The 135,885-nt window shown below is 43.2% G+C and overlaps 3 protein-coding genes and 1 long non-coding RNA gene across 6 annotated transcripts; all 4 read right to left on the reverse strand.

Moving 5' to 3' along the window:
• Positions 1-12,313: 12,313 nt before the first annotated feature.
• LOC115204584 (dnaJ homolog subfamily C member 3-like) lies at positions 12,314-37,240 on the reverse strand. The gene is made up of 12 exons (XM_029770241.1): positions 36,766-37,240; positions 36,245-36,352; positions 24,618-24,775; positions 23,691-23,765; positions 22,397-22,540; positions 20,457-20,638; positions 19,177-19,296; positions 17,650-17,755; positions 14,852-14,972; positions 14,247-14,379; positions 13,818-13,966; positions 12,314-13,626 (listed from the first exon to the last, which is right to left on the reverse strand). Exons 1-12 carry the CDS (start codon positions 36,848-36,850, stop codon positions 13,595-13,597), a joined length of 1,413 nt encoding a protein of 470 aa, XP_029626101.1. The 5' UTR covers positions 36,851-37,240; the 3' UTR covers positions 12,314-13,594.
• A 10,041-nt stretch (positions 37,241-47,281) lies between these two features.
• Positions 47,282-48,907, reverse strand: LOC115204585 (uncharacterized). Its single transcript, XR_003880400.1, has 2 exons — positions 47,934-48,907; positions 47,282-47,372 (listed from the first exon to the last, which is right to left on the reverse strand). It is a non-coding gene; the product is annotated as an uncharacterized LOC115204585 (long non-coding RNA).
• Positions 48,908-51,211: 2,304 nt separating this feature from the next.
• LOC115204586 (serine/threonine-protein kinase TAO1-like) lies at positions 51,212-98,893 on the reverse strand. 3 transcript variants are annotated; one of them, XM_029770245.1, is made up of 22 exons: positions 98,580-98,893; positions 98,360-98,440; positions 87,688-87,968; positions 86,799-86,870; positions 86,051-86,152; positions 85,832-85,877; positions 85,594-85,690; positions 84,490-84,603; positions 82,533-82,624; positions 82,291-82,384; positions 79,207-79,288; positions 76,800-76,967; positions 76,246-76,446; positions 73,242-73,376; positions 70,983-71,219; positions 67,080-67,208; positions 62,735-62,818; positions 53,862-53,981; positions 52,984-53,223; positions 52,670-52,882; positions 51,821-52,003; positions 51,212-51,708 (listed from the first exon to the last, which is right to left on the reverse strand). In XM_029770245.1, exons 3-22 carry the CDS (start codon positions 87,817-87,819, stop codon positions 51,223-51,225), a joined length of 3,027 nt encoding a protein of 1,008 aa, XP_029626105.1. In that variant the 5' UTR covers positions 87,820-87,968; positions 98,360-98,440; positions 98,580-98,893; the 3' UTR covers positions 51,212-51,222. The 3 variants fall into 3 exon arrangements, with proteins under 3 accessions (XP_029626105.1, XP_029626104.1, XP_029626103.1); XM_029770244.1 differs by adding an exon at positions 97,577-97,641 and having other exon boundaries at positions 98,360-98,893; XM_029770243.1 differs by having other exon boundaries at positions 98,360-98,893.
• A 15,547-nt stretch (positions 98,894-114,440) lies between these two features.
• Positions 114,441-122,172, reverse strand: LOC115204587 (zinc finger protein 665). The gene is made up of 2 exons (XM_029770246.1): positions 121,449-122,172; positions 114,441-118,231 (listed from the first exon to the last, which is right to left on the reverse strand). The coding sequence occupies exons 1-2, from the start codon at positions 121,663-121,665 to the stop codon at positions 115,638-115,640; spliced, it is 2,811 nt and encodes a 936-aa protein (XP_029626106.1). The 5' UTR covers positions 121,666-122,172; the 3' UTR covers positions 114,441-115,637.
• Positions 122,173-135,885: the final 13,713 nt, after the last annotated feature.

Consider the following 135,885-nt stretch of genomic DNA (forward strand, 5'->3'; position numbering starts at 1 on the left):
TGTCGATATAGGACTCGTTTTACCGTGGATATATATACATTTGTACCTGTTTCCTCCAGCATCTTCACAAGGTCCTTTGCTGTTGTTCTGGGATTGATTTGCACTTTTCGCACCAAAGTACGTTCATCTCTAGGAGACAGAACGTGTCTCCTTCCTGAGCGGTATGACGGCTGCGTGGTCCTGTGGTGTTTATACTTGCGTACTATTGTTTGTACAGATGAACATGGTACCTTCAGGCGTTTGGAAATTGCTCCCAAGGATGAACCAGACTTGTGGAGGTCTACAATTTCTTTCAAAGGTCTTGGCTGATTTCTTTTGATATTACCATGATGTCAAGCAAAGAGGCACTGAGTTTGAAGGTAGGCCTTGAAATACATCCACAGGTACACCTCCAATTGACTCAGATGATGTCAATTAGCCTATCAGAAGCTTCTAAAGCCATGACATCATTTTCTGGAATTTTTCAAGCTGTTTAAAGGCACAGTCAACTTAGTGTATGTAAACTTCTGACCCACTGCAATTATGATACAGTGAATTATAAGTGAAATAATCTGTCTGTAAACATTTTTTTTTTAAATGACTTGTGTCATGCACAAAGTAGATGTCCTAACCGACTTGCCAAAATTATAGTTTGTTAACAAGAAATTTGTGGAGTGGTTGAAAAACGAGTTTTAATGATTCCAACCTAAGTGCATGTAAACCTCCGACTTCAACTGTAAATAGAGTACCCTTCGTTATCCTAATCTTCATCATTGTAATGACTTGCTTGAATAATATAAGACTAAATTAGATGCAGACGGCTTTCACTTCTATTCAACGAGAATGAATCATTATGGGTCGGACTAAATAACTGCTATAGACTATCGCCATTGCGTGTTCTCTTCTTTCAAACTCCCCGCCAGCTCTTTTGGCTGCTGTATTTAACACAAGAGCAGGATTGCTTCCCTCTTCCTATTAGTATAAGAAATGCAAGAAGAATAAAAAAGTCCAATAAGCTATTCTAGTGTAGCTTTTCCTGGGACTCCACAAGAGCTAAGGAGAGAAGCCAGCGGAGAGCAGGTGCCTAATGCAGAAGAGTGAAGACAGAGGCTAAGTTTGAAGCTTATACATATTTACCCATCATTCATTAACTAAATATCAGGCTAATACGGCATTGAATGTATTTCCTAAAAGAGGTAAATTAGGACATCTATATACTGTATATATATATCTACAGTAACAGTCAAAAGATGAAACACACCTACTCATTCCAGGGTTTTTCTTTATTTTGACTATTTTATACATTGTAGAATAATAGTGACGACATCAAAACTATGAAATAACACATATGGAATCATGTAGTAAACAAAAAAGTCTTTAAAAAATCTAAATATATTTTAGATTTGAGATTCTTCAACAAAGTCACCCTTTGCCTTGATGACAGCTTTGTACACTCTTGGCATTCTCTCCACCAGCTTCATGAGGTAGTCACCTGGAATGCATTTCAATTAACAGGTGTGCCTTGTTAAATGTTAATTTGGAGAATTTCTTTCCTTTTTAATGTGTTTGAGCCAATCAGTTGTGTTGTGACAAGGTAGGGGTGGTATCCAGCCTTATTTGGTAAAAGACCAAATCCATATTATGGCAAGAACAGCTCAAATAAGCAAAGAGAATCAACAGTCCATCATTACTTAAAAACATGAAGGTCAGTCGATGCGGAACATTTCAAGAACTTTGAACGTTTCTTCAAGTGCAGTCGCAAAAACCATCAAGCGCTATGATGAAACTGGCTCTCGTGAGGACCGCCACCGGAAAGGAAGACCCAAAGTTACCTCTGCTGCAGAGGATAAGTTCATTAGAATTAACAGCCTCAGAAATTGCAGCCCAAATAAATGCTTCACAGAGTTCAATTAACAGACACATCTCAACATCAACTCTTCAGAGGAAACTACGTGAATCAGGTCTTCATGCCCAATTGCTGCAAAGCAACCACTACTAAAGGACACCAATAAGAAGAAGAGACTTGCTTGGGCCAAGAAACACAAGCAATGGACATTAGACCGGTGGAAATCTGTCCTTTGGTCTGATGAGTCCAAATTTGAGATTTTTGGTTCCAACCGCCATGTCTTTGTGAGACGCAGAGTAGGTGAACGGATGATCTCCACATGTGTGGTTCCCACCGTGAAACATGGAGTAGGAGGTGTGATGGTGCTTTGCTGGTGACACTGTCAGTTATTTATTTAGAATTCATGGCACACTTAACCAGCATGGCTACCACAGCATTCTGCGGCGATACGCCATCTCATCTGGTTTGTGCTTAGTGGGACTATCATTTGCTTTTCAACAGGACAATGACCCAACACACCTCCAGGCTGTGTAAGGGCTATTTGACCAAGAAGGAGGGTTATAGAGTGCTGCATCAGATGACCTGGCCTCCACAATCACCTGACCTCAACCCAATTGTGATGGTTTGGGATGAGTTGGACCGCAGATTGATGGGAAAGCAGCCAACAAGTGCTCAGCATATGTGGGAACTCCTTCAAGACTGTTAGAGAAGCATTCCAGGTGAAGATGGTTGAGAGAATGCCAAGAGTGCGCAAAGCTGTCATCAAGGCAAAGGGTGGCTACTTTGAAGAATCTAAAATCTAAAATATATTTTGATTTGTTTAACACTTTTTTGGTTACTACATGATTCCATATGTGTTATTTCATAGTTTTGATGTCTTCACTATTATTCTACAATGTCGAAAATAGTATACATTTTTAAAAAAACTTGATGGGGTGGCAGGTAGCCTAGTAGTTAGAGCGTTGGACTAGTAACCGAAAGGTTGCAATATTGAATCCGTCATTGAAAATAAGAATCTGTTCTTAACTGACTTGCCTAGTTAAATAAAGGTAAAATAAATATAAAAAAATGACTAGGTGTGTCCAAACTTTTGACTGGTACTAAATATAGTATATCTATGAACAGGATGATCTATTTTGGATGCAATTTGAATGGAATTGATGGAGAGAGAGAAAGACAGAGTGCTCACATGCGCACTGATTTAAAGCAACAAAATTCCAGTGAGAGGCACTTTTAAAAACTCTGCAGCTGCAATTAAAAGATAAATCATCTTTACATAAAAAAATACGGTGACCCCTGAAAGCCAGATGGAGATGTGTAAATTAGATGTGCTTTCAAATATATTATTCCCTTTTACTGTAGCATAGGCGATGCTGCAGCAAATTTACTTGTGACAAGAAAAAGAAGTTACCAGCTGGTCCATGCATTGTCTGCGTTCGGTATGAAATGCGCTATCTGTCCCCAACCTTAGCGTTGATGATTGATCATGCAGATAGCAGAGCAGGCCGTGAAGAAGACAGATTTAGACATTGCATATCATTTAACAGTTCCATTTCACATCTTACTTTTCATATAAATATTTTATTATAATTGACTGTTTTTTCGCAGTTATTTATCCTGGGAAACGGGAGTGAGTTTGGGGGGGAAAACTGTAAATTTCGATAACCTGGTTCCTGCTATTAAAACCCTTTCCTGCAGTCCAATGACCAAATCACCCTCTAGTGGTCTCATGGGTGGAATGTTATTAATATTTTTAATAATTAATAAACATAAAAATACAAAAATATGCCAAAAATCCGGTGTTTCTATGTCAAATGGTTTTGTTATATTTCAGTTTTCTGTGATGTATATAAAGTGTAATATTGGGATGCAAACTCAAAATTGTAAACTCTATATCTGACATGCTACAGGTGTCTTCTTCTTTTTAAGCCCATAACCACGTGTGTGAGGTGTATACTTTTGTTTCAAAATAGATTTGTTTAAGACTTCCAAGAAACACTGATTTAGCCCATTGGAGTAAAAGGTTAAACCCTACTGGCTATTGTGTAGGTATTAAGCCAGAAGGGGACACCAAATCCCCTAGTATCTCTTTTCTCCTCCCCCCTATTACCGTAGCATAGGCTATGCTTCAGCAAATGTAGGCCTACCTGTCACAATAAAAAAAGTTACCATGACGAGATGATATATCTACATGCATTGTGAACTGCGCTCCATACTGAGATGGGCTGTATGTCCCCGCCCTGAGCGTTGATGATTCATCATGCAGAGGACGTAGAGAATCCAGATTTAGACATTGCATTAAATTTCAGTTCCATTTCACGCCATGCTGTTCATATAAATAATTTATTATAATTTACCGGTTTCTCGCAAGTTATTTATCGGGAAAGGGGAGGTATTTTGGGCGGTAAATCCTGGTAAATCTCAGTAACTGGGTTACCGCCATTCAACCCTAGACCTGACCTCAGAGCTATAGTAAAGTCCCCATATTTGTGGACCCTATTTGATTTGTTTTATTGAATTCAGTTTGGTATGAGAATGGTAGCCCCTATCTGAAAAAGCAGGGTGTCTGCGGAAAAGCTGAGTATCTTGGCTATTGATCGGTGCCTTCAAATCTTACTACCATATATGGGCATAAGAATATATAAGGGAAAGCCGAGCAGATGACCTCATTTCAAGACGGCTGCAACCTACATCCGGGTTATCGTTGTGAAGCATAAACAAAATAAACACGGAATACCTTGATACACACCGAAAGCCGGGACTCCACAAATCATGAGGATATTTTATTTGTCTGCCATTATTGATCACCTGACTATTTTTTTTTACACAACATTTTCACCAAACAGCAAACATTTTACAAGGTAAGATTCAGTTTGGTCTGTTTTTGATCTATAGCTACATGGGGGGTATGAAATTAATTCTGAGGTTGGTAGGAACAAATCTAGCCGATGTTATCTGATGATGTATGACTTAATGGCAACATCAAATGTCCACCGAATCACTAGGTTGACAAAACACTTGGATATCCTCTGTATGTCCCCTGCCACCATCAGAATGTTTAAGAGAGGTTGGTGCTGTAGAAATTTAGTTTTTATAGTGAAAAATAACTTTTAGCCACATCCAGTGTGCAAAAGTAGTGCAATTACCACATTCAGACACATTGGAGAGGTTGAAATGACACTGGAATGTACCCTGGACACCCCATAACACCACCACAAAGTGTGAGTGAGGTTGATATGGTAGAAATTGTGTTTTTATGCAGAGCAAATAGCATTTAGTGATTTAAAATATGCAATAGCACTGGATTATATCATTTACAGACATGCCACTTTGGAGAGGTTTAGGGACACTTGAAACGTCCCATGACCACACCTGACACCACTTACTAAAACATCTGCCCATTTCTAGTAGTTAGGTCTATCAATCGCATGTATATAGAGTACCATTCAAAAGTTTGGACACCCCTACTCATTCAAGGGATTTTCTTTATTTTTTACTATTTTCTACATTGTAGAATAATAGTGAAGACATCAAAACTATGAAATGACATATATGGAATCATGTAGTAACCAAAAAAGTTTTAAACAAATCAAAATATATTTTACATTTTAGATTCTTTAAAGTAGCCACCCTTTGCTTTGACAGCTTTGCACACTCTTGGCATTCTCTCAACCAGCTTCACCTGGAATGCTTTTCCAACAGTCTTTAAGGAGTTCACACATGTGCTGAGCACTTGTTGGCTGCTTTTCCTTCAATCTGCGGTCCAACTCATCCCAAACCATCTCAATTGGGTTGAGGTTGGGTGATTGTGGAGGCCAGGTCATCTGATGCAGCACTCCACCACTCTCCTTCTTGGTAATATATCCCCTACACTGCCTGGAGGTGTGTTGTGTTGGGTCATTGTCCTGTTGAAAAACAAATGATAGTCCCACTAAGCGCAAACCAGATGAGATGGCATATCGCTGCAGAATGCTATGGTAGCCATGCTGGTTAAGTGTGCCTTAAATTCTAAATAAATGACTGACAGTGTCACCAGCAAAGCACCATCACACCTCCTACTCCATGCTTCACAGTGGGAACCACACATGTGGAGATCATCCATTCACCTACTCTGCGTCTCACAAAGACATGGCGGTTGGAACCAAAAATCTCACATTTGGACTCATTAGACCAAAGGACAGCTTTCCACCGGTCTAATGCCATTTGCTCGTGTTTCTTGGCCCAAGCAAGTCTTTTCTTCTTATTGGGGTCCTTTAGTAGTGGTTTCTTTGCAGCAATTCGACCATGAAGGCCTGATTAATGTTCAGATGTCTGTTACTTGAACTCTGTAAAGAATGTATTTGGGCTGCAATTTCTGAGGCTGGTAATTCTAATGAACTTATCCTCTGCAGCAGAGGCAACTCTGGGTCTTCCTTTCCTGTGGTGGTCCTCATGAGAGCCAGTTTCATCATAGCGCTTGATGGTTTTTGTGACTGCATTTGAAGACACTTTTGAAGTTCTTGAATTTTTTTCTGGATTGACTGACCTTCATGTCTTAAAGTAATGATGGACTGTTGTTCCTCTTTGCTTATTTGAGCTGTTCTTGCCATAATATGGACTTGGTCTTTTACCAAATAGGGCTATATTCTGTATACCAACCCTACCTTGTCACAACACAACTTATTGACTCAAACGCATTAAGAAGGAAAGAAATTCCACAAATTAACTTTTAAGAAGGCACAACTGGGAATTGAAATGCATTCCAGGTGACTACCTCACGGAGCTGGTTGAGAGAATGCCAAGAGTGTGCAAAACTGTCATCAAGGCTACTTTGAAGAATCTCAAACATAAAATATATTTTGATTGGTTTAACACTTTTTTTTAGTTACTATATGATTCCATATGTGTTATTTCATAGTTCTGATGTCTTCACTATTAGTCTATTAAGTCAGAAAAATAGGCTAAGTTATAAGGGGGAAAGGAACCAAATTATTAGGTTGAGGCACATGGGCTACTAACAGCTTACTACACAACATACACTTATGTATACTGTAGCTAAGAAAGTAATACTATCTCCCTGGCATATTACATAATTTATGTAGCAGCATACAATACATTTTTGGACTCACCTTGTTGTGCTGTGATCTCTTGAACAGGAAGGTGGCGCGGCGGTCCTTCTTGTGGGAAGATTTTGTCATCAAATTCTGTCATTCTCTGGATATATGGAGCTTTCAAGATAACTGGGGGGAACAAAGTTGAATCATGACATCCGTGATCTTCATGTCGGAGCTCAAGATAGAGGTCAAAGTTTCTGACTTGGAATTCCGAGTTTTTTCCCAGCCGGTGCTGGGAGTTTTTTCCAGAGTTCCCAGTTGTCTTGAAGTAAGAGTAAGCATGCATCTCTCCTCCAATAGGTTGTTAGCTGGCTAAATAAAATAAGTCGAAATAAGTGTCCAACAGGCTTTGTAGTCAGGCTTTTCCTGGGACTCCAAATGATTTTAAAAGGAATAAATGTGGCAGTGGAGAGGCCAGGGCCCAGATTCACAAAACCTTCTTACGAAGACATTTCTTCTTAACTGCCATTTTTTCCTAAACTTTAGACTTAAGAAGAAAGTTAAGTAAAGCTGCTATTCCTCTAAAAGGTTCTTGGAAATGTTCTTGTGCTATTTATTATGTTTCTCCTTAAGCAAAAAGTTAAGAGAACTTAATTTTTCCATAATCAAATTTCATTGGAAATGTTCTTTATTCTAAGATGGTTAAACCCTTGTCTTAAACTCAGGGCAGTGACAGGAAAAAGATAATGAAAGCAATTGAACCTGTTTAATTCACACAAACTTCATCTGAAAGTTTCAGTATTGATTATTTTAAACCCAAGAACAGTAATCTCACTAAGAAATATGCAAACATGATTACCATTGCTTGCTAGCTAGCTAAATTAAGTTTTTGCTTAACTGTTTTGTGAATCTGGGCACAGGTGTTCATATTGCTTTGTAAACTGTATATATGTAAACTAGACACTATACAATTTGTTTTACTAGTTAGCAGTTTTGAGCTAATTGATAAATCAAATGTCAGCCCTTGTATCCAGAACTCTGTCTGTGAATATTAGTGGTTACATTTTTTAAGCTTGCTTAAAAGCAGTGCAGGACTGTTATTGTATGGTTGAATCACAGATATATAGTACATTTCAAATACAATGATACATACTATACTTCTGGTTGAATAAGGCTTGTACTCCTTGCACCCTAGCCTTGTCAAACCCCTTGATCTTTGACTGTGAAGCTGCAGGTTTGCCTAGATGTAACAATAAAAAGGCCCAGTACTGTATGAGTGTGTTTAAAGGTTATTATTGATCTTAATTTGAGTCAGTTTGCTACAGCAGGAAAATAATCCTGCAGTAACAGGAAATGTGGATTATAATAAATTGTGTTTTTGTCGGGGGTGATATATTTTTAAGGGAAAATCAAGTCAAATTTAAGAAGCCTTATCAAACCTCAAATACACTACAAGGTAAAAATGTCCTGCATTGCAGAAAAGTTGTCCTGCAACAGGGTGATCAAAGTAAGATCCTACATCTGTATGCTTGAGGTTAAGTGTTACCAAAGTAAATAAAAAAAATGTGTGCAAGAAAAGTGTACAGAACTTGGTGATCAGATCCTGGCCCTCAATAAATTCCTTTCTCCTCCCAGATTAGCCTGTGCTGAGTGGTTTGGGGTCCTCTGGGTTGTGGACAATAAATGCTGTGTCACCCCCCCATACCTTCCAACTCGGTAAACTAATAAAAATTATGTAGAAATAGGCAAGTAAAATAAATGAAATTAGATGTAAAAAAAAGACAATACCTACAAATGCTTATAGGAAAAGAGTTGGTGCAAAGACAAATCCTTCCGTAAGAAAAATGCCTGTTCTCTCTATCTTAAATCTGTACCTCAAATCTAACATTACTTTTTTCAAGTAAAAGTTTCAAAATGTCATGATTTACTATTGTGACCCTATATATTTCCACCATTGATTTCTGCCGTCTTAAATAATCTTTGACTTTTAAATAACATAAGAATCAACATTTATTATCACAACAAGAGAGGATAGGATCCAGGATTTGCATGTTATTTTTTTTAATGAATTTTAAGTCATAACCCTCTGATAGCTATCCAAGGGGAAGGGAGTCCAATAGCCCAACGGCAATGGATGAATGAACACTTCATTGTTACCTAGCGGCATTTGTTTGGGAATAATGGCACACATGCAACATCACAGAACATTCAACACTTCACTTAAATACAACATAGATATCACAGGACATACTATTTGTCTGTCTATCCCTGTGAAGTAAGAGGTAAACTGTAGAGGCGACCCTATCCTGGTCATTCCCTGGTCAAATAATGCTTTCAAAACCTCTGATCAGGAAAAATGTACATTCTTCTTTGTCCTAAAAACAGAATGACACTTGTTAAGACATATCTAATCCAGTGTTTATATATATATAGGGCACAATACAAGATTGCAGAAAGACTTCGCACCAACAGCACCGGACTGGTCCATTCCAGGTGCTCCTGACGACCCAGACAGAGGTGAAGGTTGCAGAGGTCTACGTGGGTTCACGCCAGCTACTGCAGGATGGTGCTCCACAACCCAGACAAAGATGTACCAGCTGATGGATCGTCATAGGCGACCCCAGTGGCCATGGGAGGACCAAGACCAGACTACGCATCATGTTTATTGCTTTCGTGGTCAGACTTCTCATTGCAGCTGTTGTATGGGCCCTGGGAGAAGTGGCCACAATGCAACTGAAGTATACAACACCAGCATAGTCCCATGGTGGACTTAAATAACACCCGCTCCAGCTCGAGCCAACGTCAGGCTCAGGACGGGTGTCCAGCAAACAATAGCCGCCCCATTTCTAGAAGAAGCAGTAGGTCGATGCTGAACTGTGGTAGTATGGACAGTGTCAATGTGATGATTGTCCTCTTTGTACAGACAGAGTGTACTCCTGTGTAACTGTTTAAATGATTTGTAACTGTTTAAATTATTCCCTTAAATGTTTTGCACCATGAAGGGAAAAAAAACTCAGTGGCTCAACGGAAGCCATTGACAAAGATAATGTACTGGTGTAAGAGAGCCTACAATGCTTTATATTTTGCTTGGTTTAAGTTTTGCTTAGATTATGACAATTGGCTTACATTATGAATTATTACTTACATGCTTACTTGTCATTTTGTATTAGGTTGAAGTTAGTCTCAAAGGGGAGGAATATGATGGGGAAAATTACAAACTCTTATGCACATGCGCTGTATAAGCCTTAAACCTGTACATTTCCACTGTCCATTTCTGTCATGTCAGAAGAAGCCAGTATTTTTCCTCTCTTGTTTGAGAGTAACTTTGTCTTTGGCCATGTGACTAAGGGCTGCCTGATTGTGACCGGTTTCTGGTCCATCCTGTTCTTTTCATGTCTTTCAAGGGCACAGCTGTGTGGAGATATGAAGAGAACAGACGCTAGCTTGAGCAGTAGTAACAATTCTAACAGCAGAAAGGAGTAACAAAACTGCCGTTATCACTTGTTTGTATGCTATGTTCCCATCATGATCTCACACATCTGCTAAACTGCCACGTAGACAAAGGTTATAAAAGCTGAGACCCAACTCTTGTACGTTGGGCCCTTAACTCTGCAATGTTGAGTGGATTGTTCACTGCTCCAGATTTTTAATAAAAAGTTGTTGTTTGAAGAATCTACAGTCTCTTCCTTTCTGGTTAGAATTTCCACTACAAAGTATAGGATTCTGGGTTTGAATGGGTGTGTAGGTTTTTGTGCAAACCCTTATCTAGCGCACCTTACTAACTGCATCACGTTAGTTACTACTGGGTTTGGAGCTAAAACTTACAGTATAGTAGCTCTCCAGGAACAGAGTTGGTCAGCCCTGAAATAGTGATTTGGGATTTGTAAAAAATGTATTAAAGTAGAGACCATTAAATCATCAAATAATCTGAACCAATTATGCTAATCAGTTATGTTAACTATCCAAGCGTTGTAATACACCCATAAATTTAGAAGCAATGAAGTCCACCTGGAACGCACTCGTGTCGACCTGCAACACGCCCACGGGCTAGCAATGTCGGTCAAGCTAGCCAGCCAGCTATGCCACGAGTTGGCAGAGCAAACTACATTTGAAATGTTTTTATTAATTTAGGAGCTGCAAACGCCATGCTCACTTATTATTTATTAATTACCATTTTGCTTCCTATGGCAGGCAAGTGAGTTCTGGTTGTCGGCCATGCTGGAAATGTGATCTTGCGTTATTGTGCCATTGTCAATACAGTACATCTACACCACGATATGAAACGTTGATTTGAACCTTCTGACCAACTAGTGGGTCAGGCGGTGCCCCACAGTCGGATTCGTATTGCGTGATTTCTGATGACAGTTCTCGATTATATCGACAGATTGCTATTGTATGGGGTGCTCTCATCGCGCTGGTGAATGGTACCTGACAGTGTCGGTTAGAGATGATGTGCAGGAACTTCCTGCAGGAAGTTGTAATCTTGCTGAGGTCTTCTCTGTTGCTAATTAGCATTAAAAACATTCCAAGCCACCGTGCTTCTACATCTGCATGGCTTGCTCTCCGGCTTAGGTTTGGTTTCTGTGTAAGCACTTTATGACAACTGCTGATGTAAAAAGGGTTTTATAAATACATTTGATTGGATTGTCAATATCAACTATAAGTTGAATTTGAATTCTAAGGATACAGTATAGCTGTAACTGAAAGCTTTGAACGTCACTGACTGCTAAACTACGTGATATTTTTAATGTGACGATAACCTTGTTAAATGAACTGCCTGAAATGGGTTATTTTATGGTTTTAGTTTCTATGGACAGTTTTTACATTGCCAAACAGAATCAACTGAAATGCTCGACTGTATTAAAAAACAAACCCTGTTCTCCTTATGTGAATGGTGTAGTTTCTTTATACTGTCATCATGATCTTATTTGGTCCATACGTCAAGTAGATTTTTAGGTGCAAAACTTAAATGGCACACTATTTCTAGCTCTTGTGTTTGAGTTGTCTTTATTGTTGTGCAAATATGAGAACAATCTTCCAGTAATCTGTGGTGGGGTTGTAGTTTCGTGACAGGTAGCCTAGCGGTTAAGAGTGTTGGACCAGTAACCAAAAGGTTGCTGTTTGAATCCCCAAGCCGACAAGGTGAAAAATCTGTCGGTTGTGCCCTTGAGCAAGTCACTTAAACCTAATTGCTCCTGTAAATTTCTAATAATAATAATAATAATAATAATAATAATAATAAGGGTGTCTGCTAAATGCATTTTCCAGGAAGGCTGTCCCATAACACCTTGCAGCTCACCAAATATTCTAAACAATTCTGAATATTCCGGCACAGTGGACACGTCATAGTACCATTTAAAACCTAGCAGTAAAACCCAGTAATGGTTCCAATCGTTTTTTTTTAAACTACTTCATATAAGGTCTGTGTTTGGTGTAGGCTTACCCTGGCATGACGTTTTGATAACCATCAAATTTTTATTTGATTTCACTCCAACCAGGTCATCAGAAGGGTTCAGCCAATGAAGTTGAAAGTCCCACCCAGTTGACTACATTAAAATGGTCTAAGTCCTCAAATGGCACTGCCAATGCTAAAACTGCCTTATGGCAACTAGAGGCATCTATCATTCTCTATGGTGATTGGGTACACAACCAGGAAGGATTAAGTCACTAAATATTTCATAACACCTGTTGTGTCAATTAAGTCGAGTCAAGGATATATTCAGTGGAGAACGTTGAAAGCTTTGCTGATAGAAATATAACAAACAGAACAGACACTTATATTGTTCATGTGGTGAAGAGAACAAACATCTCTTATAAAACATTCTGAAAGCTCTGGATGTTGTGCATTTCTGAATCTGCTTTTATGTGACTTGAGCTTGGCTTAGCGTTATTAAATAAATGGAGAAACAGTCCAGCACTCAGGCTATTCTAGCAGAGCAAAAACCAAAACAAGCTATGCTGCTACTAAAACAAGCCCTTTGAGGAAGAATGAGGTGGAAAAAAATGGCACAACCAAAAAGCAAAAGTAAAAGCAGCAGACTGACATCCTAAAGAAAAACAACATGGGTAGTTTGAGGAATGTAATGACAGCATCAACAGCCTGGGCCTAGATGGGAGGACTGAAAGGCACACCTATACAGGACTTTGTGTCTTTGACCACTCGAGTGAAAAATTGCAGTTGGTCCAGAACAAAGCAGCACGTATTGCACTTAGATGTACACGGAGGGCGAATGTCAGTGGTATGCATGTCAGTCTCTCCAGGCTCAAAGTTGAGGGGAGATTGACTGTATTGCCACTATTGGTCTTTGTGTTGAGGTGTTGATGGGTTAAAAAGGTACCAAACTGTCAGTTCAAGCAGTTGGTACACAGGTCGGACACTCATCAGTACAACAGAAGACATGCAGCCAGAGGCCTCTTCAAAGTCCCCAGGTACAGAAGAGAGGCTGGGAAACACAGTATTAAATAGAGCCATGACTACATGGAACTCTCTGCCACCCTAGGTAACTCAAACTAGAAATAAAACCAGAAAAAAACGATAAAAGAACACCTTACGGGATGACGGTTACTGTGAAGAGACAGACTTTTTTAATATATATATTTTGCATTGTATTATGTAGTACTAGTGGTGGAACTTGAAGCGGTAGTTGCCACCGGACTCAAACGGGTTAAAGTGGAAGGGCCATCCCTGGCCACCCTGACCCCCTCCTCCACCCTGCAGGCTCTCTGGGTCCAGGGATCAAACTTCTGAGTCAAACTTCTTACGCTTTTCTACAGTGGATGGAGAGACATGCGAATAAACAACAAGTTAATCTTGTTTCCGGCTATGCTTTCAACACATTTTGATTGCTGAAAACTGTTTGACAGGATGTCCTCATACTCCAAATAGGTCACAGCTTCCTAAATACAATCATACTAGGTAGGCTTGATCAACATTATCAGGTGCATATACAGTACAGTACCTGGGTTGGTGAGCACCTGTTTTGCAGAGGTGATGTCGATGAACCTTTTCCCTGCCTTCCTCTTCTCCCAATCCTTTCTGTACTTGTCAGGATGCCACTTTTTGGCCTGCTGCCTGTACGCATGGATAATTTCCTCTTTGTTGGCACTCCTGGAGAAAAATAACATAAGGTAAAAGCTTGTTTGAATACAAGGAGTAAATGCATTCCGATTTCCCTGAAGTGATCACAGAGGTTGGTGAAAAGAGAATAGAAATCAATTTCAAAAGAATGAACTTTTCCCTTGTCCAATCACTTGTAGATCACATATAGACAGATCACATATAGACAGATCACATATAGACAGATCACATATAGACAGATCACATATAGACAGGAATTATGTTTTGAAGAAGTATTTGAACACGATTCCCTTCTCTAGGTCAGGCATACCTTTTGACACCTAAGATCTTGTAATAGTCTTTCTTCGGGGTGAACTCGAGCAGTTCCTGGGCTCGCTTTAAACCATCCCTGATCTCATTGTTCTCCATGTCAAACTCCATCGCTTCCTGGTAGTCTTCCACCGCTAAGGAGGGGTAAAGAAAAAAAGGCAGAGAGTTTGGCTGTGCAGTAATTAGGTCTTACATTTTAGTCATTTAGCAGATGCTTTTATCCAGAGTGACTTACAGTTCAATTCATCTATGTGGTTGTCTCACCATTCATCAGGAGAGACAACCACATACTGTATCACAGTCACAGTAAGTACATGTTTCCGCAATAAAGTAGCTATCAGCAAAGACCGAGCTAGTCAGGGTGGAAAAAAAGTCAAGTGCAAGTGTCAGTTCAGGCTCCTGGCTATAAACACTGGGTTACATGGCAAGTGTGGGAGTCCCTGAGCTACAAGCCCACAAGTGAACAAAGCCAGAGTACTTGAGGGAGTTAAAAACATTCCATGTCATCATTCCCTATGCTACAGTAATAGCATGGTGATAGTACCGTCTCCATAGTTCTGGTGGGTTATCATTCTCTTTGCTACAGTAATAGCATGGTGATAGTACCTTCTTCGTAGTCCTGGTTGAGGATGAAGGCCTCAGCTCTGTCTCGAAGGATGTTGATGTTGCGTGGATCTCTCTGGTGGGCTTCAGAGCAGATGTCTATTGCCTTAGCAGCCATCTTTTTCTGGTGGAGAATAATGGAGCAACGTACGTATATAAAGCATTATAACTGGGTGGTTCGAGGCTTGAATGCTGATTGGCTGACAGCCGTGGTATATCAGACCGTATACCACAGGTATGACAAAACATTTATTTTTACTGCTCTAATTACGTTGGTAATCAGTTTATAATAGCAATAAGGCACCTCGGGGGTTTGTGATATTTGGCCAATATACCACGGCTAAGGACTCCGCGTTGTGTCGTGCGAAGAACAGCCCTTAGCCGTGGTATATTGGCCATACTTGTCACGTCCTGACCAGTATAGAGTATATTTGGTTATTGTAGTTTGGTCAGGATGTGGCAGAGGGTAGTTGATGTATGTATTATGGGGTTTGTCACTGGTCTATGTCTGTGTTTCTATGTCTAGTTGATTGGGGTTGGACTCTCAATTGAAGGCAGGTGTGTTGAGTTGCCTTTGATTGGGAGTCCTATATAGTAGGGTGTGTTTGTCTTTGTTTTTCGTGGGTAGTTGTATTTGCACTGCTGTTTGTTTAGCCTGCAAATCTGTTAGCTGTCGTTCTGTTTCTTGTTTTTTCCTGTTACTCACTGTAAATAATAATATTAAATTATGAGTATTCAGGTACCCGCTGCGCCTTGGTCTCATCTCTTCGACAGCTATGACAGAACTACCCACCATACCAGGACCAAGCAGCGGAGGATATCTGGCGAGGACCGGGGAACACGGCTGGTAAGGGAACCTGAGAGGCAGCCCCAATATTTTTTTTTGGGGGGGGGGCACAAGGGCAGTTTGGCGGGGCGAGGATGGAGCCCCAGGCCAGCTCCCCGCACTAGCCCTGAAGTGCGTCAGCCCAGTCTGACTCGGCCTGTTCCCGCTCCCCGCACCAGCCCTAAGGTGCATGTGCCCAGACTGGCACATCCTGTACCAGCCCCACGCATCAGGCATCTAGTGCGTCAGCCCAGCCTCGCCAGTCAGGAGCCGCCAGAGCCGCCCGCCAGTCAGGAGCCGCCAGAGCCGCCCGCCAGTCAGGAGCCGTCAGAGCCGCCCGCCAGACACGAGCCGCCAGAGCCGTCCGTCTGCCCGGATCTGCCACAGCGGCCCGCAGTGCCGGAGCTGCCAGAGCGGCCCGCCGTGCCGGAGCTGCCAGAGTGGCCCGTCTTGCCAGAGTGGCCCGTCTGCCCGGAGCTGCCAGAGTGGCCCGTCTGCCCGGAGCTGCCAGAGTGGCCCGTCTGCCCGGAGCTGCCAGAGTGGCCCGCCTGCCCGGAGCTGCCAGAGTGGCCCGCCTGCCCGGAGCTGCCAGAGTGGCCCGCCTGCCCGGAGCTGCCAGAGTGGCCCGCCTGCCCGGAGCTGCCAGAGTGGCCCGCCTGCCCGGAGCTGCCAGAGTGGCCCGCCTGCCCGGAGCTGCCAGAGTGGCCCGCCTGCCCGGAGCTGCCAGAGTGGCCCGCCTGCCCGGAGCTGCCAGAGTGGCCCGCCGTGCCGGATCTGCCAGAGTGGCCCGCCGTGCCGGATCTGCCAGAGTGGCCCGCCAGCCGGGCGCAGCCATCGCCCGCCAGCCGGGCACAGCAAGGGTCGTCAGCCAGCCGGGCACAGCAAGGGTCGTCAGCCAGCCGGGCGCAGTCATCGCCGCCTGCCAGCCGGGCGCAGCCAGGGTCGTCGGCCAGCCGGGTGCAGCCAGGGTCGTCTGCCAGTCGGGCGCAGCAAGGGTCGCCCGCCAGCCGGGCGCAGCCAGAGACACCCGCCGGGCGCAGAGACGTCTCTGGCAAGAATCGCCCGCCAGTCGGGCGAGGTCAGGGGCGCCACTTAAGTGGACTACGTCAGGGATGGAGCGGAGTCCACGTCCCGCACCTGAGCCGCCTCCCATATAGGTGGGTTGGGGAGGGGGGGGGGGGGTGTAGCACTGTGCCGTCGTTGACGGCAGCCACCCTCCCTTCCCTCCCCTTTTGTTTAGGGGATTTTTCTGGTTGTTTTGGGGGTTTTCTGTGTTTTGTGTAGGTGCATTCCGGGGTCTGCACCTTTGGGGGGGGGGGGGGGGGGGGGGGGTACTGTCACGTCCTGACCAGTATAGAGTATATTTGGTTATTGTAGTTTGGTCAGGACGTGGCAGAGGGTAGTTGATGTATGTATTATGGGGTTTGTCACTGGTCTATGTCTGTGTTTCTATGTCTAGTTGATTGGGGTTGGACTCAATTGATGGCAGGTGTGTCGAGTTGCCTTTGATTGGGAGTCCTATATAGTAGGGTGTGTTTGTCTTTGTGTTTCGTGGGTAGTTGTTTGAGAGCACTGCTTTTTGTTGAGCCTGCGTTCACTGTTTCATGTCGCTAGTTTGTTTATTGTTTTCTTCCGTGGTGTTCGCATTATTTTATAAATAAATATGTTGAGCACGAAACCCGCTGCGCATTGGTCCCTTTCTCTCTACGACGACAAGCGTGACAATACTATATACCACACCCCCTCGGGTCTTATTGCTTAATTATTAGGGGTTCCCTGTCCATTTGTAATTACTTAATCATTAAGTAATATACTTTTTAAAAAGTTGTGAAATCAGTAGCTGTGAAAGTAGTTCTGAGAATTTGATCACACTACCAATTAATTTCTGACTTTAGAACAGGCCAAGTTATTTCTATCAAATGACTACGGCCATGGCAATGGCACAATCCATCTGTTTCTATGTGATGGGACCCACCTTGACCAGGCAGAAGCAGATCCTCTCTTTTGCCTTATTGGTGTAGTAGGGGACATTAGGTTCTGTCTTCATCACTGACTCATAGTTGTATATGGCCATTTGATACCTGAGAACAAAATATTCAATAATACATTTTCATTTTAGGGCAACAAGAGTTAAACAATAGTCATAACTAAAGTGGATACAAATAGAATAGGTTTAGTGATAAAACTGTCAAAGAAACCTGAGAAGAAACCTAAAATATAAAACTGTCAAACGAACAAAAAAGGACAGAAATATAAAACTCACATAGGGACTGACACATAAGTCCACATTTAGAGTGGCCCTATTGCCTGGGGCAAGTGAACTGAGCAAGCATGGAATTTGAGCCTGCTCTGACGTTGCCCCATTGGGTAGGTGTAAAAATAAAAAAATAAAAATGTAAAACTAGTGAAAACAACCAAACTGCAACGAATTCCAGTAGCCTTAAAGGGATACTTCGGGATTTTGGCAATAAGGCCCTTTATCTACTTACCAAGAGTCAGATTAACTCATAGGCACCATTTTTATGTCTGTGTCCAGTATGAAGGAAGTTGGGACATATTTTTGCGAGCCAATGCTAACTAGCATTAGCACAATTACTGGAAGTCTATGGGTATCTAGCATCGGCTCGTGAAACTACCTCTAACTTCCTTCATACTGGAAACAGAGACATAAACATTGTTAAACTGATCTTTCTGGTTCTTCCCCATTCTTTAAGTGAAAGACAAACAATGTATGGCATTTATGGCAGTCGGGGAAGTTGAGTTTCCTCAGATACAAAGAACTCCAGTTCTGATCTTTCCTATTCCTCCCCTATGTGTAGGTGAAAGGCATACAGTGTGTTGTACATTGAATGTACAAAACATTAAGAACTTTCCATGACAGACTGACCAGGTGAATACAGGTGAAAGCTATGATTTTTTTGCCTTTACCTCCATTATCTCACATCATTTGCTCACATTGTATATAGTCTTATTTTTTTCTACTGCATCATTGATTGTATGTTGTTTTACTCCATGTGTAACTCTGTGTTTTTGTATGTTGTCGAACTGCTTTGCTTTATCTTGGCCAGGTCGCAATTGTAAATGAGAACTTGTTCTCAACTTGCCTACCTGGTTAAATAAAGGTGAAATAAATAAATAAAAATAAAAAAATGATCCCTTATTGATGTCACTTGTTAAATCCACTTCTATCAGTGTAGATGAAGGGGAGGAGACAGGTTAAAGAAAGATTTCTAAGCCTTGAGACAATTGAGACATGGATTGTGTATGTGTGCCATTCAGAGGGTGAATGGGCAAGACAAAAGACCAGTACACCGGTTAGAGTTTGTCAAGAACTGCAAAGCTGCTGGGTTTTTCACGCTCAACAGTTTCCCATGTGTATCAAGAATGGTCCACCACCCAAAGGACATCCAAACAACTTCACAACATTTTCGGGCAAGTGATCATTTTCTTCAGGCAACCAAAAGACTCCCGAAATGTTCATACTAGATGCAGTAGTACGGACCTCTCCTCTTTGATATGCTCCTCGGCAGAGTACAGCAGCTCGATGAGCTTCTTCACCTGTTTGAAGTGGGATAAACACTTCTTGTCATCCTGGTTCAGCTTCAGACACTCCCGGACGTGACTGCAGAAGGAGAGGAAAGAGAGAGAGAGATTTACACAATGTACACTACCGTTCAAAAGTTTGGGGTCACTTAGAAATGTCCTTGTTTTTTAAAGAAAAGCACATTTTTTGTCCATTAAAATAACATAACATTTATCAGAAATACATGGTAGACATTGTTTATGTTGTAAATGACTATTGTAGCTGGAAACGGCATATTTTGTTATGGAATATGGCCTGATTATTATTATTTAACCCTGCTGGTCATCTATGAACGTTTGAACATCTTGGCCATGTACTGTTATAATCTCCACCCGGCACAGCCAGAAGAGGACTGGTGACCCCCTCAGAGCCTGGATCCTCTCTAGGTTTCTTCCTAGGTTTTGGCCTTTCTAGGGAGTTTTTCCTAGCCACCGTGCTTCTACACCTGCATTGCTTGCTGTTGGGGTTTTAGGCTAGGTTAGGCTAGGTTTCTGTATAGCACTTTGTGACATCGGCTGATGTAAAAAAGGGCTTTATAAATACATTTGATTGATTGATTGATTGATTAAGGGTGTAAATGTAATATGTAAATGTAATATTTCAGTTTTTTTTTTAAATACATTTGCAAACATTTCTAAAAACCTGTTTTTCCTTTGTCATTATGGGGTATTGTGTGTAGATTGATTTAAATGTTTTAAATTGAACCTTTATCTAACTAGGCAAGTCAGTTAAGAACAAATTATTATTTACAATTACGGCCTACCGGGTAACAGTGAGTTAACTGCCTTGTTCAGGGGCAGAATGACAGATTTTTATTTTGTCAGCTAGGGGATTCGTTCCAGCAACCTTTCGGTTACTGGCCCAACGCTCTAACCACTAGGCCAACTGCTGCCCCAAATTGATAAGGGGGAAAAAACAATTTAATACATTTTAGAATAAGGCTGTAACATAACAAAATGTGGAAAAAGTCTAGGGGTCTGAATACTTTCCGAATGCACTGTTTTCGAAAGACAGGGTGCATTCTTTACCAACTGTCAAACTTCAAGTGTCACAAAATCAATGACAGATAGAAAAACACAAATCAATGTGGCTCTGAAGCCGAAAACCTCTTAATTTATATGTATTTGCTTGATAAATGTGGGTGGTTGTTTGTTTAATCACTCTTCCCTATTACTAATAGAAATTCCTAGTGAGCGTACCCTATTGACTCCTTGTTCTCCCCCAGGCTATAGTGCAGGGTACTGAGCTTGAGGAAGGCAGCTCGGTTGTCATTCCTCAGCCAGGCGGTGGGAGTCAGGTCCTGGATGGCCTTCCTGGTGTTTCCCAGGTGGATGTAACATTCAGCCCGGAGCTCCAGAGACTCAGGGTCCCAGGGGGACAGCTTTTGGAAAAAGGAAGGTAGGGTCAGTGGTGTGAATTTTACCTTTTTACAATTTGATACAAAGACTGTTGAAGTTTAATATCTTCTTACATCTAGACGTTCCGCTAGCGGAACACTGCTCCAATATCCAATGATAAGGCGTGGCGCGAAATACAAACTCCTCGAAAATCCGAAAACTTCCATTTTTCAAACATATGACTATTTTACACCATTTTAAAGACAAGACTCTCCTTTATCTAACCACACTGTCCGATTTCAAAAAAGCTTTACAACGAAAGCAAAACATTAGATTATGTCAGCAGAGTACCCAGCCAGAAATAATCAGACACCCATTTTTCAAGCTAGCATATAATGTCACAAAAACCAAAACCACAGCTAAATGCAGCACTAACCTTTGATGATCTTCATCAGATGACACTCCTAGGACATTATGTTATACAATACATGCATGTTTTGTTCAATCAAGTTCATATTTATATCAAAACCAGCTTTTTACATTAGCATGTGACGTTCAGAACTAGCATTCCCACCGAACACTTCCGGTGAATTTACTAAATTACTCACGATAAACGTTCACAAAAAACATAACAATTATTTTAAGAATTATAGATACAGAACTCCTTTATGCAATCGCGGTGTCCGATTTTAAAAAAGCTTTTCGGTGAAAGCACATTTTGCAATATTCTGAGTACATCACAGGCTAGCTATTTTGACACCCACCAAGTTTGGTACTAACCAAACTCAGATTTACTATAAGAAAAATTGGATTACCTTTGCTGTTCTTCGTCAGAATGCACTCCCAGGACTTCTACTTCAACAACAAATGTTGGTTTGGTTCCAAATAATCCATAGTTATATCCAAATAGCGGCGTTTTGTTCGTGCGTTCAAGACACTATCCGAAGGGTAACGAAGGGTGACGCGCCGGCGCATATCGTGACAAAAAAATTCAAAATATTCCATTACCGTACTTCGAAGCATGTGAAACGCTGTTTAAAATCAATTTTTATGCGATTTTTCTCGTAAAATAGCGATAATATTCCGACCGGGAGTCGTTGTTTTCGTTCAAAGACTGAAAATGTAAAATGGACTCTTCATGTGCATGCGCGCACCCGTCTCATTGTTCTCAGATCGACCACTATCCAAATGCGCTACTGTTTTTCAGCCATGGACTGCAAAGTCATCATTCAACGTTCTTGCGCCTTCTGAGAGCCTATGGGAGCCTTAGAAAGTGTCACGTTACAGCAGAGATCCTCTGTTTTCAATAAAGAGGGTATAGAAGGCCAAGAAATGGTCAGAGAGGGCACTTCCTGTTTGGAATCTTCTCAGGTTTTGGCCTGCCATATGAGTTCTGTTATACTCACAGACACCATTCAAACAGTTTTAGAAACTTTAGGGTGTTTTCTATCCAAATCAAACAATTATATGCATATTCTAGTTTCTGGGCAGGAGTAATAAATAGATTAAATCAGGGAACGTTTTTTATCCGGCCGTGAAAATACTGCCCCCTATCCATAACAGGATATAGCACTGTTTGATGATGAAGGTATTGTTTAGGAAAATAGGCATTACTTTCCATCCTCCGACTAGGCCCTGTGGCTAACCTGTACCTCCACCACCAGGCCCAACGACTAGGCACTGTGGCAGAGCTAACCCCTACCTCCATGACCAGGCCCAATGCCTAGGTCCTGGGGCAGCGCTAACCTGTACCTCCACCACCATGCATAACGACTACGCGCTGTGGCGGAGCTAGCCCCTACCACTACAACCCGATCCAACACATTGATGGTGGTCCTGTAGTCTCTTCTGTGGTGGGTCGCGTGGGCCTTTTCCTGCAGCTCCTCCAGCTCGTTGGCCCTCATCAGCTGGTGCCGCGCCTCCTCCTGGTCAGGGGAGCGCTGCAGCTGAGGAGCAGAAAAATAAAAAAGGTAAAGTTTCTGAAGGAAATATAACTTGTAATAAATACATAATAGATCACTCATATCTATAAATACATAATAGATCACTCATGTCTATAAATACATAATAGATCACTCATGTCTATAAATACATAATAGATCACTCATGTCTATAAATACATAATAGATCACTCATGTCTATAAATACATAATAGATCACTCATGTCTATAAATACATAATAGATCACTCATGTCTATAAATACATAATAGATCACTCATGTCTATAAATACATAATAGATCACTCATGTCTATAAATACATAATAGATCACTCATGTCTATAAATACATAATAGATCACTCATGTCTATAAATACATAATAGATCACTCATGTCTATAAATACATAATAGATCACTCATGTCTATAAATACATAATAGATCACTCATGTCTATAAATACATAATAGATCACTCATATCTATAAATACATAATAGATCACTCATGTCTATAAATACATAATAGATCACTCATGTCTATAAATACATAATAGATCACTCATGTCTATAAATACATAATAGATCACTCATGTCTATAAATACATAATAGATCACTCATATCTATAAATACATAATAGATCACTCATATCTATAAATACATAATAGATCACTCATATCTATAAATACATAATAGATCACTCATATCTATAAATACATAATAGATCACTCATATCTATAAATACATAATAGATCACTCATATCTATAAATACATAATAGATCACTCATATCTATAAATACATAATAGATCACTCATATCTATAAATACATAATAGATCACTCATATCTATAAATACATAATAGATCACTCATATCTATAAATACATAATAGCACTCAACTCATATCAAGTTTCATCTAACCCTTCAGATTTACTTTACCCACATCACATAACTGCAACTACAAAAGGATAATGAATGAGAAACAAATGTAACGGCAATATGAGACAGCGAGAGGATGCGATGATGGAATGAGCATTGGAAAAAAAAATACAGCGGTGAGATTCTGATTGACAGAAGGATAAGGTGCATCTAGACATAGAAAAATAATATTATTCTAGTAGTAGCATTCTAGTAGTTATATTTCTATTTATCGAGACTTACCACAGCCTGAAATTTCTCCCGGGCCTTCTGGGTGTTGCCCTGCTTTAGAAGGATATTCCCCATCTGCACTCTGGCCTGAAAATATGGAGAGGGGGAGAAATAGAGAGAGAAAGAGAGGTGGTAGTGGTAGTGGTGGTAGTAGTAGTGGTAGTGGTAGTAGTGGTGGTAGTAGTGGTAGTGGTAGTAGTGGTGGTAGTAGTAATGGTGGTAGTAGTAATGGTGGTAGTAGTAGTGATAGTAGTGGTAGTAGTGGTAGTAGTAGTGGTTTTAGTAGTGGTGGTAGTAGTAGTGGTGGTAGTGGTAGTAGTGGTGGTAGTGGTAGTAGTGGTGGTGGTGGTGGTAGTGGTAGTGGTAGTAGTGGTGGTGGTGGTGGTGGTAGTAGTGGTAGTGGTGGTGGTGGTGGTGGTAGTGGTAGTGGTAGTAGTGGTGGTGGTGGTGGTGGTGGTAGTGGTAGTGGTAGTAGTGGTGGTGGTGGTGGTGGTAGTAGTGGTAGTGGTGGTAGTAGTAGTAGTGGTGGCAGTAGTAGTGGTGGTGGTAGTGGTAGTGGTGGTAGTAGTGGTAGTAGTAGTGGTAGTGGTAGAAGTGGTAGTAGTAGTGGTGGTAGTGGTGGTAGTAGTAGTAGTGGTGGCAGTAGTAGTGGTGGTGGTAGTGGTAGTGGTGGTAGTAGTGGTGGTAGTAGTAGTGGTAGTGGTAGAAGTGGTAGTAGTAGTGGTAGTAGTAGTGGTGGTAGTGGTAGTAGTAGTAAAGTAAGTAAGCGAGTGAGTGAGATAGCAGCCAGACAGAAAGAGAAAGATAGATACAGGTAGAAAGGCAGAGATGGATGGAGAAAGAGCGTTAATAACAATATCACAACGTTGTTGTCCATAACCGTGACTTGTCATGAAACAGAGATTATGTTATTGTTGACAATTGTCCATGTCCACTCACAATGACGTCATCTGGTTTGAGTCGGATAGCTCTGGTCAGGTCCGACAGGGCTGACTTGGACTTCCCCATTGCCAGAAACACAGCTGCCCGCTCATAGTAGGTCAGGTAAAGATGTTGGATCTTAATATGAACCATTTCATTGCAGGAGGAAATTAATCCTGCAGCAGGAGGATTTTAAAGGTCTATTTAATATTTAGAATCACCGCTAGGGAGCTGCTGGAAGTGGTGTTTTACAGGTCCACTGGGCGTCAGTTCAAGTAGCCTATGTAGGCTACATGCGTCTCATGTGAATTCAAATAAAGTGACAATATTTGTAAGGGGTAGATTTATTTTTTATTAGGGAAAATCTTTTTTTTTGTACAATTGGTTTATTATATGTTCAAGGCAAGCAATAGGCAAAATACATGAATACGTGTCTCAGTCCCTGAGTGGTCCAGTGGGTAGTCAAAATACATGAATACATGTCTCAGTCCCTGAGTGGTCCAGTGGGTAGTCAAAATACATGAATACGTGTCTCAGTCCCTGAGTGGTCCAGTGGGTAGTCAAAATACATGAATACGTGTCTCAGTCCCTGAGTGGTCCAGTGGGTAGTCAAAATACATGAATACGTGTCTCAGTCCCTGAGTGGTCCAGTGGGTAGTCAAAATACATGAATACGTGTCTCAGTCCCTGAGTGGTCCAGTGGGTAGTCAAAATACATGAATACGTGTCTCAGTCCCTGAGTGGTCCAGTGGGTAGTCAAAATACATGAATACGTGTCTCAGTCCCTGAGTGGTCCAGTGGGTAGTCAAAATACATGAATACGTGTCTCAGTCCCTGAGTGGTCCAGTGGGTAGTCAAAATACATGAATACGTGTCTCAGTCCCTGAGTGGTCCAGTGGGTAGTCAAAATACATGAATACGTGTCTCAGTCCCTGAGTGGTCCAGTTGGGTAGTCAAAACACATGAATACGTGTCTCAGTCCCTGAGTGGTCCAGTTGGGTAGTCAAAATACATGAATACGTGTCTCAGTCCCTGAGTGGTCCAGTGGGTAGTCAATGACAACGGCACATATGTCAGGGTAGACATGGGTTTGAATCGGGCCCACTGCCCTTTTTGGAGGAACTTGTACTTTTCTAGTTACTCTCAGTGGGCTGTACTTGAACTCTTACGTAATTTATGAAGGAAGTAACTTACCTTTTACTCCGTTACATTTTACCAAATCACTTCAGTTTCATAGATTTATATTATTATACCATTGCTGTCGGATGAAAACCATTATTTATTTTTTTTACATGAATCGATACTATTGTCCCCTTTACGTCTACATGAACGTTTCGCAACGCCTTGACCAATGAAATGCATTCAAAATAGCTTGTCAAAACTTTCTTAGCCAGAGACAGAGGTAAGTTGCACTTTAATTACCTTATGCCTTTGTAGTATTATATTTCTGGAGTAAGATAAGTATTTATAAGATTCTGCTATAGAGTAAGATAAGTATTTATAAGATTCTGCTCTAATTCTGCTCTAGAAATTGTGTTGAGGACAAGTGCAAATCAAATCCTTTGATCCTTCAGGACTGGACTACGACGTAATCTGCTCGAGGGGGTACTCAATTGGCCTCTACATCACAACGTCCCCTGAATGCCCATCTGCTAGCCGTGGCCCACTAGCTGTCTAGAGCACATTGGACTGTTAGCTGTATAGATCCATCTGCCAATTTCTTGGTCCACTATACCTATTTTGCCAATTGGACCTGGACCCCTCTGCTACAAGGAACCCTACTAATCCATCACGACTGGCCTATCGACATCACCGCACACGGAGGCTAAAACAGACTTTCCTCCATCGAGACGTCCCTCTAGACGTCCCTCTGTACATTATGCCTGGAATCTATTCTATCGCGCCCAGAAACCTGCTCCTTTTACTCTCTCTTCTGAACGTAATAGACAACCAGTTCTGATAGCATTTAGCCGTACCCTTATCCTACTCCTCCTCTGTTCCTCTGGTGATGTAGAGGTTCATCCAGGCCCTGCAGTGCCTAGCTCCACTCCTACTCCCTAGGTGCTCTCATTTGTTGACTTCTGTAAAAGCCTTGGTTTCATGCATGTTAACATTAGAAGCCTCCTCCCTAAGTTTGTTTTATTCACTGCTTTAGCACACTCTGCCAACCCGGATGTCCTAGCAGTGTCTGAATCCTGGCTTAGGAAGACCACCAAAAACCCTGAAATTTCCATCCCTAACTATAACATTTTCCGACAAGATAAAACTGCCAAAGGGGGCGGGGTTGCAATCTACTGCAGAGATAGCCTGCAGAGTTCTGTCTTACTATCCAGGTCTGTACCCAAACAATTCGAGCTTCTACTTTTAAAAATCCACCCTCTGCCCCCAGCTGTGCCCTGGACACCATATGTGAATTGATTGCCCCCCTTCTATCTTCAGAGCTCGTGCTGTTAGGTGACCTAAACGGTGACATGCTTAACACCCTGGCCATCCTACAATCTAAGCTTGATGCCCTCAATCTCACGCAAATTATCAATGAACCCACCAGGTACAACCCCAAATCCGTAAACACGGGCACCCTCATAGATATCATCCTAACCAACACCTCTGCTGTTTTCAACCAAGATCTCAGCGATCACTGCCTTATTGCCTGCATCCATAATGGGTCTGCGGTCAAACGACCACCCCTCATCACTGTCAAACACAGTGTCCAAAGAAGGGCCAGATGTATACAGAATGGTGTCGTCTGCGTAGAGGTGGATCAGAGAATCACCAGCAGCAAGAGCGACATCATTGATACCTCTTTTGCCAACAGGCCTGGACCCTTTGTCGACACGGAGCCCCGCCGATCCATCCCGACTAGTCTGCCAAAGTAATTCCATCCATTGTGCCCTCAACCGGCCTTTGCCAGACTTTGGTGAAGATGCTTCTACTAGCCCCGGCCTGCTAACTTTTTTGAACGTCGTGTCTCCCGCTTGCTAGCGTAGTAACGACTACCTAGCAGCTTCCCTGTTTCATCTATTTCTGTTCACTGGACCCTATGATCACTTGGCTACATAGCTGATGCCTGCTGGACTGTTCATTAATCACGGTACTCCATTTTGTTTATCTGTCGGCCCCAGCCTCGAACTCAGGCCCTATGTGTAGTTAACTGACCCTCTCTGCCCATTCATCACCATTTTACCTGTTGTTGTCTTAGTTGATTAGCTGTTGTTGTCTTACCCGTTGTTGTCTTAGCTATCTCTCCTAATCAACACCTGTGATTGCTTTATGCCTCGCTTTATGTCTCTCTCTAATGTCAATATGACTTGTATACTGTTGTTTAGGATAGTTACCATTGTTTTATTTTACTGCGGAGCACCTAGTCCCACTCAACATGCCTCAGATACCTATTTTGTCCCACCCCCCACACATGTGGTGACCTCACCCAGCATAACTAGGGCATCCAGAGATGCAACCTCTCTTATCGTCACTCAATGCCTAGGTTTACCTCCACTGTTCCCGCACCCTACCATATCAGTCTGTACATTATGCCCTGAATCTATCCTACCACGCCCAGAAATCTGCTCCTTTTATTCTCTGTCCCCAACGCACTAGACGACCAGTTTTGTTACCCTTTAGCCGTACCCTCATCCTACTCCTCCTCTGTTCCTCGGGTGATGTAGAGCTTAACCCAGGCCCTGTGTGTCCCCAGGCGCTCTCATTTGTTGACTTCTGTAACCGTAAAAGCCTTGGTTTCATGCATGTTAACATCAGAAGCCTCCTCCCTAAGTTTGATTTACCCACTGCTTTAGCACACTCCGCCAACCCTGATGTCCTTTCCATGTCTGAATCCTGGTTTAGGAAGGCCACCAAAAATTCTGAGATTTCCATCCCCAACTACAACATTTTCCGTCAAGATAGAACTGCCAAAGGGGGAGGAGTTGCAATCTACTGCAGAGATAGCGTACAAAGTTCTGTCATACTTTCCAGGTCTCTCCAGAAATAAGTATCTCACTGTTGCCACCTGTTATAGACCCCCCTCAGATCCCAGCTGTGCCATTGACACCATATGTGAATTGATTGCCCCCATCTATCTTCAGAGTTCGTTATGTTTGGTGACCTAAACTGGGATATGCTCAACACCCCGGCAGTCCTACAATCAAAGCTAGAAGCCCTCAATCTCACACAAATTATCAAGGAACCCACCAGTTACAACCCTAAATCCGTAAACATGGGCACCCTCATAAACCCTGACCAACTTGCCCTCTAAATACACCTCTGCTGTTTTCAGTCAGGATCTCAGCGATCACTGCCTCATTGCTTGCATCCGTTATGGGTCCGCGGTCAAACGACCACCCCTCATCACTGTCAAACGCTCCCTAAAACACTTCAGCGAACAGGCCTTTCTAATCGACCTGGCCCGGCTATCCTGGAAGGATATTTACCTCCTTCCATCAGTAAAGGATGCCTGGTTATTCTTTAAAAGTGCTTTCCTCACCATCTTAAATAAGCATGCCCCATTCAAAAAATGTTGAACTAAGAACAGATATAGCCCTTGGTTCACTCCAGACCTGACTGCCCTCAACCTGCACAAAAACATCCTGTGGCGTACTGCATTAGCATTGAATAGCCCCTGCGATATGCATCTTTTCAGGGAAGTTAGGAACTAATATACACAGGCAGTTTGAAAAAGCTAGTCTTTGCTTTCCTAACAGAAATTTGCATCCTGTAACTCCAAAACGTTTTGGGACACTGTAAAGTCCATGGAGAATAAGAGCACCTCCTCCCAGCTGTCCACTGCACTGAGGCTAGGAAACACTGTCACCACCGATAAATCCATGATAATTGAGAATTTCAATAAGCATTTCTCTACAGCTGGCCATGCTTTCCTCCAGGCTACCCCAAACCCAGGCAACAGCTACTTGCCCAAGCCTCCCCAGCTTCTCCTTCACCCAAATCCAGATAGCAGATGTTCTGAAAGAGCTGAAAAACCTGGACCCGTACAAATCAGCTGGGCTAGACAATCTGGACCCTCTCTCTCTAAAATTATACACCGCCATTGTTGCAACCCCTATTATCAGTCTGTTCAACCTCTCTTTCGTATCGTCCGAGATTCCTAAAGATTGGAAAGCTGCCGTGGTCATCCCCCTCGTCAGACCCAAACTGTTACAGACCTATATCCATCCTGCCCTGACTTTCTAAAGTCTTCGAAAGCAAAGTTAACAAACAGATCACAGACCATTTCGAATCCCACCGTACCTTCTCCACTGTGCAATCCCGTTTCCAAGCTGGTCACAGGTGCACCTCAGCCACGCTCAAGGTACTAAACGATATCATAACTGCCATCGATTTAAGACAGTACTGTGCAGCCATCTTCAACGACCTGGCCAAGGCTTTCGACTCTGTCAATCACTTATTCTTATCGGCAGACTCAACAGCCTTGGTTTCTCAAATGACTGCCTCGCCTGGTTCACCAACTACTTCTCAGATAGAGTTCAGTGTGTCAAATCGGTCGGCCGACTCTTTTCTTTGTATATATCAACAATGTCGCTCTTGCTGTGTGTGATTCCTTGATCCACCTCTACGCAGACGACACCATTCTATATACATCTGGCCCTTCTTTGGACACGGTGTTAACAAACCTTCAAAACGAGCTTCAATTCCATACAGCACTCCTTCCGTGGCCTCCAACTGCTCTTAAACGCTAATAAAACTAAATGCATAAATGCATCTTCAACCGATCGCAGCTCGCACCTGCCTGCCCGACTAGCATCACTACTCTGGACGGTTCTGACTTAGACTATGTGGAAACTACAAATACCTAGGTGTCTGGCTAGACTGTAAACTCTCCTTCCAGACTCATATTAAACATCTCCAATCAAATATTACATCTAGAATCGGCTTCCTATTTAGCAACAAAGCCTCCTTCACTCACGCTGCCAAACATACCCTCGTAAAACTGACTATCCTACCGATCCTCGACTTCGGCGATGTCATTTACAAAATAGCCTCCAACACTATACTCAGCAAACTGGATGCAGTCTATTACAGTGCCATCCGTTTTGTCACCAAAGCCCCATATACCACCCACCACTGCGACCTGTATGCTCTCGTCGGCTGGCCCTCGATACATATTCGTCGCCAGACCCACTGGCTCCAGGTCATCTATAAGTCTTTGCTAGGTAAAGCTCCGCCTTATCTCAGCTCACTGGTCACCATAACAACACCCACCCGTAGCACGCGCACCAGCAGGTATATCTCACTGGTCATCCCCAAAGCCAACACCTCTTTGGCCACCTTTCCTTCCAGTTCTCTGCTGCCAATGACTGGAACAAATTGCAAAAAAAAAAATCGCTGAAGTTGGAGACTTATATCTCCCTCACTAACTTTAAGCATCAGTTATCTGAGCAGCTCACCGATCGCTGCAGCTGTACACAGCTTATCTGTAAATAGCCCATCCAACTACGTACCTCATCCCCATATTGTTTTTATTTACTTTTTTTGCTCTTTTGCACACCAGTATTTCTACTTGCACATCATCATCTGCACATCTATCACTCCAGTGTTAATTTGCTAAATGGTAATTACTTCGGCCTATTTATTGCCTTACCTCCTTACGCCATTTGCCCACAGTGTATATAGATTTTTCTATTGTGTTATTGACTGTACTTTTGTTTATCCCACGTGTAACTCTGTGTTGTTGTTTTTTGTCGCACTGCTTTGCTTTATCTTGGCCAGGTCGCAGTTGTAAATGAGAACTTGTTCTCAACTGGCCTACCTGGTTATATAAAGGTGAAATATATATATATATATATATAGACAAGAATAGAGAACACCCTTTCAAGTGGAAAGGAGTGGTTCAGAAGAGGAGGAGGATGGAGGGTCAATCCGGTTTTGTCTAGAAGCTTTTGTCAAAAATGTACTTTTAGCAGTAGGTTAGGAGAATTAACGTAGCAGGTTAGGAGGAGTAGGTTAAGAAAAGGGTTAGGGTTAGTTGAAATACAACAAAAACATGTTTTTTACATCAATTTAATTCCATTGTGAAATGTCTGATTTGCATACTATTAACATGATTGATAGTCACATTTCGGGATTGATCGTTTGACTGTTGTAACACTTACCTGTTCATTCTGATTTTAAAAATGCAACATCACACTTGGTGCATATATTTTTGGAATGCATTCACCATCACAGGTACTTGATATTATAATGACATTTATTCTCAATAATGCTATTGAAATTGTAAAATTATTCCAATGTCTCGAGTACCATATAACTTTTCATGAAATTGTGCACATTTATAGATATTAAGTCAATTTAATTGAATGACCGTAATTGAAACTGTACAGCCTATGGACTTTGTTGGATGTCAGTCTTCATTGGAGAGTACTTGTGCTGGGGGACATCTGCAAGATGGTTCTGGCAGGCTTTAATAATAAATTAGTCAAATAAATTGCACAAACGGTAGATTATCGGTTTTCACACCTTTAATTATGTGACTATTGATAGGCTAACAGGTAACCTACAAAATGTAGCCTATAGGAATATAATGAAATAACAAGGGGCCTATTGCAACCATCGATGGTGCTAGATCAACACCAGTTGATGTCTTGTTAAACCATCAATATGCACTAAATTCACCCCCACAGCTGATCTCAATTGCAACTACTATTGGTCACCTCTACCACTCCCTAAAATATTATGTCGGTGTTACCTTAGTCAGAGATCTGTATTTAATGGTGAGATGGTCATGTCTCTGCCCTATCAATGGGAGTTGTCCCAAAGGCAGGCGACAAGCTTAGGTCTGCATATTAAGCCCATTGAAACACATTGAGCTTATTTTGGCGAAAGCAAGCCATCTTACTTCACCTCTTCCTCAGTCCTGCTTGCAACCAAAGTCTTTCAAGATATGTTCACCTTCTGGTTGGATATTTTCACCAGAACAATTTAGTATTTTTTAACAGACTAAGGGCGATATATTTATTTCACAAGCATTCTATACAAAAAAATGAAGTATTTCCTTGTTTACCACGACATTTTACCCAACACTTTGTAGGAATGGAAATGATGTTACTGTACTGTTATTTTATTTGTTTACCACTTGCCTGTTTTGCATGTTATTTTGGCGTTAATACGTGTCACATATCAGTTTGCAAACAAAGTAAAAAATAAATAAAAATTCATTGAGTTAATAAAGCCGCATACAAACATGGTCTCTTTTTTGTTTTCTTCAGCAAGGCAGCTCCAAAATGCAGGTGTTTCAGTCTAGCTCAGCACTTTCTGTGGTGGTGGGGCAGCAAGCTGAAAATACGGAGCATAAGGGTTGGTAATGTTCTCTAGTTGCGCCGTGATTGGCTCAGTGTTCTGTCAGTCATGGGGGCACTACGTCACCGCCAATTCTAAGGGTAGAGCTCGGAAGCCCCTTGGGTGCTGCCAATAGAGTTACATTAGAAGTGCCCATCCAAGACATCAAATCACGTTATATCTACACTAGCTTTGGTTGGACTGATCATAATTTCAAAAATCTTAGCTAGGAGTCAGCATCATGAATCAAGTCGACAATCTACTGGCACATCCTTTTTAATCCTTGTCAAATGAAGATAATAATGAAGAGAAATTATAGATAAAACGTATCAGTGCTCATCGGTCATAAACATTACACAAGTTGGAAATCGCAAATTCAACAATGAGTGGTTTGGAAGGAATCAGTGGCTAACTGCAAGCATCGCAAAGCAATCACTAGCCTGTTATTCAGTGTAGTGGCTGTATGGTCCCAAATCTGGGAATAAGGGTCTCTTTTCCAAGCTTAAAATGATAAACATTCAACATTGACCATGCTGTCAATGAAGTATGATTTGTGCCGCGCTCAAAACAACTGTAAACTCGGAACTGGGAAATCTGATTGCAGTGAGTTCAAGACAACTGGGAACTTGGGGAAAAGCGAGCTCTGACTGGGAAAATACATTTTGAACGGTCATCCAACTCGGAATTGTAAATTGGGAACTCTGGCCTCTTTTTAGAGCTACGACCTGAAGATCGTCATCATGATTCCACCTTGTTTTTTTCTGAGTTTCCAGTTGTCTTGAAAGCACTACAAATACAGAGAATGCCAGACTTTGATGACAAGGTTTGATGACAAAATTTGCCCACGAAGTTCCGCCACGCCACCTTCCTGTTCAAGTGAGCACAGCACAACAAGGTGAGTCCAAAAATGTCTTATATGCTGCTGCATAAATGATGTAATATGCCAGGGAGATATGTATACTGTAGCGGAGACAGTAATACTAAGTGTATGTTGTGTACTATTGTAAAGTGGTTGTTCCACTGGATATCATAAGGTGAATGCACCAATTTGTAAGTCGCTCTGGATAAGAGCGTCTGCTAAATGACGTAAAAGTAAAAATGTAAATGTGGTAAGCTGTTAGTAGCCTAATAATTTGGTCTAGTTTCCCCCCTTAATTTTGCCTACTGTTCTGACTTGGTGGTGCACATGTAGCCTATAACCTGTTTTAGAGAAATGTAATCATTGAATATTGTAAGAGCTTTCATTGTCTGCTTATATGCCCCCTTTATTTATCCTACGGTTCTGACTTGGTGTACAGGGAGAATACTGTAAGAACGGCCCGTGTTCTGAATTCTGTCACTGTACATTTCAAAAGTGCTTAACAAATAGTTATATTGACTACGTCCGTACTAGCTCGCTCATTAATGTCTTAATCCAAATTACGGATTGCCTCTTATCCGCTTGTCGTCCCCTTATGCCATAGTTTGTACATCTCAATAGTCAGTAGAAACCCCCTTTGTTTAAGCAATTCAGCCATATCAGCTATGTTTTTTTAAAAGGCAGTAAATGAGGTTGAATAATCTGTTTCACTGCCAGACAAGGTGACGCTGATAGCCAGGTGTAGCAGTGATAAGATGTTGAGACTGCTGTTGGGTCTCTGCTGTTGGGACAGCTTTACAGTAACAGTTTGTGGGCACCGTTTGTCACCGTTATAGTGCAATTGATGTATTGTTAAGTGTTGTGTTGTGGCTTTGCTGGCAATCATCCCACATTTTTTTTGTTTATGATTGCCCCATCAAGATGTACATGCTAAAAACGCCACTGGTGTCTTGTATGGTCATTTCTTTTCAAGAAAAAAGATATATATTTGAAATGTGTAACGACATCAAGTCAATCTGGAGAATGCGTTATCTTTGCCAGAATGGCTTGGGCCGGAATCAAACCCATACCGACAAGGTAGGCCTATATGTGCAAGCTGAAGGCAGTGGTCCTAACTGCTAGACTAGTCCATCCCAGGACACGACTGAACTACATTTTGACAGTTCATTTGCAACCTTAGGATACACTAGACACGTATGTGGTAGCCTAGTGGAGACCAATAACTATCTTGTTTGATTGAGCTGTATAAAACAACAGTTGCTGATATGTACGGCTGCATTTCAGATACATGTGTGACTTACAGTATGTAGCAAAATTTGAAATTGTATTTTTTTACATTGGATAAAAGTAGAGACTCAGAGCTAGAAAATGGTATATCATACACTACAGCTGAGGAACAATGGGAAAGTCATTCTGCTTTGAAAGTTGATAAACTTGTAACCCAACTTTTGAGTAAAGGGCCCTTCTATGTTTTGGTAAACCTACTGGAGAGCTCTTTGTCTACACCCATTCAGCATCAATCACACCCTCTAATGCCTCAGCCCCACCCATCTCTTTAAGGATTCACATGTGAGGCCATGTACTAAACTACCAAAGATGTCAAGACTAAACGCTGGTTTATACTAAGTCTATTATACCCCCCCATCTACTATCTCAGCCAATCATGGCTAGCGAGAAGGTTCCTGTATTTTTCCGTGGCTAAACCAACTAGGCTCCTAATTTAACCATTTTATTTGTATTTACAGATGGCATACAAGTTTCTTATTAACCTAAAAGTGAACATGTTCCAAAAGGAATTTTTGCGAAAAAAACGCAATTTGATTTTAAGAAATTGCGTTTACGTTCAACTGCCTCTCCTGTAAAGTAGTGACGCGTGACATACGCCTAGTTTCCTGAAACTAGTCATATTTTTGTAAATTTGAATTTGCAGTAATTGGACCTAGGCCTATAGCATTTGTGGGAGCGAGAGAAAACATTATTTGAAGATAGCGAACCCTGATCCCAATGACTCGACTGCCCCCGAATAGAGAGAAAGAGAACTGCTCATTTGAATTTCCAGATGCATCAGGAAAATTCTCCGTAAAACAAAAGACTGATCAAATTAAGATCCAACATCTGTAGTTCTTAGTCTCCCTCTGAGGGAAGGCATAGGGTTAAACACAGTAGGTTATCACATAGTTTATTTCTAGCTATTTTCATGTAGCTATATTGATTACATGGCTATCCATCGACTGAAAGTGTGTAGGTTTAAATGTTCAATGTGTTTATCTAAGTGAACAGATGAAAGACACAGAGTGAAGGGAGACAGACATCAGAAAGGGATGCCTGACAAAGTTGATATACAATGATCCATCCTTTGGAAAGACTTATGCAATGCAGTAGCAGCCCAATTTATTTTTAAGAGAGCGTACAGACAGAGGGAGAGAATGACAAACAGGCTACAAGCAGACATCTAAAGATGTTGGAGCTATGATGATGTGTGTCTGATTGGTAACCTTACCCACTGCAGAGTGGTAGTGGGACAGGGCCCCAGCAAGTTGACCAGATTCCAACAATTTACGGCCCATCTCAAGGTGTTGCTCAATCTCCACGTTATCCCCCAAGACACCTGAAACACAATATTTGTGTGAGCCTCTTTGGAAGCCCACAAAGCAACACATATAGCTAGCTCAGCTAACCACATAGAAACAGACTTTAATGCAGGAAACTATTAACTAATAGTGAGCTCGCAACTTTACAACAATTTGCCCCACTCTTCCCTACCAATTAGTCAAGGAAATTCGGACAATGTTTGGGGTTATTTTTCAATTAAAGTAAAGGATTGTAGCCGAATGTTAGGAGTAATGTAGAAATCCCAGGTTTCAATAGGCAATAAGAACATTGTTTAAAGAAAGGAGTGAATATATTTGACCTGGGTCTTGAGTCCATTCAAGACGGAGTAGAAATCTATCCGACACAGAGTTAAGACCGAGACACTCAATAGGTGGTCTCGAGACCTGTCTACAATACTGCTTGTCTTACCGTCCAACTGGAAGTCCAGAATGACACAGAGCAGTGAAAAGTAAAATTGGACCCCGCTGAGACCTTTCCATCGACCCGGCTTCATAGTTCACTGTACTTCACTTCTCCACGTCTCTGTAGTGATGGGACGATTGACACCTGAGCTCCGATGCCAATAGATCCAGTTTTCAAAGCACTAACGGTACAACTTGACACAACAACGTATTGATAGTGATGTTATGTTTGATACCGGAGCTCCGAGGCATGCGTCGAAATCGTTAAGCACTTTATTTCGAAGCGGTGTGCTGGTGCATGTATCTGCTTTATCAGAAGTATGTTATAAAGACCAAAGTTTCGTTTCGTCAAACCAATGAGGTATTGGTTTCGGTAGAAGACAAGGCTACACAATCATTTTGACAACCAGGTGTCACTAGTGCAGTGATTCTCAACTGGGGGGTCGCGACCCCCATGGGGGTCATGGGATAATAATAATGCCACTTTAAGAATGTTTACATACAGAGATGAGAAATGCGAGATGTATGTATATACTGTATCCTTCACTATCTATTCTTTACAATCTATTGCATCTCAGCCACTCTGTCACTGCTCATCCATATATTTTATACTTATATATTCTCATTCCTTTCCTAGATTGTGTGTATTAGGTTTTGTTGTGGAATTTGTTAGATATTAGGTTTCGTTGTGTACACTCGCAATAACATCTGCAAACCATGTGTATGTGACCAATACAATTTGATTTGGGATGATTTTAAGGGTAGTATAAACCAACTCTTGCAAGAATATATATATTATACCTATTGGACCAGGCTCGTGATACTGAAAGAACAGTGTTGCCAACTCCTCAGTAAGGAATATATAATATATATATATATATATATATGTGTAATAACCTTGTTTGAACCAGGTATTGAGTTTATTTGTTATAATTAATTGGTGTTATATTTAAAAGATGATTGAATTGCTCCTAAACTGTAATGTTGTTAATGCATTATGCTTTTTGAAGAAATATTTATTCAATGTATAAGTGAAGATTCTGTACAGGAAGTGCCCTCTCTGACCATTTCTTGGCCTTCTACACTCTCTTTATTGAAAACAAAGGATCTCTGCTGTAACGTGACACTTTCTGAGGCTCCCATAGGCTCCCAGAAGGCGCCAGAACGTTGAATGATGACTTTGCAGCCCATGGCTGAAAAACAGTAGCGCATTTGGTAAGTGGTCGATCTGAGAACAATGAGACGGGTGCGCGCGTGCACGTGAAGAGTCCATTTTAGATTTTGAGTCTTTGAACGGAAAGGACGTCTCCCGGTCGGAATATTATCGCTTTTTTACGAGAAAAATCGCATAAAAATTGATTTTAAACAGCGTTTGACATGCTTCGAAGTACGGTAATGGAATATTTGTACATTTTTTTGTCACGATACGCGTCCGCGCGTCACCGTTCGGATAGTGTCTTGAACGCAAGAACAAAACAGAGGATATTTGAACATAACTATGGATTATTTTGAACCAAAACAACATTTGTGGATGAAGTAGAAGTCCTGGGAGTGCATTCTGACGAAGAACAGCAAAGGTAATCCAATTTTTCTTATAGTAAATCTGAGTTTGGTGAGTGCCAAACTTGGTGGGTGTCAAAATAGCTAGCCCGTGATGGCGAGCTATCTACTCAGAATATTGCAAAATGTGCTTTTGCCGAAAATATATTTTAAAATCGGACACCGCGATTGCATAAAGGAGTTCTGTATCTATAATTCTTAAAATAATTGTTGTTTTTTGTGAACGTTTATCGTGAGTAATTTAGTAAATTCACCGGAAGTTTGCGGTGGGTATGCTAGTTCTGAACTTCACATGCTAATGTAAAAAGCTGGTTTTTGATATAAATATGAACTTGATTGAACAAAACATGCATGTATTGTATAACATAATGTCCTAGGTGTGTCATCTGATGAAGATCATAAAAGGTTAGTGCTGCATTTAGCTGTGGTTTTGGTTTTTGTGACATTATATGCTAGCTTGAAAAATGGGTGTCTGATTATTTCTGGCTGGGTACTCTGCTGACATAATCTAATGTTTTGCTTTCGTTGTAAAGCCTTTTTGAAATCGGACAGTGTGGTTAGATTAACGAGAGTCTTGTCTTTAAAATGGTGTAAAATAGTCATATGTTTGAGAAATTGAAGTAATAGCATTTCTAAGGTATTTGAATATCGCGCCACGGGATTCCACTGGCTGTTGAGTAGGTGGGACGATTTCGTCCCACATACCCTAGAAAGGTTAATTAAGCAAACTTGAAATAATTTGGACACGGGTTATGCACGACTCATTGGGGATAATTTTGTATTTATTTTGATGTTGTGTCTGAAAATGTATATTTGTTTGAAAATGTTTTAATACACATATGGAACGTTATGTATATTGCCTTGATGGAGTCATTGATTGTTTCAATTTAATGTAATGCATGGGATGGTTTATCCTGATTCAATAACAGAAACCTATAATCATTTCATCTGAAGTTAATACCCTATTGTCATAACCCTAGATAGTTTACAATAGGAATTCTTATTGGAGATGTCCTTCTCACCTAACATCCCATGCTGCTGAGATACTCTGCATAAGTTCATATTGTGAGAGTCATATTCGAGCCTGGAGAGGGTTACGTGTGTGTGTGTAATATATATATATATATATTTCTTAAACATTTTGAAAAGGTAACCGCCGCACCGAAACTTTCATTTTGAAAGAATACCGCCGCACCGCTTATTATTGCTGACTTAACACATGCAGTGCGTCCGCAGTGGTGAAATGGCAAGCTATGTTCGGACTCGGAGGCTTTTCGCGCTGCGCTCACTCACTGACCAATACAATAACGTTCTCGACACACACAAACACAAGCATTTCGCTACACCCGCAACAACATCTGCTAAATATGTGTATGTGACCAATAAACATTTGGTTTGACACATTGATCCAATCAAAAAAATAATTCTGTAACATTGTTTTGTTTTAAATGTGACACATCCAATCAGATAATACAGATCTTCTTCTGACAGCTAGCTTGATTGACAGCTACATATGCAGATGTTTTCTGCAGGCATTGCACATGTGGATAGTCAGCGGTCATTTAACATATGTAGTCTAGCTGTCAGAGTAAAATCATGGGCCAGTTTTTATGACATGCAGCTCCCTCTTCATCTACTGCTGCTTCCAAGGTCAACAACAAGGCAGACAACCCGGTCCATGTCAAGAAGAGAAAATACGACCCTGACTTCATAAAATATGGTTTTACATATATAGAAGACAGGCAGGGTGAGTGTAGACTGCAGTGGGTCCTATGCAACAAGCTGCTAGCTAATAAGAGCATAAAACCCTCCAAAATGAAAAGGCATCTGGGCACCAAGCATCCAAGCCACAAAGGTAAGACATCTGACTTTTAAAAGGAAATGTCAATATCTGGAGGCCTCACAAGATTCATTGAACAACGTATGCATGGTACAAGAAAAGTAACTTTGCGCATCGTACCTTGTGGCCCAGCGTATTGCTAAGTGCAAAAAAGACCACACCGGCGCAGAGGATCTCAAACTCCCTGCTGCGATTGACATGGGCACTGAAATTGTGGGAGTCAGCCGCCAACAAACTTAAAACCAGACCCCTATCCAATGACACCATGAGAAAGAGAATCCAGAACATGTCTGACACACTACCAGTCAAAAGTTTTAGAACACATACTCATTCAAGGGTTTTTCTTTATTTGTACTATGTTCTACATTGTAGAATAATAGTGAAGACATCAAAACTATTAAATTACACATATGGAACCTTGTAGTAACAAAAAAGTGTTATATCAAAAGATATTTCAGATTCCATTCGCCTTGATGACAGCTTTGCACACTCTTGGCATTCTCTCAACCAGCTTCACCAGAAAGCTTTTCCAACAGTCTTGAAGGATTTCCCACATATGCTGAGCACTTGTTCGCTGCTTTTCCTTCACTCTGCGGTCCGACTCATCCCAAACCATCTCAATTTGGTTGAGGTTGGGTGATTGTGGAGGCCAGGTCATCTGATGCAGCACTCCATCACTCTCCTTCTTGGTCAAACATCCCTTACACAGCCTGGAGGTGTGTTGGGTCATTGTCCTGTTGAAAAACAAATGATAGTCCCACTAAGCCCAAACCAGATGGGATGGCGTATCGCTGCAGAATGCTGTGGTAGACATGCTGGTTAAGTGTGCCTTGAATTCTAAATAAATCACAGACAGTGTCACCAGCAAAGCACCCCCACACCATAACACCTCCTCCTCCATGCTTTACAGTGGGAAATACACATGCAGAGATCATCCGTTCACCCACACAGCGTCTCACAAAGACACGGCGGTTGGATCCAAAAATCTCCAATTTGGACTCCAGACCAAAGGACAAATTTCCACCGGTCTAACGACCATTGCTCATGTTTCTTGGCCCAAGCAAGTCTCTTCTTCTTATTGGTGTCCTTTAGTAGTGGTTTCTTTGCAGCAATTCAACCATGAAGGCCTGATTTACACAGTCTCCTCTGAAGAGTTGATGTGGAGATGTGTCATTTCTCTTTGCTTATTTGAGCTGTTCTTGCCATAATATGGACTTGGTCTTTTACCAAATAGGGCTATCTTCGATATACCCACACCACCTTGTCACAACACAACTGATTGGCTAAACTTTTAACAAGGCACACCTGTTAATTGAAATGCATTCCAGGTGACTACCTCAAAAAGCAAAGCCTGTCATCAAGGCAAATGGTGGCTATTTGAAGTATCTCAAGTATCAAATATATTTTGATTTGGTTACTACATGATTCCATATGTGTTATTTCATAGTTTTCATGTCTTCACTATTTTTCTACAAGCATTTCACTACACTGACAATAACATCTGCTAACCATGTGTATGTGACCAATAAAATTTGATGTAGAAAATAGTAAAAATACATTTTAAAAAACTTGAATGAGTAGGTGTTCTAAAAATGTTGACTGGTAGTGTATTTACAAAAAAGTATATGGGGGATTGGAATAATGCAAATAATTACATTGACGGAAATTAGAATCTATCTGCAATATTAAAGCAAACCTACCACCCCCTCAAAAAAATATATAAATACAATAAATCTAATGCCCCACCCCCCCACTACTTCTAAAACTTCTAAACCCCTGTGTCAAAGTAAAAATACCACATGATGAAGCTCGAATCCTTGGATGTCACACTACCATCTGACAAGTTTAGGAACTCATAACTGAGAGCAGGGATCTCTGCTGGAAGCTTTTTGTTTTTATCCAGATGTTTCAATAGTGTGCAACTGCAGCCCTCAATTCGGGGCATTCCAGTGAATGTGGGTATTCCTGTATACAGTGTATTCAGATCCCTTTACTTTTTCAAATCAAATCTATTTATAAAGCCCTTCTTACATCAGCTGATATCTCAAAGTGCTGTACAGAAACCCAGCCTAAATCCCCAAACAGCAAGCAATGCAGGTATACAAGCACAGTGGCTAGGAAAAACTCCCTAGAAAGGCCAGTCCTCTTCTGGCTGTGCCAGGTGGAGATTATAACAGAACATAGCCAAGATGTTCAAATGTTCATAAATTACCAGCATGGTCAAATAATAATAATCACAGTAGTTGTCGAGGGTGCAACAGGTCAGCACCTCAGGAGTAAATGTCAGTTTTTCCACATTTTGTTACGTTACAGCCTAATTCTAAAAGGGATTAAATTGTTTTTTTCCCTGATCAAGCTACACATAATTCCCCATAATGACAAAGAAAAAAATGTTTAAAAAACCCCTGAAATATCACATTTACATAAGTATTCAGACCCTTTACGCAGTACTTTGTTGAAGCACCTTTGGCAACGATTACAGCCTCGAGTCTTCTTTGGTATGAAGCTACAAGCTTGGCACACATGTATTTGGGTAATTTCTCCCATTGAACTTTGCACATCATCTCAAGTTCTGTCAGGTTGGATGGGGAGCGTTGCTGCACAGCTATTTTCAGGTCTCTCTAGACTTGTTCGATCAGGTTCAAGTCCGGGCTCTGGCTGGGCCACTCAAGGACATTCAGAGACTTGTCCGAAGCCACTCCTGCATTATCTTGGCTGTGTGCTTAGGGTCGTTGTCCTGTTGGAAAGTGAACCTTCACCCCAGTCTAAGTTCCTGAGCGCTCTGGAGCAAGTTTTCATCAAGGATCTCTGTACTTTGCTCCGTTCATCTTTGCCTCGATCCTGACTAGTCTCCCAGTCCCTACAGCTGAAAAACATCCCCACAGCATGATGCTGCCACCAACATGCTTCACCATAAGAATGGTGCCAGGTTTCCTCCAGATGTGACGCTTGGCATTCAGGCCAAAGAATTCAATCTTGGTTTCATGGTCTGAGAGTCTTTAGGTGCCTTTTGGCAAACTCCAAGCGGGCTGTCATGAGCCTTTTACTGAGGAGTGGCTTCCGTCTGGCCACTCTACCATAAAGGCCTGATTGTTGGAGTGCTGCAGAGATGGTTGTCCTTCTGGAAGGTACTCCCATCTCCATAGAGGAACTCTGGAGATCTGTCAGAGTGACCATCGGGTTCATGGTCACCTCCCTGACCAAGGCTCTTCTACCCGATTGCTCAGTTTGGCCGGGCGACCAGCTCTAGGAGGAGTCTTGGTGGTTCCAAACTTTTTCCATCTAAGAATAATGGAGGACAGTGTGTTCTTGGGGACCTTCAATGCTGCAGACATTTTTTGCTACCGTTCCCCAGATCTGTGCCTCAACACAATCCTGTTTCTGAGCTTTACGGACAATTCCTTGGACCTCTTGGCTTAGCTTTTGCTCTGACATGCAGTGTCATCTGTGGGACCTTATATAGACAGGTGTCTGCCTTTCCAAATCATGTTCAATCAATTGAATTTACCACATGTGGACACCAATCTAGTTGTGGAAACATCAAGGATGATCAATGGAAACAGGATGCAACTGAACTAATTTTCGAGTCTCATAGCAAAGGGTCTGAATACTTATGTAAATAAGGAATCTGTTTGTTATTTTAATACATTTCTAAAAACTTGTTTTTGCTTTGTCATTATGGGGTATTGTGTGTACTGTAGATTGCTGCATATTTGTATTGATTTTATCCATTTTAGAATAAGGCTGTAACGTAACAAAATGTGGAAAAAGTCAAGGGGTCTGAATACTTTCCCGAAGGCATTGTATGCAGCACCCCATTGGTTCTTGCATGAACTGGAGCTGTGTGATAAGATAAGCCCTGTTTGCTAGCTGCTAACAAGCTATTTTGGTTAGGTCAAAGATCTGTGGTCAGCTAGGTGCTTATGAAAATTTGCTAGATAACCACCGACTGTAGTTACATGTACAACGCATGTTACCATCCTTACAAGTAAAAAGAAAACCAGCATAGGCTAGCATAATGACTATTTTGACCTTTTTGTTGACAAGTCTTTAGTGTAGTAACCTTTTACGTGGTGACATGCTAGCTAGCGTTAGCCCACCAGGAAATGGATATTTAGCTAGCTAGTTAGCATTAACTCATTGTTCGTGTAGTCAGACTTGCTAGCTAAAGTTAGGCCAGCGCTATGGCAAGGATTGTTGGTTAGCTAGAATGTCACCACTTAGAAGTCTGACTACATGAATGGTGAGTTAATGTTAACTAACTAGCTAGTTGATACTTGTGCGAAAAGTGCAATTCAATCCCAGAACAACAGCAAAGGAACTTGTGAAGATGCTGGAGGAAACAGGTACAAAAGTATCTATATCCACAGTAAAACGAGTCCTACATTGACATAACCTGAAAGGCTACTATTGAAAAAATGTATAAGTCCATCATCTTTTCTACATACTTTCTATTAGGTTTTAGTCATTTAACTTTACACTGAAAGCATTTTTCTATCCCAAAGATGTATTTGGCAATGTCATCCTGCGACTCACCTGGACCCCTGCCACGACCCACAAGTGGGGGCCGACCCACAGTTTGGGAACTACTGCTCTTGGTCATGCCACCCTAGGTTGGGAACCCCTGGTTTATAGGACTGTCACACCCTGTTTCACCTGTCTAGTGCTTGTCTCCACCCCCGACCAGCTGTCTCCTATTCTTCCCCATTATCCCCTGTGTATTTATACCTGCGTTTTCCGTTTGTCTGTTGAAAGTTCGTCTTGTTTTGTCAGGTCTTACCATCGTGTTTCCCGTTTCTCAAGTGTTTGTTTTCTAGTCTTCCCGGTTCCAGCCTTCCCTGTAGCTCAGTTGGTAGAGCATGGTGTTTGCAACACCAGGGTTGTGGGTTCGATTCCCACGGGGGGCCAGCACAGGGGGAAAAAAATATATAATTTATGAAATGTATGCATTCACTACTGTAAGTCGCTCTGGATAAGTGCGTCTGCTAAATGACTAAAATGTAAATGTACTTGCCTGTCCTGAGCGTGCCCTTTGCCTACTCCTTTCTTATAATATATATTCTGAGACCTGAACCATCTACCTCTTGTGTCTGCATCTGGGTCATATCCTGAGTCGTGATAAGGACATTGTGCTTTGTACATTGGCTATCTGTAATATTCACACTAGATTGTGATTAAACAAAACCTTCACTCAGCAGTGGCCCAGGGTGGTCTACGGCACAGGTCTATGGTGTCACCTATGCCGGCATCGGTTAGAATCAGGCCTGCTGCTCTTTGGCCGATATCTTTCCTCACTGTCACTCTCTCTCAGTAAAGTCAGAAAAAAAAGACAAACTTTTGCTCTGCATTTGAGCTCCAAGCAGATGTCCATATTATCAGGGAGGGGTTTCTGCAACCAAACTGAGCCCTTAACGCCCTCGTGCAACAATATTTGCACACACAGAAAGGAGCCTATAGGGAATGAGACTTTCAACAGGTCAAGGTGCCATACCTGTCCAACCACGTGACCTGATAGAAGAAAAACTCCTGGTCATGTGTTTGGTTTATATTTAAAGATAAGGATTTATATTCATCTACTGTCATTGAGTACCCACACTAATAACACAGTATTAAACTGATTGTCATGTAAACACCTTACTCTGCTGATCTTAAGCGTACGCCGGTTAAAACATGGTTTTCTGAGCAATCTTTCAAATGATTATTATTATATAAAATAGGCTTCCCAAAAATAAAGTTTATTTCAACTGCCGATTTTCTGCATTTATCAAAGTCCCATCAGGCAGCCTGATTTCAGATGTGTCCATGTAAACAGGATTATTTGGGAAATCCTTCTTCTTGGAAAGCATGTAAACGTTTAAATCAAACTTATATTACATTGGAATATTCACAATAATCGTATTATTGTGTGCATGTAACCATACTCATTGCCTTGCAGTTTCTAAATAAGCAGTACACACACTCACGCTGAACCCCCACTACACTGACAGGACACAGAAGTACTAAAATTACTTTATTACAGTGGAATCTTTGTTCAGTAGCCCTCTGCCAAACAAAATAAGTAATTACAAACAAAATATTACATTTGTCTCCTAAAACATTCTTTCTCAATTTCTTTTAAACATTTTAAAATCACTTTTTCTATTATTGTATATATTCTTTTATGTAAGACATTCATCTTTTTTGCACAACCTATACAGTTTAATACAGATTGCATGGCGTGGGAATCGTTCCTGTAACTCTAACGATCAGAAGGAATACTGATCAGACTGTACAGAGATCCCGCCTCTCCAAGGATGAACCAGGGTGGATCTCTTATTTTAATCTGACCATTCAGAGTATAATCTAGATGGCATCATAATCTGACCAACTGAATTACATCAATCGATGTAGATAAAAACCAACCATTTCTCTCGATAAGAGAAATAAAAACCTGAACAGTAAATTAAAACCATTAAAAGGAAGAGCAGTACAGCACATCCTCCTCAGTTTGGGGAGAGACCTGAAGGTTCTTTGCAGAAAGAATGAGTGGACAAGAGAAGATGGAGAATAGTTCACAGGTCAGTGGCGAGTCTGAACTAGTAGAGACAATAGAATCCAACGGAATTCAATGGGATCCAACGGAACTCGATAGAACCCCAATGGAATCTAATAACACTACTCCAGGACCACACGTGTGTGTGTGTATGTACAAGGTGTTGTTGATCATGTTTTTTTCATTCATTTCCTTGTTTCAAAGCATCGTTAGAGACCATGTCAGTTATCACAGCGATTTGTGTCTTCACAATACACGCAGTTAATTGGTCTCAACATGGATTTGTTTTTAAATGTCGATTTTTTTTACAATTCTAAACATGTACAATATTAACACATTATTTCCTATACATCCCACATTAAATTGCTGTTAAATCAACTATTTATATGTATATATATATATTATTTTACCACACTTCCCCCCACCATATATATATATATATATATATATATATATATATATATATATATATATATATATATATATATATATATATATATATATATATATATATATATATATATATGCGAGAGGGGTCTGTCTGTATTTGAGGAGGGGGTCGGACGGTGGTCCGGTAGGGAGAAAGGGGTAGGGGGGGTAACGACAGGGGGAGGTGCAGGAGCAACAGCAGCATCACCACCCACCCAAAAGGACATTCAGCAGTCATAAACCAACACCTGTTCTGTTCTGTACTAAAGTCTGTATGGCATACTGTAGTGTACTACACCTGTTCTGTACTAGTCTGTATGGCATACTGTAGTGTACTACACCTGTTCTGTACTAGTCTGTACGGCATACTGTAGTGTACTACACCTGTTCTGTACTAGTCTGTATGGCATACTGTAGTGTACTACACCTGTTCTGTACTAGTCTGTATGGCATACTGTAGTGTACTACACCTGTTCTGTACTAGTCTGTACGGCATACTGTAGTGTACTACACCTGTTCTGTACTAGTCTGTATGGCATACTGTAGTATACTACACCTGTTCTGTACTAGTCTGTACGGCATACTGTAGTATACTACACCTGTTCTGTACTAGTCTGTATGGCATACTGTAGTGTACTACACCTGTTCTGTACTAGTCTGTATGGCATACTGTAGTATACTACACCTGTTCTGTACTAGTCTGTATGGCATACTGTAGTGTACTACACCTGTTCTGTACTAGTCTGTACGGCATACTGTAGTGTACTACACCTGTTCTGTACTAGTCTGTATGGCATACTGTAGTATACTACACCTGTTCTGTACTAGTCTGTATGGCATACTGTAGTGTACTACACCTGTACTAGTCTGTATGTCATACTGTAGTGTACTACACTTGTACTGTTCTGTACTAAAGTCTGTATGGCATACTGTAGTGTACTACACCTGTACTGTTCTGTACTAAAGTCTGTATGGCATACTGTAGTGTACTACACCTGTACTGTTCTAGTCTGTACTGCATACTGTAGTGTACTACACCTGTACTGTACTAGTCTGTACTGCATACTGTAGTGTACTAGTCTGTACAGGGGTTAGTATTTGTATAGTATTTTTACCCCCAGACAACCTCCACCATTCTAGAACTCTCCTTTGAACATTCTGTAAACCCCACACTGAAAGTTATCTTCTTATTCAGTAACCCCCAGATCTTCCCTTAAATCCCTCTATGACCTCAGCTTCCTTTACCAGTTCTATAATCCCACCCTCTCGTATCACTCTGTTCACATACACCATGCCCCATAGTTTGGGGGGGAGGGGTTCAGGGGGGGGGGGGATATTTGAAGGATGGCGATAAAAAGGTGAAGGAGAGCGAGAAAAGGTAAGAGAAAGAAATGGTGAATATGGATCATGTGAGATCTACTCTCATGAAGTGTGTGTTTACGTCTGTTTGTACAGTAAGTGCCAGCATCCCTGTGAAGTCACATGATCATCGCAAAGTGCTGTTGTCATTGGATCAAAATGGCCATCCAGACCAGAGACTGACAGGGACGTGACTGATTAAAACCCTAGCAAAGTTTTCTGCAATGTTCCAAACTAGCATACGGAACAACTCTCTGCTAAATGCGTCCGTCACGGTCTGAAAACAGTGGCCAACACAGGGCATTATAACCACTTTATAAGCATCCTGACGTTTCAAGTAAAGGATTGCCAAACGTAAAGTGCTTAAAAAATATATATATATAAAAAAAGTGACTAAGTGTGTGTGTATGTCTATGTCAAACACGTGGTCCCGTGTGGCTCAGTTGGTAGAGCATGGTGTTTGCAACGCCAGGGTTGTGGGTTCGATTCCCACGGGGGACCTGTACAACAAAAAAATATAATGTATGAAATGTATGCATTCACTACTGTAAGTCGCTCTGGATAAGAGCGTCTGCTAAATGACTAAAATGTAAATGTAAAATGTAAACAGCATGACATGAGCAGACGTGGTTGAGCCACTATTAGACTATGGCACAGTTACAGTACGTTCTAACACAGTCTCCTGTCAGTCGATACCAAGGATGGGCAACTTTAATGGGGTGGGGGGGGACACAAAAAAAAGGGGGAAAAAGCACGGGACTCATCATGAGGGGCCACAGTGCCTTGCGGGTCTACGTACCCACATCCATACACACACACGCAGTAAGAGAGATATTGGTTTCCCCTATGACTCCCAGCTTAGTGTGCTGTATCCACTGTGTATGATACCTGTATATGTATGGCTGTGTGACAATGTAACAGTTGGGCCTGTGTGTGTGCGTGCGCACACACGTTCGGTCAGGTGTATGACAAGTGTGTTACACTCCAGCTGTGGGTGTTTGACTCTCAGATTTGTATACACACACACACACAAACACACGTATCATCGCTTTCTGATGAGAACCCTGTAGGCCCATCTCCAAAACAGACATTTCAGGAAATTGACAACAAAAAAAGTATTATATTTTTAACGAAGATATAATTACCAAACTTCAGGAGCTATTATAAACATGTTCTTAGTCGTAGAGTCATGACATATTCAGTCTATTGAGGGGAGTTACTGCATTCAATACAAATGTTCTGGGATAAAATGGAGTTACAAGGTTTTCATCAGACAGCAACGGTATGTATATCTGTAGTGTCTTCAGTTAATAATCATAATTTGGTGTCTGTTAATATCAGTCCTACTTCACACGTACCAGTGTGTATTAATACACGTGTGTGAATTGGAAATGTGTTTTTTGCACATCCCAACTCCCCCTGAGACGCCCTCGGAGAGTGGGATCACAGCTAGGGTCAGCCATTATCAACGGCGACTGAAAGCAATTCGGGTTAAGTGCCTTGCTCAAGGGCACGTCGACAGATCCGCCCCCCCCCCCCCCCCCCCCCCAACTTGTCGGCTTGAGGATTTAAACTAGAGACCTTTTGGTTACTGACCCAACCCTCTAAACGCTGTCTAGGTGTGTGTGTGTGTGTGTGTGTGTGTGTGTTAAGGTGTATGACAGGTGATGTGTGTGTGTGTGTGTGTTTAGGTGTGTGTGTCTAGATGTGTGTGTGTGTGTTTAGGTGTATGACAGGTGTGTGTGTGTCTAGGTGTGTGTGTGTTTAGGTGTGTGTGTCTAGGAGTATGACAGGTGTGTGTGTGTGTGTGTGTGCGCGCGCGTCTAGGTGTGTGTGTGCGTCTAGGTGTGCGCGTCTAGGTGTGTGTGCTCGTCTAGGGGTGTGTGCGAGTCTAGGGGTGTGTGTGCGAGTCTAGGGGTGTGTGTGCGTCTAGGTGTGTGTAGGTGCGTCTAGGTGTGTGTAGGTGTGTGTAGGTGTGTGTGCGCGTCTAGGTGTGTGTAGGTGTGTGTGTGTCTAGGTGTATGACAGGTGTGTGTGTCTGTGTGTGTCTAGGTGTATGACAGGTGTGTGTGTCTGTGTGTGTCTAGGTGTATGACAGGTGTGTGTGTGTGTGTGTGTGTGTCTAGGTGTATGACAGGTGTGTGTGTGTCTAGGTGTATGACAGGTGTGTGTGTGTGTCTAGGTGTATGACAGGTGTGTGTGTGTGTCTAGGTGTATGACAGGTGTGTGTGTGTGTCTAGGTGTATGACAGGTGTGTGTGTGTGTCTAGGTGTATGACAGGTGTGTGTGTGTGTCTAGGTGTATGACAGGTGTGTGTGTGTGTCTAGGTGTATGACAGGTGTGTGTGTGTGTCTAGGTGTATGACAGGTGTGTGTGTGTCTAGGTGTATGACAGGTGTGTGTGTGTGTCTAGGTGTATGACAGGTGTGTGTGTGTGTCTAGGTGTATGACAGGTGTGTGTGTGTGTCTAGGTGTATGACAGGTGTGTGTGTGTGTCTAGGTGTATGACAGGTGTGTGTGTGTGTCTAGGTGTATGACAGGTGTATGACAGGTGTGTGTGTCTAGGTGTATGACAGGTGTGTGTGTCTAGGTGTGTGACAGGTGTGTGTGTCTAGGTGTGTGTCTAGGTGTGTGTGTGTGTCTAGGTGTATGACAGGTGTGTGTGTCTAGGTGTATGACAGGTGTGCGTGTCTAGGTGTATGACAGGTGTGCGACAGGTGTGTGTGTCTAGGTGTGTGTGTGTGTCTAGGTGTATGACAGGTGTGATCCGTTGGAGATCTGAGAGGTGATGCTGGCGCTCATGCTCATAGCCTGTTCGCTCCGCCCCCCTCCTGACGTCGACGCCCTCCTCGTTGCCTGGGGGCTGTTCCTGGCCCCCCCCACCACCCCTCCCACACTCCCCCTCTGACTCCCCCCTCCAGAGGGCTGGTGCAGGCTCCAGGGAGGGGGGCCTCCAGCGAGCACAGGGTGACCCCACGGCTGCTGGGAGCTGGACCCCCCCTGGTGGTGGCTGTGACCATGATGAGACAGTCCGGACCCCCCTCCTCCCCACCCCCCTGGGCTGCCCTGTGTGTCTGAGCCAGAGCCCTGCAGGTTAGACAGGACCATGTTGCTGAAGCCTAGTCTCATGGACTCTGAGTCAAAGGCCTCTATCTCTCTGGCCTGGCGCTCCAACAGGGACCTGATGCGCTCCACACGCTCTTTCTGCAGAGACAGCATCTCCTCCTCAATCTGGAGACACACACACACACAGAGAGAGAGATGGGGACGAGAGACCATCAGAAACACACAGCGATGCCAACACCTACTATATCACACACACACACACACCCCTCGTCCCTACCTTGTGTTCCAGTAGAGCCCTGCGGAGCGACACTCTCTGCTCCAGATCCTTCCTCTCTCTGTCGTGCTGGGCGTCTGTCTGCATCTTGATCTTACTCTGGTAGGCGTTCAGCAGCTCCAACTCCTGCTGCAGCTGCATCCTCAGTACCTGACACTCCCCTTCCTGGGCCTCGTCCAATCGCAGCTGGGGAGGGAGAAGGGTGGACAGAGGGCATGGGGACAAAACAAAAGGTGGAGACCAGTAGTAAATAGATCTGAAATCATTGGATGGTTTTAGCAATATGCTACGAACTAGGGCTGCACGATATGGGCCCCCCCCCAAAAAAAGGGAGATTTGTTTTTACTTGCGACGTAGATCAAACACTTGGAGGGATAGAAATAGAATGATGAAGCAAAGTGGAAACCAGCATCATTCTTGTTTGGAACAATCATTTGACCGAACAGAACACCAAGAAAACTGCATCTAACAGCCAGGAGGATAAACAGCGCTGCTTGATTGACAGGGGGCTTGGTGTCTGTGGGAAAGCAGTCGCAAGAGGAGTGGGAAAGACGCTACAAAAAGTCAACTATAAAAAAAAAAACTTAAAAAAAAAAAAAAAAAAAAACCTGATAGCACGCAGCTGAGCAGCATTTAAACAATTCAATGCAATATGGATTGCACATGTCAATATTGCGATTTTGACGTGAATTTGATTAATTATGCAGCCCTACCACAAACAGTAGCCCCTTGGGGTTAGGACTAGGGATTGAACATATTTTTATTAAGTCTTCCCGAAAAGTAGTTTTTAATTTGCCTGTGTTTGATACCTGTTTAGAGAGACAACAGCGTGTGCGTGTATGTGGTACTCACAGCCTGTGTGGACAGCATGTTGTTGATAGAGTGGTCATACTGCTCGGCCAGGATGGCCAGTTTCCTGGTCTGCTCCTCCTTCAGTCTCTTGAGCACCGCCTTGTGGTCGGCCTTGGGAGTGCTCTCCAACAGGTGGTTCCTCAGGGCCTTGTACTGACGTGTCTGGATCTTACACGTGTCCTGGAACTGCTTCTTAATCTGCATCTCCTTAGACTGGGGGAGGGAGTGGGGGACAGTAAAGTGTGTGTGTGTGTGTGTGTGTGTGTGTGTGTATGTGTGGGGTATGTGTGTATGCCAGTGTCTGTGTTCCTGACCTTTAAACTCTTGGGCTGCTGTCGGACCTCCATGACGTGTTTGCGTCTCAGCTCTCTCTCCCTCCTCTTGTTGTACTCCAGCTGATTGGTCAGTTCCGTCTGGTGCTGCGTCCTGATAAGCTCCGCCCTCATCTTCTGGATGGTTCCCAGATGTCTGAACTCCAGCTCCTGCATGGACTCGTGATGTCTGAGCAGCATGGCATGCTCCAAGTCCTTCTGGGTCTGACGCTTATTCAACTCCTGAGAGAGAAGAAGAGAGATGGAGAGATTGAATGACAAGTAATATAATAATAATTTAGTGTTTCACACTTGTACAGTTGTGTTTTTTTACACATGTTTGAAATGGAAATGTGTTTTTTGCATATCCCAACTCCCAGAGACACCCTCGGGGAGTGGGGTCATGGCCAGGGTCAGCCTGGTGACCCTGGAGCACAGACAGATTTTTCCCCCTTGTCGGCTCAGGGATTCGAACTAGCGACCTTTCGGTTACTGGTCCAACACTCTAACCGTTAGGTTACCTGCCTCCCTATGTGGGGGGAGGGTGAAGGGGAGAGGAGGGAGAGAGATGGAGGCAGGAGGAGAGGGGTTGAAACAGATGGAGGACAGGAAGAAAGGAGAGCGTGAATGAAAAGTGGTGAGGGGATGGAGGAAGGGGAGAGGAGGAGGAGAGGAGGAGGAGAGAAGGGTTGAAACAGAAATGGAGGAGAGGAAGAGAGGGTGTTAAGAGAGGAGAGGATGAAAGAGAGCATGAGAGATAATGAATAATAAATGAATTGAGAAAGGAGAGGAATGTTCACACGACAGCTCCATGTGTTGAGCGATAACCTGTCATGTCCTTTGGAGGTGAATAGGAATGATGTGTGTTTGCATGTGTGTACCTCTCGTGCCAGGTCCTGCTCCACGTTGTGCCTGGCTATGAGTATCCTCCGTTTGAAGCGTCGACACTCCAGCTCCAGGTACTGCCGCTGTCTCCTCAACAAGTTGGCTTCCTCCTCAGCCTGACAAATTACATCAAACTTCACTTGACAGTGTGGCTCAGTTGGTAATGGATCTTGCAACACCAAGGGTTGTGGATTTGATTCCTGCTCAGGAATGACTAAGTTGCTTTGGATAAAAGCGTCTGCTCCGGTATATATTGTATAATATCTTATATAGTACATTTTGTACCATAAAAATGCAGTACAAAGTACTTCATACATCAATTAATAATACAAGAAAAACACCATACATTTCTAGACAGATACATGAAGAGTGCAACAATAGCAGAAGTCTCGAGGTATTGCTCGCCTGTGGTAGAATACCTCATGATAGTGTGGTATACAGTTCATCTACCAAGAGAGTTCTCATCTATATTATTCGTAGCCTTCTATTTACCACCACAAACCAGTGGTGGAAAAAGTAACCAATTGTTCTCAAAGATGGTGCTGAAAGAGATGGCAGCGTCGCTTCTAGGCCTTAGTTAACTGCTGCTGTATTTTTTTTTTTATGTATTATTTCTTACATTGTTAGCCCAGAAAACATTAAGTGTTATTACATACAGCCGGGAATAACTATTGTATATCAGGGAGACGTCAACTTACCAGCACAACCAGCACTACAACCAGGAATACGACTTTCCCAAAGCGGATCCTTTGTCTGCACCTCCCAGGGAATTCAAACAAATTCAAGAGGCCGACCCAAAACAACGCCGCCGGAGGAGAGGGAGCCGGAGCGGTCTTCTAGTGAGGCTTTGGATGTGCACACACCACCCACCGCTTCAGAGTATATTACTCGTTAATGTCCAGTCCCTAGTTAACAAAGTCGACCAAATTAGAGCAAGAGTTGCTTTCCAAAGAGTATACGGGATTGTAACATACTCTTTCACGGAAACATGGCTAGCTTGGGACATGCTGTCGGAGTCAGTACAGCAAACGGGATTTTTAGTGCATCGTGCCGACAGGTATAAACATCTCTCCGGTAAGAAGAAGGGCGGGGATGTATGTTTCATGATTAACGACTCATGGTGTAACTGTAACAACATACAGAAACTCAAGTCCTTTTGTTGACCTGACCTAGAATTCCTCACAATCAAATGCCGACCGTTTTATCTCCCAAGAGAACTCTCCTCTGTTATTGTCACAGCCGTGTATATTCCCCCGCAAGTGGATACCAAGACGGCCATCAAGGAATTTCATTGGACTTTATGCAAACTGAAAACCATATATCTGGGGATTTTAACAAAACTAATTTGAGAACAAAGCTACCTAAAATCTATCAGCATATCGATTGCAGTACATGAGCGATTAACACACTCGACCACTGCTACTCTAACTTCTGCGATGCATTACAAAGAGAAAACCAGCCCGTCGCGGACATCGACGTCTTGCTTCCAGACAAATTAAACAACTTCTTTGCCCGCTTTGAGGACAATACAGTGCCACTGACGCGGCCCACTACCAAAGACTGTGAGCCCCCCTTCTCCGTGGCCGATGTAAGTAAAACATTTAAATGTGTTAACCCTCACAAGGCTGCCGGCCCAGACGGCAACCAAAGCCACGTCCTCAGATCATGCGCAGACCAACTGGCTGGTGTGTTTACGGACATATTCAATCAATCCCTATCCCAGTCTGCTGTTTCCACATGCTTCAAGATGGCCACCATTGTTCCTGTTCCCAAGAAAGCCAAGGTAACTGAACTAAATGACTATCGCCCTGTAGCACTCACTTCTGTCATCATGAAGTGCTTTGAGAGACTATGCAAGGATCACCCTACCTGTCACCCTGGACCCACTTCAATTTGCTTACAGCCCCAATAGGTCCACAGACGATGCAATCGCCATCACACTGCACACTGCCCTATCCCATCTGGACAAGAGGAATACCTTTGTAATAATGCTGTTCATTGACTACAGCTTAGCATTCAACACCATAGTACCCTCCAAGCTCATCATTAAACTTGAGTCCCCTGGTCTGAACCCCGCCCTGTGCAACTGGGTTCTAAACTTCCTGATGGGCCGCCTCCAGGTGGTGAATGTAGGAAACAACATCTCCACCCTGCTGATCCTCAACACTGGGGCCCCACAAGTTTGCGATCTCAGCCCCCTCCTGTACTCCCTGTTCACCCACGACTGCGTGGCCATGCACGCCTCCAACTCAATCATCAAGTTTGCAGACGACACAACAGTGGTAGGCTTGATTACCAACAACAACGACGAGACGGCCTACAAGGAGAAGGTGAGGGCCCTCAGAGTGGGGTGTCAGAAAAATAACCTCACTCAATGTCAGCAAAACAAGAGATGGTTGTGGACTTCAGGAAACAGCAGAGGGTGCACCCCCCTATCCACATCGACGGGACAGTAGTGGAGAAGGTGGAAAGTTTTAAGTTCCTGTGTACATATCACCGAAAAACTGAAATGGTCCACACACACAGACAGTGTTGTGAAGAAGGTGCAACAGCGCCTCTTCAACCTCAGAAGGCTGAAAGAAAATTGGCTTGTCACCGAAAACCCTCACTAACTTTTACAGGTGCACAATCGAGAGCATCCTGTCAGGCTGTATCGCCGCCTGGTACGGCAACTGCACCGCCCACAACTAGTGATACACCGATATGACATTTTTGGCCGATACCAATATTTTCCTTGACAAAAAATACCGATATACATTTTTGCGGCCTTTTAAGCATTCTAGTACAGTTAAATAGTTAACACACACACACACGGACGCAGTGGTCTAAGGCACTGCATCTCAGTGCAAGAGGCGTCACTACAGTCCATGGTTCGAATCCAGGCTGTATCACATCCGGCCGTGATTGGGAGTCCCATAATTGGCCCAGCGTCGTCCGGGTTTGGCCGTCATTGTAAATAAGAATTTGTTCTTAACTGACTTGCCTAGTTAAAAGGTTACACACACACTGACCAAAAAGTTTATTTGTTGGCATTTACGTATGTCCCCATTACCAGTAAAACATCATCAAAACGTCTTACTTTCACTTACTTGCTGTGCTGTTTCGTTGTTCTTTTGTTCAGTGGTTTCATTCTCAACCAGGATCTCTATGGAACACCCTTTGGCTCTTTGCATGTTAAAAAATATACTATTTAACACTATTTGACGTGTCAAATAAGCTTGTTGACCAATCAGGACCTGAATATGACTGCAAGTCACATAATAATTTAACACGTTCATACATTTTTTACATAGTGTAATCAATGTGTAATAACTATCACTCATATGTCACAACGATTCATCGATACGTATGCTATGATGCTGGTAAAGTTCTCGCGCACCTACAGCCCTGGTCATAAAAAAAGCTAGCTAGATCATGGATGCAAACAATGTTCTTCCCCAAATGCATAGCAAAACGACAATCTGTTTCAGTAGCTATAGTTAGCTAGCTAACTATATAGCTATGTGTCATCTAAAATAACCCTAATTTATATGACAGTTCTTATTTGATTAATGGGGGTCGGACCCATCTATGTGAAGCTAGCCACAATAAGGATTAGCCACAATAGTGGACTTTGCAGTTAGCCTTTAAAATAAAAGTACGGCATAATTCTACTATTTGTATTCATTTGCATCGCTGTCAATGACATACTTTTATTTTGAGGGCAAACCGCAAATTCCATTATTGTGCCTAATCCTTATTGTGGCTAGCTTCACAACACATAACACGGTCCGGTCGAGCCTCACTAGCCAGATGAAGCTAGCTGGCTGCTTATAACTTTAGCTTTGGGCAACAGGGTTAAGTAGCTGGCTAGCTATTTATTTTCATGAACTGAAGTTCAATTTCAATAGGCCAACAACAAGTGGCAACCTAGCTAATACTTACTTACAAGGATTCCTTAATCATTGCTAAGAATAATGAAAATGACTGCAGTTTCTACTGGTCATTGTTTTCAGGCTGGTTGTATTGGTGCTATCTAGGTACCAAGCTAAAGCTAGCTACCCCAGAAGTTGCGGTCAAACAAACGATGCTTTATTACCAACGCCGTATTGTAAACGCATCGTTCGTGGCCGGTGTTTGCAGACTTTTTTTCTACAGCTTTGACAGTGCTACTGTTTGACTAGGCAAAGACCCAAATGGTGTTCGATAGTATGTATGTCGTGAGGCTAAAAGCAGTGATATTACTGTGTAACTCCGGTAGGGCAACATCTGAAAAATAGTGCACTTGGTAGTGTGTACCGGTGCTCGACCAGTCGGTGAAAGCCAACGTCACCCACGACAGAGAACGGTTGATTGTCAAGGGCAATGAATTCCATTATTTTGGCTTTAATGGATTTTGCATTTAAGAAAATTTCAGCGAGACAACTCACTCTTCCAAATGACTGCTCGACTTGTTGACTGCTCAATCCACACAGCAGACACTCTAGGTTAGGATTGCTGTGTTGCACGTGTAGCGCAACATTTTACGAGGCGTCATTACGTCATGTACATACGTTATATAGGTATGCACGTCAGCTTTGACATTGGTTTTGCACATCGGCGTTAAACTAGACATTGGTCGATACCGATGTTGGCATTTTTAGCTAATATCGTCCCGATTATGATATGTTCACCGATATATCGTGCATCCCTACCCACAACCGCAGAGCTCTCCAGAGGGTGGTGCAGTCTGCACAACGCATCACCAGGGGCAAACTACCTGACCTCCAGGACACCTACAACACCCGATGTCACAGGAAGGCCAAAAAGATAATTAAGGACAACAACCACCCGAGCCACTGCCAGTTCACCCCGCTTCCATCCAGAAGGCGAGGTCTGATCCAGGTGAATCAAAGCTGGGACAGAGAGATTTAAAAACAGCTTCTATCTCAAGGCCATCAGATTGTTAAACAGCCACCACTAGCACAGAGAGGCACCTGCCTACCTACAGACTTGATATCATTAGCCACTTTAATAAATGAAACACTAGTCACTTTAATAAATGCCACTTTAAGAATGTTTACATATCTCATATGTATATACTGTATACTACATTATCTATTCTATTGCATCTTAGCTGCTCTGTCACTGCTCATCCATATATTTTATATTTTTATCCCATTCCTTTACGAGATTGTGTGTATTAGGTTTTGTTGTGGAGTTGTTAGATATTACCTGTTAGATACTGCTGCACTGTCGGATCTAGAAGCAGAAGCATTTAGCTAAAATCGCAATTACATCTGCTAACCATGTGTATGTGACCAATAAAATTTGATTTGATACTTGAGTAAAAGTAAAAATATCTTAATAGAAAATGACTCATGTAAAAGTGAAAGTCACCTAGTAAAATAGTACTTGAGTAAAAGTCTAAAAGTATTTGGTTTTAAATATATTTAAGTATCAAAATGTAATGTAATTGCTAAAATACACGTAAGTATCAAAAGCAAAAGTACAAATAATAAAAAATTCCTTAAATTACGCAAACCAGACTTCACAATTTAATTTTTTTAAATATTTGGATAGCCAGGGGCACACTCAGGCATAATTTACAAACAAAGCATTTGTGTTTAGTGAGTCAGTCAGATCAGAGGCATTGGGGAGGACAAGGGGTCTTCCCTTGATAAGTGTGTGAATTGGACAATTTTTTGTCCTGCTAAGCATTTAAAATGAAACGACTACTTTTGGGTGTCAGGGAAATGGATGGAGTAAAAAGTACATTATTTTCTTTAGGAATGTAGTGAAGTACAAGTAAAAGTTATCAAAAATATAAATAGTAAGGTACAGATTAAGCTAAAACTAAACTAAAAAAAGAAACGTCTTCTCACTGTCAACTGTGTTTATTTTCAGCAAGCTTAACGTGTAAATATTTGTACGAACATAACAAGATTCAACAACTGAGACATAAACTGAACAAGTTCCACAGACATGTGACTAACAGAAAAGGAATAATGTGTCCCTGAACAAAGGGGGCGTCAAAATCAAAAGTCACAGTCAATGCAGCTGGTGGCCACACTAGATACTAAGTACTGCAGTGCATCTCCTCCTCATGGACTGCACCAGATGTGCCAGTTATTGCTGTGAGATGTTACCCCACTCTTCCACCAAGGCACCTGCAAGTTCCCGAACATTTCTGGGGGGAATGGCCCTAGCCCTCACCCTCCGATCAAACAGGTCCCAGACGTGCTCAATGAGATTAAGATCCGGGCTCTTCGCTGGCCATGGCAGAACACTGACATTCCTGTCTTACAGGAAATCAGGCACAGAACGAGCAGAATGGCTATTGTCATGCTGGAGGGTCATGTCAAGATGAGCCTGCAGGAAGGGTACCACATGAGGGAGGAGGATGTCGTCCCTGTAACGCACAGCGCTGAGATTGTCATTGCAGGCAATCTCAGTCCGATGATGCTGTGACACACCGCCCCAGACCCTGACGGACCCTCCACCTCAATCCCACTCTAGAGTACAGGCCTCGGTGTAACGCTCATTCCTTCGAAGATAAACGCGAATCCAACCATCACCCCTGGTGAGACAAAACCACTACTTGTCAGTGAAGAGCACTTTTTGCCAGTCCTGTATGGTCCAGCAATGGTGGGTTTGTGCCCACAGGCAACGTTGTTGCCGGTGATGTCTGGTGAGGACCTGCCTTACAACAGGCCTACAAGCCCTCAGTCCGGCCTCTCTCAGCCTATTGTGGACAGTCTAAGCACTGATGGAGGGATTTTGCGTTCCTGGTGTAACTGTGACAATTGTTGTTTCCATCCTGTACCTGTCCCGCAGGTGTGATGTTTTGGATGTACCGATCCTATGCAGATGTTGTTACACGTGGTCTGCCACTGCTAGGACGATCAGCTGTCCGTCCTGTCTCCCTATAGCGCTGTCTTAGGCGTCTCACAGTACGGACATTGCAATTCATTGCCCGGCCACATCTGCAGTCCTCATGCCTCCTTGCAGCATGCCTAAGGCACGTTCACGCAGATGAGCAGGGACCCTGGGCATCTTTCTTTTGGTGTTTTTCAGAGTCAGTAGAAAGGCCTCTTTAGTGTCCTAAGTTTTCATAACTGTGACCTAAATTGCCTACCGTCTGTAAGCTGTTAGTGTCGACCGTTCCACAGGTGCATGATCATTTATTGTTTATGGTTCATTGAACAAGCATGGGAAACAGTGTTTAAACCCTTTACAATGAAGATCTGTGAAGTTATTTTGATTTTTACGAATTATCTTTGAAAGACAGGGTCCTGAAAAAGGGAAGGTTCTTTTTTTGCTGAGTTTACTTAAGTAGTACTTTAAAGTATTTTTACTTGAAGTACTTTACACCACTGCCACAACCCGATGCTGGCACTAAGACCGCACTCAACGAACTGTATAAGGCCATAAGCAAACAGGAAAATGCTCATCCAGAAGCGGCGCTCCTAGTGGCGGGGGACTGTAACGCAGACAAACTTAAATCCATTTTACCTCATTTCTTCCAGCATGTCACGTGCAACCAGAGGTGGAAAAAACCTCCACCTTTACTCCACACACAGAGATGCATACAAAGCTCTCCCTCGCCCTGCATTTGGTAAATATGACCATAATTATATCCTCCTGATTCCTGCTTACGAGAAAACTAAAGCAGGAAGTCCCCGTGACTCACTCAATACAGAAGTGGTCAGATGACGCAGATGCTACGCTATAGGACTGTTTTGCTAGCACAGACTGGAATACGTTCCGGGATTCTTCCAATGGCATTGAAGGGTATACCACCTCAGTCACCGGCTTCATCATAAGTGCATCGTCCCCACAGCAACCATACGTACATATCCCAACCAGAAGCCATGGATTACAGGCAACATCCACACCGAGCTAAAGCTAAGAGCTGCCGCTTTCAAGGAGCGGGACACTAATCCGGATGCTTATAAGAAATCCCGCTATGACCTCAGACAAAGTGTCAATACAGGACACACTGATCCTCAACACTGGGGCCCCTCAGGGGTGGATGCTTAGTCCCCTCCTGCACTCCCTGTTCACCAACGACTGCATGGCCAAGCACGACTCCAACATCATTATTAAGTTTGCTGACGACAACAGTGTTAGGCCTGATCACAGACAATGATGAGACAGCCTATAGGGAGGTCAAAGACCTGGCAGTGTGATGCCAGAACAACAACCTCTCCCTCAATGCTAGCAAGACAAAGGAGCTGATTGTGGACTACAAGAAACGGAGGGCCGAGCACATGCCCATCCACATTGATAGGGCTATAGTGGAGCGGACTGAGAGTTTAAAGTTCCCTGGTGTTCACGTCACCAATGAACTATCATGGTCCAAACACACCAAGACAGTCGTGAAGAGCGCACAACACCTTTTCTCCCTCAGGAGACTGAAAAGATTTGGCATCAAGAAGTCATACAGCTGCACCATCGAGAGCATCCTGACCGCTTGCATCCCCGACTGGCATGGCAACTGCTAAGCATCCGACCGTAAGGCGCTACAGAGGGTAGTGCGTACGGCCCAGTACATCACTGGGGACAAGCTTCCTACAATCCAGGACCTATATACTAGGCAGTGTTAGAGGAAGGACCAAAAAATTGGCAAAGACTCCAGTCACCCAAGTCATAGACTATTCTCTTTGCGACCGCACGGCAAGTGGTATCGGAGTGCCAATTCTAGGTCCAAAAGGCTCCTTAACAGCTTCTACCCCCAAGCCATAAGACTGCTGAACAATTAATCAAATGGCCACCCGGACTGTTTGCATTGACCCCCCCTTTTGATTTTACACTGCTGCTACTCGCTGTTTATCATCTATGCCACTACTTACATCTACAAATTACCTCGACTAACCAGTAATTTGTGTTGATGTAACTTGTACTGTACCTGGAAGTGCTGGATGTTCTCCTTCTGCTTAGACAGCCACTCCTGCTTCTCCTTCTTAGGGGTCGACTGGTTCTCACTCAACTCCTACAGGACAGAGAGAAGTGAGTGTGTGTACACCTCTCGTACCAGGTCCTGTTCCACATTGTGTGTGTGTGTGTGTGTGTGTGTGTGTGTGTGTGTGTGTGTTTGCGTGCGTGCGCTTGAACCAGGGACCCTCTGAACCCATCACCTAAAAAGCAGCACTAAATTACAAAATAAAATCCTTACCCTGTAAGCTTGTATATGGACGAATACGACAGTTTTGGTTTTGGATTGCTGACATACCTTGTTCATAGACTGCTTATAGGGTAAGGAAACCAAAGTCATTCTGTAATTCGTGTGAACTATCCTTTTAAGTTCATCTATTGCCTAGTTTAAAAAAGGTTAATAAAAAAGGCTATATATATATATATATATATATATATATATATATATATATATATATATATATATATATATATAACTACTTAAAAGTAATCAGATGTGCAGTCCAACTGCTCCCAGCCTCAGACTGGTGAAGCTCTCCTCAGGAAGAAGATAAAAAAGGTGTGGGGTCTAGACAGAAACTAGTTGCAATAAGTTGCCACTTACCAAACCAATCACATATTTACATTGGTAGAGCTCCTAACAGTTTGTGATTCTGATTTGCAACAGGCAGCATATGACACAGGGTACTAAAAGGTTGTCCGGGAAGGGGAACAGGAAATGCCTCTCCTGAGGGAAAACCACATTTCTACTCAGAGACAATCAATTGCGAGCGTTGAATGCCAGCACTCCCATTCAAATCGCAAAATCCAAATACTGAAGTTCCTCAGACTTCCAACAGTCAAGTCAACGAGACAAGATTTTGGAAGGACGATCACGCACGACTAGACTGCTCCAAACTGTAATTTACATATAAGCTCTGGTGCTTAAATTTGGCCCGCATCCCTCCAATATAAATGGACCATTACCCAGAGTGCTACTGAAGCCATGGTCCTTCAGAACTACTTCTAGGTCTAGATTGGTTGACGTCAAAGATGGACACTACTAGTCTACCACGCACTAACAGCTACCTAGCTAGCCGGCCCATATCGGTTAAACTCACCCTCCTTTGACCTGGTCTCCGCAGCAACCCCAGCAGCCGGGCATAGCCCAACTGAGTGATCCGGGTCAACAGCGTCAATGTAACAGTGTTGCTTCCATCCCTGTTCCTGTCCCTCACTGGGCTCGAACGAGGGGCGCGAAGTAGGGCCTGTCCCTGTTCACCCACGAAGCAGCGTTACCTGTGTGTGTGTGTGTGTGTGTGTGTGTGTGTGTGTGTGTGTGTGGATAGTATTCAGACCCCTTGACTTTTATACTTTGTTACATTACAGCCTAATTCTAAAATTGATAAAATTATTATTTTTTTTCTTCATCAAATCGACACAATTTCACGCAAAATGAGAAAGCAAAAACTGAAATGTCACATTTACATAATTATTCAGACCCTATACTCAGTACTTTGTTGAAGCGCCTTTGACAGCAATTACAGCCAGGAGTCTTCTTGGGTATTCTTCTTTGCAGATCCTCTCAAGCTCTGTCAGGTTGGATGGGGAGCTTTGCTGCCCAGCTGTTTTCAGGTCTCTCCAGAGATGTTCGATCGGGTTCAAGTCCGGGCTCTGGCTGGGCCATTAAGGACATTCAGAAACTTGTCCCAAAGCCACTCCTGTGTTGTCTTAGCTGTGTGCTTAGGATCGTTCTTCTGTCGGAAGGTGAACCCTCGCCCCAGTCAGGTCCTGAGCAGGTCTCTCTGTACTTTGCTCTGTTCATCTTTGCCTCGATCCTGACTAGTATCCCAGTCCCTGCTGCTAAAAAACATCCCCACAGCATGATGCTGCCACCACCATGCTTCACCGTAGGGATGGTGCCAGGTTTCCTCCAGAAATGACGCTTGGCATTCAGGCCAAAGAGTTCAATCTTGGTTTCATCAGACCAAATAATCTTGTTTCTAATGTTTTGAGTCCTTGAAGGTGCCTATTGGCAAACTTAAAGCAGGCTGTCATGTACCTTTTACTGAGGAATGGTTTCCGTCTGGCCACTCTACCACAAAGGCCTGATTGGTCGAGTGCTGCAGAGATGGTTGTCCTTCTGGAAGGTTCTCCCATTTCCACAGAGGAACTCTGGAGCTCTGTCAGTGACCATCAGGTTCTTGGTCACCTCCCTGACCAAGGTCCTTCTCCCCTGACAGCTCAGTTTGGTCGGGCGGCCAGCAAAAGGAAAAGTCAAGGTGATTCCACACTTATTCCATTTAAGAATAATGGAGGACACTGTGTTCTTGGGGACCTTCAATGCTGCAGACATTTTTTGGGACCCTTCCCCAGATCTGTGCCTCGACATAATCCTGTCTCGGAGCTCTACGGACAATTCCTTTGAGCTTATGGCTTGGTTTTTGCTTTGACATGCACTGTCAACAACCATAGTGTGTGTGTGTCTTTCCAAATCATGTCCAATCACTTGAATTTAAGTTGTAGAAACATCTAAAGGATGATCAATGGAAACAGGATGCATCAAGTCTCATAGCAAAGGGTCTGAATACTTACAGTTGAAGTCAGAAGCTTACATACACCTTAGCCAAATACATTTAAATTCAGTTTTAGACAATTCCTGACATTTAATCCAAGTAAGAATTCCCTGTTTTAGGTGAGTTAGGATCACCACTTTATTTTAATAATGTGAAATGTCAGAATAATAGTAGAGAGAATTATTTCTTTCAGCTTTTATTTCTTTTATCACATTCCCAGTGGGTCAGAAGTTTACATACACTCAATTAGTATTTGGTAGCATTGCCTTTAAATTGTTTAACTTGGATCAAATGTTTTGGGTAGCCTTCCACAAGCTTTTTACAATAAGTTGGGTGAATTTTGGCCCATTCCTCCTGACAGAGCTGGTGTAACTGAGTCAGGTTTGTAGGCCTCCTTGCTCACACACGCCTTTTCAGTTCTGCCCACAAATTTTCTATAGGATTGAGGTCAGGGCTTTGTGATGGCCACTCCAATACCTTGACTTTGTTATCCTTAAGCCATTTTGCCACAACTTTGGAAGTACGCGTGGGGCCATTGTCCATTTGGAAGACCCATTTGCAACCAAGCTATAACTTCCTGACTGACTGCTTCAACATATCCACAATTTTCCTGCCTCAAGATGCCATCTATTTTGTGAAGTGCACCAGTCCCTCCTGCAGCAAAGCACCCCCACAACATGATGCTGCTACCCCCGTGCTTCATGGTTGGGATGGGATTCTTCGGGTTGCAAGCCTCCCCCTTTTGCCTCCAAACATAATGATGGTCATTATGGCCAAACAGTTCTATTTTTGTTTCATCAGACCAGAGGACATTTCTCCAAAAAGTCTGATTATTGTCCCCATGTGCAGTTGCAAACTGTAGTCTGGCTTTTTTATGGCGGTTTTGGAGCAGTGGCTTCTTCCTTGCTGAGCGGCCTTTCAGGTTATGTCGATATAGGACTCGTTTTACTGTGGATATAGATATTTTTGTACCCGTTTCCTCTAGCATCTTCACAAGGTCCTTTGCTGTTGTTCTGGGATTGAATTGCACTTTTCGCACCAAAGTAAGTTCATCTCTAGGAGACAGAACGCATCTCCTTCCTGAGCGGTATGACAGCATGGTGTTTATACTTGCGTACTATTGTTTGTACAGATGAATGTGGTACCTTCAGGCATTTGGAAATTGCTCCCAAGGATGAACCAGACTTGTGGAGGTCCACAATTTAAATTTTTCTGGGGACTTTCTTTTGAGTTTCCCATGATGTCAAACAAAGAGGCACTGAGTTTGAAGGTAGGCCTTGAAATACATCCACAGGTACACCTCCAATTGACTCAAATGATGTAAATTAGCCTAACAGAAGATTCTAAAGCCATGACATCATTTTCTGGAATGTTCCAAGCTGTTTAAAGGCACAGTCAACTTAGTGTATGTAAACTTCTGATCCACTGGAATTGTGATACAGTGAATTATAAGTGACAATCTGTCTCTAAACAATTGTTGGAAAAATGACTTGTGTCATGCACAAAGTAGATGTCCCAACAGACTAGCCAAAACTATAGTTTGTTAACAAAAAATGTGTGGAATGGTTGAAAAACGAGTTTTAATGACTCCAACCTAAGTGTATGTAAACTTCCGACTTCAACTGTATGTAAATAAGGTATTTTCTGTAAACATTTCTAAAAACCTGTTTTCGCTTTGTCATTATGGGGTATTTTGTGTAGATTGATAGATATTTATGGAAAAAGAGAAAGGGTCTGAATACTTTCCGAATGCACTGTGTGTACCTCTTTAAGCTGCTCCTTGCGAAGTTTGTACTCTCGTTTCTGAGACTCCAGGAAGCTGCTGAGTTCTTTCTTCTGCTGGACCTGAATGTGCTGCTGGAACTTCTTCTCATCGTTGTTAAATGTCTTTGCCTGCACGCCCGCCCACACACACACACACACACACACACACACACACACACACACACACAAAAGAGAGAAAACCGCATGAACAGGAGTTGCAATGTATTAAGTTCTCATTGTCCTCTGTGTGGGGAGAGGAGACTGAAGGGCCAAATCAGGACTTAGAAATTCCATCAACCAATTTGCAGGCCAGAAAAAGGACAGTAATTTAAAAAATATATAAGTACTATATATAGGTCCAATACAATATAGATACTGTTTATAGGTCCATTATAATATAGACTACCTCATCCCCATATTGTTATTTATCTTCTTGCTGTTTTGCAACCCAGTAGCTATATTTGCACATCATCATCATCATCATCTGCACATCTATCACTCCAGTGTTAATGCTAAATTGTAATTATTTCGCCTCTATGGCCTATTTATTGCCTTACCTCCCTAATCTACTACATTTGCACACAATGTACATATACGTTTCTATTGTGTTATTGACTGTATGGTTATTTATGTGTATATTTGAAAAATATTAGAAAAATCTCAAATATAATATATTTTTTGGTTACTACCGTAATTTCCGGACTATTAAGCGCACCTGAATATAAGCCTCACCCACTGAATTTAAAAACTATTATTTTGAACATAAATAAGCCGCACATGTCTATAAGCCACAGGTGCCTACCGGTACATTGAAACAAATGAACTTTACACAGGCTTTAACGAAACACGGCTTGTAACAAAAAAAAATTAAATTAGCAGTAAACAGTAGCCTACCAAGAAAGTAATTGCTCCAGACCAAGCTCCCGTGCAGCAGCTCTATTTCCTTTTCCAACAGCCAGATCAATCGCCTTCAACTTGAAAGCTGCATCATATGCATTTCTCCGTGTCTTTGCCATGATGAGGGTGACAAAATGACTACCGTAATCAGAATGATGGGAAGTTTGAGAGCGCTCGATTTAATCTAAACAGTAAACAAAAAAGTTGTTTGACCTTAACCCGTTCGGCAATTTCATTGGTCTAATGAAAGCTTCATGCCACCAAAAAACTGAGCACGTCACAGAATGTGTGTTTTTTTTTAATTATTATTATTTAGCCGCGTCATTGTTTAAGCCGCGAGGTTCAAAGCGTGGGAAAAAAGTAGCGGCTTATAGTCCGGAAATTACGGTAAATGATTCCATATGTGTTATTTCATAGTTGATGTCTTCACTATTAATCTATAATGTAGAAAATAAACTCAGCAAAAAAAGAACCTTCCCTTTTTCAGGACCCTGTCTTTCAAAGATAATTCGTAAAAATCTAAATAACTTCACAGATCTTCATTGTAAAGGGTTTAAACATTGTTTCCCATGCTTGTTCAATGAACCATAAACAATGAATGAACATGCACCTGTGGAACGGTCATTAGGACACTAACAGCTTACAGACGGTAGTCAAGTAAGGTCACAGTTATAAAAACTTAGGACACTAAAGAGGCCTTTCTACGGACTCTGAAAAACATCAAAAGAAAGATCCCCAGGGTCCCTGCTCATCTGTGTGAACGTGCCTTAGGCATGCTGCAAAGAGGCATGAGGACTGCAGATGTGGCCAGGGCAATAAATTGCATAAAATTGTACGTCAGTACTGTGAGACGCCTAAGACAGAGCTACAGGGAGACAGGGCGGACAGCTGATCGTCCTCGCAGTGGCAGACCACGTGTAACACCTGCACAGGATCAGTACATCCGAACATCACACTTGCGGGACAGGTACAGGATGGCAACAACAATTGCCCGAGTTACACCAGGAACGCAAAATCCCTCCATCAGTGCTCAGACAGAGGCTGGACTGAGGGCTTGTAGGCCTGTTGTAAGGCAGGACCTCACCAGACATCACCGGCAACAACATCACCTATGAGCACAAACCCACCATCGCTGGACCATACAGGACTGGCATAAAATGCTCTTCACTGACAAGTAGTGGTTTTGTTTCACCGGGGGGGATGGTCGGGTTGGCGTTTATTGTCGAAGGAATGAGCGTTACACTGAGGCCTGTACTCTGGAGCGGGATCGATTTGGAGGTGGAGGGTCAATCATGGTCTGGGGAGGTGTGTCACAGCATCATCGGACTGAGCTTGTTGTCATTGCAGGCAATCTCAATGCTGTGCGTTACAGGGAAGACATCCTCCTCCCTCATGTGGTACCCTTCCTGCAGGCTCATCCTGACATGACAATGCCACCAGCTTGTTCTGTGAGTGATTTCCCGCAAGACAGGAATGTCAGTGTTCTGCCATGGCCAGCGAAGAGTCCGGATCTCAATCCCATTGAGCACGTCTGGGACCTGTTGGATCGGAGGGTGAGGGCTAAGGCCATTCCCCCCAGAAATGTCCGGGAACTTGTAGGTGCCTTGGTGGAAGAGTGGGGTAACATCTCACAGCAAGAACTGGTAAATCTGGTACAGTCCATGAGGAGGAGATGCACTGCAGTACTTAATGCAGCTGGTGGCCATACTAGATACGGACTGTTACTTTTGATTTTGACACCCCCTTTGTTCAGGGACACATTATTCCAGTCTCAACATTAACAGTGAAGAGGCGACTCCGGAATGCTGGCCTTCTAGGCGGAGATCCTCTGTCCAATGTCTGTGTTCCTTTGCCCATCTCAATCTTTTCTTTTTTTGGCCAGTCTGAGATATGGCTTTTTCTTTGCAACTCTTCGCAGCATCCCTGAGTTGCCTGTTCACTGTTGATGTTGAGACTGGTGTTTGCGGGTACTATTTAATGAAGCTGCCAGTTGACTTCTGAAGCGTCTGTTTCTCAAACTAGACACTGATGTACTTGTCCTCTTGCTCAGTTGTGCACCGGGGCCTCCCACTCTTTCTATTCAGGTTAGAGCCAGTTTGCACTGTTCTGTGAAGGGAGTAGTACACAGCGTTGTATGAGATCTTCAGTTTCTTGGCAATTTCTCGCATGGAATAGCCTCCCTTTCTCAGAACAAGAATAGACTGACGAGTTTCAGAAGAAAGTTCTTTGTTTCTGGCCATTTTGAGCCTGTAATCGAACCGACAAATGCTGATGCTCCAGATACTCAACTAGTCTAAAGAAGGCCAGTTTTATTGCTTCTTTAAATAAGCACAACAGTTTTCAGCTGTGCTAACATTATTGCAAAAGGGCTTTCTAATGAACAATTAGCCTTTTAAAATTATAAACTTGGATTAGCTAACACAACGTGCCATTGGAACACAGGAGTGATGGTTGATGATAATGGGCCTCTGTACGCCTGTGTAGATATTCCAATAAAAATCTCCCATTTCCAGCAACAATAGACATTTACAACATTAACAATGTCTACACTGTATTTCTGATCAATTTGATGTTATTTTAATGGACCAAAAAGTTAGCTCTTCTTTAAAAAATAAGGACATTAACTAAGTGACCCCAAACTTTTCAACGGTGGTGTGTGTGTGTGTGTGTATATCTATCGATCTCTCGGTCTCTGTGTGTGTAGGTCTGTCTCCGTGTGTGTGTGTGTATTAATGAAGTATACAGTATAAACCCTGGATTGCGTAAACGTATGTATTAAGGTCACTGTAATAAAATATACTTTGCAAAAAACGAAAGTAGACATTGATTAAGGCACTTCTAAAATCTGTTTTACAATGATGGGGAGTACAAACATGGCTGGCAGTGGCTTCAAAACAGTCAGCCATCAAGCCATTATATACATCATTCGTGTGCGTCTGTGTGTGTGTCATATATATCTCTGTGTGTGTGTGTGTCTCTGTGTGTGTGTGTCTCTTATCTCCGTACATCTTTCTCCATAGCGGCCTGGTGTCTCTTGACCAGTTTCTCTATCTCCTGGGCGAAGCTGTTCCTCTGGCTCTCCAGCTCTTTGTCCAGACGGAGTCGATGCTCATCCATCTCAGCCTTCAGCTTGTTCTCCAGACCCATCAGATGCTTCTGGTGCTGCCGTCTCATCCTCTTATAGCCGGACATCTGCTCCCTCAGCTCACTGTCCTGCTCGTGCTCCTGCATCTCACGAGTCACCTGGGAGGGGAAGAGAAAGAGAGAAAGTTAGAGAGATTTCTGTTAACTTACGGTTGTGATTACAGTCTCTGCTATAGTGTCACCTGTCCAAGGACTTGAGTGGTTTTTGGAATTTAGAGAAAGAGTTTCAAAAAAGAGATTCAAATAACAGAATAAAAGAGAGACATCTCACTAGTGAGGCAGTGCGTGTAGGTGTGTGTTCTCACCAGTGAGGCAGTGCGTGTAGGTGTGTGTTCTCACCAGTGAGGCAGTGTATGTTCTCACCAGTGAGGCAGTGTGTGTTCTCACCAGTGAGGCAGTGTGTGTTCTCACCAGTGAGGCAGTGTGTGTAGGTGTGTGTTCCCACCAGTGAGGCAGTGTGTGTTCTCACCAGTGAGGCAGTGTGTGTAGGTGTGTGTTCTCACCAGTGAGGCAGTGTGTGTAGGTGTGTGTTCTCACCAGTGAGGCAGTGTGTGTTCTCACCAGTGAGGCAGTGTGTGTTCTCACCAGTGAGGCAGTGTGTGTTCTCACCAGTGAGGCAGTGCGTGTAGGTGTGTGTTCTCACCAGTGAGGCAGTGTGTGTTCTCACCAGTGAGGCAGTGCGTGTTCTCACCAGTGAGGCAGTGCGTGTTCTCACCAGTGAGGCAGTGCGTGTTCTCACCAGTGAGGCAGTGCGTGTTCTCACCAGTGAGGCAGTGCGTGTTCTCACCAGTGAGGCAGTGCGTGTAGGTGTGTGTTCTCACCAGTGAGGCAGTGCGTGTTCTCACCAGTGAGGCAGTGCGTGTTCTCACCAGTGAGGCAGTGCGTGTTTTCACCAGTGAGGCAGTGCGTGTTCTCACCAGTGAGGCAGTGCGTGTTCTCACCAGTGAGGCAGTGCGTGTTTTCACCAGTGAGGCAGTGCGTGTTCTCACCAGTGAGGCAGTGTGTGTAGGTGTGTGTTCTCACCAGTGAGGCAATGTGTGTAGGTGTGTGTTCTCACCAGTGAGGCAGTGTGTGTAGGTGTGTGTTCTCACCAGTGAGGCAGTGTGTGTTCTCACCAGTGAGGCAGTGTGTGTTCTCACCAGTGAGGCAGTGTGTGTTCTCACCAGTGAGGCAGTGCGTGTAGGTGTGTGTTCTCACCAGTGAGGCAGTGTGTGTTCTCACCAGTGAGGCAGTGCGTGTTCTCACCAGTGAGGCAGTGCGTGTTCTCACCAGTGAGGCAGTGCGTGTTCTCACCAGTGAGGCAGTGCGTGTTCTCACCAGTGAGGCAGTGCGTGTTCTCACCAGTGAGGCAGTGCGTGTTCTCACCAGTGAGGCAGTGCGTGTAGGTGTGTGTTCTCACCAGTGAGGCAGTGCGTGTTCTCACCAGTGAGGCAGTGCGTGTTCTCACCAGTGAGGCAGTGCGTGTTCTCACCAGTGAGGCAGTGCGTGTTCTCACCAGTGAGGCAGTGCGTGTTCTCACCAGTGAGGCAGTGCGTGTTCTCACCAGTGAGGCAGTGCGTGTAGGTGTTTGTTCTCACCAGTGAGGCAGTGCGTGTAGGTGTTTGTTCTCACCAGTGAGGCAGTGCGTGTAGGTGTTTGTTCTCACCAGTGAGGCAGTGCGTGTAGGTGTGTGTTCTCACCAGTGAGGCAGTGCGTGTAGGTGTGTGTTCTCACCAGTGAGGCAGTGCGTGTAGGTGTGTGTTCTCACCAGTGAGGCAATGTGTGTTCTCACCAGTGAGGCAGTGCGTGTAGGTGTGTGTTCTCACCAGTGAGGCAGTGTGTGTTCACCAGTGAGGCAGTGTGTGTTCTCACCAGTGAGGCAGTGCGTGTAGGTGTGTGTTCTCACCAGTGAGGCAGTGCGTGTTCTCACCAGTGAGGCAGTGCGTGTAGGTGCGTGTACTCACCAGTGAGGCAGTGCGTGTACTCACCAGTGAGGCAGTGCGTGTACTCACCAGTGAGGCAGTGCGTGTACTCACCAGTGAGGCAGTGCGTGTACTCACCAGTGAGGCAGTGCGTGTACTCACCAGTGAGGCAGTGCGTGTAGGTGTCTGTTCTCACCAGTGAGGCAGTGTGTGTTCTTACCAGTGAGGCAGTCCGTATGGTAGCGAAGTGTTCTCTGTTGCGTTCTCTGTAGTGTTTCCTTGGGGGTTGAGCGACCGGGGTCTCAGTGGGATGGCCCTGCACCTCTGGGTCACCATGGTAACCCTCCTCTTCCTCCTGGCCAAGGCATTGTCATCATTATCAACATCATGTGTACATGCAGAGAGTATTATTATTATATATATATATATATATATATATAAAAATGTAGTGGTGTATAAAGCAATGCGTGTGTATAGCGGTGTGTGTATCAAGGTGTGTAACGTGGTGTGTGTGTGGAATGTATAGCAGTTTATACAACGGGTGGGTCTAATCCTGGACGCTGATTGGTTAAAACCACATTCCAGCTGGTGTCTATTCCACAAATTACCACCGGCTAAATCGATGACGTTAAAATGCCTATTTACTCTGTACCGTTTAAACTGCTTAATCCTGTCAGCCCAGCCAGGCAATTTATAAACTTGATCTCCACTATAAAAGCATCTAGACATTATCTCACATTTCTTTTAGACTAACATTTAGTTTTCAACAGAGGAGATTTGTATAAACCTTGCCGTCTGTCTCTCTGACATTTGCAACATGGCTTCACTGTTGAAATTCCATCCCCAGCTGTCCCATAGTAATGAATGTGTTGGGAGTCGGGACGAGATAGACAGGCAGCTTTTCTCAGCCAGTCGAAAATCACCATTATTTTTAAGGACATATACAAAGAAATGTCAATAGAAAACAGGTCAAATTAAACGAAATGCAGATAGTTAGCAGTCTTTCCAGCTTCAGTTTGACGTGATTGTGTTAGCTGTGTTGTTGGCTGTGTTGTTGGCTAGCTCCTCTGAACAACAGTGACCTGACGAGAGAGAGCACATTTTCTATGCCATGTGAAATCGCACATCGTTATGGATGTCTCCAAATAAATGTCACTAGACAACAGCTTAAAAAAATGCAAATGCAGCTACTTATCCTGGCTGCACTGCACTGCTGCTGTTATTCTGGCTGCACTATTTGACGTGACTAAGTTAGCCATAGTTGACTAGCTAGCAAGGGATAAGAACGTCACAAACGAACGACTGGGTCACGTCCATAGATACAGAACAAAAAGACTGAATGACAGGGTCGCATCTCTGGCAACCCGAACCGATAGAACAAACGACCAGCCAGCTTGGGTAGCAAACCTAGATTTGTGTTGGGACTACAGTACCAGTCAGTACACACCCACTCATTCAAGGGGTTTTCTTTATTTTTACTATTTTCAACATTGTAGAATAATAGTGAAGACATAAAAACTCTGAAATAACACATATGGAATCATGTAGTAATCAAAAACAAGAGTTAAACAAATCAAAATATATTTTATATTTTAGAATCTTCAAAATAGCCAGCCTTTGCCTTGATGACAGCTTTGCATTCTCTGAACCAGCTTCACCTGGAATACTTCTCCAACAATCTTGAAGGAGTTCCAACATACGCTGAGCACTTTTTGGCTGCTTTTCCTTCACTCTGCGGTCCAACTCATCCCAAACCATCTCAATTGGGTTGAGGTCGGGTGATTGTGGAGGCCAGGTGATCTGATGTGGCACTGAAATAGCCCTTACACAGCCTGGAGGTGTGTTTTAGGTAATTGTCCTTTTGAAAAACAAATGATAGTCCCACTAAGCGCAAAACAGATGGGATGGAGTATCGCTGTAGAACGCTGTGGTAGCCATTCTGGTTAAGTGTACCATGAATTCTAAATTAATCACTGACAGTGTCACCAGCAAAGCACCCCCACACCATCACACTTCCTCCTCCATTCTTCACGGTGGGAACCCCACATGCAGAGATCATCCGTTCACCTACTCTGCGTCTCACAAAGACACGGCGGTTGGAACCCAAAAATGTTACATTTGGACTCATCAGAGCAAAGGACAGATTTCCACCGGTCTAATGTCCATTGCTCGTGTTTCTTGGCCCAAGCAAGTCTCTTCTTCTTATGGGTGTCCTTTAGTAGTGGTTTCTTTGCAGCAATTCAACAATGAAGGCCTGATTCACACTGTCTCCTCTGAACAGTTGATGTTGAGATGTCTGTTACTTGGACTCTGAAGCATTTATTTGGGCTGCAGTTTCTGAGGCTGGTAACTCTAATGAACTTATCCTCTGCAGCAGAGGTAACTCTGGGTCTTCCTTTCCTGTGGTGGTCCTCATGAGAGCCAGTTTAATCATAGCGGTTGATGGTTTTTGCGAATGCACTTGAAGGAACTTTCAAAGTTCTTGAAATTTTCAAGATTGACTGACCTTCATGTCTTTAAGTAATGATGGACTGTTGATTCTCTTTGCTTATTTGAGCTGTTCTTGCCATAATATGGTCTTAGTCTTTTACCAAATAGGGCTATCTTCTGTATACCACCTCTACCATGTCACAACACAACTGACTGGCTCAAACGCATTAAGGAGAGAAATTCCACAAATTAACTTCTAACACGGCACACCTGTTAATTGAAATGCATTCCAGGTGATTACCTCATGAAGATGGTTGAGAGAATACCAAGAGTGTGCAAAGCTGTCATCAAGGCAAAGGGTGGCTACTTTGAAGAACCACAAATATAAAATATATTTTGATTTGTTTAACACTTTTTTGGTTACTACATGATTCCATATGTGTTATTTCATAGTTTTAATGTCTTCACTATTATTCTACAATGTAGAAAATAGTACAAATAAATAAAAACCATTGAATGAACAGGTGTTTCCAAACTTTTGACTGGTACTGTATATCTCGCGGAAGGAGGAAATAGTATGAATAAATTAATCAAAATAAAGTTTTTAAATGAAAAGATGTCAATCATTTGAATATGTTGGTAACCCGTTGTATAAAAGTGATAATGCCTTTGAAGCCGGTGTCTGGAGGATATATTGGCACAGGTTGCTTAGTCTCGGGCCTAACACCCATGCCAATATATCCTGCAAACAGCAGCTTCTCAGCCATCATCACTTCAGTGTGAAGTAGCCCCACCAGTTTGAGGTGTATGACAGAGCTGTTGGACATGACCGTGTGGTCTCCCTCCATCAGGTCCAGCTCACTGCGGTCGTCCTGTGCTGCTTCATTCAGACTGTTGACTGAGCTGCTCTGGGAGCTGATAGACATACTGGGGATGGACTGGTTACTGCCCACACTGTTCACTGTGTCTGTACGACCTGCACCGTGCTCCACCTCCTAGACAGAGAGAGAGAGACAGACAGACAGACAGCGAGAGACAGACAGCGAGAGAGAGAGAGACAGCAAGAGAGAGAGACAGACAGCGAGAGAGAGAGAGAGACAGACAGACAGAGAGAGAGAGAGAGAGAGAGAGACAGCGAGAGAGAGAGAGAGACAGACAGACAGAGAGAGAGAGACAGACAGAGAGAGAGAGAGGGAGACAGACAGCCTCACAAATAGGAAAACAGAGAGTGGTCAGATAGTATGTTCAGCTTCATCCCCTGGCTGCTACCTCTGCTCTGATTGGTACTGAAGATTACATGCAAACTACCCCCCACACACACATCCTCTTCCCCTTCACCACTACACACCTCGTCTCCGTCCTGTGTCTCAGCCTGTGGTCCGTTGTGAGCTTCCTGGAACAGGATCTTCTTCATCTTACGGTACTGCAGGTTGTCCAGCTCCCTGACCGCCTCTTTGGTCCTCAGGATCAGATCCATCAGAACAGAGTCTGGACGCTCTCGTTGGACAAACGCATGCTACAGGAGGAGAGAGGGGGAGGAGAGAGGGGGAGGAGAGAGGGGGAGGAGAGAGGGGGAGGGAGGGTACGTGTGAAGGAGAGGAAGGACGGGGTAAAGTTAATTTATTCATTCAGGCCTATTCAGTTCACCAGTTGACATTTACATAGCACTATTTTTAGGGTGTTTTCACACTTGGTTCCTTTCAGACAATTTTAGTGAACTCAGTGCAGTTGGAACTGAGACCTCTCAAAAGAACCCCGAAACGAACCGAACTGAGATCTCGAGAGGTGGTCGGAGTTCAGTTCGCTTGAATTCTGCGGTCCGGTCCCTTTTATTAGGGCAATGTGAACTCAAAGCTTCCCAGGTTTGCTTGTCATTATTCCTGCACGACACACTAGACTACTGCTACACCGTTTCCCCTGCCATAACCCCTCACACTAGACTACTGCTACACCGTTTCCCCTGCCATAACCCCTCACACTAGACTACTGCAAAACTGTTTCCCCTGCCATAACCCCTCACACTAGACTACTGCTACACCGTTTCCCCTGCCATAACCCCTCACACTAGACTACTGCTACACTGTTTCCCCTGCCATAACCCCTCCCACTAGACTACTGCTACACCGTTTCCCCTGCCATAACCCCTCACACTAGACTACTGCTACACCGTTTCCCCTGCCATAACCCCTCACACTAGACTACTACAACACCGTTTCCCCTGCCATAACCCCTCACACTAGACTACTGCTACACCGTTTCCCCTGTCATAACCCCTCACACTAGACTACTGCTACACCGTTTCCCCTGCCATAACCCCTCACACTAGACTACTGCTACACCGTTTCCCCTGACATAACCCCTCACACTAGACTACTGCAACACTGTTTCCCCTACTATAACCCCTCACACTAGACTACTGCAACACCGTTTCCCCTGCCATAACCCCTCACACTAGACTACTGCTACACCGTTTCCCCTGCCATAACCCCTCACACTAGACTACTGCTACACCGTTTCCCCTGCCATAACCCCTCACACTAGACTACTGCTACACCGTTTCCCCTGCCATAACCCCTCACACTAGACTACTGCTACACCGTTTCCTCTGCCATAACCCCTCACACTAGACTACTGCTACACCGTTTCCCCTGTCATAACCCCTCACACTAGACTACTGCTACACCGTTTCCCCTGCCATAACCCCTCACACTAGACTACTGCTACACCGTTTCCCCTGCCATAACCCCTCACACTAGACTACTGCTACACCGTTTCCCCTGCCATAACCCCTCACACTAGACTACTGCTACACCGTTTCCTCTGCCATAACCCCTCACACTAGACTACTGCTACACCGTTTCCCCTGTCATAACCCCTCACACTAGACTACTGCTACACCGTTTCCTCTGCCATAACCCCTCACACTAGACTACTGTAACACCGTTTCCCCTGTCATAACCCCTCACACTAGACTACTGCTACACTGTTTCCCCTGCCATAACCCCTCACACTAGACTACTGCTACACCGTTTCCCCTGCCATAACCCCTCACACTAGACTACTGCTACACCGTTTCCCCTGCCATTGAATAGAGAGAAGACGGTAATCTATAGGCTGGGCCAATTGTGCGCCGACCCATGGGTCTCCCGGTTGCGGCCGGCTGCGGGAATCGAACCCAGAATCTCTAGTGGCACAGCTAGCACTGCGATGCAGTGCCTTAGACCACTGCGCCACTCGGAAGTCTTTTGTCTCATATTTTAAGCAAATGCAATCTATAAGATTCCAAAATGTAAGTAGGCTTTATCACAACCAGCCGTGATTGGGAGTCCCATAGGGCGGAGCACAATTAGCCCAGCGTTGTCTGGTGTAGGCCGTCATTGTAAAATAAGAATTTGTTCTTAACTGACTTGCTAGTTAAGTAAAGGTTAAATAAAAATGTTTATATATCTAGCTGTCCGAGAACAGATTCTGATGGAATGGCTCATCCTGCACTTTGTAAAAACCCAAAGTTCATTGAGTGAAAGTTGGAAAAATATCTTGGTTCGTTTTTAAGCATAGTGATGTGAATGCAACAAGGACTCAGTCCACAAAACAGGTGAAGTAAACTATTTTGTGAATACAGAGAGCACAGTTCTTTAGCTTTTTTTAACCCCCGAGTTCACTTTAAAGAGGACTGAGATCGGTTATTTTAAAAGAGGACTATATGTGGAAAAAACCTAAAAACTCAAATCTTCATGTCAAAGAAGTGTTCTCACGTTTAGTAGATGGTCAGACTTGGGTCTATCCTGGGGGATTTTCTGAAGGCAGGAATCAACAAAGTTTCTAAAGTAATCCGTCCTGCATAGAGAGAGGAAGGGAAGGAGGGAGGAAAGAGGGATAAAGGGCAAGAGGAAGAAAAAAAAAAAACATTGTCACAATTATATTACAGTAACAGTAAAATCCATCACCTATGATAGCCCTAATCCATGATAGCCCTAATCCGTGATAGCTATAGTACTACAATAAAATGCTATATCCTTATGAAAATACCTTGAGTTGTGTGTGTGTGTGTGTGTGTGTGTGTCTCAGTGTTTCCGTTATGAAAATGTGGCATAGGAATTTCGAGAAATGTACCGGACCCCGTATGCATCGGGTGCGTACCCTGATTAGGGCGTCCCCCCACGGCACTCATGGTAATTCATCTGAACAGAACGTGCAAGTGGAGGATGCAATGACGTGTCCTTCTTTACCGCTCACATTGAAGACGTTAGAAGAACTGACCACATTTCATTTTCCTCAGATAACAAGATGAGTAACGAACAGCTAAATCACTAGCCAAGGCATACGAGCCATGTGAGTTAAGTTTGGGGGAAGCAAATGTACACCATAAATGCACCTTTAAAATAAAGCATTCCAAGCATCGTCGCATTTGCAGAGACTTATGTAAGACAGCCTACTATTTAGAATGTGATGAGTAGATTGGCCAGTTAATAATTTAGGTTTATAATATAACTGAATCACTGTTTGCAAAAAAGCCAGTTCAAAGCATGGCTGAGTGGCGTATAGCGTAGAGGCCTGGGCTACAGGCCATATCAGATATGTTCTTTCTTTGTACGGGAAAACACATTTCATACAATTCTACTACACTTTGTATGACTGGAGACATCAGCAGAATATTTTTTAATATGACAAACAGATCAATAAAACCAACGTTGTCCATATAAACAGGTCTAAGAGGAGACACATAGAAAATGACATCCATCTAAACTGGAGGAGGAAATGATTGTCCAGAAACAAACATAAGTGGTACAGACCCAACAATGATAAAGAGTGAACATGCTCAGTGCCCACTCACTGGGGATATGACAGATGCTCTCTGCTGGTGCCTATAAGATAGCCTATAGGCCTACTGTTGTTCGCTCAATTAAGTTGAGAATTTTGATAACTATAAAGACAGCTGAGAGACTTTTCATTATCTTTGCTTTACAAAAGCCATTTGTTTTCCAAACTATGTTTTCTCAGGATTTGATGTAGAAATATAGTGATATGCCTGGCAGGGCCCCTCTACTTATCACTGAGTCACAACTCAGCAATCATCTATTTGGTATTTGGCGCGCACGCTGCCTTTCTTTCTGACTGTAGGCAATGCCATTTAAAACGATCCACAACTTATCATTTTTTATAGCTAGGGGAAGCTAAATGATCCTCTTTGGCCAAATCATGCTTTAGTAGCCTATTCTGAATGATTGTATTTATTTCTGTATAGACAGTAGGCTAATTAGGCTATATCATTTTGGCAATTTAATTCAATTCACTTAGCTTCCCCAAGCCTTACGGACGCGCCGCCTATGTCAATCTACTATCCCCCACAGTAGAACAGTGTACCTATTCTATTGGTCAGCTTGTGGAGAAAGAAATAGCCCAAACAGACTCCGGGACAGTTGTGGGACAATAGATACAACCAGTAGGCCTAGACTACATCAACAAAAACATTCAAAAGCAATGTCTGATGCAACATATTACACCGTTTAGCTTCAAATGTTGATAAACTGTTATTTCTTCACATTATTAGGGCAGCAATGCACCAAGGCAATAGGCTACGCGCAAATGTGAATTTGGCTACTGGACAATGAAAGAAAGTTAAACCAATAGAACACGAGATAAATATCTTACTGGTTTCAAACGGCCCGTCTTCAGACAAAGTCTTTATCAAGGGCCCGTCTTCAGACAAAGTCTTTATCAAGGGCCCGTCTTCAGACAAAGTCTTTATCAAGGGCCCGTCTTCAGACAAAGTCTTTATCAAGGGCCCGTCTTCAGACAAAGTCTTTATCAAGGGCCCGTCTTCAGACAAAGTCTTTATCAAGGGCCCGTCTTCAGACAAAGTCTTTATCAAGGGCCCGTCTTCAGACAAAGTCTTTATCAAGGGCCCGTCTTCAGACAAAGTCTTTATCAAGGGCCCGTCTTCAGACAAAGTCTTTATCAAGGGCCCGTCTTCAGACAAAGTCTTTATCAAGGGCCCGTCTTCAGACAAAGTCTTTATCAAGGGCCCGTCTTCAGACAAAGTCTTTATCAAGGGCCCGTCTTCAGACAAAGTCTTTATCAAGGGCCCGTCTTCAGACAAAGTCTTTATCAACGGCCCGTCTTCAGACAAAGTCTTTATCAACGGCCCGTCTTCAGACAAAGTCTATCAGATAATTGCCTCAACTGGTTTTGCCTACTGACTACTTTGAAGCAAGGTAAAACATGCCTCATATTACGTTGTAAAATGTTCAGCTTTCAAACAATGAAGTATATGTTTTCAAAACGCACCCTGCCTCCACCTCATTGCAAAGTGGTGTGTGAGGTGCTGATGAAGCCTGTCTTCCGTTATGCATATGAATGGCGAATGGGAAGCGTGTTTCAATTACCAGTTGAGAAATAAAAATAGTAGCTCTTTTTAAATCGCGTCCCAAAAACTATTTAAAAAAAAAACAGGACGGGCCTTATAAAAGCACTGTGAGAGATTTTCCACATGTGATAAGATATAACGAATATACACACACGGCAATTTAATTCCACTAAATGACGCAAATTAACCCAGAATTAGTTAAGTATGACCGGTCAAATGTATTTACATCAACTGCTAAAATGCATTATTCCGCAATGGGATTCCTTTTTCGCTCCCTGACTATTATCCGGTACAAACTTGATTTATCTGTGCTGAACTTTTTTATTTTATTTTTACAGCTAACGGAAACTCTGGTGTGAGAGTGAGAGAGTGAGAGAGTGAGTGAGTGAGTGAGTGAGTGAGTGAGTGAGTGAGTGAGTGAGTGAGTGAGTGAGTGAGTGAGAGAGAGAGAGAGAGAGTCTAACACACTCACCAGTCGCTGGACTGCAGCGTAGGGCTCTCATTCTGCGCTATGTGGTATAAGGCACTCATAGCGTTCATATTGAACAGAGGAGGCTTCCTCTCCGCTGCACACAAGAGATACACACAGATTAGTCACATACACAAACAATGTTTACACACACAGTATGTTGCACATATAAACAATCGAAAACCACCCACACACACACACACACACACACACACACACGTGCGCACCCCCACACATCTACCTACCTAGTTCTACACAGGTAATCCCCAGGGACCAGACGTCCACCTTCCCATCATACTGGCCCTCGTCCATGGCCAAGATCACTTCTGGGGCCATCCTGGAGACAGGGGGAGGGGGAAGAGCAAGGAGGAGGGGAAGAGGAGAGGAGGAGAGGAAGAGAGGGAGAAAGAGACAGCTCAATTACAATCATTGAACATTTTGCCAACAGAGATGGTGCATAATGGCACAGGTAGACCGTATAGAAGGCACGTCAGGTAGACCCTATAGAAGGCACGTCAGGTAGACCCTATAGAAGGCACGTCAGGTAGACCCTACAGAAGGCACGTCAGGTAGACCCTACAGAAGGCACGTCAGGTAGACCCTACAGAAGGCACGTCAGGTAGACCCTACAGAAGGCACGTCAGGTAGACCCTACAGAAGGCACGTCAGGTAGACCCTACAGAAGGCACGTCAGGTAGACCCTATAGAAGGCACGTCAGGTAGACCCTATAGAAGGCACGTCAGGTAGACCCTATAGAAGGCACGTCAGGTAGACCCTATAGAAGGCACGTCAGGTAGACCCTATAGAAGGCACGTCAGGTAGACCCTATAGAAGGCACGTCAGGTAGACCCTATAGAAGGCACGTCAGGTAAACCCTATAGAAGGCACGTCAGGTAGACCGTATAGAAGGCACGTCAGGTAGACCCTACAGAAGGCACGTCAGGTAGACCCTACAGAAGGCACGTCAGGTAGACCCCATAGAAGGCACGTCAGGTAGACCCTACAGAAGGCACGTCAGGTAGACCCCACAGAAGGCACGTCAGGTAGACCCCATAGAAGGCACGTCAGGTAGACCCTACAGAAGGCACGTCAGGTAGACCCCATAGAAGGCACGTCAGGTAGACCCCACAGAAGGCACGTCAGGTAGACCCCATAGAAGGCACGTCAGGTAGACCCCACAGAAGGCACGTCAGGTAGACCCCATAGAAGGCACGTCAGGTAGACCGTATAGAAGGCACGTCAGGTAGACCCTATAGAAGGCACGTCAGGTAAACCGTATAGAAGGCACGTCAGGTAGACCCCACAGAAGGCACGTCAGGTAGACCCCATAGAAGGCACGTCAGGTAGACCCTACAGAAGGCACGTCAGGTAGACCCCATAGAAGGCACGTCAGGTAGACCCCACAGAAGGCACGTCAGGTAGACCCCATAGAAGGCACGTCAGGTAGACCCCACAGAAGGCACGTCAGGTAGACCCCATAGAAGGCACGTCAGGTAGACCGTATAGAAGGCACGTCAGGTAGACCCTATAGAAGGCACGTCAGGTAAACCGTATAGAAGGCACGTCAGGTAGACCCTATAGAAGGCACGTCAGGTAAACCCTATAGAAGGCACGTCAGGTAGACCGTATAGAAGGCACGTCAGGTAGACCCTATAGAAGGCACGTCAGGTAGACCCCATAGAAGGCACGTCAGGTAGACCCCATAGAAGGCACGTCAGGTAGACCCCATAGAAGGCACGTCAGGTAGACCCTATAGAAGGCACGTCAGGTAGACCGTATAGAAGGCACGTCAGGTAGACCCTATAGAAGGCACGTCAGGTAGACCCTACAGAAGGCACGTCAGGTAGACCCTACAGAAGGCACGTCAGGTAGACCCTACAGAAGGCACGTCAGGTAGACCCTACAGAAGGCACGTCAGGTAGACCCTACAGAAGGCACGTCAGGTAGACCCTACAGAAGGCACGTCAGGTAGACCCTATAGAAGGCACGTCAGGTAGACCCTATAGAAGGCACGTCAGGTAGACCCTATAGAAGGCACGTCAGGTAGACCCTATAGAAGGCACGTCAGGTAGACCCTATAGAAGGCACGTCAGGTAGACCCTATAGAAGGCATGTCAAGAAATAAAAACTTGTCATCACACTGGGTCAAAGCTTTCCCCCCTGGTAGACCCCGCTGACTGTCGGGATCTGTTGTTCCTCACCAATATGGCGTCCCCACAAAGGAGTTGGCTGGCGAGGCAATGGAGGCGGAGCCAAAGTCAGCTAGCTTGACCTGCCCTGGCTCCGTCAGGAGGATGTTACCAGCCTTGATGTCTCTGGAGAGGGAGAGAGGGATGGAGAGGGAGAGAGGTGGGGGAGGGATGGAGAGAACGAGATTTTCAAAACAGTACTTTGGACCACATGCTAATCTCGTTACAGACAAGCCCCACTGGGTCAGTAGGTGTAATCTCATTACGGACAAGCCCCACTGGGTCAGTAGGTGTAATCTCAATATGGACAAGCCCCACTGGGTCAGTAGGTGTAATCTCGTTGTTAGACAAGCACCACTGGGTCAGTAGGTGTAATCTCAATATGGACAAGCCCCACTGGGTCAGTAGGTGTAATCTCGTTACAGACAAGCCCCACTGGGTCAGTAGGTGTAATCTCAATATGGACAAGTACCACTGGGTCAGTAGGTGTAATCTCAATATGGACAAGTACCACTGGGTCAGTAGGTGTAATCTCGTTGTTAGACAAGCACCACTGGGTCAGTAGGTGTAATCTCAATATGGACAAGCCCCACTGGGTCAGTAGGTGTAATCTCAATATGGACAAGCCCCACTGGGTCAGTAGGTGTAATCTCGTTACAGACAAGCACCACTGGGTCAGTAGGTGTAATCTCAATATGGACAAGCCCCACTGGGTCAGTAGGTGTAATCTCGTTACAGACAAGCCCCACTGGGTCAGTAGGTGTAATCTCAATATGGACAAGTACCACTGGGTCAGTAGGTGTAATCTCAATATGGACAAGTACCACTGGGTCAGTAGGTGTAATCTCAATATGGACAAGCACCACTGGGTCAGTAGGTGTAATCTTGTTGTTAGACAAGCACCACTGGGTCAGTAGGTGTAATCTTGTTGTTAGACAAGCACCACTGGGTCAGTAGGTGTAATCTCGTTGTTAGACAAGCACCACTGGGTCAGTAGGTGTAATCTCGTTGTTAGACAAGCACCACTGGGTCAGTAGGTGTAATCTCGTTGTTAGACAAGTACCACTGGGTCAGTAGGTGTAATCATGTTTCTGAATGCTCCTCTAACTGTCTCACCTGTGAATCATGTTGTGGGAGTGAAGGTAGGCCAACCCCTGCAAAGCACCGTGGGTAATGGCAGCGATCTCCATTTCCTGAAGGGGATTTTTATGAACTACAGGATGAGTGAGAGAGGATATTTTAGAAAACATTTGCTAAAAATTTGTAAAAAGACACATTGTGTCAAACACAGTCTAAATTGACCACGATGTAGTACAACACAAAAAGGAAGGTTAATGTTTCTAGAATGTTTTACCTTCTAGAACATCAGAAGCGGAGCCCAGACAGTACTCCATCACCAGCTAGACACACACAGAACACATCCAGGAAGAAAACAGGTCCATGGTATATACACCTGAAACATCTCAACGGGAGTTTTAACCTCAAAATGTGTGCGAGGGTGTGTTTTTCTGGGTTTCATAGGTAGTAGGCCTTCATACACTACCGTGTGTGTGTGTGTTTGTGTGTGTCTTACCCATGCTGTGTGTTCTCGTAGGTAGCAGCCCTTGTACTCTATGCTGTTGGGATGTTGAATCCTCTGGAGAAACTTCACCTCTTTTATAATGTCCTGCCATTTCTGAGAGAGATATTGTTTTATTTTAAAAAAATACCTATATCGGCCCAAAATTAAAATGAAAAACAAAGAAAGAGTGAGAGAAAGAGGGAGGGAGAGTGTGAAAAGAGAATACATTTTTTTAAAGAATAAACCATATAAAGAAAGACTTAATATATTTCTGTGGAGACATGGTGAAACTACAAATGAGTTCTTGGTCAACCAACACACCTGGGGAAATAAGATGGGTGCAGAGTGACTACTCAGATCACTCTGAATGAACACAACACATACAGAGAACCCTGGAGGTCTCCATCAAGTGTTTGTTCTCATACGTGACATACATACGGAATGGTGTCTGTCTGTCTGTCTACTGGGGTGGTTTTCTTCGTACACAGATTAGGTGTAATCTGATTACAGCTAATCTGAAATTACGAGGAGAGCGAGGCGAAAGTGAAAGTGTATGAGAGCTGTGGGGTGACCTTGGAGATAATTGTGTTCAGCTCACATATTTCTATCGGAGAGTGTGTGTGTATGTGTGTGTGTTAACTCAATCTGGTGCAGCGCAACATTTCTCAAGTGTGCCGTCTGAGATGTGCGTTTCTGTTGTCCCTGTCGAAATAAACTTCATAAAGAAAAACAGGGAGGAATGTGTAGCAGTCCGTCTCACCTCGTTGGACTGCTTCCCGCTGTAGGACATCTTCTTGATGGCCACCACCTCGGTAGTTCGCACATCCCGCGCCTTAGACACAGAACACACACAGGCCTTAGACACAGAACACACACAGGCCTTAGACACAGAACACACACACAGGCCTTAAGACACAGAGTAAACACACAGGCCTGAGACACAGACAGTAAACACACAGGCCTTAGACACAGACAGAGTAAACACACAGGCAGAGTAAACACACAGGCCTTAGACACAGACAGTAAACACACAGGCCTTAGACACACACAGAGTAAACACACAGGCCTTAGACACACACAGAGTAAACACACAGGCCTTAGACACAGAGAGAACACAGGTGGAACAGTAGGACTATTACAGCACAGGAATCGGTGTGTGTGCGTTCAAGTGATGTGTGTGAGATGTGGTGTGCGTGTTTGAGTGTGTGATGTGCGTGTTTGAGTGTGTGTGTGATGTGCGTGTTTGAGTGTGTGTGATGTGGTGTGCGTGTTTGAGTGTGTGTGTGTGTGAGATGTGGTGTGCGTGTTTGAGTGTGTGCGTGTTTGAGTGTTTGAGTGTGTGCGTGTGAGTGTGCGTGTGTTTGAGTGTGTGTGTGATGTGGTGTGCGTGTGTTTGAGTGTGTGTGTGATGTGGTGTGCGTGTGTTTGAGTGTGTGTGTGATGTGGTGTGCGTGTTTGAGTGTGTGATGTGCGTGTTTGAGTGTGTGTGTGTGTGATGTGCGTGTTTGAGTGTGTGTGATGTGGTGTGCGTGTTTGAGTGTGTGAGATGTGGTGTGCGTGTTTGAGTGTGTGAGATGTGGTGTGCGTGTTTGAGTGTGTGAGATGTGGTGTGCGTGTTTGAGTGGGTGTGTGTTTGAGTGTGTACATACAAAGTAGACTGCTCCAAAGCTGCCATGACCTATCTCTCTGAGGTCAGAGAACAGTTTCTCAGGGTCTTCCTTGAAGAACAGCTCGGCTACATCCGGGTTCTTCAGACTGCCCGCCCGCACAGTGGAGGGCATGCTGGGTAATGTAGTTTTCTGTCTCCCGGCAAGGCGGGGGCAGGGGCCAGAGGACTATCTGGCCGTTGGAGCGCAGCTGGGTCTATGCCAGAGCAGCTGACAACTCATCTGCCAGTGGGGAGGAGCCAGAGGGGCCGGAGCATGGGCATCTTGAGGGAGGGGGAAGAGGAAGAGTATGTAAGAAGAATATGGGGGGGGGGGGGGGGACAGCTTCGTTACTCCGCTTAGAGCAACATTGGATCAAACATTGCCTCTCACTCAGCTTAACCTCATCCCCAGGCTATTGTGCACAGCGTGGGAGTGTCCATAGAATTCTATGGGAGTGGTCTTATGCAGTAAAATATGTCATTTAATCGAACCAAAAGGACTGCGTGGCTAAGGGAAAGTTGTTGTGGTAGATTAAGTCGATTAAGCCAATGGCTATGCGTTTGATGAGTTGGTCATTAAAATGTTCAAAACTCACTACATTAAATTACACCTGGGAATTCTGGGAAATTTACTGGACTTTTCCATCCAGTAGATCTTTAAAACTACTGGTCTGGGCGAGCAGACACACAAACATCATGTGGATTAATCATTGATTTAACATCCAGGTTTAAACTAGGCTATTGCCTTAATGAGAGACAGAAGTGGGGTCAGAGTGCAGTGAGGGATTCAGTGTGTGTGCGTGTGCATCATTGAGTCACGTATTGATGAGGTGTGTGTGTGTGTGTATTTCACTGAGTGTATTGATAAGTGTGTGTGTGTGTGTGTGTGAGTGAGAGAGCACTTTGAGTTCTTCTGGGACTGAAACATCAGCCTCTGATGTGCAAATCACCACAGCTGTAGTACCACAGCAAAGCTCTCAATAAAACACACACCATTATGGATTAGGGATGTGTGTGTGTGTAAGAGAGAGAGAATGAGTGACATTTTGTGTTGACATTTGAAATGTCTTTATTGTTTTTGGAACTTCTGTGAGTGTAATTTGTTTATTATCTGTTTCACTAGCTTTGGCAATGTAAACATGTTTCCCATGCCAATAAAGCCCTTAAATTGAATTCACACACAAACATCAAATTGATCAGAAATACAGTGCAGACACTGTTAATGTTGTAAATGACTATTGTAGCTGGAAATGGCAGATTTCTTTATGGAATATCTACATAGGCGTACAGAGGCCCGTTATCAGCAACTATCACTCCTGTGTTCCAATGGCACGTTGTGTTAGCTAATCCAAGTTTATCATTTTAAAAGGCTAATTGATCATTAGAAAACATTTTTGCAATTATGTTAGCACAGCTGAAAACTGTTGTTCTGATTAAAGAAGCAATAAAACTGTCCTTCTTTAGACGAATTGAGTATCTGGAGCATCAGTATTTGTGGGTTCGACTACAGGCTCAAAATGGCCAGAAACAAATAACTTTCTTCTGAAACTCGTCAGTCTATTCTTGTTCTGAGAAATGAAGGCTATTCCATGCGAGAAATTGCCAAGAAACTGAAGATCTCGTACAACGCTGTGTACTACTCCCTTCACAGAACAGCGCAAACTGGCTCAAACCAGAATAGAAAGAGGACTCGGAGGCCCCGGTGCACAACTGAGCAAGAGTAAAAGTACATTAGAGTGTCTAGTTTGAGAAACAGACGCCTCACAAGTCCTCAACCGTTTCCAGCTACAATAGTCATTTACAACATTAACAATGTCTACACTGTATTTCTGATCAATTTGATGTTATTTCTAAAGTGACCCCAAACTTTTGAACGGTAGTGTAGGTAGGAATAAAGTGGCTTGGCAACAGGATAGATAATAAACAGTAACAGCAGCGTATGTGATGAGTCAAAAGAGTTAACGCAAAAAGGGTCAATGCAGATTGTTAAATAGTTAACCAAATAGCTACCCAGATGAACTATTTAGCAGTCTTTTTGGCTAGGGGTTAGAAGCTGTTCAGGGTCCTGTTGGTTTTCTCCTACCGCACGACAAGCGTGGAACCGTCTATGACTTGAGTGGCTGCAGTCTATGACCATTTTTAGGTCCTTCCTCTGACATCGCCTGGTATAGAGGTCCTGGATGGCAGGGAACTCGGCCCCAGAGGTGTACTGGGCCATACGCACTACAGGGCTGTTACGCTGACCGTATTACCACCAGTCATGAGTCATAAAGGCAGTCAAATTCCACCTGACCGTTTAGTCGAGGTAACTAGGCTTCTTCAATCTCTGATGCTGCTGATGGTCATTAGTAGCCTACCAAACTTGCTAACTGCCTGGTACTCAGCACTCCATTGTCCCTCCAATAACTCTGACATCAATGCAAATGTATTCAAAAATCTTATCAAAACACTTCATGAGAGCCCATGAGCTCATGTTGGGCAACATTTCTATAGGCTGTGGAATTGTGTGAGAAAACAGAGTGATGGGCTCTATTAAAAAGAGGAGGATCCCATCAGCTTTCTATAGGCTAGGCCCATTATATTTATTTTTCAACTTTCCTAATATTAAGCACATTGCTTCTCTTTACAACAGGAGTATAGCCTACCTGGCTGGCATGAAAATGAACCATGGGAAAAGCGTCCTCCATTCGCTATTAAAATGCATAGATGGTCATGTATTTTTTTCCCTGAACCTGTTTCCAGACAGGTGCATGATAACGGTCCATTCTAAAAATCTACATTTTATACACATATTACTTAGTATATGGAATATGAAACATTGTTTCTATTTGAAGAAAGAAAAGTACATTTACACATTAGTGTTAGGCAGTTTGTTGTGGTATAAGGTGTTATGGATCACAAAGAAGGCATATCAAAACCGTCGGACAAATTGACGTTCAACGTTGAGACGACCTATTCCCACCGTCACTAAGGTCATGCGCACCATCACTAAGGTCATGCGCAACATCACTAAGGTCATGCGCACCACTTTCAATGAGAGGCAATGCTTACACTTCTAACCCCAGTTACTGCTAGTGGAATGATCACCGTGCTCATCAATCCCTGCTAAAGGGGGTTGAGACGGAAAATGATCAAATACTGCTGTACCTAATATATTAGTGCCTGTAAAACACTAAAAAGGTAGGTTTATTATACATTTAAAAAAATTGTTCATGTTGGAAATATTCAAAAAGCTCAGAAAATAGTTGCCTCAGTTTTCTAAGTAGAACGAAAACAATAGGTTTTACAGTGTGTACAGGATGAAACCAGAGAGTAAAAAGACAACTGACCAATCAACATAATATAATTCATACCCCGTCAACAGAGAAAGTAGGCCTAGAGAGAGCAGAAGCTGTCAACCAATCAACACAGCAGTTCTGGCCTGAATCAGTGCATAAAACACAGTCCATGGACAGTCATAGTAGAGAGACAAACCTAGGAGGATTTACCCCTTCTCACACACAGTCACACACAGTCACACACACTAGCTCCTCTGTCATTAGGATAAAGCCAGTGTTTAGCCTAACTCTCACTATGCTACCACATCACTAGTCAAATCAAAGTTTATTGGTCGTACACAGCTTAGCAACGTTATAGAGGGTGCAGTGAAACGCTTATGTTTATTTTTATCTATCCTTTTTATCTCCAATTTCGTGGAATCCAATTGGTAGTTACAGTCTTGTCTCATCGCTGCAACTCCCCTACGGACTCTGGAGAGGCGAAGGTCGAGAGCCGCTCGTCCTCCAAAACACGACCCAACCAAGCCGCACTGCTTCTTGACACACTGCCCACTTAACCCGGAAGTCAGACGCACCAATGTGTCGGAGGAAACACCGTACAACTGGTCAACCGTGTCAGCGAGCATGTGCCCAGCCCGCCACAGGAGTCGCTAGAGCGCGATGGGACATCCCGGGACGGCCAAACCCTCCCCTAACCCAGACAACGCTGGGCCAATGGTGCGTCGCATCATGGGTCTCCCGGTAGCAGCCGGTTGAGACACAGCCCAGTATCAAACCAGGATCTGTAGTAACGCAGCTAGCACTGCGATGCAGTGCCTTAGACCGCTGCGCCACTTGGGAGGCCCCTGAAATGCTTATGTTACTAGCTCCAAACAATCCAGTCAAATGTCAAAAAGTACACAAATTATCAAAATGTTTAAATAAAAGCACAAGAAATCGTGAAATGGCTGAAGCAATTTGGTAACGGAATAGACTATAATACAACAAGGGTAGACTTTACCGTAAAATGCTTACTTACAAGCCCTTAACCAACAGTGCAGTTCAAGAAGAAGAAAATATTTACCAAGTAGGCTAAAATAAAAAGTCATAATACAAAGTAACACAATAAGAATAACAAGGATATATCCAGGGGGCACCGGTACCGAGTCAGTGTGCAGGCTAGTTGAGGTCATCTGTACATGTAGGTGGGGTTCACAGTGCGGACAGAACCGAGGTGGCCAATTTGGATACAATCAATTAGCTTTATTTCTGAGAGATCAAATTATTTAGGTCAACAAAATACATTTTGAAGGAAGGCTAATCTTATCTGTTTCTAACCACAAACAATTTCAGAACCGTCTGAATTGGTGGGTGTTGAAAATGTACCCAGGGTCACTGTATGTGTCCTGGGGTGGACTGGCTGGCTGAGAGGGTTTTTTCTGGATAGCTGAGAGGGTGTTTCTGAGCATGGCAGTGTTTCACTGGGACAGAGGCTGCTGCTACGGTGGGTTATGTCAGGTGGCAACTGATATAGAGCGGGGGAGGGGGGGGGGGGTCAGGATAACAACACTGATCCCTGTGGACTGTACTGTGTGGCGGGCCGAGAGAACAGGCTTTACCACACTCCCTCTCTGATCCCTTTTTCCTGGGAGATGAATAAATCCTTTAGACTATAGTACTGTCAGTGTGGCAACAGTGACCAGGCCTGAAGCGGTTATAACACATAGTAGAACACAAACATTAACAGGCTGTTACGCTACCTACCCACGTAGCTCAACTAGGACGCTACCTACCCACGTAGCTCAACTAGGACGCTACCTACCCACGTAGATCAACTAGGACGCTACCTACCCACGTAGCTCAACTAGGACGCTACCTACCCACGTAGCTCAACTAGGACGCTACCTACCCACGTAGCTCAACTAGGACGCTACCTACCCACGTAGCTCAACTAGGACGCTACCTACCCACGTAGCTCAACTAGGACGCTACCTACCCACGTAGCTCAACTAGGACGCCACCTACCCACGTACCTCAACTAGGACGCCACCTACCCACGTACCTCAACTAGGACGCCACCTGCCCACGTACCTCAACTAGGACGCCACCTACCCACGTAGCTCAACTAGGACGCCACCTACCCACGTAGCTCAACTAGGACGCCACCTACCCACGTAGCTCAACTAGGACGCCACCTACCCACGTAGCTCAACTAGGACGCCACCTACCCACGTAGCTCAACTAGGACGCCACCTACCCACGTAGCTCAACTAGGACGCCACCTACCCACGTAGCTCAACTAGGATGCTACCTACCCACGTACAGTTGAAATCAGAAGTTTACATACACTTAAGCTGGAGTCATTAAAACTTGTTTTTTCAACCACTCCACAAATTTCTTGTTAACAAACTATAGTTTTGGCAAGTCGGTTAGGACATCTACTTTGTGCATGACAAAAGTAGATTTCCAACAATTGTTGACAGACAGATTATTTCACTGTATCACAATTCCAGTGGGTCAGAAGTTTACATACACTAAGTTGACTGTGCCTTTAAACCGCTTGGAAAATTCCAGAAAATGATGTCACGGCTTTAGAAGCTTCTGATAAATGGTGTCAATTAGCCTGAGTCAATTGGAGGTGTACCTGTGGATGTATTTCAAGGCCTACCTTCAAACTCAGTGCCTCTTTGCTTGATATCATGGGAAAATCAAAAGAAATCAGCCAAGACCTCAGGAGAAAAATTGAAGACCTCTACAAGTCTGGTTCATCCTTTTGGAGCAATTTCCAAATGCCTGAAGGTACCACCTCCATCTGTACAAACAATAGTATGCAAGCACAAACACCATGGGACCACGCAGCCGTCATACCGCTCAGGAAGGAGACGCTTTCTGTCTCCTCGAGATGAACGTACTTTGATTTGCACTTTTCGCACCAATCTCAGAACAACAGCAAAGGACCTTGTGAAGATGCTGGAGGAAACAAGTACAAAAGTATCTATATCCACAGTAAAACGAGTCCTAGATCGACAAAACCTGAAAGGCCGCTCAGCAAGGAAGAAGCCACTGCTCCAAAACCGCCATAAAAAAGCCAGACTACGGTTTGCAACTGTACATGGGGACAAAGATTGTACTTTTTGGAGAAATGTCCTCTGGTCTGATGAAACAAAAATATAACTGTTCGGCCATAATGACCATCGTTATGTTTGGAGGAAAAGGGGGGAGGCTCGCAAGCCGAAGAACACCATGCCAACCGTGAAACACAGGGGTGGCAGCATCATGTTGTGGGGGTGCTTTGCTGCAGGAGGGACTGGTGCACTTCACAAAATAGATGACATCATGAGGAAAGAAAATTATGTGGATATATTGAAGCAACATCTGAAGACATCAGTCAGGAAGTTAAAGGTTGGTTGCAAGTGGGTCTTTCAAATGGACATTGACCCCAAGCATACTTCCAAAGTTGTGGCAAAATGGCTTAAGGACAACAAAGTCAAGGTATTGGAGTGGCCATCACAAAGCCCTGACATCAATCCCATAGAAAATTGTGTGCAGAACTGAAAAGGCGTGTACGAGCAAAGAGGCCTACAAACCTGACTCAGTTAAACCAGCTCTGTCAGGAGGAATGGGCCAAAATTTACCCAACTTATTGTGGGAAGCTAGTGCAAGGCTACCTGAAACATTTGACCCAAGTTAAACAATTTGAAGGCAATGCTACCAAATACTAATTGAGTGTATGTAAACTTCTGACCCACTGGGAATGTGATGAAAGCTGAAATAAATATTTCTCTCTACTGTTATTCTGACATTTCACATTTTCCTACAGTGAGGGAAAAAAGTATTTGATCCCCTGCTGATTTTGTACAATTGCCCACTGACAAAGAAATTATCAGTCTATAATTTTAATGGTAGGTTTATTTGAACAGTGAGAGACAGAATAACAACAAAAAAATCCAGAAAAAACACATGTCAAAAATGTTATAAAATTATTTGCATTTTAATGAGGGAAATAAGTATTTGACCCCTCTGCAAAACATGACTTAGTACTTGGTGGCAAAACCCTTGTTGGCAATCACAGAGGTCAGACGTTTCTTGTAGTTGGCCACCAGGTTTGCACACATCTCAGGAGGGATTTTGTCCCACTCCTCTTTGCAGATCTTCTCCAAGTCATTAAGGTTTTGAGGCTGATGTTTGACAACTCGAACATTCAGCTCCCTCCACAGATTTTCTATGGGATTAAGGTCTGGAGACTGGCTATGCCACTCCAGGACCTTAATGTGCTTCTTCTTGAGCCACTCCTTTGTTGCCTTGGCCGTGTGTTTTGGGTCACTGTCATGCTGGAATACCCATCCACGACCCATTTTCAATGCCCTGGCTGAGGGAAGTGGTTCTCACCCAAGATTTGACGGTACATGGCCCCGTCCATCGTCCCTTTGATGCGGTGAAGTTGTCCTCTCCCCTTAGCAGAAAAACACCCCCAAAGCATAATGTTTCCACCTCCATGTTTGACGGTGGGGATGGTGTTCTTGGGGTAATAGACAGCATTCCTCCTCCTCCAAACACAGTGAGTTGAGTTGATGCCAAAGAGCTCCATTTTGGTCTCACCTGACCACAACACTTTCACCCAGTTGTCCTCTGAATCATTCAGATGTTCATTAGCAAACTTCAGACGGGCATGTATATGTGCTTTCTTGAGCAGGGGGACCTTGCGGGCGCTGCAGGATTTCAGTCCTTCACAGCGTAGTGTGTTTCCAATTGTTTTCTTGGTGACTATGGTCCCAGCTGCCTTGAGATCACTGACAAGATCCTCCCGTGTAGTTCTGGGCTGATTCCTCACTGTTCTCATGATCATTGCAACTCCACGAGGTGAGATCTTGCATGGAGCCCCAGGCCAAGGGAGATTGACAGTTCTTTTGTGTTTCTTCCATTTGCGAATAATCGCACCAACTGTTGTCACCTTCTCACCAAGCTGCTTGGCAATGGTCTTGTAGCCCATTCCAGCCTTGTGTAGGTCTACAATCTTGTCCCTGACATCCTTGGTGAGCTCTTTGGTCTTGGCCATGGTGGAGAGTTTGGAATCTGATGGATTGATTGCTTCTGTGGACAGGTGTCTTTTATACAGGTAACAAACTGAGATTAGGAGCACTCCCTTTAAGAGTGTGCTCCTAATCTCAGCTCGTTACCTGTATAAAAGACACCTGGGAGCCAGAAATCTTTCTGATTGAGAGGGGGTCAAATACTTATTTCCCTCATTAAAATGCAAATCATTTTATAACATTATTGACATGCGTTTTTGTGGATTTTTTTGTTGTTATTCTGTCTCTCACTGTTCAAATAAACCTACCATTAAAATTATAGACTGATCATTTCTTTGTCAGTGGGCAAACGTACAAAATCAGCAGGGGATCAAATACTTTTTTCCCCTCACTGTAACTGACCTAAGACAGGGTCTTCTTACTAGGATTAAATGTCAGGAATTGTGAAAAACTGAGTTTAAATGTATTTGGCTAAGGTGAATGTAAACTTCCGACTTCAACTGTAGCTGAACTACGATGCTACCTACCCACGTAGCTCAACTATGACGCTACCGACCCTTGTAGCTAAACTATGACGCTACCGACACTTGCAGCTAAATTCCATCGAGAGCATCCTGACCGGTTGCATCACCACCTGGTATGGCAACTGCTTGGCCTCCGACCGCAAGGCACTACAGAGGGTAGTGCGTAAGGCCCAGTAAATCACTGGAGCCAAGCTTCCTGCCATCCAGGACCTCTATACCAGGCGATGTCAGAGGAAAGCCCTAAAAACTGTCAAAGACTCCAGCCATCCTAGTCATAGACTGTTCTCTCTGCTACTGCATGGCAAGCGGTACCGGAGCGCCTAGTCTAGGTCCAAAAGGCTTCTTAACAGCTTCTACCCCCAAGCCTGAACAGCTAATCAAATGGCTACCCAGACTAATTGTATTGCCCCCCCTCCCCCCTTTACACTGCTGCTACTCTCTGTTTATTATCTATGAATAGTTACTTTAATAACTCTACCTACATGTACATACTACCTCAATTACCTCGACTAACTGGTGCACTTATTTTTCTTAAAACGGCATTGTTGGTTAAGGGCTTGTAAGTAAGCATTTCACTGTAAGGTCTACACCTGTTGTATTTGGCGCATGTGACAAATACAGTTTTATTTAAACTCTCACTGGTCTAGTGATGGACGACACTTCAAATCATTGTGTGCAGATGTGAGGACAGCGTGTGGTTAACTACCTTATATCACTGGTTGTGATATAACCTACTGTACATTCAAATTCCTAGAAAGCCAAGTGTTTGAATGCAATGTTGTTAATCAATGCAAAAGGTTTGCATTGTTAACGAAGAAAAAAAAAAAAAGTGTTCTTGATTTGTCATTCCCAACACTTCACCTTAATGTGTAGGAAGGACGTGAAGGGGAGTTGTTACCAACTTACATTTATGATGCTATTGTCTAACAAATGAAAACAACATAATCGTTATTTAGAGATGTTTTCCATTAAGTACAGTTTGTCACAATTTGGAGTGTGCAATACTGGCGAACAGGCATAGTCAAGGCCGAGAAATAATGTTACGCAATGTCAACACAGAAATTAGGAATGTGACTCACGTCACTGCCCACAAACAAGTCAGCAACCGCCAGGAATGAATGCAGGCGTACAAGGAAGACATACCCTGAAACGACAATACATTTGTCAAGCTGCTTGTTTGCTGGCTGTAAACATTAAAACCTAGCAACACTTAGGACATAAACTAGTGCTATTTCAGTTCACAGTTTAGACCGAGTGGTTGACATTGGTCGTGAAGCTACTGTGTTTCTGATCGCCTCAGCCATGATTTACAGTCGAGTTGAACAGTGAGGAAAAAACACGAAGGAGTGTCACATCAAAACGACCTGTCTACATTATTAGAGGATTCGCTAGTTAGCTATCTGGCTAGTAAAACAGCAGACGTTAGCCGTTACAAGCCAGTATTTATCGCTAGACGAACGTTACCTAGCTAGCCATGTCCTTCCCAGCATTTGACAATCTGTCTTGTCATTTAGCTGCCATTGAATTGTTTACAAGTTAAAAGGAGACATTCGCTTCATAGCGTATCAAAAGTTAGCTCGTTAGTTAGCCATCTAGCTAGTTAGCCATGTCCATTGGTTATCATTCCCCAATTCACAAACGTTAGAGCAAAGATTCCTCTCTGACTAAAGTTAGCTAGTTGGATGTCATCGAGCTAACATTAACCATCCACGTCGTAAGCTAACTAACGTTACAGCATTAATGATGTTGTCTAACCAGCTGATCAAGTTGGCTAACTAAGAAGCCTAGCTAGCAGGCAAGTTATCCAGATAAACACATTTCTCACCAGCAGAAGTTGGCTTGAATGCACAGCGGACACTTACCTGTCAGAGGCCAGGTTCAGTTAGAATAACGGGAGCAAATGTCCAACAAGGCAGGGAAGGGCGCAACAAACTGACTCGAGTCTGGAGGTGGAGCACAGATTGGAGTTTTGTTAGCTAGCCTTTTCCAGGTTGTACGATGCCGACTCGTTGTGTTTGGTCAACCGAATAACAAGTGTAATGTGTGTACAGTAAGGCCAGTCGAGGCCCTGAAAATAACTACCAATAGCTGGGTAATAAACCAGTCAGCCAACGAAGTTCTCCACTCCTCCCAATCAGTTTCCAAAGATGGCGGCGGCGAGAATTCACCTCCTCCTTACTACCGTGACAATCATAGGGCAAAAATATGTAAAAACATCCACAACTCTGTTAAAACTGAAAAGCGACAGTCAGCCCTAGTTCTGACTAAAACGATTAGTGTGCCGCACTTGGGTGGCCTTGTCGCTGTTTACCCCCGGGTGGGTGCTGAAGTTACTGTCACCTCCTCTCCGTGCTAGCTATCCCCCTGCGAAACATCCAGCCAAGATCCGCAATCTGAATCCTCCCTGAATCCTTCCTCCCTGAATCCTCCCTCCCTGTTGCCAAGTTGGCGGGGCGTGACAACACAACAGGGAATTCGTAGTTGGTTATGAGTAAAGCACACAAGTTGGTGGTGGTTGACAGTCAGGGTAGATTCACAGTCATGTTCCGAATACCTATCAAATAATATATAATTAATTTTATGTTCTCAAATGTTCAAGTCTAGTTCAACATTCAAAGTAAACACACACAATCCACTTCATTGCCTGGAAACCCGGTGTTGAATTGCATTGAATTCTACGCCAGGAAGAAAATGATTTTGAATCAGGAACATTTCCTCTAATGACCTCAACGAGCCAGAATGTTGAATACATTTGCATTTTAAAGTACTTTATCGGTTGTCTGTGAGGTCCTTTTGGCGGTAGGAATGTGAGACAATATATCTACTGGAAAGTATAATTACATAAACTGTTCAAAGTGCTAATAGTGCTCTCTGATTTCCATAATCTGGTGTATAGAAATACATGCACCAGACACGCATACTTGCCGAGCTCGTGCACGTGTTTACATGGTTCTGCGCATGATTCAGGTCATAGAAATCTGAGTGTACTGCCAGCGCTTTGAAAAGTATAATTACATCAACTTTACTGTGGATATATTGTCTCACATTCCTACCGCCAAAAGGACCAAGCGCACGGACAACCAGTACTTAAAATATCATTTTATTTAGCATTCTGTCTTGTAGAGGTCATGAGAGGAATCTTTCCTAACTTTAAACGCTCCTTTCTGCCTGATGTAGAATTCAACTCAATTCAATGTTTGGTTTCCTGGCAATCCTCTTCATAGCTATATGCTTTATTGCGTGTGTGTGTGTGTGTGTCCTGAGTCCTCAGTCTTGCTGAGCTCCTTAGCCGATTATGATCTAAGTCTTTGCCACAAATAGCCCAAATAACCTCCCCACACCCATAGTCCTGACTGAGCTTCAGCATTCACAAAAAATCTGGATGAAGCATGCACTGCTGCAATTATAATGTATAAACACATACAGTGTCCAATAGTGACTGAAACCTTTTTTATTTTGAATAGTCAGTTTGCCACTCATGAGGTAGAGACAGTCTCTCTCTCTCTCACACACACACAAGGTGCTGTCTGGTTCAGGTCTGGTCACCTGTATAGGTGTATCCCTGACTTCCAGATATCTCATATACCTGACCCCCAATACTTCATATACAGTTTGGTCAATAGCATGTGTCCTTCAAATGTGAACCCAAAAGTGTCAAAGTGTCATTTAAAGTGATGAATCATGTATGTAATCCAAACTAAAGTGAGATTTTTACATCAGTGAGAGAGACAGACAAATAAAACATCAGTGAGAGAGACAGACAGGGGCCACAGTGTCTCCTGACCCTTCCTGTCTCAGCCTCCAGTATTTATGCTGCAGTAGTTTATGTGTCGGGGGGCTAGGGTCAGTCTGTTACATCTGGAGTATTTCTCTTGTCTTCTCCGGTGTCCTGTGTGAATTTATATATGCTCTCTCTAATTCTCTCTTTCTCTCTTTCTTTCTCTCAGAGGACCTGAGCCCTAGGACCATGCCTCGGGACTACCTGGCATGATGACTCCTTGCTGTCCCCAGTCCACCTGGCCATGCTGCTGCTCCAGTTTCAACTGTTCTGCCTGCGGCTATGGAACCCTGACCTGTTCACCGGACATGCTACCTGTCCCAGACCTGCTGTCCCAGACCTGCTGGAACCCTGACCTGTTCACCGGACGTGCTACCTGTCCCAGACCTGCTGTTTTCAACTCTCTAGAGACAGCAGGAGCGGTAGAGATACTCTCAAAGATCGGCTATGAAAAAGCCAACTGACACTTACTCTTGAGTTTCTGACTTGTTGCACCCTCGACAACTACTATGATTATTATAATTTGACCATGCTGGTAATTTATGAACATTTGAACATCTTGGCCATGTGCTGTTATAATCTCCACCCGGCACAGCCAGAAGAGGACTGGCCACCCCTCATAGCCTGGTTCCTCTCTAGGTTTCTTCCTAGGTTTTGTCCTTTCTAGGGAGTTTTTCCTAGCCACCGTGCTTCTACACCTGCATTGCTTGCTGTTTGGGGGTTTTAGGCTGGGTTTCTGTACAGCACTTTGAGATATCAGCTGATGTAAGAAGGGCTATATAAATAAATTTGATAGCATCACATAGGTTGAGTCCCAAAGGGCACTGTATTCCCACATAAGTACAATACTTGTAATATACTTTGCTCTGGTCTAAAGTAGTGCACTCTATAGGGAATAGAGTGCCATTTGGGACAAGACAATTCATACTGAGTGGGTTCAGGTGCTGAGTATATATATTTATATACACATTTACATTTTAGTCATTTAGCAGACGCTCTTATCCAGAGCGACTTACAGTCGTGAATACATACATTTCATTTCATGCATTTTTTATTTTTTTGTACTGGGGAATCAAACCCACAACCCTGGCGTTGCACACACCATTCTGACGTTGCAAACACCATGCTCTACCAACTGAGCCACAGGGCCACCCTTTCCCTTTTTCCACATTTTGTTACGTTACAGCCTTATTCTCAAATGGATTAAATAAAAAAAATGGCCTCATCCATCTACCCACAGTACCCCATAATGACAAAGCGAAAACAGGGTTTTAGAAATGTTTGCAATTGTATTAAACAAAATATAGGAATACCTTATTTACATAAGTATTCAGACCCTTTGCTATGAGACTCAAAATTTTGCTCAGGTGCATCCTGTTTCCATTGATCATCCTTGATTGAAGGTCCCCAAGAACACAGTGGCCTCCATCATTCTTAAATGGAAGAAGTTTGGAACCACCAAGACTCTTTCTAAAGCTGGTCACCTGGCTTAACTGAGCAATCGGGGAGAAGGACCTTGGTCAGGGAGGTGACCAAGAACCCGATGGTCACTCTGACAGAGCTCCAGAGTTCCTCTGTGGAGATTAGAGTACCTTCCAGAAGGACAACCATCTCTGCAGCACTCCACTAATCAGGCCTTTATGGTAGAGTGGCCAGACGGAAGCCACTCCTCTGTAAAAGGCACATGACAGCCTGCTTGGAGTTTGCTAAAAGGCACCTAAAGAACTCTCAGTCCATGAGAAACAAGATTCTCTGGTCTGATGAAACCAAGATTCAACTCTTTAGCCTGAATGCCATGTGACACGTCTGGAGGAACCCTAGCACCATCCCTACAGTGAAGCATGGTGGTGGCAGCATCATAATGTGGGGATGTTTTTCAGCTGTAGGGACTGGGAGACTAGTCAGCATAGAGGGAAAGATGAACGGGCAAAGTACAGAAGGATGAAAATCTGCTCCAGAGCACTCAGGACCTCAGACTTGGGCGAAGGTTCACCTTTCAACAGGACAACGACTCTAAGCACACAGCCAAGAGAACACATGAGTGGCTCCGGAACAAGTCTCTGAATGTTCTTCAGTGGCCCACCCAGAGCCCGGAATTGAACGCGATCGAACATCTCTGGAGAGACCTGAAAATAGCTGTGCAGCGATGCTCCACATCCAACCTGACCGAGCTTGAGAGGATCTGCAGAGAGCAATGGGAGAAACTCCTCAAATACAGGTGTGCCAAGCTTGTAGCGTTATACCCAAGAAGACTCAAGGCTGTAATCACTGTCAAAGGTGCTTTAACATAGTACTGAGTAAAGGGTCTGAATACTTACAGTTGAAGTCGGAAGTTTACATACACCTTAGCCAAATACATTTAAATTCAGTTTTTCACAATTCCTGACATTTAATCCAAGTAAAACTTCCCTGTCTTAGGTCAGTTAGGATCATCACTTTATTTGAAGAATGTGAAATGTCAGAATAATAGTAAAGTGATTTATTTCAGCTTTTATTTCTTTCATCACATTCCCAGTGGGTCAGATGTTTACATACACTCAATTAGTATTTGGTAGCATTGCCTTTAAATTGTTTAACTTGGGTCAAACATTTCGTGTAGCCTTCCACAAGCTTCCCACAATAAGTTGGGTGAATTTTGGCGCATTCCTCCTGACAGAGCTGGTGTAACTGAGTCAGGTTTGTAGGCCTCCTTGCTCACACACACTTTTTCAGTTCTGCCCATAGATTTTCTATAGGATTGAGGTCAGGGCTTTGTGATGGCCACTCCAATACCTTGACTTTGTTGTCCTTAAGCCATTTTGCCACAACTTTGGTGGTATGCTTGGGGTCAATGTCCATTTGGAAGACCCATTTGCGACCTAGCTTTAACTTCCTGACTGATGTCTTGAGATGTTGCTTCAATATATCCACATAATTTTCCTGCCTCGTGATGCCATCTATTTTGTGAAGTGCACCAGTCCCTCCTGCAGCAAAGCACTCCCACAACATGATGCTGCCACCCCCGTGCTTCACGTTTGTGATGGTGTTCTTCGGCTTGCAAGCCTCCCCATTTTTCCTCCAAATATAACGATGGTCATTATGGCCAAACAGTTATATTTTTGTTTCATCAGACCAGAGGACATTTCTCCAAAAAGTACAATCTTTGTCCCCATGTGCAGTTGCAAACCGTAGTCTGGCTTTTTTATGGTGGTTTTGGAGCAGTGGCTTCTTCCTTGCTGAGTGGCCTTTCAGGTTATGTCGATATAGGACTCGTTTTACTGTGGATATAGATACTTTTGTACCTGTTTCCTCCAGCATCTTCACAAGTTCCTTTGCTGTTGTTCTGGGATTGAATTGCACTTTTCGAACCAAAGTACGTTCATCTCTAGGAGACAGAACTCATCTCTTTCCTGAGCTGTATGATGGCTGCGTGGTCCCATGGTGTTTATACTTGCATACTATTGTTTGTACAGATGAATGTGGTACCTTCAGGCATTTGGAAATTGCTCCCAAGAATGAACCAGACCTGTGGAGGTCGACAATTTTGTCAAGCAAAGAGGCACTGAGTTTGAAGGTAGGCCTTGAAATACATCCACAGGTACACCTCCAATTGACTCAAATGATGTCAATTAGCCTATCAGAAGCTTCTAAAGCCATGACATAATTTTCTGGAATTTTCCAAGCGGTTTAAAGGCACAGTCAACTTAGTGTATGTAAACTTCTGACCTACTGGAATTGTGATACAGTGAATTATAAGTGAACTAATCTGTCTGTAAACAATTGTTGGAAAAATGACTTGTGTCATGCACAAAGTAGATGTCCTGACCGACTTGCCAAAACTATAGTTTGTTAACAAGAAATTTGTGGAGTGGTTGAAAAACGAGTTTTGATGACTCCAACCTAAGTGTATGTAAACTTCTGATTTCAACTGTATGTAAATGTGATATTTCAATTGTTTTTTTGCAAACACTCATCTAACAGGACTGTGTATATAATACTGTAGCATAAGGAGGACATCACCTAGCCAACTTATCCAGAGGTTTGGTCCTAATGGCTAAGATGTTGGACTTTCCAACACAGTGATAAGGTCCTTTTGGGACTACTTCCTGAATTTGCTGCAGTTTCATGGCATAGGCATAACATATCACATCATAAGGAAAAGGAGACAATTACATATGTATATGGCTCTGAAGGGAAATAAGATTTGTGACAAAGATGGTTTGCTGAGAAGAGGCAGTGAAATGTGTGTGGTAGTGAAATGGTTAAGGATGGGCATTTCACAACAGGCTTCAGGCCAGGCAGCCAATCAGCTTGCAGGACAGGTCTTCTAGAGCCCTGATTGGCTGCTGGGCGGCCATTGTCCTGACGATGGGAATCAGGTCCTGTCCGTGTGGTCTGTATCCAGGCGCTGGGGAAGTATGCTGCTGGAGCAGTGACAGAGAGAAACACTGCACAACACTCTCTCTCTGTCTGTGTCTCTCTCTATAGCTCTCTCTCTCTCTGTCTGTGAGTCTCTCTATAGCTCTCTCTCTCTCTGTCTGTGAGTCTCTCTATAGCTCTCTCTCTCTCTGTCTGTGAGTCTCTCTATAGCTCTCTCTCTCTGTCTGTGAGTCTCTCTATAGCTCTCTCTCTCTCTCTGTCTGTCTGTGAGTCTCTCTATAGCTCTCTCTCTCTCTGTCTGTGAGTCTCTCTATAGCTCTCTCTCTCTCTGTCTGTGTCTCTCTCTCTCTCTCTCTCTCTCTCACACACACACACACACACACACACACACACACACACACACACACACACACACACACAAAACAGTTTAGTTGGTCAGTTAGTGTCCACAAACTTCCAGGGTCCATAATCACAAACCAGGACCATGGGCTGTGTGGGTAAACAGGGAGTGTTTCCCTGGTCTGCCCCTGTCTCTGTGCGCATCCTCAAATGGCATCCCATTCCCAAAGGGTTCTGGTCAAAAGTAGTGCACTATATAGGGAATAAGGTGCCATATGGGATGCAACCCCGGTCTCCTCCATCATTTCCTGCGCTCCAGCTCTGGGCTTCTCCCTCCCTGAGGAGAGTGCTTATGATGGTTCTCCCTCCTGCTCTCGAATGCTCTGCTCTCTCTCTCACATTGTTGCTGCTGCTTCCAAGCACGAATGTAATTACACTAGTGGCCACAGGAGGGTGCTCATCGCTCAATGCTAAGGCATACAGGAACAAAACCTGTCACTGCTGCCATGCAACAGGTGCAAGATGTGGCTGTTTTCCCCCCCAACTTCAAATCTAAGACTTATAAATGATTCTCTTATTTCTTCAACCCTGTACCCATGACTTTAGTATGACGATATCAGAGTTGAGTATGTTATTCTGCTTTGTGTCACATCTCCCAATTAAGGAAGAATGTACTGCAGCATGTGTTTCACAGGAGGTTGGTGGCACGTTAACTGGGGAGGAGGGGCTCGTGGTAAGGGCTGGAGCTGAATCGGTGGAATGTTATCAAACACGTGGTTTCTGTGTGTTTGATGCCATTCCATTCGCTCCGTTCCGACCATTATTATGAGCCGTCCTCCCCTCAGCAGCCTCCTGTGCATTACTGTATCATAGCTTTGCTATCATACCGCACATCTCCCCCCCCCCCGTAATAATTTGGACAGTGAGTCAAACATTTGTACATTTGGCTCTATACTCCAACATGAATTTCACCCTTTATTTTGGGGTATTTTCATACATATCTCTGTTTTACTGTTTAGAAATATAAGCACTTTATGCATACAGTTCCCACCATAATATATATATTTTAAATCCTAGGTATTTGGACAAATTCCTTTATAATGTAATGTCAAAATGTAGATTTCTGCCTAGACATACCCAAAAGCAATTATTTATCTTGAGAGGGCCATAAACAATACCTAGTAATACTCATACTGACAGAAATATTAAAATGTAACCTTTCTAGTAAAAAGAAAAGTTATAAATTGCTTTGATGTAGTCACTTTTGAGGATAGAATATGAAATATGTATTTCCTATTCAACAAAATTGGATTAATAAGTAGAGTAGTGGAGGTATACAGGTGATCAATTATGTAGCACAAGAGAAATCATGCACCAAGTAGCCTACACAATCGCAAAACACATGAAATATACTGAACAAAAATATAAAACGCAACAATTTTACAGAGTTACAGTTCATATAAGAAAATCAGTCAATTGAAATAAATTCATTAGGCCCTAATCTATGGACTTTACATGACTGGGCAGGGGCACACCCATGGTAGGGCCTGGGAGGGCATGGGCCCACCCAACCAATAAGAATTATTTTTTCCCCACAAAAGGGCTTTATTACAGACAGAAATACTCCTCAGTTTCATCAGCTGTCCGGGTGGCTTGTCTTAGACGATTCCACAGGTGAAGAAGCTGCATGTGGTGGCTGGTGTGGTTACGTGGTGTGCTGTTGTGAGGCCGGTTGTACGTACTGCCAAATTCTCTAAAACGATGTTGGAGGCGGCTTATTGTAGAGAAATTATCATTAAATTCTCTGGCAACAGCTCTGGTGAACATTCCTGCAGTCAGCGTGCCACTCCCTCAAAACATCTGTGGTATTGTCTTGTGTGACCTTCTAGAAAGGAGAAATGCTCACTAACATGGATGTACACTAATTTGTGCACAAAATTGGAGATACATTTTGTGTGTCTGGGATCTTTTATTTCAGCTCTCATGAAACCACTTTACGTGTTGCATTTATATTTTTGTTCAGTATATATAGTTGGTTTAGGAGTTAATTTTGATATTTCAACCTGCATGCCCTGAAACATTTTTGACTCAAAATGTAGATAATGCTGGTGACCACTGTTCTAGAGTTCTCTGTTAACACTGTCAACGTTTCCCTTTAATGTGGCAATTGTGATCGAATCAACACAATATTAGCCACTTTCAATGCAACATAACGAAACAAAAATTATGCAAGAGATTTTGTTGTAGGCAGAACGCATCGAACTAGGATTCTATTGCATTGACACACTTGACTCAGCCCGTACTCTACAGACCTGTGCAACATAAACAATCAGAGCTGCAGTAGGTCTATATGCAAATACACCATTGCCATATATGGATCTGTGCCATTCACTTTGAACTGGACTGTGTTAACAGCATGAGCAGTCATGAGTAGATGCACTTGTTTTGAGATCAAAGCGAGAGCTGCATGTAGCCACGTCTGCACATTTTGTTCATATCCTTTGCTAGTTAGTGATTTATTAGCCCAGTTATAGATCATTTGTAGTCAGCAATAGGAGAGTGAGTGATTGCTTCCGCCAAGAGTGCACATTTCTAAACATCTTTGAAAAGCGAGTTAGGTTAAGAGTTTTTTTTGTCTTAAAGGGGCAGTGTTGTATTTTGAGACAGGCTTAAATAAGCTTAGTAGCCAGCAGGTAGCATAATTTGACTGATTCTGTTATAATGCATTTTATTTTGTAAAGTGTTTTTTTTTGTTGCATCAAACAACACTTTTAGTCATCTTGTCTGATGGGGGCCTTCATTATGATCTATTAGCCACAGTAGCCTATTTGGCCTCTGTTAAAACTGTAACGAAAAGTGGGTACAGCCTCAGTGTTCACAGTAAACGTGAGCTGGAATATGCACAGAATTTTAACAACATTCAAGTTTTGTGCTCTGCAGACCTGAAATGTTCTCAAGTGCCTAAATTATTTTTAGGGAACATTGGCTGTCTGTCTGTTCTGGAGCATCACCTACTGGAAGGAGCAGCTTGATAAGGTCTAGGCCTACGGGGGGGGGGACAGCTTGATGATAAGGCATAGGCCTAGGGGGGACAGCTTGATAAGGCATAGGCCTAGGGGGGGCCAGCTTGATGATAAGGGATAGGCCTAGGGGGGACAGTTTGATTAGGGATAGGCCTAGGGGGGGACAGCTCGATGACAAGGCATAGGCCTGGGGGGGACCGCTTGATGATAAGGCATAGGCCTAGGGGGGACAGCTTGATGATAAGGCATAGGCCTAGGGGGGGACAGCTTGATGATAAGGCATAGGCCTGGGGGGACAGCTTGATGATAAGGCATAGGCCTGGGGGGACAGCTTGATGATAAGGCATAGGCCTGGGGGACAACTACAGTGGGGGGGAAAAAGTATTTGATCCCCTGCTGGTTTTGTACATTTGCCCACTGACAAAGAAATGATCAGTCTATAATTTTAATGGTAGGTTAATTTGAACAGTGAGAGACACAATAACAACAAAAATATCCACAAAAACGCATGTCAAAAATGTTATAAATTGATTTGCATTTTAATGAGGGAAATAAGTATTTGACCCCTCTGCAAAACATGACTTAGTACTTGGTGGCAAAACCCTTGTTGGCAATCACAGAGGTCAGACGTTTCTTGTAGTTGGCCACCAGGTTTGCACACATCTCAGGAGAGATTTTGTCACACTCCTCTTTGCAGATCTTCTCCAAGTCATTAAGGTTTCGAGGCTGACATTTGGCAACTCGAACCTTCAGCTCCCTCCATAGATTTTCTATGGGATTAAGGTCTGGAGACTGGCTAGGCCACTCCAGGACCTTAACGTGCTTCTTCTTGAGCCACTCCTTTGTTGCCTTGGCCGTGTGTTTTGGGTCATTGTCATGCTGGAATACCCATCCACGACCCATTTTCAATGCCCTGGCTGAGGGAAGGAGGTTCTCACCCAAGATTTGACAGTACATGGCCCCGTCAAATGATGCGGTGAAGTTGTCCTGTCCCCTTAGCAGAAAAACACCCCCAAAGCATAATGTTTCCACCTCCATGTTTGACGGTGGAGATGGTGTTCTTGGGGTCATAGGCAGCATTCCTCCTCCTCCAAACACGGCGAGTTGAGTTGATGCCAAAGAGCTCCATTTTGGTCTCATCTGACCACAACACTTTCACCAGTTGTCCTCTGAATCATTCAGATGTTCATTGGCAAACTTCAGACGGGCATGTATATGTATTCTTCAGCAGGGGGACCTTGCAGGCGCTGCAGGATTTCAGTCCTTCACGGCGTAGTGTGTTACCAATTGTTTTCTTGGTGACTATGGTCCCAGCTGCCTTGAGATCATTGACAAGATCCTCCCGTGTAGTTCTGGGCTGATTCCTCACCGTTCTCATGATCATTGCAACTCCATGAGGTGAGATCTTGCATGGAGCCCCAGGCCGAGGGATATTGACAGTTCTTTTGTGTTTCTTCCATTTGCGAATAATCGCACCAAATGTTGTCACCTTCTCACCAAGCTGCTTGCCGATGGTCTTGTAGCCCATTCCAGCCTTGTGTAGGTCTACAATCTTGTCCCTGACATCCTTGGAGAGCTCTTTGGTCTTGGCCATGGTGGAGAGTTTGGAATCTGATTGATTGATTGCTTCTGTGGACAGGTGTCTTTTATACAGGTAACAAGCTGCGTTTAGGAGCACTCCCTTTAAGAGTGTGCTCCTAATCTCAGCTTGTTACCTGTATAAAAGACATCTGGGAGCCAGAAATCTTTCTGATTGAGAGGGGGTCAAATACTTATTTCCCTCATTAAATGCAAATCAATTTTAACATTTTTGACATGCGTTTTTCTCTATATTGTTGTTGTTATTCTGTCTCTCACTGTTCAAATAAACCTAACATTAAAATTATAGACTGATCATTTCTTTGTCAGTGGGCAAACATACAAAATCAGCAGGGGATCAAATACTTTTTCCCTCACTGTAGTTTTTTTAAGCATGTTACTAGAACCTGTACGCAATCGACTGCTTTTTGTCACGCATGTTCAAATATTTCACCTGAGGACAGGGAACATCGTTCTGAATCAGTTCAGTGATATCAATAACACTACAAACAATCATGGAAACTAGATGTCGACCGATTAATCGGAATGACCAATTAATTAGGGTGATTTCAAGTTTTCATAACAATTGGTAATCTGCATTTTTGGACACCGATCATGGCCGATTACATTGCACTCCACGAGGAGACTGCGTGGCAGGGTGACTACCTGTTATGCGAGTGCACCAAGGAGCCAAGGTAAGGTGCTAGCTAGCATTAAACGTATCTTATAAAAAACAATCAATCTTAACATAATCACTAGTTAAACTAGTAATATCATCAACCATGTGTAGTTATCTAGCTTGTCCTGCGTTGCATATAATCGATGCGGTGCCTGTTAATTTATCATTGAATCACAGCCTACTTCGACAAACGGGTGATTTAACAAGCGCATTCACGAAAAAAACCACTGTCGTTGCACCAATGTGTACCTAACCATAAACATCAACGCCTTTCTTAAAATCAATACACAAGTATATATTTTTAAACCTGCATATTTAGTTAATATTGCCTGCTAACATGAATTTCTTTTAACCAGGGGAATTGTGTCACTTCTCTTGCTTTCTGTGCAACAGAGTCAGGGTATATGCAGCAGTTTGGGCCGCCTGGCTCGTTGCGAACTGTGAAGACTATTTCTTCCTAACAAAGACAGCCAACTTCGCCAAACGGGGGATGATTTAACAAAAGCGCATTTGCGAAAAAAGCACAATCGTTGCACGACTGTACCTAACCATAAACATCAATGCCTTTCTTAAAATCAATACACAGAAGTATATATTTTTAAACCTGCATATTTAGTTAAAAGAAATTCATGTTAGCAGGCAATATTAAACTAGGGAAATTGTGTCACTTCTCTTGCGTTCATTGCATGCAGAGTCAGGGTATATGCAACAGTTTGGGCCGCCTGGCTCGTTGCGAACTAATTTGCCAGAATTGTACGTAATTATGACATAACATTGAAGGTTGTACAATGTAACAGCAATATTTAGACTTATGGATGCCACCCGTTAGATAAAATACGGAACAGTTCCGTATTTCACTGAAAGAATAAACGTTTTGTTTTCGAAATGATAGTTTCCGGATTTGACCATATTAATGACCTAAGGCTCGTATTTCTGTGTGTTATTATATTATAATTAAGTCTATGATTTGATAGAGCAGTCTGACTGAGCGAAGGTAGGCAGCAGCAGGCTCGTAAGCATTCATTCAAACAACACTTTACTGCGTTTGCCAGCCGCTCTTCGCAATGCTTCAAGCATTGCGCTGTTTATGACTTCAAGCCTATCAACTCCTGAGATTAGGCTGGCAATAATAAAGTACCTATTAGAACATCCAATAGTCAAAGGTATATGAAATACAAATGGTATAGAGATAAATAGTCCTATAATAACTACAACCTAAAACTTCTTACCTGGGAATATTGGACTCACGTTAAAAGGAACCACCAGCTTTCATATGTTCTCATGTTCTGAGCAAAGAACTTAAACGTTTGCAATATGTGCCATGTAAAAAAGCTCTTACTTTCTTCACCAAGACTTTGTTTTTGCATTATTTAAACCAAATTGAACATGTTTCATTATTTATTTGAGACTAAATTGATTTTATTGATGTATTATATTAAGTTAAAATAAAAGTGTTAATTGTTCATTCAGTATTGTTGTAATTGTCATTATTATATATATATATATATATAAAAAAATCGGCCGATTAATCGGTATCGTCTTTTTTTGGTCCTCCAATAATCGGTATCGGCGGTGAAAAATCATAATTGTTCGACCTCTAATAGAAACACCGCTATAAAAGTCTTCTTTCCGAGATGTTTATATATGTGTGTAGGTACAGTGGCAAGTACATGAACCCTTTGGAATTATCTGGATTTCTGCATAAAATTGGTCATAAAATTTAATCTGATCTTCATCTAAGTCACAGACAAAACACAGTCTGCTTAAACTAATAACACACAAATTATTGTATTTTTGTTGTCTATATTGAATAGATAATTTCAACATTCACAGTGTAGGTTGGAAAAAAGTATGTGAACCCCTAGGCTAATGACTTCTCCAAAACCTAATTGGAATCAGGAGTTAGCTAACCTGGAATACAATCATTGAGACGAGATTGGAGATGTTGGTTAGAGCTGCCCGATAAAAAAATACTCACAAAATGTGAGTTTGCTATTCACAATAAGCATAGCCTGATGTGAACCATGCCTTGGACAAAAGACATCTCAGAAGACTCAATATTAAGAATTGTTGACTTGCATAAAGCTGGAAAGGGTTACAAAAGTATCTCTAAAAAGGCTTGATGTTCATCAGTCCACGGTAAGACAAATTGTCTATAAATGGAGAAAGTTCAACACTGTTGCTACTCTCCCTAAGAGTGGCCGTCCTGCAAAGATGACTGCAAGAGCACAGTGCTCAATGAGGTTAAGAAGAATCTTAGTGTCAACATTCTAACATCTCTGTTGACGAGTCTACGATACGTAAACACTAAACCAGAATGGTATTCATGGGAGGACACCACAGAAGAAGCGACTGCTGTCCAAAAAAAACATGTCTGAAGTTTGCAGAAGAGCATCTGGATGTTCCACAGCGCTAATGGCAAAATATTCTGTGGACAGATGAAACTACAGTTGAGTTGTTTGGAAGGAACACACAACATTATGTGTGGAGAAAAAAAAGGCACAGCACACCAACATCAAAACCTCATCCCAACTGTAAAGTATGGTGGAGGGAGCATCATGGTTTGGGTCTGCTTTGCTGCCTCAGGGCCTGAATAGCTTGCTACGTCAACGGAAAAATGAATTCCCGAGTTTATCAAGACATTTTGCAGGAGAATGTTAGGCTCTGTCCGACAATTGAAGCTCAACAGAAGTTGAGTGATGCAATAGGACAACGACCCAAAACACAGAAGTAAAGCAACAACAGAATGGCTTCAACAGAAGAAAATACACCTTCTGGAGTGGCCCAGTCAGAGTCCTGACCTCAACCCGTTTGAGATGCTGTGGCATGACCTCAAGAGAGCGGTTCACACCAGACATCCCAAGAATATTGCTGAACTGAAACAGTTTTGTAAAGAGGAATGGCCCAAAATTCCTCCTGACCGTTGTGCAGGTCTGATCCACAACTACAGAAAACTTTTGGTTGAGTTTATTGCTGCCAAAGGAGGGTCAACCAGTTATTAAATCCAAGAGTTCACATACTTTTCCCACCCTGCACTGTGAATGTTTACACGGTGTGTTCAATTAAGACATGAAAACGTATAATTGTATGTGTTATTAGTTTAAGCAGACTGTGTTTGTCTTTTGTTGAGACTTAAATGAAGATCACATTTTATGACCAATTTATGCAGAAGTCCAGGTAATTCCAAAAGGTTCACATACTTTTTCTTTCCACTGTATACTGATATCTTGTAGCGGTGTTCGTGCAATTTGTGGAATTTAACTTTTTATTAATTTCTCACAGTACTCTTTGTATTTGTCATTAATAAGAAATAGAAGACAGTACATTCCCCAGACAGATTAAACCTTGTCCTAGAGGAGGACGATCAAGAGAGACTCTCCTAGTCCAAGACTTAATCTGTGTTCAGGAAACTGTCCCATAGTTCAGCAGACAGGGAGTGGACCAGAGGGTCATTTCCTGACATATTTGAACAAAGTGGAAATCAACTGGGAAACGAAAAAACATTAGGGGTCAAACTTGGTTAGGCTAAGGTTAAGTTTAGGGAAAAGGGTTAGGTTAAGGTTTAGGATAGCTTTAGTGAGGTTAGTGTAAGAGCTCGGGAAAGGCTTAAAGATTAGCACTGGGTTAGTGTACCATGGTCTGCCGCCATTCATTTTCTGCCTGTTGAAACTACCTCCTTTTAATGAAGACGATCCAACAGTCACGGTTTTACTCTGGTTTTGTTTTTAATTGTTGTTGTTTTACTCTGGGTTTGTTTTTAACTGTTGTTTTACTCTGGGGTTTGAGTATGAATGAACATGTAGACGGGTGTCTGAAGGAGGGAGTGCAGGAGCACGTATTTGTAAACCGAAACACAGTTAATTCTACATGACAGGAGCCGACATTGAGATACTATAATTCACACAACACAGACACATTGTGAAATCGAGTTCATAAGACAAACATGTTGGTGATTTATAACATGAGTCCTGAGCGGCAGTGAAGATGGGATGGTTACATTCCATGAAGTGAAGCTGGTCTCACAGATACACCATGCCACAGTGTTCTACGAGCAATCTTACCTGTACATGCACTCTTCATAATATAACCCCCCCCCCAGCCCGAAGTATGTTAGTGCTGGGGTAGATAAATACCCTGCAACTCCAAAAGAAGTTACCATCTTAAACAGAAATATATATAAAACAAAATAGCTGATAAAAACATTTATTGAAGGTTTCAAAGTAACAACAATTCCATAATATAGGTTTGCTACAACGTTGGACTGTAGTGAAATAATATTGATCATATAATATATCTCTCACATGCGACCAGTGATACGACTTCACAGACTTAACAACAATGTTAATGAATTATCTGATTCCATAGAGAATATACTTAGATTTTTTACAGTAATAGGCTATCAAGAAATGTCTGAGAATTAAAATTGTAAAGGAAAATAGATTTAACTACATTGTAAAAGATTTAACGATTCACAGGCATGAAGCTTAAGTTATAAAGCATTAACAAGCGTGACAAGGCATATGACAAGGGCGGCAGGTAGCCTAGTGGTTAGAGCGTTGGGCCAGTAACTGAAACGTCGCTGGTTTGAATACCAGAGCCGACAAGGTGAAAAATTTGTCTTTGCCCATGAGCAAGGCACTTAACCCTAATTTCCTCCAGGGGTGCTTAACTACTATGGCTGACCCTGTAAAACAACACATTTCACTGCACCTATCCGGTGTATGTGGAAGAACATTTTTTGGAGGGGCTGGGATCTTACAGTTACAAGGCAAAGCATGACCAAAAACAGACCTACTCAGGCCGAGCAGCCTACAAGAAAAACATGTTCATATAGCTTTTCTGTAGAGCGTAGGACCGGAGGAAGAGACAGAAAAAAGGCATTCCCTTTATTACATTTCAAGGTGACTTAATCAAACCATCCAACCTTAACAAGTTACAGTAACCTGATCACCCAGGCCCAATATCCAAGTCTAACGGCTTGTGTGGGATGAAACCAAATAAGGCAGAATTCCTAAGGACAATAAAATCCCTTAACATACAGTAGTTTAAAGTTCACCATGTCCAGATACAAGTTACCACAGATCATACATCCATATAGATGACATCAAAGTTCTCTTCAGAAGTTTCTGAGATACCAAACATGGAGGCAATAGCATCACTAACACACATTTCAATAGTCAGGAAGTGCTGAATGGCCCTTGAGTGTTTTCCTGGGCCATTTGTCATGCAGACCCAGAGGTGACAAAGCACATACGTTAGGGCCTACAGTACAGTTTAATTAAGTTATTATCAAACCTGAGGGTATGTTCACTTACAGGTGTCAGTTTGAATAAGCCTTCATCTTCAAACGGACATTTTACACAATGGACACTGTTGTGTTCCCTTTAGTGAATATTCTTCATGTGTGATTTAAGGGAACTGATCTGACTAAAGCATTTGTTGCAATCGTTGCAGCGATATGGTTTCTCTCCAGTGTGAATTCGCTTGTGGCGTGTCAGATCACCCGATGATGTAAAACCTTTCCCACATACAGAACACTTAAATGGCTTCTCCCCTGTGTGAGTCATCATATGAAGTGACAGTTTTCTGCTATAAATGAACCTTTTGCTGCAGACATGGCACTGATGAGATTTCTCCCCTGTGTGAGTCTTCATGTGTTCTCTAAGGACTCCCTTCCAAGTGAAGCTTTTGCCACAAACAGTGCACAGATAAGATTTCTCTCCAGTGTGAATTCCCTGGTGGTCTTTGAGATAACTCAGTGATGTACAGCCTTTTCCACAAACAGGACACTTATGCAGCTCTCGCTCTGTTTTAGTTCCCGGATCTCTCTCTGTGTGAATCCTCATATGCTTTCTCAGATAACGTTTCTCCCGGAAGCACTTGCCACAATCACTGCAAAGATACAACTGTTTCTCTGATTGATTTTCTCTTCGTTTCTCCCCTGTGTGTGTCCTCATATGTCTAGTCAAATCACATTTCTGAATGAATCTTTTGTTGCAAACATGACATTGATGTGGTTTCTCCCCAGTGTGAATTCGCTGGTGGATTTTTAGAACATTTGGATATGCAAAGCCTTTTCCACATACAGGACACATATGCAGTCTTCTCTTTTTGTGACTCCCCAATTCTCTCTCTGTCCGACTTCTTGGTTCGCTCTCTGTCCGACTCCCCGGTTCGCTCTCTGTCCGACTCCCCGGTTCGCTCTCTGTCCGACTCCCCGGTTCGCTCTCTGTCCGACTCCCTGATTCAGTCTCTGTATGAGTCTTCATATGAACCCTCAAGTAACTCATCGTTCGGAAGCTTTTGCCACAATCGCTGCAGAGATATGATGGTTTCTTTCCAGAGTGATTCAGCTGGTGTTGTTTTAGACCACCCAACGATTTAAAGCATTTTTCACAAAGAGTGCACTTGTATGATTTCTCCCCTGTGTGAATTCTCATATGCTTTCTCAGTTCATGTTTTTGACTGAAAGATTTGTCACACTCTTTACACTTAAATGGTTTCTCCCCTGTGTGAATCTTCATATGCACTTTTAATGTTGCCCTTTGAGTGAAGCGTTTCTCACATTCAGTGCAACAAAACGGTTTCTCCCCTGTGTGAATCCTCATATGGTCTTTTAATGATGACCTTTGAGTGAAGCATTTCTCACATTCACGGCAACCATATGGTTTCTCCCCTGTGTGAGTCCTCATATGCTTGACCAGATGTCCCTTGCGGTAGAAGCATTTGTCACATTCTTTGCACTTATGTGGTTTCTCACCTGTATGAATTACCTGATGTATTTTTAACAGGCCTGAGCTAGTAAAGCTTTTAATGCACACAGGACACTTGAAGGGTTTCTCCCCTGTGTGATTTCTCTGATGTACTTTATAATGGCTTACATTATAAAAGCTTTTACTGCACACTGCACATGTGTATGGTTTCTCACTACCATGAAACTTTTGTTGGTGTTCCTTTAGGTAGCGTGGTCTCTTAAAGCATTTATTACACACAGGACAGATACATGGATTCACTCCATGAGTTTTCCCATGTATTTTTAGAGAGCCTGGTGTGTTGAAACATTCATTGCACACGGGACAGTTGTACGGTTTTGCATCTGGGTGAGTAGTGCTCATATGTTTGTTGAAGTCGGTCTTGACACTGAAGGATTTGCCACATTCTTTGCACATATATGTTTTTTCACCTGTGTGAATTCGCTGATGATCTTTTAAAGAAGCTGTGCAAAGAAAGGATTCATTGCACAAAGAACACTGCTGTGGTCCTTCTTTCTCCCCTGTGTGAACTTTTTTGTGTCGTTGTAGACCATTTAGTGATTTAAAGCCTTCACAACAGAAAGGACATCTGTGTCGTTTCTCTGCTTTGTGAATTCTCTGATGTACTTTTAAACTGATTGGTGCCTTAAACAGTTTACTGCACACAGGACACTTGTATCGCCTCTTGCTTGTGTGACACTTCAATGGTGCGTTCTGCTCATTGGTTATCTTGGCCTCAGTGCAGACTTGAGAGCTTTGTCCTTTCTTGTCCCGGGTTCTCTTTGACCCTGACGGTAGTTCTTCACTCTCCTCCTCATCAATACTAACAATGATTTCACTTGGAGCTGCAGAACAGTCTGGATGTAGTACAGAGAGGGGCTGAGAGTCACTGGTTGGTTCTGATACTCTGATACTGTAGTGCTCTTCATCTGATTCTGATTGGGTCTGTTCAGTTGTGTTGATGGGTTGAGAGTCCCTTTTGCTGTCCTGATCACAGTCACTTTCCACACAGGGAGGAATAAATATCAACTGTATGACCTCTGTGGTAGCAGACCTAAGTCTTAGAAGCTGCTCTTCCTCCTGACTGGTCCTGAGTTCCTCTTGTTCCTCTGTAATCTGTGTGGGCTCTGGGTCCTCCTGGCTCAGACTGGGGCTCAACTCCTGCTCACAGTGCTGCTGCTGCTTAGGGGGAACCTCCTCTTCCGGGAGAGTTACCTGCTTGGGGTCTGCAGAGAAGGAGAGAAGTAAAAATACTAAATAACAATTCAAAATACTTCACATTCTGAATTCTCTATGCCGTGCTTAGGGCATCATCAAATTGTCAGCCGGTGATTGTCAAGCAAATAACTGCCGTTCTCACGGTAATTGAGACGATGTCTGGAATGACACATCGATGTCTGGAATGACACATCGTCCCATCGACCTGTCCGAACATCGTATGGTCTATTTATTTTTAACCGGGGCAGGGGGTCGTTGCGTTGCCTAGCAATTCAGCCTGGGTCCTCCACAAACCACTGATTAAGATCAAATCATTAGACTACAATGTGAAAATCATTTTACCAAGATTTTATTTCCCTGTGTGTAAATAAGTACATCAATACGAACCAATCATATGGTTACATGTGGTACCGATAACTTTGATTGGTGATTTGGAACCAAATGTTGTAGGCCTACAGTGTGATACAAGACCCTTTCAATGGTGATTACAGACAATTTCAACTGAGATCGTGAGCGCACGTTCACCATAGAAGACATCACTGGGCAGTCTTCTCGGGAGAGCTAAGCAAACAGTCATACTCAGTGTTCAACAGCAGGCCAGCGCAGAGCTCACATCCTCCCTACTGATGTCATCAGAGGAGAGGGAATGAGGGTAATTTCGCTTTTTGTTTGAATGCGACTTGTTTGTCTAAAACAGATCTTTCATGATCAACTTTCAAATGAATCTAGAACGCCAGTAAAAGGCTTCTATTCCTGAAAGTTGTGTTTGTGAAAAGACAAAATAACAACACGATCTGGTAAATAATGAGAGACGGAATTCTAAATGGTAGCAACGTCAGCACAAGAACTGTTTGTCGGGAGCTTCATGAAATCAGTTTCATTATTCGATTCACCGCGATTTAACTGAATCTGAATTAAACGCAATGGTGAAGTGAATCATTTTTCCAGTCAAAAATGATCATGAATCGTTCAAAGAAAATCAGTCAATACAGCCGGCCTTATTGGTGAGTGTCGGTGTATTGGTGAGTGTCGGTGTATTGGTGAGTGTCGGTGTATTGGTGAGTGTCGGTGTATGTATATATGACCAACTTCCTTTTAATCAATGGCTTTAACATACTGGATTTGTTTACATTCCGAATGTACTAATTAGCATAAAAGTTGCATGGTAATTTCTTAAATTGGTTTAAAATGTAACAAACTTTCAATGTTGAATAAAGTTTTGTTAATAATATGACCACCCCATCTTAAAATTACTGTAATTATGTATTTTCCCTACGCTGCTTCCTTCATTTGTTATTTTCCTGATTGGATAACATCTCGACTCAGTGTTGTGGTGTACTGTTCTTGCTAACGTTTTTCACCTGTGCATTCTGACACAATGAATTTAAATAGTGTAAGCCTACACAAAACACAGCCTTTATTTGAAGTGTTTCTAAATTCCAAGTAGGATTAAATGAATAGTGGAAAAACGATTGGAACCACATCCGTGTTTGACTGCTAAGTTTTAATACACGTCCACTGTGGGGCTCAATGGTAAATCCTAACCTCATGAAAAAGTCCTGCGTGTTCCTGAGAAGCTTCTCTATAACATGAAATACAAAGTATAACACCAGAACCACAGTTTCAATGTTGACCCCTAACACTCTAATATCATACCTACTTTACATGACCAAAAGTATGTGGACACCTGCTCGTTGAACATCTCATTCCAAAATCATGGGCATTAATATGGAGTTGGTTCTGCTGCTATAACAGCCTACACTCTTCTGGGAAGGCTTTCCACTAGATGTTGGAACATTGCAGCGGGGACTTGCTTCCATTCAGCCACAAGAGGATTAGTGAGGTCGGGCACTGATGTTGGGCGATTAGAACTGGCTCGCAGTTGGCGTTCCAATTCATCCCTAAGGTATTTAATGGTGTTGAGGTTAGGGCTCTGTGCAGACTAATCCGGTTCTTCCACACTGATCGACATACCATTTCTATAAAGACCTCGCTCTGTGCACAGGGGTATTGTCATGCTGAAACAGGAAAGGGCCTTCCCCAAACTGTTGCCACAAAGTTGGAAGCACAGAATCGTCTAGAATGTCATTGTATGCTGTAGCGTTAAGATTCCCCTTCACTGGAACTAAGGGCCCTGCCCGAACCATGAAGAACAGCCCCAGACTTTTACTCTGCCTCCACCGAAATGTACAGTTGGCACTATGCATTGGGGCAGGTAGTGTTCTTCTGGCACATTTACACTTCACAATAACATCATTTACAATTGACCAGGGCAGCTCTAGCAGGGCAGAGATGTAACTGACTTGTTGGAAAGGTGGCATCCTATGACGATGCCACGTTTAAAGTCACTGTGCTCTTCGGGTGGGTATAATTTGTGGAACGTTCCAACAGGAATCTGTTCCAAAAACGTTGTAAATAACAAGGTGGCCAACAAACAACGCATACAAAGTTATATAGCGGCAGAATATGATACAGGGTAGGGTTTGTTGGCAACCTTGAACTTTATGAAGTTTTTGAAACAGATTCCTGTTGGAACGTTCCACAAATTATACCCACCCTGCTCTTCAGTACGGGCCATTCTACTGCCAATGTTTGTCTACGGAGATTGCATGGCTGTGTGGTCGACTTTATAACGTTACACCTGTCAGCAACGGGTGTAGTTGAAATAAAGGTGTCAACATACTTTTGTATTTATACTGTATAATACATTATGTTAACAGTTAGAAGTTTTGAAATAAAATATTTATTTGATTGTATATACGTTATATACACCTAGCCTTAGCAAGCTCTTTGCCAGCAAGCTAAGCTTTTTTAGCTATAATATTTAGCTAACGTTAGTTAGTTTTGCAAACATTAGCTACTTAGCATCAAGTGTAGACGATAGAAAGAAGGTCGTAAAAACAGATTTATATTCGTTTAGAAGACTTAAGTAAAACATTTTACCGGAGAATGACCTTTGATACCCATTTCTACCACTAGCTAACTCCTTGTTCTATCTGAGCCGGTAGTAGAGTCGCTGCCATTACCGCGGCAGAGAAAGGCCTATAGGATCTCACGTGAGTCGCGTCAGCCAGGCTAGATAATTATCGTTAGCTGCTAAACTTTAAAGTCAAAACAGCTTAAGTTACCTGAACCTAGCAGTGAATACGATACGTCCACGGCTAGTGATTCAGCAAACACAATATGTTGTTATCCGATAACTTGGTGTAACTGGTCGCTACAAACCTGCTCCGAAATGATCCAGAAGAAGCCCCCGTAGACGGTCGTTCTCTCCCTGAACCTCTGCTACCGTCTTTTCTACCACAACACATATCTCCACCGCCGCTGTTGTCAGCCGCTCCTGGTACTCTGCTAACGTCTTCTCCGCCGAACCAAATATATCCACAGCCGCTGCTGTTAGCCGCTCGGTAATAAACACACTCAACACCTGTAGTTTGGACATTTTACGTACAAATAAACATTTCAGACGCTCAAACTACATATTCCTATTAGACCCACACTTTCTGATGAAAACATGCGACTGAGCGCCATTATTGCTGTGAAAAACGCAATAATAACTAAGTACTTCCGGGTCATGGATTTTTGGAATCCTTCAGAATAAGAGTTCTGTCCTGTATACTTTGTCAATTAATAATGATGGAGGAAATGGTGGATAATGTACACAGTTATCGAAATGTTATACAACTTATCATACAAATAATAATTTAAAGTATTTCTATAAGATAGTGTATATTAAGTGGTCAACAATGTTTTTAGTGTGGGTACTTATATTATTCATTGCAGCATACAGCCTGAACATGTGTCAAAGTAAAAAAGAGTTCCATTCTAGTCAGGAGCACTTCTACTTTCCAAATCCACAAAGTGTACACCCTGAGGAGCATCACTGCTCATTTTGCAGCCCTTAAAGAGGGGCCCATCAGCTTAAATCCAATCGTTTTTTTTCTTCATATTGGACACACATATTGCACCTTACATAATTGTCTGTATGCTGTGTCGCAGTAAAAGGGGGGGGGGGGGGTCCATTCTATTCAGGAGCCCTTCTCATTTCCAAATGCACAGAGTTTACACCCTCCAGGGTCGTCATTGCTACTATTGTGGCCCTTTAAGAGTGGGAAATCCGCTTAAGTCCAAATATGCTGTTGGGTTTTATTTCACTTATTAGATGTGATGCATTGCCATTTACAGTAGATGTAGGCCTAAGTATGAACGGACTGTAATGCACTAAGAGGTTTATATTGTATTAACATAGATTGAGCAACATATAATAGACATGACTAACTGGAGGGTTGCTGGCTAGTAGGAGTGTAGGCTGAGTAGACTCGTGACACACACACACAATGCCTGGTTGTGGGGCCGCTCAGGGACAGGTGTACGGGAGGGGCTGGTAGAATGGAAGATGGCTGTAGCACAAAAGCAGAAACTGTCCTAACTGTGGCACAAGAACAGGCACTGTCCTTGGGTGTCTGACTCTCGGGTACACACATGAAGATAAGCTAGAAGACAACTATGGTTGGCAACAAAGATGCGTCTAGAGGCTGGGACCAGCCTGCACGCCAACGATAGGCTGGAGTAAGTCTAAACCACACCCAAGCCTCTACTATGACAGGCCCTCAGGGAGAGGGAACTACGTCTGTCAAGAAGTATTTAAGGAAGAACTTATGATGTCATTTCAGTTCTCTGTTTGCCCTGCGAGGTGTTACAGTGATCCCGTATATGCGAAGATTGCATTTACCATTTATTCTGCTTGACTAATTCTATTAATAAACAGCTGAAAATATATTCAGTAGCCTAGTGTTAAATTTTGTTCTGATACCAGAATTGAATTGACGCAGCCCTAACAATGCGCATATTAGATAGGTTTTATTTACACAAATACATGTGCATAGTCATACCCTGTCACGTGGTGTCTACACTTGACACATACATGCGACTTCTGCTATCAAAATACGAAGATTGCACTGAAAGACGGGTTTAGACGCACAAAAGTCGCTTTGTGGTCTGACTGTTTTCAGATCTGTAGGCCGTCATTGTAAATAAGAATTTGTTCTTAACTGACTTGCATAGTTAAATAAAGGTTAAAAAAAAAAAAAAAAAGATCTGGCTGACAACTTCAGGAGATGGTCAGGGATGCATTGTGTATGCATTTCCCCACAGTCTGGACGCAATCCGGTTACCGCCGTTAGTCTTTGCGTGTCAAAAAAAGATACACTTCAAATAACACTATTTGACGTGTCAAATAAGCTTGTTGACCAATCAGGAAATGAATAAGACTGCATGTTACATAATAATTTAACGTGTTCATCATTTTTTACGTAGTTATTCAACCTAGTTATTACACATTGATTTATTTACAGGTATTCCCAAACTGGGGTGCAATGCTGTCGAAGGTACGCCAAATAAAATGTGATTCACATCAAAAATATATATAGTTAGTTATTTTTTCTTCACATTTTCAAACAGTACATTTATATTTTACGGGGCTATACATTTGGGTGAGTTTTTTTTCTCACCTGAGTAGCCTCGGTTCACTTGTCTGACCGCTTGCATGGTGACGAGTTTCTCACACGACCTGCCAATCTGGGTGATGTTTTTTTCTCGCCTGAAGGATCTGATTCTAGGATTACAGGGACTCTCAGCAACTATATTCAATGCGGGACAAAGTTGAGGCTATGATTAAGAAGTTGGAGCTCTTCTCTGTCTGCATTAACAAAGACAACACACAGGTCTTTCCATCATTGTATGATTTTTTTGTGTGCAAATGAACTCACGTTTACGGACAATGTCAAATGTGATATAACGAAGCACCTGAGTGAACTGGGTGCGCAATTACGCAGGTACTTTCCCGAAACGGACGACACGAACAACTGGATTCGTTATCCCTTTCATGCCCTGCATCCAGTCCACTTTCCTATATCTGAACAAGAGCGCCTCATCGAAATTGCAACAACCGGTTCTGTGAAAATGTAATTGAATCAGAAGCCACTGCCAGATTTCTGGATTGGGCTGCGCTCAGAGTATCCTGCCTTGGCAAATCGCACTGTTAAGACACTGATGCCCTTTGCAACTGTAACAGTGTAGGTTCCGTCCCTCTCTTCGCCCCAACCCGGGCTCGAACCAGGGACCCTTGCACACATCAACAACTGACACCCCACGAAGCAACGTTACCCATCGCGCCACAAAAGCCGCGGCCCTTGCAACGCAAGGAGAAACCCTACTTCAAGTCTCAGAGCGAGTGACGTCACCGATTGAAACGCTATTAGCGCGCACCACCGCTAACTAACTAGCCATTTCACATCGGTTACACAACCACGTACCTATGTGAGAGTGGCTTCTCGGCCCTCACTAGCATGAAAACTAAATACATATTTTCCACACAGACAGTGTGTGGAAAATGATTTAAGACAGACTGAGACTCTCTCCAATACAACCCAACATTGCAGAGTTATGTGCATCCTTTCAAGCACACCCTTCTCATTAACCTGTGGTGAGTTTTTCACCATTTTTGATTAACAAATATGGTTTTATATGTAAGATGGTTAAATAAAGAGCAAAATTATTGATTATAATTCTATTATTATTTGTGCCCTGGTCCTATAAGAGCTCTTTGTCACTTCCCACGTTGTGACAAACTCACACTCATTCTTATGTTTAATAAATGTATCGTATAGTGTGTGTGTGGGAGGCTTACAATGATGGCAAAAAAAAACTACATTTGAAAGTGCGCTGACCCTGGTGCTAAAGGGGGTACGCAGCTGGAGGTTGAATGTTTGAAGGGGTACGGGACTATAAAAAGTTTGGGAACCACTGGATTACACTATCACTCGTATTTCATATGTCACAACGATTCATCGATACGTATGCTATGATGCTGGTAAAGTTCTGGCGCACCTACAGCCCTGGTCATAAAAAAAGCTAGCTAGATCATGGATGCAAACAATGTTCTTCCCCAAAAACATAGCAAAACGACAATCTGTTTCAGTAGCTATATAGTTAGCTAGCTATATAGCTAAGTGTCATCATCTAAAACAGGGTCATCATTATAAAACAGTTCTTATTTGATTAATGGTGGTCTACTTTGCGTTTATTATGATTTGGGGCGGCAGGTAGCCTAGTGGTTAGAGCTTCAAGTCTAGACACGACCTATTTATTATATGAAGCGAGATACCTGCCAAAAGGTTGAACGTACATATCGTTAAGATCATAAGAAAAGCCATGAGTGAAACATGAAACGTAGATCTGAAATTTCTGCTGTGAACATACACACACCATGTTTCGATTAAGGACCAACATTTTAGGCTTGAACAAATCTTGTGTTGCAATTATGATGTACACTAATACTTTTCAGAGTTTTGGCCTGTGATGAGTGCTGCACGAACAAGCGTAACACAGTATAAAAAAAAGGTAGTCAGGGAAACCGGAAAGAGGTATGCTGCACATTTTCAAGTTAAAAGTCTCCATTCTCTATTACTCCTCAGTTGAGTTTACCTCACATTAGGTAGCAAATGTAATGGATATGTTTGCCAGCGCAAGTCTACAGTCGTGGCCAAAAGTTTTGAGAATGACACAAATATTAATTTTCACAAAGTCTGCTGCATCAGTTTGTATGATGGCAATTTGCATATACTCCAGAATGTTATGAAGAGTGATCAGATGAATTGCAATTAATTGCAAAGTCCTTCTTTGCCATGCAAATGAACTGAATCCCCCAAAAAACTTTTCCACTGCATTTCAGCCCTCCCACAAAAGGACAAGCTGACATCATGTCAGTGATTCTCTCGTTAACACAGGTGTGAGTGTTGACGAGGACAAGGCTGGAGATCACTCTGTCATGCTGATTGAGTTTGAAAAACAGACTGGAAGCTTCAAAAGGAGGGTGGTGCTTGGAATCATTGTTCTTCCTCTGTCATCCATGGTTACCTGCAAGGAAACACGTGCCGTCATCATTGCTTTGCACAAAAAGGGCTTCACAGGCAAGGATATTGCTGCCAGTAAGATTGCACCTAAATGAGCCATTTATCGGATCATCATGAACTTCAAGGAGAGCGGTTCAATTGTTGTGAAGAAGGCTTCAGGGCGCCCAAGAAAGTCCAGCAAGCGCCAGGACCATCTCCTAAAATTGATTCCGCTGCGGGATCGGGGCACCACCAGTACAGAGCTTGCTCAGGAATGGCAGCTGGCAGGTGTGAGTGCATCTGCACGCACAGTGAGGCGAAGACTTTTGGAGGATGGCCTGGTGTCAAGAAGGGCAGCAAAGAAGCCACTTCTCTCCAGGAAAAACATCAGGGACAGACTGATATTCTGCAAAAGGTACAGGGATTGGACTGCTGAGGACTGGATTAAAGTCATTTTCTCTGATGAATCCCCTTGTCCGGAGAAGACAAGGTGAGCGCTACCATCAGTCCTGTTTCATGCCAACAGTAAAGCATCCTGAGACCATTCATGTGTGGGGTTGCTTCTCAGCCAAGGCTCACTCACAATTTTGCCTAAGACCACAGCCATCAATAAAGGATGGTACCAACACATCCTCCGAGAGAAACTTCTCCCAACCATCCAGGAACAGTTTGGTGACGAACAATGCCTTTTCCAGCATGATGGAGCACCTTGTCTTAAGGCAAAAGTGATAACTAAGTGGCTCGGGGAAAAAGCATCAATATTTTAGGTCCATGGCCAGGAAACTCCCCAGACCTTAATCCCATTGAGAACTTGTGGTCAATCCTCAAGAGGCGGGTGGACAAACAAAAACCCACAAATTCTGACACACTCCAAGCATTGATTACGCAAGAATGGGCTGCCATCAGTCAGGATGTGGCCCAGAAGTTAATTGACAGCATGACAGGGCAGATTGCAGAGGTCTTGAAAAAGAAGGGTCAACACTGCAAATATTGACTCTGTGCATCAACTTCATGTAATTGTCAATAAAAGCCTTTGACACTTATGAAATGCTTGTAATTATACTTCAGTATTCCATAGTAACATCTGACAAAAATATCTAAAGACACTGAAGCAGCAAACTTTGTGGAAATTCATATTTGTGTCATTGTCAACATTTTTGGCCACAACTGTAGATAGCACTAGCTGTATTATGCCTACAACAGTAACGTTTCTGTCCGCTGGGTGTATCTCTACAGCATGGGCATATCTCTGGGTGATGTGGACATCCCCATGCATGCACCTTATCAAAATAAGACTAATTCAATATTGCACCATCCCATTCTCTGGGCTCTGTCTGCAATCATAACCAGTAGTATCTACCAGGAATAATAAATCATAACCAGCAGTATCTACCAGAATAATGAATCATAACCGGTAGTATCTACCAGGAATAATAAATCATAACCAGTAGTATCTACCAGAATAATGAATCATAACCAGCAGTATCTACCAGAATAATGAATCATAACCAGTAGTATCTACCAGAATAATGAATCATAACCAGTAGTATCTACCAGGAATAATGAATCATAACCAGTAGTATCTACCAGAATAATGAATCATAACCAGTAGTATCTACCAGGAATAATGAATCATAACTAGTAGTATCTACCAGGAATAATGAATCATAACCAGTAGTATCTACCAGAATAATGAATCATAACCGGTAGTATCTACCAGAATAATGAATCATAACCGGTAGTATCTACCAGAATAATGAATCATAACCAGCAGTATCTACCAGAATAATATAACATAACCACTAGTATCTACCAGAATAATGAATCTGTCACAGGGGTCGTTGAATGGAGACCAAGACGCAGCGTGGATAGTGCTCATTTTCAATACTTTAACGAAGACACTTGACAAAATAACAAAAACGACCAACACAGTCCCGTCAGGTACACTTAGACTAAACAGGAAACAACTACCCACAACCCCAAAGGAAAAACAGGCTGCCTAAGTATGGCTTCCAATCAGAGACAACGAAAGACACCTGCCTCTGATTGGAAACCATACCTGGCCGAACATGAAAACCAACACATAGAAATAGACAACTAGAACAAACCCACATAGAAACAGAAAACCCAAAATACATACAAAACAAACCCCCCTGCCATGCCCTGACCATACTACTATGGCAAATGACCTCTTTCACTGGTCAGGACGTGACAGAATCATAACCAGTAGTAACCAGGTATCTCGCTCCATACCAACTAGCCTGACTGCTAGAGGAACCTGGGTAACATCTCCATTGCATACTCCTCATGTTCTCTCCTTCTCAAAAACCATTAGAGGAGAAGGTCAGAGGGGAGGGACCTCTGGCTTTCTCATCCAATGGGTTTTGAGGAGATGAGGAGAGAGGACGACAAGTATGCAACTGAGATGTTACCTTTGTCTTTTCAAATATAGCATGGCACAGATGTTGGACCGGGGATAGTTCAAATTGTGGTCTAGTAGCTTGGCTGGCCAGTGCACAAAATCCTTCAATTCCATCCCTGAGTAGAAAAGTGTAAATAATCTGTATTTATAATTGAATTATGACAAATAATTGTCTAAATATGAACAATGATTCAAATGTGTTCAAATTGTTACATTTGCATTACATTTGGGTTTCAAAACATGTTCCAAGGTCAAATGAAAGAACAACACATCTCTGTATACATCACATGAATATAGCACTATACAGGAAAAAACGACCGATTGTGTGCAAAATACTGAGGTAAATCAACGTCCGGGTTGGTGATGTAAGTGACATTGGTGACCCAATGAAATTCAAGCTAAGGTGAGAGGAATACAATTCTCAACACTATTTACAGGGGTGCATCTACTAACACTGAAAGTAGGATTAAATCTGTTTCATCATTGTCATTTTGTCTAGGTGTGTATTTCCTTATTGAGATAACATGTTTTTGTCATTAATTAACAAAATGGGTTCCATTATCATTTTAATTACAAAATAAACACTCCCCCCTCATCCTATCCTAGCTGCAAAGCCCATCCCACCTCCACACTGAGTAGCTTCAAGTTAAATAAATCAAATCAAATCAAATCAAATTTATTTATATAGCCCTTCGTACATCAGCTGAAATCTCAAAGTGCTGTACAGAAACCCAGCCTAAAACCCCAAACAGCAAGCAATGCATGTGAAAGAAGCACGGTGGCTGGGAAAAATACAACTGTTCTTAAATTGCATTAGCTAAATCAGCTGCTAGAAAACACAAGTTAAGAGTTTCTTCCAGTGGTGCATGAATGTGAAACTTCAGGAGGCTGAAGAAATTCAGCTTGGCCCCTAAGACCCTCACAAACTTATACAGATGCACCATTGAGAGCATCCTGTCGAGCTTCATTACCTGGTACGGCAACTGCACCGCCCGTAATCCAGAACTCTCTAGAGGATGGTGCTGTCTTCCTAACCCATCACCGGGGGCACACTGCCTGCCCTCCCGGACACCTACAGCACCCGATGTCACAGGAAGGCCAAAAAGATTATCAAGGACAACAACCACCCGAGCCCCGGCCTGGTCACCCCGCTACCATCCAGTAGGCGAGGTCAGTACAGGTGCTTCAAAGATGGGACCGAGAGACTGAAAAACAGCTTCTATCTCACGGCCATCAGACTGTTAAATAGCCATCACTAGCCGACCTCTACCCAGTACCCTGCCCTGAACTTAGTCACTGTCACTAGCTGGGTATCACCCAGTTACTCAACCCTGCAACTTAGAAGCTCTGCCCTATGTACATAGACATGGAATTACTGGTCACTTTAATAATGGAACACTGGTCACTTTAATAATGGAACACTGGTCACTTTAATAATGTTAACATAATGTTTTACCCACTTCATATGTATATACTGTATTGTAGTCAAGGCCGTCCTATTGAACTTTTGCTGTACATTATATCCATGTATTCTTCAGGTATACTACATATTCTATCATATACTGTCCATAATGTCTATACATCCCATCACACACACATATATATATATATATATATATATATATACTCCGGACTCTGACATTGCTTGTCCTAATATTTATCTATTTCTTAATTCCATTCTTTTAGATTTGTGTGTATTTTTGTGAATTGTTAGATATTACTGCACTGTTGGAGCTAGGAACACAAGCATTTCTCTACACACGCAATAGCATCTTTTAAATATGTGTATGTGACCGATAAAATTTGATTTGAGCTTTAATCAAATAAAAAAAGTAAGACTCCAATGACAGACAGAAAGTCCCCCACTGAACAGAGAATGGGTTTGGGAGACCGTACACTACACCTCTACCGGATAGACCTCCAGTATATGCGTCAACAACGGTGGAGAAACCATAGACCTACAGTATATACATCAACAACGGTGGAGAAACTATAGACCTACAGTATATACGTCAACAACGGTTGAGAAACTATAGACCTACAGTATTTACGTCAACAACGGTGGAGAAACTATAGACCTACAGTATATGCGTCAACAACGGTGGAGAAACCATAGACCTACAGTATTTACGTCAACAACGGTGGAGAAACCATAGACCTACTGTTATCCTAATTAAGCAATAAGGCACGGGGGTGTGGTATATACCACGGCTGTCAGCCAATCAGCATTCAGGACTCGAACCACCCAGTGTATAATAATTTGCTTTGTGTTAACGAGTCCTCGCTCCTGGATCTGTATTATTATCATAGTCACAAAGTAGGAGTACTGATCTAGGATCAGATTTGACTAGATCATCATAATGAGTAAGATTACATGGACAGGGGCAAACTGATCCTAGATCAGCACTCTGAAGCTGCATTTCCACCTAAGACTTACCCACGGTGTTTAACAACAACAAAAAGGCTCAGACTTTTGTGTTTCCACACCACAGACCAGCTCCAGTATCTCTCTGGGCCATGGCCTCAGTGGACCTGCTGTGACTTGGGACCAAGGCCAGGCCACTGATACTTTGTCAGCTTGCATTTACATAACACTGGCTAACTGTGAACATAAATTAACACCTTCCACGATTAACACCTCCTCACAAAGCAATTGTCTTGAGGATGCAGAGGTTGTATTGTTACACAACTGATGGAAACAAATCAACACTAGAGCCAACATTAACATAAACACTGGGGACACACTGGTGAGGGGTAAGTATCAGATGGAAATTCACCATGAGAAGCTTTATGAATACCGTCCCTGCTGTCTTATTCAGATAGCCATGTAAATAAAAAACAAGATCAAGTTTATTCAAAATTACAATCATTCAACATCCATTATAATCAGACATTTTTGTGAACAATGAGCATTGTCCTTTAACAATGACTAAAAGCTTCCTTTAAATGAAGACAGAAGACAGTTCAAACGATCCTGCTTCATTATATCAATAATCAATAAGGACTCCTGCTGCTTACAGATCCACAGACTGTTCTCTTCAAAATAAGCAACATCTTTTCAAATATCGCATGGCACAGATTTTGGACCTGGGATAGTTCAAATTGTGGTCTAGTAACCCGGCTGACCAGTGGCCAAAATCCATGTTATGTTTTTCGCTTAATCCTTTCTATCTTCTGACTGGCACATTGGTTTCACTCCGTTGTGAATTCACTGGTGGCGTTTTAGAATACTTAATGATATCCAGCGTTGTCCACATACAGAACACGTAAATGGTTTCTTGGATTTCTCCCCTATGTGAGTCATCATATGACGTGACAGGTATCCGCTCTGACTGAAGCGTTTGCTGCAAACGTTACACTGATGTGAATTCTCTCCAGTGTGAGTCTTCATGTGTTCTCTAAGGACTCGCTTCCAAGTGAAGCTTTTGCCGCAAACAGTGCACAGATACGCTTTCTCTCCAGTGTGAATTCCCTGGTGGTCTTTGAGATAACTCAGTGATGGACAGCCTTTTCCACAGACAGGATACTCTGTGTGAGTCTTCCACTCTCAGGAAGCTCATTGTTCGGAAGCTGCAAAGATACAACGCTTTCTGATTGACAGATGGGCGCTGTTTCGCTCGCTCAGATGCTTTAACTGAGATTGATTCATCTTTTTCTTGTATACCGAGTATATCATGTACAATAATAATTAATATGCTTTGTTTACCGTATTGAACAAATTGTACTTATATTTGTGGTGTGGTTTTCATATAAGCCCTTTTGGGCTTCCAACCTCACCTGCACACCATTTTACCAGTTTAAAAAAAAAAATCTGTACTGGTTTGTCTTTTACCTCTTTTCTTTGATGTGAATAAATAAAACCTAAAAATCTAAACCTTTCTGTTGGAGTGCGTCTTGGTCAAATAAATGATCAATATTTCAATATTTTATTTGGATGGGCAAGGAGGTACGGTAGGGCAGGCCCCCCCCCCTTAGGCCCACCCATAACGCCGGCCCTGGCTATAACTCTTCTGAAGTCAAATCTCTACCACCAAGTACTTCTCTGCAGCTGCCAAAACAACATCTATTTTCTGTGATTTATGTTCCATCTCTGTGGTACAGTTGATAACTACTGCTAAGAAGCTAAGAAGCCAACCTCCACTGAAACATATATCCCTCATTGGCCTATCCCTCTGTACTGGCACAGATCTACTATTCACAGGGTTCCTCTCAGAATCCCTCAGCCTTGATCCACCTTCCTCTACTTTCTTCACTGTCTCAGCATAAGACACATTCTGCACTACTCTGACCCTGGCCACCTCAACCTGCCTCTCTGACCCTGGCCACCTCAACCTGCCTCTCTGACCCTGGACACCTCAACCTGCCTCTCTGACCCTGGACACCTCAACCTGCCTCTCTGACCCTGGCCACCTCAACCTGCCTCTCTGACCCTGGCCACCTCAACCTGCCTCTCTGACCCCGGACACCTCAACCTGCCTCTCTGACCCCGGACACCTCAACCTGTCTCTCTGACCCTGGCCACCTCAACCTGCCTCTCTGACCCTGGACACCTCAACCTGCCTCTCTGACCCTGGCCACCTCAACCTGCCTCTCTGACCCTGGACACCTCAACCTGCCTCTCTGACCCTGGCCACCTCAACCTGCCTCTCTGACCCTGGCCACCTCAACCTGCCTCTCTGACCCTGGCCACCTCAACCTGCCTCTCTCACACTGGACACCTCAACCTGCCTTTCTGACCCTGGCCACCTCAACCTGTCTCTCTGACCCTGGCCACCTCAACCTGCCTCTCTCACACTGGACACCTCAACCTGCCTCTCTGACCCTGGCCACCTCAACCTGTCTCTCTGACCCTGGCCACCTCAACCTGCCTCTCTGACCCTGGCCACCTCAACCTGCCTCTCTGACCCTGGACACCTCAACCTGCCTCTCTGACCCTGGACACCTCAACCTGCCTCTCTGACCCTGGACACCTCAACCTGCCTCTCTGACCCTAATGGAGACCTAGACAACCAGGTGAGGAGAGTTCCTTACTAAGACCTAGACAACCAGGTGAGGAGTGTTCCTTACTAAGACCTAGACAACCAGGTGAGGAGAGTTCCTTACTAAGACCTAGACAACCAGGTGAGGAGAGTTCCTTACTGAGACCTAGACAACCAGGTGAGGAGAGTTCCTTAATGAGACCTAGACAACCAGGTGATGAGAGTTCCTTACTAAGACCCAGACAACCAGGTGAGGAGAGTTCCTTACTGAGACCTAGACAACCAGATGAGAAGAGTTCCTTACTAAGACCTAGACAACCAGGTGAGGAGAGATTCTTACTGAGACCTAGACAACCAGGTGAGGAGAGTTCCTTACTAAGACCCAGACAACCAGGTGAGGAGAGTTCCTTACTGAGACCTAGACAACCAGGTGAGGAGAGTTCCTTACTAAGACCTAGACAACCAGGTGAGGAGAGTTCCTTACTAAGACCTAGACAACCAGGTGAGGAGAGTTCCTTACTGAGACCTAGACAACCAGGTGATGAGAGTTCCTTACTAAGACCCAGACAACCAGGTGAGGAGAGTTCCTTACTGAGACCTAGACAACCAGGTGAGGAGAGTTCCTTACTAAGACCCAGACAACCAGGTGAGGAGAGTTCCTTACTGAGACCTAGACAACCAGGTGAGGAGAGTTCCTTACTAAGACCTAGACAACCAGGTGAGGAGAGATTCTTACTGAGACCTAGACAACCAGGTGAGGAGAGTTCCTTACTAAGACCCAGACAACCAGGTGAGGAGAGTTCCTTACTGAGACCGAGACAACCAGGTGAGGAGAGTTCCTTACTGAGACCTAGACAACCAGGTGAGGAGAGTTCCTTACTGAGACCTAGACAACCAGGTGAGGAGTGTTCCTTACTGAGACCTAGACAACCAGGTGAGGAGTGTTCCTTACTGAGACCTAGACAACCAGGTGAGGATAGTTCCTTACTGAGACCTAGACAACCAGGTGAGGAGAGTTCCTTACTAAGACCTAGACAACCAGGTGAGGAGTGTTCCTTACTGAGACCTAGACAACCAGGTGAGGAGTGTTCCTTACTGAGACCTAGACAACCAGGTGAGGAGTGTTCCTTACTAAGACCTAGACAACCAGGTGAGGAGAGTTCCTTACTGAGACCTAGACAACCAGGTGAGGAGAGTTCCTTAATGAGACCTAGACAACCAGGTGATGAGAGTTCCTTACTAAGACCCAGACAACCAGGTGAGGATAGTTCCTTACTGAGACCTAGACAACCAGATGAGAAGAGTTCCTTACTAAGACCTAGACAACCAGGTGAGGAGAGTTCCTTACTGAGACCTAGACAACCAGGTGAGGAGAGTTCCTTACTGAGACCTAGACAACCAGATGAGAAGAGTTCCTTACTAAGACCTAGACAACCAGGTGAGGAGAGATTCTTACTGAGACCTAGACAACCAGGTGAGGAGAGTTCCTTACTAAGACCTAGACAACCAGGTGAGGAGAGTTCCTTACTGAGACCTAGACAACCAGGTGAGGAGTGTTCCTTACTGAGACCCAGACAACCAGGTGAGGAGTGTTCCTTACTGAGACCTAGACAACCAGGTGAGGGGAGTTCCTTACTAAGACCTAGACAACCAGGTGAGGAGAGTTCCTTACTAAGACCCAGACAACCAGGTGAGGAGAGTTCCTTACTGAGCCCTAGACAACCAGGTGAGAGGAGTTCCTTACTGAGACCTAGACAACCAGGTGAGGGGAGACCTAGACAACCATGTGAGAGGAGTTCCTTACTGAGACCTAGACAACCAGGTGAGGAGAGTTCCTTACTGAGACCTAGACAACCAGGTGAGGAGAGTTCCTTACTGAGACCTAGACAACCAGATGAGAAGAGTTCCTTACTAAGACCTAGACAACCAGGTGAGGAGAGATTCTTACTGAGACCTAGACAACCAGGTGAGGAGAGTTCCTTACTAAGACCTAGACAACCAGGTGAGGAGAGTTCCTTACTGAGACCTAGACAACCAGGTGAGGAGTGTTCCTTACTGAGACCCAGACAACCAGGTGAGGAGTGTTCCTTACTGAGACCTAGACAACCAGGTGAGGGGAGTTCCTTACTAAGACCTAGACAACCAGGTGAGGAGAGTTCCTTACTAAGACCCAGACAACCAGGTGAGGAGAGTTCCTACTGAGACCTAGACAACCAGGTGAGGAGTGTTCCTTACTGAGACCCAGACAACCAGGTGAGGAGTGTTCCTTACTGAGACCTAGACAACCAGGTGAGGAGAGTTCCTTACTAAGACCTAGACAACCAGGTGAGGAGTGTTCCTTACTGAGACCTAGACAACCAGGTGAGGGG

This window comes from Salmo trutta, chromosome 12 (genome assembly GCF_901001165.1).
Source record: "Salmo trutta chromosome 12, fSalTru1.1, whole genome shotgun sequence".
Classification (NCBI taxonomy): domain Eukaryota; kingdom Metazoa; phylum Chordata; class Actinopteri; order Salmoniformes; family Salmonidae; genus Salmo; species Salmo trutta.

What these genes read in the sequence shown, in the direction of transcription:
- LOC115204584 (XM_029770241.1), bottom strand. Translation starts at nt 36,850, where the DNA reads ATGAAGCCGGGTCGATGGAAAGGTCTCAGCGGGGTCCAATTTTACTTT. An exon ending in TCTGGACTTCCAGTTGGACG is followed by an intron (nt 36,353 to 36,765) that starts GTAAGACAAGCA and finishes ATTGTGTTTCAG; the next exon opens with GTGTCTTGGGGGATAACGTG. An exon ending in GGGAGAAATTTCAGGCTGTG is followed by an intron (nt 22,541 to 23,690) that starts GTAAGTCTCGAT and finishes TCTGCTCCTCAG; the next exon opens with CTGCAGCGCTCCCCTGACCA.
- LOC115204586 (XM_029770245.1), bottom strand. Translation starts at nt 87,819, where the DNA reads ATGCCCTCCACTGTGCGGGCGGGCAGTCTGAAGAACCCGGATGTAGCC. An exon ending in CTGTCATACACCTCAAACTG is followed by an intron (nt 73,377 to 76,245) that starts GTGGGGCTACTT and finishes TGCCTTGGCCAG; the next exon opens with GAGGAAGAGGAGGGTTACCA. An exon ending in AGGCCGCTATGGAGAAAGAT is followed by an intron (nt 67,209 to 70,982) that starts GTACGGAGATAA and finishes GCGGGCGTGCAG; the next exon opens with GCAAAGACATTTAACAACGA.
- LOC115204587 (XM_029770246.1), bottom strand. Translation starts at nt 121,665, where the DNA reads ATGTCCAAACTACAGGTGTTGAGTGTGTTTATTACCGAGCGGCTAACA. An exon ending in TCTGGATCATTTCGGAGCAG is followed by an intron (nt 118,232 to 121,448) that starts GTTTGTAGCGAC and finishes CCTTCTCTGCAG; the next exon opens with ACCCCAAGCAGGTAACTCTC.